We start from the raw sequence: 144179 nt of genomic DNA, 5'->3' as shown, positions 1-144179 counted from the left end.
CTCTGTAGAAGTCACATTGAAATTGGTATAAGGCAAGTTTTTCAGCATAGCACAGTCAACACGCTTCTGCTCTGTCCTTTAAGAAAACTTATTGCTGAAAAATTAACAGAAAATTAACACATATTTCATGGCTTTTATGCTAAAATGGCATCTAGTAGCAATTGGACTGAGACTGTAAATTTTTTATAAATGGCACAGTCAGTACCATGCAGTCATTGTGAATAAAATAAGGTGTCTAATTGCCTAAGATGAACTGATTGCAATGTCCTAAGAGGCATGGGAACATCCTGTGTTTTTTTACCAATGCCTGAAATATCTAGACTGCCTCCCACTGCAAGTGTTGCACATACCAAGGATAGAGAGGTGCGTTGCTTTTTTTTTTTCCATCACAGAAAGCTGTATTCTAAAGGGGTTTTTCTGATGTTAAGTCATGAAATCTGAAATTTAGTGTGACACACAGTATAATTTGTGTGGGAGTTGGTCACTGAAATGAACTTTTCCAATTCATATTATCTAAGAAGAGGTCTGTAAAATAAAGAGATGATGAGTACAGTTCTAAACGAGCTACATTTCAAAGAAAGACAGTCACCAAGCAGATTTTCCCAGAGTGTAATTCTCTGCTTATTTCATTTTGTATATTTGAAATTACCAATTCACATCTTTAGCAAAATTTGCTCCTCTCTGTTAACTGAAGTAATCTGACATCAAAACTGCCAAGGGTTACAAAGATACCTCAGAGGAAAACTTTCAGAAATAGTGGATTTACTTTTCCACATAGAAAGCAAAAACATGATTAGAAAGAAAAAGATGAAAAGCAGAAAAGAAAACTCACTGTGGTGAGAACTGAAAGAAACTGGATGAGCTGATCCTGCTTCAGGTATCTCTTTTCAAGGGATTACTGTGTGTTACATTCATACATGAGATGAATAGAAATAATAACAGATACACAGTGAGGAGGGTAAGATTATCTTCATCTGTCTAATAGTCTAAGCTGATTACTTGGACCCCTTTAACCATCAAAGGAGAGGGACAGGCATCTCTAAAGAATATTGTGCTGTCTGCTTCACACAGAGTGACCCAGTCAGTGCAGAGTTTCTGTCTCTCCAGTCACTGCAGGGGAAAACAGCTGGGAACACTTGTAATGCTGTTTTTGTATTCTTTGTGTATTTTTTAGACAATGGCAAAATTCTTTGTCTCTTTATTAGACAATGGCAAAAAAGAGAAGTTCACCAGACACTGCTGTTGTAAGATATGTGGGGAAGACAATACAATTATTGGCTGCTCTATGCAACTGGCTGGTAGTTGCATGAAGAAGGTTTGTTTTCTTTCTGGGCTAAAAGATAAAAGACTGAAAAAGATGAATGATAATGGTATGTGGGAGGTGGTAGACTGCTTGAGCAAAGCTGCTTTCTCAAATACTTTCAGGAGAAAGTGAATGGTTGTGGAAAAGGTCCAAATAGTGCCAGCATAAAGTTAAAATGAGATTTCATAAGAAAGTAGCAGTAAATTACTTAACATGTTTTAGAGAGATTATCTTGGAAATAACAGAAAATATAAATTCTAATAAAATTTCTAATTAAAAGGATTAACAAAAATATTAACCATCCATGACATAATACACAAAAATGTTATAAACATAGTATTTCTAAAGAAAAATTCTAATACTAAATGATTCCCCTAAAGAAGTACTTATTAATTTCAGCAGTAAATACATCAACACACAAATGTAGACAGATAGAGAGATAGATATGTAGATAGATAGATCTTACACAAATTAAATATAGCCTGCTCACAATATTTCTCTTAAGAATATATTATCAACACTCCAGTGCTGATGTATAGAACAATGATTTTCCAGCAAATGAAAGACCTTGATATATGTAACAGACATCAATGTCAACTTCTAATAGAAAAATTCATCTATCATAATAAGATAACACAGACTGATACTAGACAAAGTATTTCCTTATTTTCTGTATGTCATATTTCCTATGTACAGTGCCTTTTAGCATTTTTCCAGCTTGCTCTAACATCACTTCAGTGCCCATGGCCTTACTGGAACTCTGCTTTAATCCAGAGAGGAGTACAAAGGGTGGTGCTGAGATCTTGTGACAATTAGAATTATAGTCCAAAACCAGTCTAAGGAGTCACCATTACCCATTGAATCTACACATATATTGCTTTTCTACTGACTAAACCCAGGATCTTGTAGATGATGAAGAGGGAAAAGCCTCAAAGCTTTCAGATGCTTCCAGAATCAATTGTGTCTTGAGGAATAGACTTGCTGTTTATCCATATCACCAGTGAGTGTTTCAGTTATCTCCTTTGTATCTACAAACATCATCCAAGAGCAACTTTAATCCTCTGCAAACACCTATTCATGTAGTAATACAATACACAGTAGGGTAGTAGCTGGATCATTTCCTACATGTACCCTGAGAATTACATTAGGATTTAGCACAAAGTGATGCTATTATGCTGATTGTACACTATGGAGTATAGAGAAGGATTACTGAGCAAAAAGTCTGGGATTAGATTTGCCTTTTAAGAATGACTTTTGAGTGTGTGGGCAGGCATAGCTTTCTGGGGATGTCTGAGGGTGTTGGAATTACCTCTGTAAACCCATCTGTTCTCCACCAGAATGCCTGTCATTCTCAACAATCTATGAATAGCTGCAATCAAGACCTAATTAATTTTAATCAAAATGACCTCGATCATCTTAAACAGGTTTAAAAATTAAAAGCTTTGCTGATGCGACTCCATTTAACTGCAAATGGCTACAGAACAGTCACATAAACTATTTTAGAGCCGTACCAAGGTACAGAGGGAAGGGAAACTTCTGAAGGTTGGAAGCTTCTGTCAACTTAAAATGGGTCATTGTTTTTTGGTGCAATTGCAGGGTTCATGTATGCCTGTGGGTGCATCGTTTGGCCAATGTCTATAAATCGTGTGCAACATTAATATATGCTCAGCAAACTCAACTGCTGATTTCTGTTTGCTTCTTTGTCATCACTTTTTTTTACTGTCGCTTCACTTTCCTACATATCTTCCCCAACTTCACTTGCAATGCAGAAGAAAACCCAGTACTTATCTTAGGCAGCTAAATGCAGTTGATATTTCGGTGGTCTTTCTATGCATTCTGATAAAGTGCAAAATAAAAATATTTGTCAAGATCTTTAAAGCAGGACAGCGTATTAAAAATATGCGTATTAAAAATGTTTATTCAATTTTTTTCTTAACTTTTTGCAGTGAATGTTATTTCTTTATGTTTAATACGTTTTTAATTATTAAAGGCAATCATGTTTACTGTATCATTTGGTAAAACAGATTTATGTTTACTTTCATCACCACAGAAAAGATAGATCTATAAAGGTAATAAATCTTTCAGTGCTCCATAACCTTAGGCAGTCTTTATAGGTTGAAAGATAATCAATAATCATGACAGAAAAACTGCATATGATTCATCTTTCAAATCAACTTGCTTCTTTATGACACAATGCCAATAGATGAGAATGTAAATGCCATGATCAATTTTTTTTTTTTTTTTTTAATAAAAATAGCTGGACTTGAAAGGCTATTCATTAGAATTACTTTCCCAGGCAAAATTACCACTAGATGGATCTTCCATGTTCACTACACTTCACATGCTGTCAGATTGCACTATCCAATTATGCAGTCTTTGCTGTCTACTGCAAAGTATTTCTGTCTGCAAATTTAGCTGCATTTATACTTTTATTCTGACAGTGTTTGCTACTTCTGAGTCATTAATGCGAGCAAGTGCTAGTGAGGGGTTTTCTACCCAATGTAATCAATTATTTTTGAATAATTCAATAGATTGAATTTCATTTTAAATGAGCAGCTTTTCATTTCTGTAGTGGTTGTATCCCAAAGTGTCAGGCTTTTCTTGCTGAATCAGTGTGCTTGAACTCCGACAGCCTTCAAGACGTTTGTTGTCCTGGTGACATCCTTCATAGTATCACTTCAGCAAACTTAAAGTGCCAAGTAGTCAGGAATTTAAATTTATTCATACAGGTATTAATTCAGACAGTGCTCTCAGAATCAGGATTTTTATTTTCATTAGTATTTTTTTTATTCTTCTTTATTCTGGACTGTAAATCAGGACAAAATGTATCAGAAGCATCACTGGAAATTATTTCTTCTTTTCTTCTTCCTCCCCTGTCCTTTTCCCCCTTGAAAATATAGAGAATTATAGAGACAGCACAACCTGTAAAGTCACTGTAATTCTCACTTGGGAAGAGAAATTTGCTGTAGCTACTTAAAAGCCTCTTTGCCTGAAGGTATTGCAGTTTTGGCCTGATACTGCTACTCTATTGAATGTAAAAGGTATGCCAGCATGATTAATGAAATACTGAACAGCTAAATTGTGATTTGAAAGTCAGTCTCCTCGGATATCAGTATTGATAAATTGTGCCTGAATAGTGAAAGAAAAACTGACAGAAAAGCTTTGTAAAATCAAAATTTGTTTCAGAATGTGACAGTCAAGTGCACCAATTACAGGATAATTACATTTGGCCCATCATACTCTCTACTGAAGAGTTAAAAATACCATAAAATTACTTTTTGAAATATGTTTGTTGTGGTTTTTTTGTTAATGGAGTTTATAAGAACACAAGCAGTTTGCCATTCCAAGTTTTGAAGCACATAGCATTAACGGGTTTAGGATTGTTGAATTAAACTAAAATATAGTTTAGCTTCATATACAATGAAATATACATTTAATACAATTTTTCAGTTTTATAATTTCTCACTCTAGAATTTATACTATTTATACAATAAATGAGAGAGAAAATGAAATATGGCAAAATATTACCTTAACTGATGCCACTAATTTCAGATATTAATCTAATACGTATTTGTTTACTGTTTAATAATACATGCTATGTATATCAGAGATTGGGTTGGTGCATGTAAATAGACATTGTCATAGGATTATATATGCTGGGTTACACTATTTTATTATTTACTTATTATCTCAATTCCAGTAGACATTCATTATGATGTAGATTATGTGATAATAATAAATAACTCTACCATGGTCACTAGCTTGAACTTCTTCTGAAACTTTATTCTTCTCTTGTTTAAGACATAGGTAATATTCATATTTTCATTAAAAATGAAAGCAAATATAGGACTGTTCAGGAACTTGAACTCTCTATACAGAATATATTTAACTAGACACGTCTGTGGAAGAGGTGTGTGTAAGTGAAAATAAGGAGACAAAGCACCTCATAAAGTCAGATCATCCTTCCTCCAAGAACATGAGACGTGAGGGCTTTGGAAAAAGTGGTTGTTGTTAGTTGAAGAATGCAGTCTGCACTCAGATATGGAAAGATATGTATGTATTTTTTGTGAATAGAGATAATTCTATAGAATATATTTATATTTATATTAGGCACAGCATCAACTATTGTTTCTAACTGGGATAAACAAGATTCCCCAGTTTCAATTTACCTCTCATGGTAAAAGGGGGAAACAATGAATTTCCTTTGAAGCTGGTACTTTCACAGTCTGCAGCCAGGTATGTCTGATGGCACATAATGTGCTTCTGAGGTGAGTCCTGAGAGTTAGACAACCTGTTACCTTTTCAAAACATTTGACAGTGACTATTTTCTTGAAAACAGAAGCATGGATGCTAGTGGGTCAGGGGAGGAAGAGGACTAGTCCACCTTTGGGTCTTGCTGTAGTGTGGGGCTGAGCCATGCGAGTTCTGACCCATGTCAGGATGTAGAACCATGGCAATGGGCTGTTTCAAACAGCACATGTGCAAACAGATAAGAGTGGATTTTCAACTCTTGCTGGACTTCAGCAAGTCTAAGGATTAAGCTTTTTAGGATTCTTTGAAAATTTCATTCCTCCCAAACATTCCTTCCATCGTTTTCCTTTATCAACACTTCACAACTTAAGTAGTATCTATTCTTCAATCAAAATTACACTGTGCATATACTAGAAGAACAATATGACACCTAGAGACAGAAATTGCCCTGTAATAGATAGCAAATCAATATGATTCAGAGGAAAGATAAGTATTACAAATATCCAGAGATTTAAAATTTTCATTAGTTTTAGACTAATCTTGAGGAGCATTCACACAAAAATCCTCTGTTAAAATACGTGTACAAAATGGAATTTTTTATTCTCATTTAGGAATTTTGCTATTCCTAAGTTTTCATGGATAGGAATTAGAACAAAAATATTTGTTTCAGTGCACTGTATAATGGACACAGCATCCCATCCTGCAGAGTAAAAAAAATTCTTGTACTAACATAATTCTTTTAATAAAAAAGTCTTTCAGGTTCAAATAAATAATATATCTTGATATTTTATTAAGTTTAGTAAAAGGTTTCACTAGTGGTGTAGTCCTCCAAAACAGCTGAGGGATGGAGGCCATGTATTAATATCACACTAAAAAACCATATTAGAAGCAAAAGCTAGACAATAATTTAAGTTAGCTACTAAAGCAGTGTATATAATACAATTCAGAATATACCAGGAATTGACTGTGTTAAAATGAGAAATTATATATAATTATCATTTACTAATTCTTCATAAAACTCAGTGCGTTATTTAGGGATCTGGTTTGTGCTGTTTAACACCATGAAATACACTATAGTGTGAAATTCGTTGCACATTCATGGAACACATACAGTCACTCTTAACTGTGTGTGAATGTGCAGTCCCACCGAGTTGAGTCCAGAATGAACCTGTTTTTTTAAAATTTAATATCTAAACAGATAAATATCATGTCCAAGGGATCTGATGAAAATCTCTGTGCTCTCTCTGCAATTCAGAGCATAAATTAACTAGAAATATAGTTTGTCACGGTAGTATTGCTTAGTTCTTATAATGAAAAGACAGATAAACATAGCCTCTCCTTCCCTTCCCTAGTTATCCAGGTTACGTAGTGTTGATTTTTTTTTCCATTTAATAGAATAATTGACAAAAAAATAGGATCATTTACTTATTTGTACATGAAGGGATTTAAGGAACAATTCTATAACTTAGAATAGATGCATCTGTTATCTACCTAATATTTAGCTTTTGGGGTCGCTGTTCATTTAAATGGTGGTCAGTCACTTTCTGCTTCAGCACATCAATTTAAATAGATTGCATTGAGATAAAATCTGGTTAGTTGAACAGTTTTTTTACATTGAAGTACTTTAAAATCATTACATATTTTTAAATCTTAATTTCTCATGTTGAAACTAGGAGCTACTGCTATCAATCAGCATGAAAAATTTCCCCATGGTGGTGAACTACCTAAGTATTCTATGATCACACTGAATAAAAGATGAGATAGTGGTGTAAAGTTTAATCATCCTGTTTCCTCAATTTCCTTCATTCCTTTCAACAGCAACCACTGGGGGAACAATTCACTTTTCTGCTTTGTGGAAAGCTCAGGCTAAGGATTTTCTGAGCTCTTTTAATTACTCGGTTTAAGCTAGAGATGCCAAAGGACCCACTAAGCAACAATAAGGGGTAATGACTTATGCATAGAAAATTGAAAAGTGTTCATCTTGGTAGAACAAAGGAGAATAAAACAGAACAAATGGCAAGTAAAATTGGAAACACAGAAGAAATGAAGGTGAACTATATAGATTTCAAAAGCAATCTATAGTTGCAATTAGAAACTATGCATTAAATCAATTTTTAGGTCTTTTGAGGAATCGAAAGTAACAAGGGTAGTTCAGAGTACTGTACCTACTTAATAGATTATTGATTTTCAAAGAAAAGATAGCAGGACATCTTTCACATAGAGTTACCAAATTTGCACTTATGGTATTTTACATTCCTTTTTTTTTTCCCCTTTTTTTTTTTGCTTAGTTGACTGTTAATTGTATTTTGGTTTAGTATTGAGGCAACAAATTCATGATTGCTTTTGGGAAGCATTTTATCCCAGACACATATTGTTCAGGATGTCTAAATGAAATCCTGATAAAACTTTTGCAATCTTTCCTATAGCTGTGAAGTTATAAGGGAATATGAGAATACATTGAGTTCTATTGAGAATATGAGTGCTATTACAGTGTTTTGGTCTTCTTTGCTAACTCATCGTTCCAGCAAGAGTTGAACAAAATCTCCCTTGGTTTCCTCGTCGCCTGCAGTAGCAAGGGCAATCACACCAGGAAGAGTGGCTGTTAGAAATTCCTGATGCACTTATGGGATCACTAGACTATGACAATACCCAATTCTGAGCCACTTTCATGCAGGGGGAAAAAAAGGTAAGAAGCCCTAAAACTGATGTTATAAAATATAGGGGTAATTCAAACGACCATTCCCTTTTATGTGGAGTCCTGAAAAGAGGGAAGTGCCAAAAGTCTCAAGTCCAAAAGGGACTTTGGTTTTTTTTGTCAATATTGCATACAAAAATTTTAAGACTGTTTGAGGGAACTATTTTAATTCCATTATGCATCAATAGTAATGATATTTCTGTCTATTGCAAATACAAGCACTTGAACCCGAGGCAAATAAAAACTTGAACATTAATAGGCAAGATAACATGATAATTTTAATTTAAAGCAAATTATTGAAAGAACCGTGCCTAAAATATAGATTATACAGTGCTGATATTTGTATAAACACTTTGATTTGCTATATTATGCAGCTCATTTTCTACTACAAAATATGCCTAACTGCACACATGACCTGAAGAAGAATCTGTTCAAGGCTACTAAGAACAGATGTGACTGAGCTATAAATTTTTGAAGTTTACAAAGTTATTCTAGGGAGGAGTTATAATGTTTATTCTATATTAATTTTCTTGAATATCCAGTATTTTTTTTTGCTGTCTTAAATAGAGTGCTAGAATGGGAAAACCTTTAATTTGACTCATTCTGTCAGCCTTACCATTAAAAGTAAATTTTAAAAATCAGATTGAAGTCAGTCACTTTTTTGATTACCATTATTGTCTCCGTATGACTACAAGGGCATAATTCAAAAGTGCTGAAATACATTTGAGCTAAGAACTTACATGTAATTTTAATATATCTTCCAAAAAGGAACTAATTTAATTTGATATTACATTTTATTAAACATTTTATTCTGGTTTACTGTGCTTGATGGCTAAAGCAGTTGCCCAGCAAGATGACCCGCTACACCTAGCTCCTTTAGTGTAGTTAAATGATCTGGTACCTCTCTGCAAAGCTGTTTTTATTTTGTTTTGTTTTGCTTGTTTGGATGAAAGAAATCTGTCTTGGACTGCTCTCCAGAAAAAGTTTCAGAATTTTTAATTTCATTTTGTTTGGGTGTAGCTTTCAAAACTGAGTTTTCATTATAATTTTCTCTTCAAGTAGTGTCATTTAGCCCCTGCGATGCTAAAACCAAATTTCTTATTTATCTTGTTTAATAACGTTTTTTGATAGAAGCCTTGGCTTGAACATCTTAAATCTGTGGAGAGATGAGCTTTTCTGAAGTCTCAGGTTTCTTTCCTGCTTTGTTTTTATTTTTTTTCCCTCCAAAACTGGATTCCATTATGAACAACTATTTCACTGCATTTTTGGACAAGTTCTATATTTTCTCTATGAAATTCATTATTTTCTTTGCTATATGATTAGCCTTGACAATGCAGGCTCACTGCTACTGTATGAACTTTATTCCCAAAATCATAAAGAAAATACTTTTTCTTTTTTCTTCTATATGGGCTTTGCCCTTTTGAAAACATATGACAATAAAATTACTCATTTTTTGGAAAACACAAATTTGCCATTTTCTTCATCGAGCATTGTACATCATATACCATTTGTCTAATTATTATGTCACAGTATTCTTTGGAAATGCAAAATGGTGCTCAAAAATATAAATTCAATCTAACCACTTGAAATGCCAAAGTAATTTTTCATTGTTAGTTCTTTTCATTGAATTCAAACCTCCTTCCTACCTACAATAAGGTAAGAACATTAGCTTCTCTACTGACACCATTATGTGTCACACCTATGGAGAAAAGTTTCTGACTAGCCTTGAGTTTACTTTGCTAAATAGGTACTCAAATATGGTGTCAAAATCAGTTTTAAACTGATGATAAAAGATGATAAAAGCGGCATTTCATGTTAAAATATTTGTCTTGATTTTCTGTATATAAGGTTTTCAGATAGATGTATTTGGACATTTTAAATGATATTTTTTATTTACTTATGCTTATTTATATATATGTTTAAATAAGTGGAAATTTCAAATCCAAATGAATGATAACCATGTAGATCTATTGTATCCAAAACTTTTCAGGCCTGAATAAAGGGCTACGTATGGACCAGCCAGAGTGCATTTTATCAGTCAAGTGGATCAACTGTTTTTTGTCTCTACAGCGAAATAATCTTTTAGACTATTACACTAAGCATTGTATTTGTATTGTGGTTCTACTGTAAATTACAACTGCCATATTCTCACAGTGTAATTTGTATCTGTCCTGTGATTTACCTATACAGTTGTATCCCTCACTAAATTAAAATTCAGTATAGCATAAAAAATTAAAATTTGATATTAAGCATCACACTTTCCACAAGTAGGTAATTTAAAAAAACTTGGTCAGAACATTAGAATCTGATAAAGCCCTAAAGGAAAATCCTCATGGTCCCATGTTAGCACTGCTCACTCATCTCCCTGCCGTCCCATCCAAGTTTACATGAGGGAAATAAATTAATGTTATCAGACAACTTGGAAGCAGTCAGCTGTACTAATAACCAGTTACCAGCTGTAGCATTTACTGTTCACAAGTAAAAATGGAAAGGGAGAAAAGCTTTGGCTCATGTGGATTCTCAGGGAGTATGTTTTAAAAGGAAGTTTGAATTTTTAATGCAGCCTCACCTCTCTGAACAGAAGTATACTGTTCTCAAAGTAACTTACTCCTTTACTCCCATTTAAGGCAGATTTATCACTTACAGCTCAAAACAATGTAACTTGGAAATTATAAATTGACAAAGAATCATAAATAAATGCACAAATATGAACACAAGTTAGAATAGACAAGCAGTGAGGAATTCACAAGCTGATCTTAATTTTGTTATTAGGACATTAAACCTTCTTGGAAAAGTTATTGTCTGGATGATTGTTTTAAAGTTAACTGAAGTAATTCAGTAAAAATCCCTTCCTATATGTAGATATCAATTTAAGCCTGTTAAAGCATTCAATGAGTTTACAGTACTTTTCTGTATCTTGCGTAGGGCTAATTATTTTATTTGTAAAATTCCTGTGAAGCAGGAAGTATCTTATACTAGAGAAAATGAAGAGATACCTGCTTTAGTGCTGGGGTTTCGCTTCAGTTTTTTCTTTTTTTTTTTTTTTTTTCTTTTTCAGAATTACACGGAATAGTTGCATCACAGAATCATGGATTTATTTGGATTAAAAGGCGCCTTTAAAGATTCTCTGTTTCCAACCCCATGACATGGGTAGCTGCAACTTCTTCTAGACCATATTGCTCAAAGCCCCATCCAACCTGGCCTTGAACATTTCAGTAATGAGGTATCCCCATCAGCTCTGGTCAAGAAGGCCACCCTGGAGTGTGGCTTCTCTGGGGAGGACGACCAGACCTTGTGACCCTGTGCAGAAAAAGTCAATGCTGGAGGAGGTTTACTGGCAGGACTCACGACCCTGTGGGAAACTCACATTGGAGCATTCTTTTCCTCAAGTACTGCTCCCTATGGAAGGGACCCACACTGAAGCAAGGGAAGAATTTGGGATGTCCTCCCCCTGAGGAGGAAGTAGCAGCAGACTGGAGATAAGTTAACCACAGCCCCCATTCCCTTGCTCCACTGTGGAGGAGTAGGAGGTCGAGACTTCAGGAATTAAGTTAAGTGTAGAAAGGAGGAGGGTTTAGGTGGAAGGGGGTTTTAAATTAGTTTGTCTTTCTCATTATCCTGCTCTGTTTAATTTGCAATAAATGAAATTATTTTCCCAAAGTCCAGATATTTTGCCTCTGTTGGTATAAGCTGAGTGATCCCTGTGTCTTTATCTCAGCCCACGAGCTTTACTCTCTCCGTCCTGTTGGTGGACAGGGAATAATAGAAGGAAGGACTTGCTGGGTACCTGATGGCCAGCCCAAGTCAACTCACCACAGATTTGTCCCAAAATTTTTCAGTGCTGACAATAGGATCACAACTTTCTGGCTGCCTAGCTAGGCCACTGCCCACAGCAGCTTACTTACTAGAGAAATATGTCCTGATTCCTTTGTGGAGTATCACAGGTGTTTTCCTGTTGTTTCCCAGTAATTTAGCAGGCTCTGGTTCTTTTATGTTGTGCAAACTCCCCTTGCTTCCCCTTTTAAAAGGCAGGCATTGAAACAGGCAGACTGAAGCATAATATGAATTAAGAGACAGATTGAAATGAACTGTTTAATAGCACTGTATTAACCAAAGCAGAAAATTATGCTGAAGATAATAAAATCCTCTGATTTAAGTTAAACTACTTGAAAAAGCAGTATTTTGATTTTTTTAAATAGTACATACAGTAATAATGAAAATTTGAATTCCATTTATGAATATAATTCATACAGTATCAAGAATCTTCAAAACATTTTCAGCTCTGATTAAGGAATATATGACTTACCATTAGGAACTTATGATTAAAATATTACTTCTTCAAGCTGGCTTACTCTTAAAATAGATATATTATTATGGAACAGTGCTTGTTCTTGAGTTTCTACTACCCAGATCCTGGCAGTCTTTATTTATTAATGAAACATAACTAGTTTCAACTTTATATTTCTTTATCAAAATTGTCAATGGACAATTTATTTTTATCTGATTAAAATTTCTCTTTTCTACTGAAAATAAGTATAAGTATATACATATAGAAAGATTTAATAACAGATATTTCACCATCCAAGGTTGAACAGGTACCTCAAAGTGTCTCCTATAGGAAAGTATTTGCAAAGATACTACGAAATATCTTTTTGAAAACTCCAATATTTTTAAACATTAAATAAATAAGTGAATTTTTCCATTAAAAACAAGAATGCCATTTCTAGATTTAATATTTTCCATTTCATATTTTCAAAGAAAAAGGAAACTATATGCCTCACATATATATATTCTGCAATCATAAGTGTCTTGTAGTCTTGTTTGTTTATTTCATTAGTTCTTTTCATTGAGAGCACACACAGTCCAGTATAAGGGAATGCACTGAGGTCTGTAATGCTACATACTGGGCTACAGATCTACACATGCATCTTGCACTCATACATATTCTCGGGAATAATGAGAAAAATACACATACAAATGTCTCTGCAAAGATTAAAAGTTTATCAAGAGTATTTTGGAAAATTATGTAATTATCAATAGCAGTGTTCTTTGAAAACTAAAGCGCTGTTGATTACTAATCACTTACATGGATTTTTAATTTTTTTAAAAAATCAGCAATGTGTATGAAGTAAGACAGTTAAGCGGGAAAGACTTTAGAAAGAAAATTACAGAATTTCATGATGTTTAAGTAATAAAATGCATCTATCAGAAAAGGCAAAGACACAGTACCTGCTTTTATGTCTCAGAGGAGGTGTCAGGGAGCAACTAAAAACAAATTCTAGATTTTTATCTGAATTTTCTGTCAGCTGAGAACAACAAAAACTGTAATGATTAATCAAATACTATTACATCGACATTCCCTATTTATGTGTGAGGAAGTCTTCTGCACTAAGCAAAGTCACAAGGCTCTTTTTCAGTGTGACTATTAAAGAAAGAAGAAAAATAACACATTATTTGGAAAGGAATTACTGAATACCTGGAAGATATTGGATTTTGGCTCAGTCAGATGCAATCCAGTAATGAAAAATATGTTCTGTATTTGCAAGCCTTGGCTGAAAACCCTCTGTATTGATGTCTGTGGGTGGGAGCACAGGATTTGTTATGTTATTCTGGGAAATAGCTCCACCTTTGACTTTCAACACCTCTTAGCATGTTATAATTTACAACTAAAATCTTAATCTAAGAATGACTTGTAAAGACAACCTTTCATATCCACTTGACAAATGTTTTTCTCCCATGTTATGGTTTAATTAATAGAAAAGTAAGAGGGGGAAGACAAAATACAGTCATAGGTTACATACATAGACATGGTACTGGGTAATAGTTTAAATAATGGCATAATGTTATTAATTTTAATAGTATTAAACTCTAACATTAAAATTTGTTTTCTCCTGATATTTTTAACACAGATATATATCCATCTCTGTTCTTCATCCAATCCTTTTGTTTGCAAATCTTCTTCCAGTTTAGAACGCACAGTAAAGGATCTTCTTCTGGTGAAATTAACCAAATGAGTGAGGCTATAAGATAAGATAGTCATTAAAAGTGGCAAAAAAAAAGGTTTTCTAAGTAAGACCTCCAAAGCCAATGGCTGCAGCTGGCACTAAGCAGCATTGTGAGATGAGTGCCAGCACAATTTGTAGATGTGTTAATTATCTTAGAAACCAATTGAATTGTACAATTCTAGAATAGATGGATTAGATATATAAAGACATCTATCCTGTCTTGAACTATAGCCTATACAAAACAAATTGTTTTGAAAATGGTGGGAAAACTGTACTCTATTACATGAGAAAAAATCTAATTAGTTGTATTTTTACACAAGACAAAAGTCTGTCAGTTTGAAATATTACTGGTTTTCCCATGTGTTCCATATTTTCTGCAATCATAATTTTCGCTATTCTTTCCCCTGGATGCTGTAGTGTTATGATTCCTACTCTTTATTTCTTTAGAAAAAAGAATGCTTCATATATGGCAGTGTTTTTTTCCCTCTTCTTTTCATTAACTTTTGCTGTTGTTTTTAATGCTTGGTAGTTTTCTTTTCGTAATTTAGTAAGCAAATCTTAAATATCCTATCCATCAGTGTATTCAGTTGTATTGGTTTTGCACAGCCTGCTTTTTGGCAACAAGGGAGGGCCACAAAGATGGCTCCTGTGAAAAGCTCCTGGAAGCTTCCTCCACATCCAGCAGAGCCAATCTGCGCTGGCTCTGAGGATGGACATGCTGCTGGCCAAAACTGGGCCAATGACAGAGGTTGGTAGCGCCTGCAGCCCATGGGGGTCCATGGGGGATGCAGAGATCCTCCCACAGCTCATGGGGGTCCATGGGGGATGCAGAGATCTTCCCACAGCCCATGGGGATCCATGGGGGATGCAGAGATCCTCCCACAGCTCATGGGGGTCCATGGGGGATGCAGAGATCCTCCCACAGCTCATGAGGATCCATGGGGGATGCAGAGATCCACCCGCGGCCTGTGGGGATCCACATGGGATGCAGAAATCCTCCTGCAGGCCACGAGGGAGGTGCCTGTGCTGGAGCAGGTGGATGCCTGGAGGAGGCTGTGATCCACTGGGAGACCTGGCGGAGAGAGAGGGCTCCTGCTTCCAGGCTGGAGCAGCCTCTCCTTGGAGGGCTGCACCCCATGGAAAGACAGATCCACGTCATGGCCTGTGGGAAGGACTCACATTGCAGCAGGTGTGGTAACGCTGCTTCTCCTGAGAGTGGATCCACACCTGGGAAGTTCTTGGAGCGCTGTATGCTGTAGGTGGGACCCCACAGCCTCACAGGGGAAGGACTCCTGTCCCAGAGCAGTGGAAGGAAACCTTGGGTGATGAGCTGACCAAACCTCTGTGCCCTGTCTCTCTGCGCTGTCAGTGGGAAGGAGGAAGGGGCTGGAGGAGGTGGGGGGGAAGGTGTTTTAAGGGCTTATTTTGCTTCTCATTATCCTCCTCTGATTCTGTTTGTAATAAATTCACTTTGCAAATTAAGCTGAGCCTGTTTTGCCCTTGAAGTGCTTCTCCTGGTCCTTATCTCACTCATGAACCCTTTGTTAATTTTTTTTTTCAACCTCTACTGCCCAGCTGTAGTAGAGGAGGATGAGCCAGCAAGAGACTCTCATGGGTGCCTGGTGTTGGACCAGTGTCAAACCACGACATCAGTTTACTGTAAAAAATTAATCAGCACCACTGTACAAAGCTGGAAGGATACCCAGATCAGGAAATTGTGTCTCAGCATAGACTGTCAGTGCTCCAAAATCTTTAGAGCTTTGTGAGCTTACTGGATAGATTTTTTTTCCTTTTAGTGAATATAAATCAACAGGGCTCTTAAACACCAAAGCTAGCTTGGTTTTCAGCAAAAACTAGAACAAAGTCTTTTAAAACCAGAGAAATCAAAATAAAAAAACCTATAGAACAGAAATAAAAGGGCAACCCAGAGACTAACAAGGTCAAGGCCAGCATCCAGGCTTTGCTTCTTATTTTCTGATACCCAGTCACATTTTGTTAAAAAAAACCATAATACACATTTCATAAACTACAAACAAAACAGATAACATGGTCTTCATCTAATAGTGTTCAGCTTGTCACAGAGTTTAGAATTGCATGATATCTGTATAATTTTAACACTGGAATCAGTCATTGTATTTACCTTCTTAGTGGAGGCTGGTTGCTAAACTCAGCACAGAGACTGTGGAACACTCTCCCTCACTCCTAGAGAGATATACAGGATCCTGGACTTTAGAACAATTGCTCCCCATTTAAATGAAAATTGATTTTCCACTACCTGCAAAATACATGGAGGCAAGCAAAACTCTGCAAACCACTCTGAGTCTGTAGATACTTCCAGGGAATATGAATTCTCTTGATGGAGAAATTTAAATGTCATCCTTAGTTGACAAGTCCTTACAGTTGAAAAGCACCCAGTATATTTATTTACTGGAGGATTTTTTGTCTGTTTATTCAAATTCAGCAGTGTCTAGAAGCTCCAGTGAATCGGCTTGGGTAAAACTGAATTTCACCCTCCATCCATACAAAACAGTAAAATTTTTCCTTCACTGGTAAAGATACTGCTTCGAAAAAGTATGTAATAACCCACCTACTTTTAAGAAAAACGTTCACTGCCTTACTTTTTGAAATTTTCCTCTTTTCTGCAGATGGAGTTGGATTTCTTTTTTTACTGTACAGAATGCTTAAATATATTTTGACAGAAAGGTCTAAAATGTTTGCATGTTCAATGAAACACAGAACTTACCTTTCATACAAAGTATCTGCTCTCATAATCAAAATGGTTTCCTGTTTCTAATATGACATCCAGGACCAAAAAAAAAAAAAAAATCTTTATTATTTCCTAGTCTGTTGTTGTTAATCTTTGACTATGAAAATAATCAAGAAGCATTAAGGGTATCATTTTATTTTAATGAAAACCAAAAGTTCTTTTTCTGAATTTGACTCTTTGGTCATTTGATCTTTCAGATCTCAACGGACTACAACCTAATTAAAATTGTACCTAGTTTTTCTAAAAATAGATTACATTGAATAATGTTCCAAAAGAACATTTAATTTTTATTTCTACTTGTATAAATACATAATATAGATGCAACTTACTTTCTCTGTTAAAATTTAACAGAGCATGTCTGCTCATAGATAAGGCTCCAAGGTCTATAGTGTTTCTTGATAAGTTGCTCCATTAGATTCTCTCAAATCAAAGACTGAAATTAAATCATTTTGTAATAAATATACTTCTAAAGACTCATTAAGGATTAGATTATAAACCTTTCAATCCCTTTGATATAAAGATATTTGAGTTCAGTCCCATTAAATCAAATTGTTTTAGCAACACTAGATAATTACTATTATTAATAAAACTTGTTTTTAATAACCACAATCACACTTTTTTTTCGTAAATAAATAAAGTAAAGAAAAATATTAGAATTAGGAAAGCAAGTTTTGAATTCAGGGAATCAGCAAAGTGTTTCTTTCTATGTGTCCCAGTAGAGGGCTAATAAACCTATAGAGAGCTAATACACCTATGAAGTTATTCTATTGCATGTGGCAGCAGTTTCTATACTTCTATTGTTTTTTGATAAAAGTAGATAGTTTTTTAAAAATGACTAAGTATTTAGTTTCAGAAAGATAAGGCCCTAAGGTCTATATTATGGATCTATTTTTATTTATTTTCTTTGAATGAGTTAACATGCAAATTGCCTTACATTTTGATCTATAATGGATCCAACAGATAAAAAGATATTGTTCCATACAATATAAAGTAGTAATAAGTTTTCTTAAAACTCAGAGATCTCATTCTCCATCCCTGTGCTAAATGACAAAAGAAAGAGATATCACTAAGTAAAACAGTGTCCCAGTAGCTTGTGTACAGGATTTAAGAATATTAGTGTCAAGAACATCTTGACCTTTTCCTCAGCACTGTGAATAGTACTTGAATATCCCAACTCATCTAGGTCTTTGTATCTGCTTTCTTATAAGGATAAAGGAAAAAAAAGTGTATCTCCTCTCTTCCAGAGAATTCCAAATTCATACAGCAGAAAGAATATGCTTGCTGCTTATTATTATTCTGGTTATATTTGTACAAGGACTTCTTACAGGAAAAAAATGTAGAATGTAAGGATTCTAGATGGATGACAAAACTTTTTTTGTCTGGTAGCAGTGGCTAATTTAGAGTGGCTTTGAAAAGAAGGAAAATCAATATAACAATCAGAATGAAAAAATCAGACTATGGCGGAAAAGAAAACTTCCATATTGCAGTCTATAAAATGTCACTTTCTAAAGAAAATAGTTTAGCATGAAGCCTTAAAGTGGTAACTGTTCCCCAAAAGCAGAACAAAAATATAATCAAATGTTATGGCTTTGTGTAATATTATATGGTTGGCTTCTTATAATGATGCAGTATAATTACTTTTCTAAGCCCATGAATTGAGATTTAGTCTTTTTAAGTAAACAATGTCTGAAGATTCCTTGATGAAATTCCATGTTGAGTAATGACATTATTTATCTCTCTCTTAGAAGAGTTTTTTCATTTTGTTTCATCTTGCTTATCTTAAGTGTTCTGCAGGGTATTTTTGGAGAGTCAGTTAAAACAACGCCGTTAAGTGTTAGGCAGAAAATCTTTTTCTACAAATAATAATAATACATTTTAAGGACTATTGGAATTTAATTATAAAACTATAATTATGCATCTATTTGACTAAGATAAAATTATACATTGACCATTCATATGTATTATATGTGTTGGATCTCTGTATTTTGATAACTTGTTGGCTTTTCCTTGAAAATGTTGGAAAATAGATATGGCCCAAAATTACTTTCTTTTTACGTCTGTTTCTTTGTTCCTTCTTTCTTCTTCTTCTCCACTAGACTTATCCATCTATCAACAGGATCTGTGATGTTTAAGGGTTCATCTGTTCTTTTTTCTTATTCTCAGCTTGAAGATATAAACCTGCCTTTATGCCATAATAAGCATGTCTAAGGAGAATAATGTAATCATAAGACTTCAAGTTGAAGATTGCATCCTAAAGTGAGAAATAAGCAACAGAAGCAGATGAGTGTAGACTTTTTATATGCAAATTCTCTTCATAATAAAGAAGGGAAGAGAATTGCACAAAGTGCACTGTATATATCCTACATAACTCTGCATGAAATTATTGTTGAAGGTTTCCATGTGTCATCTGTGGTTTTTGAAAATACCTGTTACTGGCAGTTAACTCTGTATACAAGATTTCCCTGAAAAAGAGACCCCATTGAGTATGTTTCAGATTGAAAAGAACTTCTCCAGAAGAATAAAAGTAACTCAAATGGATTTAAGTGCCAGAGAGTATGTAAAAATACATATTAATACTGGCAATATTCCAAAGGGACCTATTCAATTAAAGAGTTTTCAAAGATATTTTTCCTGCTTTTTCAACACCAAATTGTCATGGCTCAATCAGAAATTGAATTATACTGAGTAAATCAGTAAAGCTGAACATAGCAAAAGCTTTATCAAAATTAAGTCACAGCTATATTCCTAGAGGAGGGAAGCTGCCCTGCTTTTCAGTGTGATTCACACAGCCCTCAAGGAGGGAGGTGCGCTCTGGAGAGGAGCTCATACTGTGGCATTCAGGAGACCTCAAATGTCCCTTCCCCTCTCTACAGACACAGCTTCTGGAAAACACTCAGGAAATTTTACGGCTGTATCATCGCATCCAGTCTCTGGAGGCAAAAGGCAGAGCAAACCACTTACTCATTTTCAGGGTGAGCTGCCATTAATGCAAGATGCAAAACTGGAGTAAAGGAGGAAAACTTATTTATCTTGTTTATTTATTTATTTATCTTTAAACTTCCTTCATTTAATTTGGCATACTCTGCCAGAAGGACAATTAGCATATTTCTTAGTGAGAACAAATGAATCTTCTATAAGTTGTAGACACTGTAATATATTTTTTTAGAATACCATTCTTATGAAAGCTGTGTGGTTGAGGGACATGCTTTAAATGTTTTCCTGCACTCCTAAGTATCTGCACACAATGTTGATGTAGATCTTAAACTTTATGTTCTTTATTTTAAATAAAGCAAAATTTTAAAACTTATAGATGCAAGTACTTTTAAAGAAAATTAGCTCTGCATTGGAAAGAGTGATATAGAAATTTTGGTGCAGATTTGCATAAAATGAAAAAAGAATAAAGTGTTTGGAGTGTTCAGACAAAATTCCTTTAATTATTTTTCACCAATAGAGGTAAAGAAGCAAAGAAAAGCATATTTTCTATTCAGTGCCCTACCTAAAATGTTGATCAATAATGTTGGGCCTTAAGAGTGTTTACAATAAAGTCTAAGCTTCTGAATTCTCAACAGTCACATTGCATTTTAAAACATTGTATGACTCCTCTGTTACCAGTTCTGAAAGATGACAGTGATTTGTGCATGATAGCAAGTGAAATACTCTCTGAATTTTAACTCCGCTGAAGTGAGCGCAATATGAGTTCATGAAGCTCATGTCCATATACTAACAGAAGTGACAGGATGGTTACTACCTATACCAGATTATCTTCAAGTTACTTTTGCACTTCATTTTCTCACTGGAAGGTCACAAAATGGATGACAGATCCATCCTTGTCTTATAAAGCTACACATGTCAGAACAGATCCCTCTGAAACTGGAAACTAATATAGATGAGCTAACTGGAGCCACCTCTTTTTGACCTACCAGTTTCCTTCATCCCTTGGGATTCAGAATGCTTCTGATTCAGCTGTAGCAATATTCTCATAGTATGTGTGTTCTCTTTCTCTCTGTAGATTTGCAATGCACAGCACCATTTTAGGGCTTAGTGCTACTAAATATACATGGCTCTGGGCACTACCATAGGTTTAAAGGGCTGGTATTATTGAAGTGTGCAACTGTTGTGAAAGATACATACAGTACTGTAAATCATTAATATGACTATAGTTAAGGAACATGTAAACCATATTTTTTAAAGCTTGTCTCTGAACACGCCAGCATTCTTCAGTGTGGGCATCTTTTTGAGACATCTTTATAATAAAGAAAGTGATTTTTCCAAAACTATGTTGTCATCAAAGCACTCAGTATTGTCAGAGGGCTGACTGTCCGAGAAACTTGAGTGCCTTTTTCCGAAACTTTTAAAATGTCCACTGTCTTATAAATCAGGCCTTCAAAAAAATTAACATGCTAGTTAAGTACTACCATCCTGATAAACTAAATAAGGTAAAACGACTTCAGTCTTATCTGTGACAGGTCATGGTTTGTCAGAGTCATTGCTCTAACTTCTTGACTTTGTTAAACGTTGCCAGATGGGAAATAAGATCCTTTGTGAATACTAGAAGGGACCAAACTAATTTTCTGACTTGAATTATTTGCTAATTTAAAAGAGAAAGGCTAGTTAAATCTAATAAGACTAGGTTTAAGAATAGCAATAAATTGTGCTATGGTCCAGTTGGTAGTATCTCTCTGAAATACCATTTCTACCAACCCAAAAATGCATAAGACAAGTATTTTAACATCAGTTACTTATATTGAAGATGCCAATCTCCAAAGCATACACTGTGAATCTATGCTGAACAGAATTAGGTTAATTATTAGACACAGGTCATGAGATCCAGGCAGGAAACAGTTTTACCATGGTTTCAAAAAATGCTCATGGACTCCATCTGTGACTGAAACTGTTCATCCTTCTCTGATCCTTCTAGTCGACATTTTATTTCTACATAAAATAATGATTTTTAAAAATCTGCTTATAGTTGTTAGAATACATTTATTGCCCTTTTACCTGCTGTCTAAAAGTGCCTAGAAATATGGTAGGCCACTCCAAGGCTAAGTCTATTTGTAGGAAATCTGGTTGCAGGTTGTTTCTGACAGTTTTTTGGTGCTGACTTTAGTTTTTAAGTTCTAATACTGTAAATGTTGATGACATTTATTTCCCATGCTGCTTACTTGACTACGTTTATCTTGTCACTGAAAAAAAAATTGACAATTTGAGATTAAAAAGAGCATAAGATGTCTTATGAAGATAAGTATAGTTGGAGATGGAGGTCTACAGGTTTCAGTGAACTGCTACAGCCTGAAATAAAATATCATGGCTGCAGTACCCTGGTCCACTACACATATTCTTAAATCTTACATGTAACTGTCAGTAATGCATTTACTGAAATATCTGACATTTTTCAAATTTTCAATGCATTCTTATTCTGAATCTCTACCCAAAGGGAGAACAGTGTATTACACAAAGAGTTTTGTTCTGGTAGGAATCTCTTTATTATATTGTTTGGGGTTTTTTCAGCCTGCCTTTTAATGCGCTTTTCAGAAAAACAACCCTGAAATCGAATGCAGTGCTGGGATCAGAGCTGTGCCTCCAACTCATATTGTCTCCCAGGAAAGGTACAATCTTCACGAAAACAATTTATATCTTTTGGTATTTGCTATCCACTAGCTCTTCTCACTAAATCATCATGGTTAAACAACTTTCTTTATGCTTTGTAATAACTCTTAATTTATAGTCATATAAGATTAAATACTAGCTACAAAAAATTAGTGGGAGAACAAGTTTCATGATGGGGGAATGTATCATGATAACAAAATAACATTTTGTAAAATGAATGCAGATTATTTTCTGAGAGGCTTCACTTTGAATGCTTAGCAGATCCTGGCTTGAATAGAATCTAGACATTGTTATGCTCTGTTTAAGTATAAAATCTCAAAGTTATTTTAGTAGTAAAAATGTATTTTTAAAAGGTTCCTTTTCTTCCTTCAGAAAACAGTGGAAAGCATACTCCATAATGAGCCATCTAGTTGGTACACTTGGATGTTATTCCTCATTTAGAATATATATAACTTCTGTGAATTTATTCATTATGTATGAGTAGCCAGTCATTCTTACTTCTTAAATTATTCCAAAGTGAGTACTGAAATGCTTTGTATCGAATAATTGAAAGCATGCTTTTATTAAAAAAAACCAAAACAACTAAGTATGGTCTTAAATCTTTATAATTTTTAAAGTATTAATAGCTCATGCTAAACACTGAGCAAATGCCAAATTTTTGTCTGAATGAAGTCAAAATGTTTAATAAGCTTGCTTCTTTCAATAGATAAATATTTATTCCTATTGTTATTTCTCAATCTGCTATTTTTAACCAGCTGATTGAGAAAATGGTTTCTTTTATAACTTTTACAGAATGGTTCTACATTCCAAAGGATATAAACTTATTCAGATCTAGATTCTACATGTGCTGTATTGTGTGATTTTGAAATCTGCTTTCTGAACAAATTCCTAATTCCAGTGTAAACAAAATCAAATATAATTCATAAATTGTAACATAATGCAAATCATTGCCTATATTTTATGTAATTTCTTTTACTCTGCCTCTAATGTCAGTAGACTGTGTGAAAGGGATACTATCTTGAAGTATATGAGTGCTCCTATTGAAGATGTGCCTTTAAAATTAAGCACAGACATTAGTAAAAGCTGCCTGTTCTACTAAAGCTTCACAAAATTTTTCTCCATTACATGCAGAAGCTCATTCACCATAGTAAATGAAAGAATTACTGAGAGCCCAGAAAGGTAACCTCTCCATCCGCGTGAATATACATTTTTCAGCAGAAATTCCTTAGTCTTTAGTCTTAAAGCTTACCACTGTCACATGTTTATCATTAGCACATTGCACAAATGGCCTCCATGTCCATTATGTAAGTGCCAGGAGTGGAAAATTTTCATTATTTTCAGATATCAAGGGAAAAAACCTACAAAGCACAATAATACATTATAGTGCATGGCACAATGCCATTATAACTTGTGAAAACTGCATTGTTGCTTTCTCTGGGTATAAATTAGTCTTCCTGACTTGCAATCTTTGTATGATGCTGTCTCCTCCTGGGGGGAGAAAATATAAGGGAGAGGGGGAAAAAAATATAAACGAGAACTAAGTGAAGAAAAGAAATCTCACTTCTTTTTTTTTTTTTCCCCAGTCAATAACACCAATACCGTAGGTTGGTCGCCACTGAGATCAGAAATAGAAAGTTCTACTCACAACATGATGATCAAACTAACCAACAACATGAGGGAAAGCTCTGTTTTTTATTTCTATATGAAAACTTTGGCACTTGCTTTTTTGGTTTTTTTTTTTTTTTTGGTTTTTTTTTTTTTGTTTTTGTTTTTTTTGTTTGTTTTTATTTTTTTTGTAAAGCTCTTTAATAAATGTAAAGCAGCGTCAAAAACTGGGGTTAGAATATTTTAGAACTGCGTATAACTATCTTCAATAAAACAAATGTGAGAAAATAAAGGAACTGTGGACTTTCCTTTTCCATACATAATTGCTGACAATAGTGTGCATTTCATCCATCATACTAAGCTATGGCTGCACTCAATTAACTTAATACGGTGTTAATGCAATATGGGAGAGGTAGCACTCATTCATCACATTGTATTATGGCAGTAATACAGTAGTATTGTATTAGACTGATGTAATAAGGCTTTTAATAGAAGGCAATAAAACTATTATCAGGAAACTGCCATTAATACCTGGGATTTTTAAAGGCCATTTCTGTTGTGCTTGTAAATCTTTTACTCGCCAAGATGCAATAAGAAAGACCCTCTGAGACTGCAGAAGGACTTGAGCATGTGACATTATGAATGTGCTATTTTTGGCTTTTCGATGGAGGAGCACATCTTATAGCACCTAATAAATCTGTGCTGAGGGTTGAAAAGCATATTTTTCTGTTGAACAGTAGGCTGTAATATAGTAGAGCTATATAAAAGGTCACGACAAGTTCTAAATATTTATTCATTTTTCTATGACATCAAGGCCAATTCCTTTTTCTCTCTACTAGGAACAAAAGGAGGGGTTTTTTGTAACCTCTATCTTTTTCATAAGACATACTGAATTATTAAAAAATCTTTAGTTCTGTGGCTTTCTTTCCAGAGAAATGATTTATGTTAGAGTTTACACATGCTCTGTGTTTTTTAAATTTGGTTTATATTCAGGGGACTAAACCAAATTGATTACTTTCATTATCAAAATAGTCTGTAAAAGTGGAACTTCAATTAAGCCTCATTTGTCTTCAGAAAGACACAGATTATCCTGATAATCTTGGTTGTTTTAGTTTGGGGGTATTTTGGAGGTTTGTTTTTTCCCCAGTCATTTGACAGAGATTTATGTACAACATAGGCTTGTGTAGGTAAGATTTATTTTATCAAATCATATTGTTTTTGTTCAGAACCCCAAATTTATGGCACGGCTGTATTAATCTAATATAATTTATGCAATATGCAACATTTATATTAATTTTATCAAAGTATGAATACTGGAGTGCTATCTTAGGAGCATATAGATACAATATTCTACCATGTTCTTCAGTTTCATCTAATGCAACCTTAAAATAAAATTTATTGTTCCAGATAGAGCAACTTCCTCTGCCCAGTGTTGAACCAGGGTTTATTAAATGCCAGTTTAAAAAAGGAAATATTTTTACAGTGCTGGCCAATTCCTATCTCTGTCTCCCAGCCCAGGTATGATTTCCTCACACTGATGGTTCTGATGGATTTTGTGGCTGCATTCCTCACTAGGTTCATAGGTCTAGATTGCTCCGCTGTGCAAAATGTTCTTATTTCAATATCAGTTTGCTATGAAGATTCACACAAAGGAAAAAGGAACTATTTATATTCTGTCCCCACCAGCCTGGATCACTGTAACTATTATAAAGCTGAACGCCCAGGCTCCCTGGCATATAGGGTGCTACTGCCTATGTGCTCCACAGCTCAGCTCTTTGGCTTGCTCCAAATAATTTTCTGTTATATTTTAAGTCTCTGATTCCAAGTTTCCAAACAAATATTCATTATATTGTTAAAACTACATATGCTGGGAATAAAAGAAGAAGAGTTTCGGAGGGAAAATAAAGATGTGGAAGTCCTCTTTGAGCTATTCTATGCACTGTTCCCCAATTTTCTTCCTCTCCCCCACTCCCTCCCCCCAAAGAAAAGGCACCAAATAAAAACAACAACAACAAAAAAAGAAATTAAATTGGACTAATCCAGAGATTATGTAAATAAATAAAATTGTATTACCCAACTGTAGGAAACTCTAACATTATATAATGCTCATATTCCATTTATTCCTTATCTTATCTTTTTCCCTCCCATATATATATATATATATAAATACATCCCACCCAAATCATAATTATAGCATAAAATAAAAAAAAAAATCATAAATCTATCTAAAGGCTAAACTTGTGATATTGAGCTGATGATTACAAAAGAGAAAAAAATGTATCTTTGTTTTGACAGCAGATGTTTTTTAAATCTGTTTATCACAAATCCAGAGAACTGGATAAACATTCAGGACAACACTATTCAGCAGAATCCTTTGTCTGTCTTCTTTGCTGTTTGCTCAAATTCAGCTAGCTGGAATTCCAAATGTGTTCTCATGCTTTCTTAATACAGGAGATGTTTTTATGAAAGCAATTCTGCATATTGATCTGGAAGTGCCTTGAATACATAAAGAAGAGCCCAAGTACAGTGAGTACAGTAGCCCACCCTGCTTTCTGCCCTGTGACAGTAATGGCATCAATGTTCCCTCTCTTGATTGTCTATTAAGCAAGTCTAGAAAAAATTCTGGAATATTGTAAATACTCCAATTTAATTGGAGTTATCAATTGAATCTACTGAATAAAACAATAGATAAGCATGAAAAGATGAGATGATTCAAAGTATTTAATCTAAGATCCGGATTTGAAGATCTTCATGGTCAGCAGCTGTGTGTTTTTGCATATGTGAGCAGCCAAACATGCAATTTACCTTTTGAGAATTCTTGCTCTCAAGTAGTCCAGAGTCAGACCAAAGGGAAAAACAACCCAGCATCCCTGGCCTTGATTCCAGCATGCATTTAAGTCCATGTCTATTCATGGGGTGGCCACAGGAATGTACTTAAGGGAGTCTAAAATAGATTCAGCATTTGAGTCAAGACTACATGTTTTCTGGACTCAGACGCAAATATTTCAATTTGCAGTATATGGGCTGCTCTGAAACATGAACTGTATATAAAGAAAGTAAATGTAAATGCAAAAGAACATCATGTACTTTGACAGAAGAGGGGTTGTGAGCATATGTTGCTTTCTATTAGCTACTGTTAACAGTAAACTGAAAGCAAAATTCTACTGCCCCAACTTTGACAGTAGTTGGTTGAGACAGAAAAAAAAAAATTTCAAGACTTTTATTTACTTCTTCTGAGGATTCAAAGAATCAAATAATTTTATACCACTCTGTACTGAAAACTAATAACATCAAGGAAGAATCTTAGAAATTTTTTTTCCCCTTGTAGATAGAAACAACAGTTAACTTCATAGATAATCAAATTTCACCCAAAGAGGGACAATAGACAATTCCAAAGAGTGGTTTCTGGCAGAACATCTATGGATGGTCACCCAGTGAGGTACTTTTTGCTCAAAAACACACAAAAAAGTGATTTGGCTTGCCCATATTACAGCATAGCACCAGATTATCATGAGGAACAGCAGTAATTGCAGAGATAACATACATTTCAAATGCCACTAGTTTCTCACAAGTACTGCTCTTTCTCTTTTGTTGTGGGAAAAATTGGAGACAACTGAGGGATAAAAGCTGTATTAGATCAGGATGAGACCCCAGCAGGTGTTTGAGAGAGCTGATCCAGTGCTGTTCAGACTTAATCTTAGTGAGAATGTCCTGCAGAGTGCATATTTTGGGAAGAAGGGGTGATCCAGATTTAGTAGTGTCAAATTCACAGTTAGTCTCAATGGTCTTAAAGGCATTTTTGCAACCTAAATGGTTTTCTAAATGATCATATGATTATATTTATAAAACAATTAAATTTTTCCTTCTCACACAGATGGTTGATAAGAAAACTAGTTAAATAAACCAAAGAGAAATGTTTTGATACAAAATTCTTCTTCTATACTTAAAATCAAGAGGTACTCTAAACAAAAAATCTATTCTATATTCCTATTAAGAAACTATTCATAACGCCTTAGCTTTCTTTGAACTCTTATTTATATCTTCTATAGTTTCTCTTAGCAAAGAAGCATACCTATCCTAGTATGATGTCCTTCTAAAATCCCAGGCTTCACTGAAAACCATCTTTTTGTGAAACACAATTGAATTTACTTAACTTTCTTATTATTACTTCACAGTTTTCAACCTGTAGCTTCTTTACCTGCATTCAGTGTTTAACGATAAACTCAGGTGCTTTTTTCTTGTATCTTAATTACAAAGAATCTCTTGTACTATAATTAGCATTTCCTAAGAGCTGGAGAAGTATCTATGCACTTAATTGTCTGCTCCTATTTCATTCTAGGTGATGCTACTGGATCTTAAGACAAATTCTGTACTGTTGGGCAAAATATGCTTTAATACAATTTGCATCAGTCCTAGAATAATCCTACAAATTCAGGTAATACTATCTCACAGACTTGTTGTGTTCAGAAGTGCTTTCTGTCTTAGATTATATATTTGTATTTTCCTGAATCTGAGTAACAGAGTATATACTGAAGAGGAAATTTGCACACACTGCTCCCTGCCTCAGAATCAGAATAATATACATCTAAAACATTCTGTTTGAAAATATGAAAAACATTATCATTGTGAATTGTTTAAAATAATTTCATGCACAAAAGAATCACAAAATCCATGCTTATGCTGTATAAATATTAAATAAACAAAATAAGCAAATTATTCATCTTGCCATTAGATGCAAATCTTCCATCTCCAGCTGATTTTCTTTCATGTGGAGCTTCCTAGATCTTTTAATTTGACTCTTTTTTTTCCAGCCTAGCAACCATTTTCCTCAGTTGGCCTTTTATTTTTCACCTTCACAATTTGTTTTATACCTTGAACAATTTTGCTCTTACAGACTGATTCAGGAATCTTTCCTAATTCAAGGTCTGATCAAAAAGTACATCGAAGTCAGCTGTAATAATCTTTGTACTGGCTCCAGGCAGGTAATATAGAACAGGGTTAAAAATTAATACAGATGAACATTTCTTCTCAATCTCTGCTACAAAAGCCACATATGGAATGTAAAAAAAAAGGGAAAAAAACCCAGTTTTAATGAAATAAAATTGTTCCCAAACTCAGGCTGAACTGACAGAGGTGTTTTGCCTGAAGACATGGGCCATATTTATTTTATAAAGTAGAATAAAGAAGACAAAATGCATTTTGAAAATCTACGCAGTCTATTTTTGAAATACATTTCTTTGGATGGTTTCTAGCTAACGAGTGGGTTTACAGCTGTAGTGCAGAATTCTTTTGTGTCTCACTGATGACGGACTAATATAAATCAAGCTTCGTGTGTTCTACAAATCTATCCATGATTTCCCCCTTGCATGCCTTCACTAGCTATTTCTACTCCTTTCACTGCTCACCTTCTACCCTGCCTAGCATTTTCCTTAAAATTCTCACTGGTGATAATATGAAATTTGTATGTGCTAGAAATGAAGCATCCTTTTTCTACTTTACTTTCTTGAAGAATTAATCAGCAAAAGTTACTATCTCTTCTTATTACCTTAAGTTGCACATACCCGTGAATGACTATTTAGTGAAATATCCTGAAAATATTTCTCTGTGTAAAATACTATCACTGTTTGTTGGAAACATTTTTTTTCCTTATAAAATCCATAGATCCTATCCTGTGTGCAATCGTGTATGTTGTTTCAACTAAGTTTTACTCAGGCTCAGTGGAAATTCTTTCTCTGTTTCTTTTTTTTGTTAAATAAATTATCCAAACCCTTCCCTTAACACTTTTGGAATAAATTGGTCAGTCTTTTTCCACCCTGTTTCAATATTTGTTCTGTGAGATCAATAAACTGGTTTTACAGCCTTTGTGGTCTGAGGCCATGTAGACTATCGACAGTTTTGAGGGCCTTATCTGTCAGCTGGGCTCTGTTTTGTGCTTCCTTTTGTGCCCATTTGGAGATTTTTGTCTGTGAGTTCTATATTGCCATCTGCAACCTCACATGAAATACATTCTCCAGTCACTAAGCACATTGATCCTTCACATCAGTAAGATATGGGCTGTGCAGCACCAGACACAAGCTGACAGATGTCTCTGCCATAAAAGACATTTGAGCAATCAAATTTTAAAATACTTGTCCATTTCATGTTCTGTTACTATACCCCTCTCGGTAATTTCTAAGTATTTATTTAAGAGTCTCTGTGAGCAGCATATGGATGTAGGTTTCTGTTGGAGTGTATATTGAACATCAGGGTGTTACTGCCAAAAATACCATATGCAGTTCTCTCTGTTGAAGGTGTGTGTCTTAGCAGTCTCAAGGTAGAACAAACTTGTCAAGAGTTGTTATAAGCAAGGTTACTTTAGTCCTCTATTGTAAAAATTCCTCATTGTCAATGTATTGTTTTTCCTCCTGAACTTTCTTTTACGAAACATTATTCCATAGAAATATTACATCGTTCACTATAGGCATAGGTACTTTGCCCTTTCAATAGGATCTTCCTTTCCGTTTTGGTTTAGCCCAAGTGCAAGAAAGATTGAAATGAAAAAAAAAGTGTCTGCATAACTCACTGATTCTCTCTGCATGTATATATACTACTGTATACTTTTTTTTGGGCGGGAGTGACTTAATTTTCTTCATAGCAGCTCATGCATTGCTGTGTTATGATCTGTGGCAAAAACAGTGCTGATAACACATTGCTGAGTGATGCTTACATAGAGCCAAGGTCTTTATGTTTCACACTGCACACCTTCAGGGAGTAGACTGAAGATGCAGAGGAATCTGGGAGGGGACACAGAAGGGACAGCTGACCCAAACTGGCCACAGGGATATTCCATACCATATGGCATTGTGCTCAGCAAGCAGAGTTGTGGGGAATAAGGAGGAAGGGAGGATTTTCGGAGTTACAGTATTTGTCTTCACATGTATCTGTTATGAGTGGTGAGGTCCTGCTTTCCTGGAAATGGCTAAACATGTACCTGCCCATGGGAATTAGTGAATTAACTCCTCATTTACTTTTCTTGTGCATGCAACTTTTGATTTACCTATTAAACTGTCTTTATCTCAATGCACAAATTTTCTCAGTTTTACCCTGACATTTATTTTTTTATATTTTATATTACAATATTAAGATATATCTCCTTACCCCATCCCTCTGCTGTGGATGTGAGCCAACAACTGCATTTACCAGGGCTCACCCACAACAAAGTTATATCTACCCATCAGCTGTCTTTTCAACAGTTAGAGCAATGTTGCTGAAAGAAACACCATATGAGATTTTCCTATTTTGCCAGACAGTGCTAGCATTATGCCATTCTCCCAGGGTTCTTCTGATACCTAAAGATTTTTATCTTTTTAGATATTTTTCATATATTTGTAGTGTTGTAGACTGTTAATACATGGCTATAAAGCTCCTGGTATTTTTCCTACCCTTTCTCTTAGATTTTAGAATAATAAGCTCACCCTTCTAATGCATACTTGAAATTCTGTTTGGTCTTATTCTTAAGAAGAAGACGACCAACAAGGACATTTTGTATTCTAGTAGAACTTAGAAGACATAACAAGCAGTGGTACAAAGTCCCTGAAACAACTCCTGTGGAGAGCAGAACCTGGGGCAAATTACCTAACCAACTAATTGGACGATATTTGTTAGATATATTAGCTAAATAACCTTATAACAATTGTAGAAATAATTAATCATGTGTGCATATGGTTATATATATAATTATATATATAAAACTCTATATAGTTACATATATGTAGCTATATAGTGCACCTGAAAGTTTTCAATTAAAGACTTGCTTTTATATTATCATTTTATCACTGTTTGGAAAGGTTTAATGTTCTATTCCACTCAGCACTCCAGTAGGACTCACCAGTCCCTACTTGTTACTTAGGAGAAAGGCAGCAAACACTGCAGGGCAGTAGTCTTCCTTCAACCACTTCAGTTCAGTTAATGAAGTAAAAAACCACCAAAATTTGCAGAAAGGAGCCCCAAGACTGGTTGTTGCCAATTTGTTCGTTTGTTCATTGCCTTTTCTTTGCATATTGGATTCTGTGTTGAATGTTGCTCTTGACATGGATAACCCATGGGAACAAGGCTTTATTGAGTGATGATATTCAACCAAAAAAACATGTAAACATTTGAAATTCGTTCAAAGTGACAAGTAATGAGATAGTATGTCGCATGAAATCTATAACCACTGCATGTAGAAGGTAAGCAGCCCTCTTTCACTGTCTTTCAGCTCCACCTGTTTGTCCATCATCCATCCATCCATCCATCCATCCATCCATCCATCCATCCATCCATCCATCCATCCATCCATCCATCCATCCATCCATCCATCCATCCATCATCCATCCAAGATATGTTAACATATCATATAAATGGGTCTGGTATTTTGATTTTTCTTTCCATCAGTAGAAAGAAGTCAAAAAATAATTGTTGTCAATAGTCTATGTATTTAAGTTTTTGAAGAAGTCTTGTCCAAAGAGAACCTGTTAGTTCCTTTTTGTAAAATTTTACTTTGCTGTTGTTGTTAAGGATTTGTCTGGTTCCTTATCCAGAATTTATGTACTTGCTCTTTGGGGAAAGACGACCTTTTCAGCTGCATGATATACTTGACAATTCAGAGCTGCTGTAACAGGTAATGGTTTCTGAGTCAACAAAAAGTTTTACTTATGAAGAAGGGTTTTTTTAACCTAGTGTTTCTGTTTAGGAATAAATATCCAAGTGGTATAGGCATTTTGCTAATATGATAATATAATATCAAATATTTGCAATGGTTTTGAACATTTTTGTAATTTTTTCCATACTTTCTAAAAGAAGAATTCCTATGAACTTCAGTTCACTGATATATTTATAGACAGACAATGGGAACTAGGACTTTTAAAATATCTGATAAATATTTATTACAATCAAATTATAACTATTCCTGTCCTAGCCTGTCAGGTTCCAGCTGAAGCCCTGGACTGAAGGCTCACCACATACCTCTAGAAAGAATCTTTTTTCATCGTTAATTTACTTTTTTTGGCTCCATTTTATGCAGAAGTCACAAAGAGCTGGGCTCTGCTGCCCTCTGAGTCACTCTCAGGCAGAGAGACAAGTAGTCCCTGGGTCTCTTCTGATTAAAGGCAATAGAAGTTTAATTGCAGTATGCTACAATATATTTTAATTTTTGATAGCGGAGCACAGGATTTCAGTCACTATTCCACTCTTCAACTAATTTGAAGTGTCACTAATATTACTTTTAGTGAAGTGGGATTAAGTCATAGTTGGTGTAAAACTTGGTGGCATAGCTTAACTATACTTTTCAAAGATTTAACTTATCCTTTGTGAGACTTTGCTTTGTGACATATCTATTTCCCCAAATCTTACATAAGCATTCATTAAAAAAAACAATCTGAAAATGCTTTGGAAATACATAGAAGCAAAATTGTTAATGAATGATGTCTACACAGGCCAATGTGATGAAAAAAAATAAATGCACAATTAATTGCTCTATTTCAAATAACATTCTGGTTGTTGGACCTTAAGGCTCTTGGTTTTATGTTGTTTCCTACTTCAGGTTTTTTTTTTTTTTATTTATAGAAGTGTTCAAGAGTGGCTTTTAATTTGGTGTAGCTGCAGTAGAGTACATGGCCAAGACCCCTGAACAGTTAATGCTACCTTTTGTCCTTTATCATTTTCTTTTATGAGCTAAGGGATTGTTCATTCAAGTTCCTCTAATCCTCATAATACCTTGGCCATTATTACAAATCCTAGCTTTTTGGATAGCATCTAATTTCTTATGAATCTCATGAGTGCTAGAGGAATGTTGTTAAATGAAAATGAAGCATCACTTTTTACCCATGATTTCATTTGTAATTCAGAACTTTAAGTATCAAAAAATAGAGGCTATTAGCTGTGAATTCAGTCTGCATACTCTTAGTTATAGGCTTTTTAATTTTGCAGATATGTGCCATATACTAATGATCATAACAAGATGTGACAGGCAGTGTGCTGTTAGTTATTAAATAAAAGTTTCTTCCTGGGAAAGAAATTTATGAAATAAAAAAATCTACTACAAGAGTAGTTAGTGTTATAAGCAAATTTATTATGTCCTTGTACTCAGTAGGACTGTCAGTAATAATTTTTAGGAATTGAAATTTAGTGATGCAATTCCATTTTTTTTTTCCCACTCATTAACTGATGTCCTGGAATTACCTAATAGGAAAACTACACTGTATCTACTGCAGACAGAACTTCATGATCACAGAGCCCTAGGAAGTTTCTCTAATACTGAGATGCATATTTTTTTACACTAGAGAAAGTTAATGGTATGAAATGAAATTATTTGGGGCTTTTTTGCTTTAATAGTAGTTGTGCTTCTTTTTAAGCCGGTAAGGACTGATCCTCTGGAGACTATTAAGGAGAGAAGTATGATCAATGTCCAGCTCATTAGTGCAGGCCACAAGTAACCTGCATTTAGTTTTCTTTTTTGAAACTATCTGTCCGTACCTCCATTGCCTCTGCTTTATGTTAGTGACTGCAAGGCTTTCAAATTTTGCCTACACAGTCTTGGGAATTGAATCCCATTGCATTACTTGTGTAAATATATCTGTCTGAACTTCTGACCTTGAAGGCATCCAGTTGAACTGATGTGTAAAAGCAAAGAATTGAAATATTTCAAACACCCTGACATTATATCTGTATGAAGCAGGAGGTCCTAGGGTCCCACACTCAGAGCTCCCCAGTCTGTAAATGGTTATGTTAAACAGCCCCTATCTGAATTTTTACAGAGTTTTCTTCTGTAAAATAAACAGAGATGTGGTCCTACTGTTTAGAATTGTGCCACTTCAGTGAGTCAATCCTCTGGACTGTTATTTGATGAAAGGATAAAGAAGAAGGGGCAGTGGATGAGCAGGGTGAGGTGGTACCAGTGGCTGGGCCATCTTTCATGTGATGAGGAAACCAAGTGGTCTGGAAGAAAACAGACAGTACCCAGGTTTTGGGAATAAGATGCTTCTACCCAGGTGATTCCTTTTCCTGCTTGTCTGAAAATCCCTGCTGCTCCTTCCAGCCATTTCCTACTCTCTGGTCATTAGTGTTGGTCAGGCTGAAATCTCTAAATGCATTGCTGGCCAAAGAATCCGAAGGGACACCAGGCCAACATTGCAATGCCACAGACTGTTCATAGCCTGGATGTGACGGGCATGGAGAGCTGTTTGCAGTGTCCTGGGACAAGTTAAAGGCACAAGAGCATCACAGGATTTTGTAGGACTCAAGGAAAACATTGGGTTTTTTTCCTGTAAGCCTGTGTTGAGGAGGGAGTTCTCCCATTTGGGGCTCCTTCCCTGACATTTGCATTTGCAGCTTAAAGATCAGTTTTATAAAATAAAACGTGGCTTTAAGACAAACATAAATATAGCCTCAGCAACAGACTTAAGAGTAAGGTAATGTAACACAAGGTAAGGTAACTATCTTGACATATACATACATATTATCACTGTGGCAATAAAAAACTGTTTTTCCTAGCTAATACAACAAAACAAAGGGTGAATGTTCTCATTTAGTGTGAATTTTTTCATGTTATAAGCAAAAGCATTATACTTCCTACATGATAAGAATATGAATAAATACTGGTTACCATTTCTTCAGGTTCAGTGTTTTAAATATATATCTTCTTTTTACGTGACCTCTGTTACTGAAATTATTTTTATCTGGTGAGAAGAGTCATATTTCATTCTGTTGAAGAGATAGAGAATATCTTGTCATACATCTGGCAAGAGGAGAAAGCAGGGTTTTTAACAGAAGAGATTTGAGAAACTTGCCTTGTAGAGCAAAACTATACCCAAAACCAAACCAAACCAAGAAAACAAACAAAACCCACACTGTCACATCACAAGAAGTAAAAAACAGAGTAAGAGTAGTTCAAGCAAAAAAGACAATGTTGGCAAACGAGCGCAACCTGGCCATCAATAATTTAGGCTGGACTTCAGACAAAAATTTTCCGTCTCTTGAACGATGACATTTCTGGAACAGATTGCAGCAGAAAGAGTAGGAACTACACAGTAAAGTGCAAAAATTTAAAATTAAGCTTGGAATAAATTATAGGGCCATCTACCTCACTGTAGGATGGAACTTGAAGAGCCACCCTGTCTGTTTATGCTATCAGGTGATTCAACTCTGTGAAGTGAAATTAAATAATGCAGCAAGCCTATCAGGTGGCATTTCAATAGTAGGGTTTTCTGGGGGTAATACTAACTCTTGGCTTACATTTTTTTTCTTTGTTGGCCAGAAAGTTTTAAAATTTAAGGTTTTTTTCAGCTTCAGATTGTATTTTACCAAGTCCTTCTTAATAATAGTTAAATTAATTAAATTAAAATTATTAATGCTTATATTTTCCCCAGCTGAAAAAATTATGGAAGATACAAATATCATGAGGATTTTAGCGAGAAATTATCTGGAAACTACTATTGAAACTACTATTGGAAACAAGCTACTATTGAGGTTCACCCTTATATGAAATTGCTAAGTCTGATGCAGGAGAATACATTGTATGATTGAGGTAACATTCCTAAATAGTGAATTATATAAATAAGCAACAGAATAACACACTAAGAAAAATAAAGAAATTTATTTTTAGTCATGATGAAAGCATTCCAGAAAACAAATTTTCCAGAGAATTCTCTTTCAGTCCATACAAAGTTACAAGTGTTTAAATGTGAATCAGTCTTCACTGAATACATACGGCCAGAACAATTTTGTCAATGAGAATTTCTGTATAGCAATTATTTTATCTGATAAACCGCTTCTATTTAAGTTTAATTTCAACAGTGACCATCTCATAAAAGGCTGATAATATTCAGGCTTTTGTCTTCTTTCTCATTTACACTTGAGACATATAATTTTTTCTTGCTCTGTAAATGAGAACAGTTGAGAAAAGTGATTTTAGGCTCTAGTAGCATAATCTTATACTATAATTTGACCTTACACACTAAATTATCTTCCAATTTCTAATATAAACTGATCCAGTGCTTTGTACATAGTAATCCCATCCTCTGCTGTTCTACTCCCCACCAGAGTTATTGTTTATATTTTTGCACAGCAAGCTTCAACTACTTGTATTCATCACTTTGAATATTAAATACACCAAACCACCATTCTTGATGAATTCATCAGACAGTTCTTCAGTCCTATTTTTTGTTTTCCCTACTTTTTTTCACCACTTTTTTACAATTTTCACCACTTTTTTACCATCTTTTTAAGTCTTTATTTCTAGATTTGCATTATATTATTTTGTAAATACTTCTCCTCTGTAATATTATGTCAAATATTAAATTGAAACACAATTGTCTTCTATATTTTTATTCCTTAAAATATTGATATGAAAGACATTTCAGGAGTTTGCAGGATTCATTTTTGCTTGTGTTCCTTTAACTGTCCATTTGATTACATGTTTTCTTGATCACTTCAGATCCTAAATCTTTACACATCTTAGCTACACAGGTTTTTATACCATTAGAAAATAGAAAAGATGGGATTGACAGCTTAGAAAATGTGTGATTTCTACCTCTTCTGATTGAATAGATTTATTTTAAATCCTTGTCCAAATTACACTTGCAATTTCCTGTGGCAGCTGTCTCCCTATTTAGAAATGGAGATTATCCTTCCTTTCTCCACCTCTGCTTTCTGCATCTTCTGAACCTGAACACATCTATGTTCTCAAGTTTTCTTTTTAAGTTAGGTGCAATGATTTAATTTCTACAGAGTATTTTAAATTATGTCAACCCAGGTTTCAATTTTGCAGGCATAATTTTGTGCCTACAGGTAAAGCCAAGAATATATACTTGCACAAATTGTATCTTTCATGTGGATATCTATTTATTTAAATTGCAGAATTTATTGACTGCAAGTACAAAACTGCACCTAAGGTGATTCTTTGGAAAATATGGATATTAATGACAAGAGTATGGGAGTATAGAAATAAATTTGTTATTTTATAAGAATATTATTTTCCCTACATACATAATGTGCATTGACTTCTAACACATGACAGTCATTTTTTTCTGTTGCCATAACAGACAGATAGAGAGTCAGTCAGATGAGACAGAGTCATAAGAAGAAACTCCCACAAGTTCAGCCGTAAGAAATGTTCATGTAAAATAATCCTATTTAAACCTCGCACACTCACATTGCTCTGAAGCCTGTGGATTAATGTTCTAGGATTTGTTTCCTGTGGGCATAATAGAGACATCCCACCTGTCTAGAAAGGATCTTACAAAGATTAGAAAAAAAATATTAAATTTTTTATAAAAATCCAGTGGTAAAGAAATACTCTGTCAGAGTGGAAAGTTCAGAAAAGATGTGGCTTTTGCAGAGAATAATAAATCCACTTTCAGCTGATGGCATTTATGAACTAGTTGCCAAGAATAAAATAACATAAATAAGGAGGACCCTACACCAGAATGGAAATTATAGCACATTTTCACATCCTCAGAAATCCCTATATTATAAATTAAGTGAGATACTGGGGTTTGTGGTGATGGTGATATTTACAGAAACAAGACCTGACTTCTCAAGGAGTGTAACTCAGTGGTCACTGATTGTAGCAGGACTTCTATCACTTTTTTTTTTCACTGGTTTCATGTGCCCCTGGTTATCTGAAAAAAAAGCCAAAACCCAAAAATGTAGAAAATGGAAATGGCTGTAGATTTTAAACCTGTCTATAAACTAAAATATAACTATCATATTATCTATCTAGGAAGATAAGGTCACCAACAGGCAGAGTAAAATGGAATAAAAAGATGCTGGTGAATTCACAATGAGGTGAAAATTTATTTCATGTACATGAAGTATGTTGGAAATATTACCACCAACAATTTGGGCAGCATGCTTTATCAAAATGCTTAACAGCTTTAGGTAGGGTTCAGACTTAGTCTTGTCACATTAATGTAAATGTTGAGTGTACTGTACAGGAAAACATCAGATTTGAAGTCTGAAGTAAAATGTTATATAACTGCTATCGGAGATGTCCCTTGTGAGCTATTACTTTCAGTCACTGCACTAAGCTCTTGAGTACTGACATGTACTCTCAAGCCAAGTCTGAAGATCCACCAGGTAGAGTTAACTTTTAAGATAACTTTGAAGATTCATCACAATCATGAAAGTTTTCTCCTACAGTACATTCTCTGAGCTGGTTCTCATGTCCTCTTCCAATTATTTCTTGGTTGAACACCAATTCATAGGAGTTTCTAAGGGCATGTGCTTTCTTATATTGCACTATTGGTCTTACTTTTAGGCTGGAAATAAAAAAAAAAAATAAAAAAAAAAGACACAGGAAATAAAAAAAGTCAAATGCCTGAGATAATATACCTGAAGTTCTTGGCATATAAGCAAAGGTTTCACAAACACTGGGTGAAAATTAGGCACTGAGTACCTAATTTGAGACTATGGCAATTTAATTGCTAAAATTACAAGGATGCTTCAAGGTGCAACTGAAGTCAATACAAGAGCTCCTCTGAACATATAAAGTACAAATATTATGAAATATTGAACGATCTGATAAAATAAAGTATTCCCAATCTGACTAGAGCAGTGAATTTGAGTACCCAGACAATAAAACCCTCAGTGCTGTGCCCCCCTCTGAGGATCCCATTTTAGTCAGGCATTTAAAGCTCTGTGGCTGTGCAGTCAATCAAGCATATGCATGCAATATGAAGAAGCATGTTAAAAGGCTACGAGATTCAGTGAATAGGGCACTGGCTTTGAACTCTTAAGGCCCAGTGTTAGTACCAAGTACATTTTTTTCTCTCCAGCTTGAAAAGTAGTCAGGTTGCAAGAACTTTGCACATTCTGTATTTAATTTATTTCTTCTGCCATAAAAATTAAAAAAAAAAAAAAAAGGTAAATAAAAAATGTTATTTTCCAGAAAAAACTATTCCTTGTTCCAGCAAAAAACTAAAAAGAAACATAGACTAAAACATTAGATTTCGTAGACAAAGTTAGTCATCAGTTAAACTTCACATCTGAAGTTCCCTGTCAGCATCCTAGTGATAGCAGCATCAATCAGCTATTTGTCAGAATCAATCCCTTTTTCCCCTGCACAGTAAAGGAGAAGTTGAAAGAATCCTACAACAAAGAAAGAAGGTTCAAAAGGTGTGTACACTATTGCATGTAAGCAATCTCAGCATTGGATGCCTGGTGGTGCTGTGCAGAGAGGTAGCATGATGCAACTTGTATTCCCAGGATGTCAGTGAATGCTGTGTGGCATTCCCTGTGCCACAGCTGGGACTTGCCTGAACCAGCTTGGGTATTGCTCTCCCACACTTCTGTCACACAGTTTACATTACACAGGAGGAGAAGATTTTTAAAAGCCTGGGAGACAGTATCAGTGATACCTGTATTCTTGAATAAAAACATAAGTTGTAAGAGAAACATTTTACTTTTTATAGAAGGTGGACCTTCTTCATAAGTTTAGTCCTATTTTTTTTCTTGGCTGTATCTAATATTTAAGGAATGGGTTACAAAAAAGGTGCAGTGCCGCAACAGAATTTTACCTACTCTCAGTATTTCAGAATAAACAGATGAAGAAAAACATTTATTTAATACATTCTAGGTGCATCATTCTAGGAATGCACTTATGAGCTAATGAGCATTCATGACACACTTCTATTCACCAATAGTTCCTTTTTTAATGCTGATGAATAATAGTAGACAGTAAAACTCTCCTTAAAATGACACTTTATACATAGCAAATAAGCAAAATGAGTGTCTTGCAATGGTAGCAGAGTTTTTATAGTTACAATAACTGCTTCATTCACTCATAGCTCTGCCATTTATAACTTATGTAGCCACTGTAACTCAGTGAATATGGCTTCATCTGTTGCTATCAATCTTTTCTAGGTTATTTTGTTCTTTTTTCTCATTTTATGAGATATTAGTAGAGTGAAGCTGCGGCTGAATTACAGGAGGTACCTTTTTATCTTCCTGGTATTCCATTTAAGATCTTTATTCTTTTTAAAATATAAAATTAGTCTATCACATGGCAAATGCTTATGAATAACTTAATAATATTTGGTAAGATACATTTGAGATTCTTTTCTGGGATTTTTAACCTCAATGAACCTCACTCTTTCCACTAGTCTTCCTGACTCAGTCAGAATTTTATGGACTGAATAATCAAGTGTGTAGCTGAAAAATTAAAATTCAAAATTTTTTAGGTTTTGAAATAATTCCTTAGAGAAAGTTAGAGAGTTTCTTGGATAAATTAGAGTACTATCTATTGTCCCAATTATCCCACTCTGGTGACAACTCCATGGAAAGAATGAGACAGCTACTAGCTTTATGCATTAACAATATTTTTATTAATATTAATACAAGTAGTACACAATTTTTTGTATTTTGTAACCAAAAAGCTTTGACCACCATGTTTGGCATATGAGTACATGACATGTAGTTGTCTTATATATATATATACACATGCTCTGATAGTGTACTTTAGCAATGAAAAGTTATTGGATACTTGATATCTATCCTCTACTTAAAACCTTTTAAACACCTAAATAATGTCAAGGATGGCAGCATAAATGAAGAAATAACAGGTCTAAAGCATGGTTCTAATACAAACTCACCATATTCTACAGTAGCTTTTCATTTTCAGCAGGTGTAGAAAGAAAACAACAGAAAATTCCACAGAACTATGAAGTAATTCAGTAATTCATTCACAATTCAGTATGAAATTTTCTATTTAAATAATGAAAGAACAGAAAATATATCTTCTTTTTGAGTAAGTATCGTGCAAAAGAAATAGGATGGCAAAGAAAATGACAGAGTTGTTTACCTTTTAAAATCTGATAAATTTGATAGGTAAACATGACATTGTCATAAATGGTGAATCATCTGCAGTTACCATAAAATGATAAGGGCTGAGGAAGATAACTTTATGCCTTGGGATAGAAGTGATAACTCTTGAATCACAGCAAGAAACCTCTTGTCTAGCTGCTATTTTGATGAAGAAGGTGCAATGTCATTGTAATTATGAATCATATTTTATCAGCTGCTGGACATCTGTAAGGACACCATTCCAAACACCTACTATTTAGAAAACTGACAAAAAGAAATTTTTCAAGAGCCAGAATCATGGTGAAGTCATTATAAATTAGTGCTGTCTAAGACATGAATATTGTTATGGTCTTTCTAACCTGGTATTCCAAGAGATGTCGTCTCCAGACTTGAAAATATGATCATAACCTTTTGGATCTTTTTCCAGACCTCAGATCCAGGCTATCTTGTGTGAATATTTAAAGAACTGTCCCTAAAGATCTGCTAAAAGGTAAGCATAAAAAACTTTGTATTTCCTCTGACACAGAGGAGGTGTTGTGCAGAGCACTTACTGCATGTCCTTTGTTCCATTTTTCTTCCTGTCAGGGCTCAGGGCGCTGCTCCACAATGGAAGCCAAGCTGTGGCCGCAGCCCAGGCAGGGCTTTGCCCCATCAAACAAGGAACAGGCCAGGAAACCTAGCCAGAGCCAGGTGAGGAACAGCCCTGGGCCTGGGACCACCACACAAGGTAGGTACAGTCAGCTCCAGGGTCATCCTGGGATATCCATCCATGAATCCAGTTCTGCTGGAGGCAGGGCTGCCAGCCACAGGGATCAGACTGCTTAAGCCCCTGGACCCATGGTCTGGAAGCCACTATTGGAAACCCCACCTGAGGCTGCTCAGGTTGATGGAGCTTTCTTGTAGTCCTCAGGGCCCTGAGACCCCACAGAGTCATGGAATATGATGATTTGGAAGAGACCCATCAGGATTGCTGGGTCCAACTCCCAGCTGCGTGCAGGTTACCCTAAGAGTCATGCCCTGTGCCTGAGAGCATTGTCCAAATTCTTCTTGAACTCTGCAGGCTTGGTGCTGAGACCAATTCCTTAGGAAGCCTGTCCTAGGGCTCAACCACCCTCTAGGTGAAAAATTTTTTCCTGATATCCAATCTAAGCTTCCCCTGACTCAGCTTTGTGTCTAATAAAACAAGTACTAGGGTCATTTTTAGGGTTATCTTTGCTGACTTTGCCCTAACCAACCTTGACATAATGCCATTTTTTTTTGGCTGAGGTAAAGACATTTTAGACTGCATTACTGTAGTATATAACTACGTTTTATTAAAATTTGTGGAAATGGAACTGAAGAAGGTGAATCTGTGTTTTTAATCAACTTAGGGCTGCCCTTGACAGGCAGTGCCATGAGACCATGAGTTCTGTAGATAACATGGATATCCAAATGCATGAACATGCACACATACACAAACATAGACACACACATTTAATTTATAAAAATACAGCTAAAGCCTTTTCTTCAAAAGTGTTAGCTATCAGGTTAGATACCTAGTGTTTCAGCTCAGTGGAATAGTAGAGAATGGAAAATAGGACTACTTCTGTTCTCCTTTAACAAAAGCTAGTAATTATCCATTGTTAATTTCCATGAAGCCAAAACATCTGCATCAACCAAAAGCATTTTTATGTTCAAGTTCCCAAGGAAAGTAACTACAAATATTTCAGGGGACCAGTACATAGAAGATCGTGGTTTTTTCAATCAAGTTCAGGTTAAAAGACTACTAGTAGTCAGCTGTGTCTTAGTTAAATCTCTTAATTTGTTTTGATAACTAAACTGTATAGACATGATTTTGTTGTTAGTTTCATAATTGAGATATTCTCTTATGCATTTTGGCTGAGTGATTTCTCACTGTGCTTCATTTACAACTGCACAGCCTCTAGAGTCTGCAGAAATCAGATGTTCATGCTTCTGTTTCATCATGTGTTGCTTGTAATTAACTTTTATTGTCAAAACTTGTCAGACTCATGACTATCTTCTTGAACCAAAAATTACATTTGACACTTTAAAACCAAAATTAATCCTTTAAGTGATTTGTATTAATCTGGCAAAGAACCAAATCCCCAACAGGTTTAAGTAAGCAGAAAGCTGTTGACTTCAGTGAAGAGATGATAATTCACATGAGCCAAGAATCCAGCTGCACTATTTTGAAAACACTTGATTGTTTTGAAGCATCTAGACTCATATGGGCTTTTATTTTGCAACACACATGTTGCATACATCCTACAAATGTAGGATTTGTAACGTATTTTAAATACATTAAAATAAATATAATAACAATAGATATGGTAATACTTTTTTCTTTTCATTGACTTACTCTGAGTATCTTAGACACAAATCAGATTTTTAATTCAGTTGTTTGTATTAAAGTGGAAATCTGTGGCTTTAGATCTTCTGGGTCCAGAAAGTACCTATTCCTTAACTGCAGCCACCCATAGTTGTAGGGACTGGTCCAACTCGTACTCATTAATCTCAAAACAATTGTTACACAGGAAAATCCTAACTGTCCTTAATGAAGGGCTGTTCACTGGGGATCTCTGTGATGGAAAAGCAAAACTTCTCCAGCCTGATGTACAGCTGTGATCATGTCTACCTGCTGTTTTCTGTTACCATGACCTTAGGATGTCTCTTCCACGTCCTAGAGGAAAGGAGCAGTAACTTTCTCTGCTTGTACTGTGACATCTGGCACAGAAGAGAGAGTGGTAACAAAACGACCTTTAAATTTTTTTTCTTCCACTAATAGGTTTTATTTTTGGGGGAAAGAGGTTTGTACCATCTGTCAAAAGCATTTCCTACTCATTTAAGAGTACCAGAAGTTGTTAATACAATATACTTACTATGATCAAGCTGTTCTATCCTTTAAATTATTTGGTCGTAAAAATAATTAGAAAAACAATATGTATATAAATGTCTTCCTTTTTTTTTTTTTTTTTAATTCCCAGTGTATCAGGATAACAGAGCATGAAATTTTAGTAATATATCTTCATCAAAACTGGCTGATCAACAATTACAGGGTAGTCACCGCTTTTGAGTATATCCAAGAGATTTGTGTAAGTCTGTGGTTGAAATCTCTCCAGCACGCCTGAGCATGAAGAAACAAGTGTTTAAGCATTGATTCTGGATTAAAGATAATGAATGTCAGCTATTATGGGCAGGCAGAAGAAAAAGTCAATTAGAAATGTCAAACACAGAGGATCCCACAGGTAAGATCTAGAATGAAAGGGATGCTTCAAAAAGATGCTTAATTCAGAATTTTCCTCCCCAGTCTTTTATCTAAACTTCTTTGCTGAAGGAATTATCTTGATTTGGGATTTGTGCTTATTTGTTACTCCTTGACAGGTACTTACAGCAGGTTTGAGGCTCTTAAAGAGATAGTGGTGACACCTTTCCTTTTGAAAAGCAAACAATTGTGGTCAGCACACTCTGCAATACTGAGAAGAGTTTTGCAGACAGCATGTACTGAGGTTTGTTTCTACAGCAGATAAACAGCAGTGCTGTGAAGCAAACTCTTCAAATGATTACTGCCCTTCAGAAGCATCACCATGATATATTTTTAATATGACATTTTAGAATTGTCTTGGGGGCAGGGGAACTGCCAAAACTAAGATTTCCTATAAAAATGTTGAAATGTGTAAATGACACAATTCTTGCCTAGAAAATGCAAGCAACTTTTTCTACTAATTTATTTTTGGTACCTTATATTTGAGTCCTGGATGGAAAACAAAACATGCTACAGACAGTAGTTGAAGCTTTTTGTTCCAGCAAGGTAATTATTATAAATCAAACAGAGAGCTCTTCAGAATTATTTATAAGAGTGGGAGTTTTTTTTCACTTTTTTAATCTGAAGATCACTCCATAGTAGGTAATGACAGACTTTGAAATCTTGTTTACCATAGAAATAAATCTGTTAATTAAGCACTTGACTTTAAGCACTTGACTGAGGCCCTGATCTTTTGAAGTACATAGCATTTAGGATAGACAATGATCATTTCTAAAGAAGAAGATATAAATTCAAAAGCATCTTTTAAGCTTGCAAATATTTTTTTTTCCCAGATTGATTTTTATTCTATACCTGAACAATTTGGGAATACTGAAATGAATTCTTGAGGTTGTGGTGGTTTCTTGTCACACTGAAACATAGCTTGCCAGCCCCCATGTAAGGAAACATCCAGAAAAATTTGTATCTCTGAATAAATAAGCACTGAAAACATGTCATGTTTCACACATCAACATTCAGCAGACACATTTTTAGAGAAACTGCTTTCCTACAGCGATTAATTCATTCATAGGCCTTCTGTATTTGTCTGTTTCTGCATTTTCTATGTCTGCTTCTACACTTTTTTCATCCATATCACTGAAGGGTTAACTTATTTTGTACCCTCCTCTTCCTCTGCATTTATCTCCCAGGGAGCATCTGCGATGGTTGCCGTCGCCCTACAAGTGAAATGGCAGGCAGGCTCCTCCGAGACTGCATTAGCACTCTGAGCAGCTGCTAGGGGAGCACACAGACACATTGCACTCCATCTATCTTTTCCCAGAGTCTCAGACTATTTTCTGTATGATAGCCCTTTTTCCAGCTGGTTTGAGAACTGGAGGTCCCAAGGCACGTCCAATAACTGTGCTTGAGGGGTGATAGGCCTGTTCATTGAACTATTAGCAGAAGCATTAATTTCTTTGACCAAGAGTTAGAAATTATAATAAATCTGACTGATGCTTCATCTGATAGTGATTTGTGAAGCCTCTCATTTTGAATATATTAATCTAAACTGCATTTGATGAAATAACGAGGAGGAAGTAAAACCATCTTTACTTAAAACAACATAAATACTTCACTGAAAATGTCCTGCTTCTAGAAAAAAGTAATTCAAAATACACATGCACACATGCACATTTATAAAACTGTATCCCACAAGAACTCTCAAAAACTGGGTTGACAGTTTTACTTTAAAAGAGAGAATAATTGTTCATAATAGTGCTAAATAAGTTGTTTTCATTCTGGAAAGTTAACTATTCAATTTCTATGTTTGAAGCAGAATATCAACTAGGGACTCCAGGGGGATGTTGTCTGCTTCTTTTCATCTTCAGCAGATGAATCTTGCCTATGGTGCTTGATTCATGACTCAAGAGAATATAAAATGCTATTATAAAATAAAAGATATCTACAATGAAAATACAGTTATAGATTATTGCACAGAACTGTGATGCTCTTCAGAGGGTTTTATAGAATAGAATCTTCAAATTCCATCTTTTTTTCTGCAATGAAAAGCAAACTCATAAGACTTTTAGTTGACTTATAAAAGAATCAATCATATTTGGAAAGTTTGTGCATGGGCTGTTTAGTCTTTTGTTCCTTAACTTTTTCTTCTGAGAGATAGTTTTAAATATCTTAGTGGATAGTTTTAAATATCTTAGCTGAGAGTGGAAAAACATAAGGCAGGATTACAAGATCAGAAAAATTGATCAGATTCCAAATTAAAATCTAATTTCCTGTACCAATGAGGGCTAGCTGAAGATGCTTTAGAGGAAGGTTACTAAGCCTGTAGCAGACAGCATGAGATAGTCTCTTCCTGCTTTTAGTTTCAATCCAGTGTTAAGCAGGAGATTTAAGCCTGAAAATTAACAATAGACAGGAGATTTAAATAAGAAAATTTAGCAAAGCCCATCAATTAGTGCTACCTGTATTGCAATTAATTCAGTAGACACTCTCCTATTATTTCTCCATATATCCAGTCCCGTTTCTTTGTTCTGATCCCTTTCTCTGGCAATGGATTCTGCATATTTTTGAATGGTATTTTTCATTAATTTCCTCTTTGCTTTTCTGCTCTTCATGTGGTCCCATTGCTCTTGTATTATTACAAATGAGAGCAAGCGAAGTCTGCCTTAAGCATGTTCACATATTTTTGAATAATTTTCTTTTTTATGCACCTATTTCCTTGGCTAAGTGACCCTAATGTTTTGTCTCCATTTTCATACAAGTGTTTTGTGAATTTGTGACTAACATCCACTCACCTGTGGTGAGGCAATGATTTTCTTAATACAGGACAATTGGTCCTCAAACCCATATTAAAGGTGAAATCTCATTATCATCTAATTTATTTTTACTGCAGCCATTTTCTTATTATTGACTACTGTTTATCACATGCTCAAACACTGAGGGCTTTTTGCTGTTGTTTTTTAGTCAGGCACTGCTTTTTATTTGGAGCAGATGAGCAGATGAACACATTAATATTTAATACTTCAAATTTAGAAATATGAATAGTTTCTTCTTTACATGTTTTTCTCCTTTTGTTTTGAGATTTGAATATAGGCAGGAAAAAACATTGCTTTGTTTTAGCTGCAGAAGCCCTTCTTCCATCAGCCTTACAGCACAGTAACAGCTCTGTCTCACAAGACAGGCTGAACAAAAAGTATTGCAGCTCTTCTGTCTAGAGAGTCCATCCCAACAAGAGGCTACATCCAAAAATATATTGTCTGGTCAACACAAAGAAAGAACTGCTAAATCTATAGACTTTGTAGCAAGTCCCAAAGCAAGCTTATCTATTTTTTTAAGGATTTGAGTTCTTTGCTTGTATTTAATAGTGTTTCTTTATTGAGAGAAAGACACTGTAGCCAGCTAGTAATGCAAATAATGTAACTTTGAATAATAATAATTTACATTTGGTAAAATTTGTATTCCTTTTGAAAGATTTGTCAATGTTATCCATAATGCCCATAATACTCTCTTGATGAGAGAATAATTTACTCATAGAGTAAGAATGTAGCCTCCAAAATCCTTTTGCAGTGAGGTTGTCTTTATGAAACACGAAGAAATAATTTTGTGACTCTTCCTTGGAAAAATCCAGGAATCCAAACTCCTTAAAATTTCTGATATTAAAGAACATTTCTGGGTTTTTTTTTTCCTTCAGAGTCTGACCAATATTTAAATTGCCTTGCCTAATGTAGGTAAAGTCAGCAGATACACCCCTAAAATGTTACACTTCGGGAGGGTATAGTTTTTTACACATCACAATAGCCCAGGTTACATCTGTGTCAAGACAAACGAAAGCACAAGGAAAACATCAAGCCAGGCTGTTTTCTTACTATGTTTAACCTCCTCACCCTCATTGCAGTTCTTCCTCCTGTCTTCCAGCTTGATAAAACAGTAGCACCCACTTGGGCTTCCTCACCTGTGCCACGCCAGAGTCCCAGGTACCATAAAGGTCAATACATAGCATGTGCTCCTGAAACAAAACTATTCCCTGATTTATTTAATTTGTAGAGTGGTAGAGGGAGAAATTGGAGTGGGTGCAAATGCAATTTTTATGTACTCACATATGGGATTTCTATGAAAGACTGGAGGGGAGATGTAAACAGACTAGAATGTTGGGACTGGATCTGGAAAAAAAATAAAAAGGGGAAAGAAATGTTTTTACATCTTCTACATGTTACAAATGGATGTGGGAATCTAGATAAGTCCTTGCCTTTTGCCCAGGCCTCTGGCAGCAGGCAGTACCTTATTGAGGCAGCTAGAACCCCATAACCCACTCTCATTCAGAAGTTCTTAAATAATGGCTCATTCGGTCTATTATAGAATGAATTATTTATTCAATAGACAGATAACTAACAGACATAATACATAAAACAAATACTACACAGGAATAAAGACAAAAAGAGAAGCTACCAGTAGATATATACAGCATGAGGTGAAAGGTACTTGTTAATGTTACAGCAAAGGAAGAAATAATAAAAGATAGGATTCAATGTATTTTACCATCCAGTTGTTGATGGAGCACTCATCGACACCCTTTCCCTCAATCCCTAGGGAAGTGGAACCACTAAACCTGCAAACCTGCATCCAGGTTCTGGGGAGGGGTGTCCCACACTTTCAGGCTGTGTGTGTAGAAGGCCTCTGTGATAACTCGTGTGTCTTCTATAATCTGTAAAACAGCATCTCTTTGTCAAGAGTATTTCCTTTATCTCTTCCCACATTTGCTCTCCAGACTAAGATGTTGATTCTTGCCTGAGGTCTGAGCCCTTTTGGGGCCAGAGATAGTCCCTCACTGGACCTTTCAGCCCAGGTTATCTCTTTATGCACAGCTGTCTGTTGTGGAGAGGAGGAGGAGGAGGTACACATCCTGACATGATGCATTTACAGTTCTCCTTAAGAGCTCAAAGTAAAACTCCAGCGGAACATGGATGGATGGATGGATGGATGGATGGATGGATGGATGGATGGATGAATAGATAGATAGATAGATAGATAGATAGATAGATAGATAGATAGATAGATAGATAGATAGATAGATAGATAGATAGAATTATAGAGGATTTTATATAGGATTTTAACCAATCCAGAGTTATTTATTAAACAGTGTCTTTGTTGAGGAAGTGTCTCTGGTAGGCTTGAACTCGACAGTTCATTCCACGGAGCTAATTTATAAGTTGTTTTCATATGTCCAATAGGGTTCACAGGTAAAAAAGAGAGAGAGCTAAAAGTTTTTTAAGGCAGAACTTGTTTTGCTTTCTGTTCCTGCATAGTTTGATAGATGTGTACTGAGGTGATATAATTTTCATTGTGTGAATAATGAAATAATAACTATAAGTGCCTGGCAGAGGTTTATTTTTTAAAATAAATTGGATTAATTATACACCAAGGGCATGAGCTATTGGCATAAATAGTATTTATTATTCTTGGAATATACTGAATAATGAGTGAGAACAATTATTTTTCCTAAAATGTCTCCAAGTCATGACTGAAAAAAAAGAGTTATAACTAAAGACAAGTGGATGACAAGGAGTTTTAATCTTCCCTTTATACTAATACAAGACAGTCATTTAAGCCTAATCAATCACAATGTAACACATGATAACACAAGTAGCTATTATGACAAAAGAACATCTACATGATAATTGACATTTCCAGGCCTATTAGATTGTTATTAAGAAAATTGTGATGTACATCTAGGAAACATAACCCTTCTATTTTTCCAAAGTGTTATTCAAAGATGCATTTATTTAGACAGACATTATTAAACTGTCAGTCCCCGTGCCAATAATTAGCAAACAGGAAAACTCTACAAAAAGCCTTCACACAGACTTGGTTAATGTCATGCTGTTACTGAGCAAACAAACTATGATAATTAAAATACTTACCCCTGCAACTCAGCCATCATCTATGGGTTTGGGAGTTTATCTAATGTTCATTGTGGTAGTCAGTAGAACTGATAAAATTCAGTCACATAATCTTACAATAAAAAGACCGTGTAGATATTAATCATATACATGTTCTTTGATCTGCACAAACCCAAGGCAATTGCAAAATTACTTGTAAAGCCACATTTCTATATTCTTAGCAACTAACAATTTGCCAAAATATAGCTATTAGTTGGAGCTTAAGAATTGCTAGATATATATTTCATGTCCAACAGAAAACCAACTCAAAATTCATAAGCTTTACTATAAACTTGTGCAAAAGATGCAAGTCCAAACATTTGTGGATTCAGTATTGATATTGCTCATTCAAAACACTTCTAATAATATGTGTCTTGTTGCCATTTTTTTTGCCACCATAATCTTTTATTAATGCTAAGAAAGTTATCATCACTTTTTCTTTAGAGATGATAAGTCTGCTTCACAGACCATAAGAAAATTTAAAAACCTTCTCAATTAAAAAATTCTCAAGAAACACTAATTTATACCAAAAAAATATTAAAGGCCAATTTTTTCCTTTAACAGAAATTTATAATAGGTATGTTTTTCAAAATATTTTATAGACAAAAAACTTATTGCTTAAGTCAATGATAGATAGTCGTCTTGCAGGCCAACATATGTTTGCATGGCTGATATTGAAGTCAGAGCTTTGACGTTCATGACTTCTCAGAAATGAGTACTGTTGGATAAAGATTGAATGCAACTGAGAAAACAAAAACACAAACAAACCCCAACCAAACAAACCAACAAAACCATCAAAACAAAACAAACAAAAAAACCCATGCAGTTCATATCAATCTCAACAAGCTGGGAAAATAAGGTGAACCTTAGTGGTGAAAAAACTGAAATTCTGCATCAGGGGTTGGATAATCCCATGTGGCCATGCAGGCCGGGCTCTGCTTGCCTAAGCAGAAATGTTTTGTCCATACGATCTCAGAAACTCTTTTCCAGTCTAAATTATTCTATAAACTTATACAACAGTAACAATTTAAAAAAATGTACAGTTTGACAGAAAGGATGAGGGGAAGAGCCGCCGTAAGTAATTGGTATACTTTAAAAGAAATTACATGAAATCTTATTTATTCTTCTCTCTCCATAGAATTAAAATTCTCTGTAAACAAATTCCATGTCACTGGACTTGATTTAAGTCATTGCTTATAGCTCTTAACTTGTCTTGAGCAACTCTTCAGATTTAATTAATTGCCTTGTTCTTGTCATGAAGTCAAATTAGAGAGTTCACAAAATAGTTTTTTATTATTATAAATTATATCTTCCTTTATTCTGAAATTCCAATATGCGGAGAGTTACCATTCTAATTGCTCCCAACAAAAAATGTACAAGAGTAAAGTTTAAATCACTTATTTTTACTGTCCTAATTACCAGCTAACTGTTGGGATTTGATCTAAGCAGAACTTTATCTGGAGTGAAAGGAAAAGTCTAATAACTTAAACAACTTGTAGGATTGTATTAAATATACTCAATGAATGGATGTTCACTGATAGCTAGAGAGGGATCATGAATAACTAGCGAATGAACATCAAATTTCTGCACAGATAATTGAAATTATTATCATGGTTTCTCCCAGGTTTACTCCAACTAAAGTAGTTCTGATCTTGTGGGGCTAAAGCAATAGAAACCATGGTAAGAATATACCCATTCATTGTGTAGACTTCTCAGGGGAATATTTATGTTGGGAGCAATGAACCAACTGGAAGTACTAGGATTAAACATTGAGCATTTGCAAGATTTTTAGTTTTGTATTTCCATGGGCATCTTACAGTGTCGAGACAGCAAGCCTGACATGGAGGTGCCTGCATGGCCTTCCCTGGAATCCTGAAGTTTGCCAGAGAGACATATGTGACGTTGATGACAGATGCCCAGTGACACCAGGGCATCGCTCCCAGGTCACCAGCTGGGTGGTACATGGCTGCTGCAATCCGCAGTGCCTGGTGTCTGGAAATGTGGCAGCCAAGCAATGAAGGGTCATGTAATACGTGAAGGCATCAGCCTGTGGCTGTGTGTGTTACCCTGTTAGGCCAGAACCTGTTTGCGCACAACTAAAGCTTTACCCTTAGCATTAAAAATTATAATTACTATACAGTTTTCACTTAGAAAAGGGATAGTACAAGTCAGTGCTCCTCATGACCATTCAAACACCATTTTCTGTGCAAATTGACCTTTTGGTTTCAAAGCTTTGATCACCCTGTGAAATGGAGGTATCAGAAGCAAAGAGCTTATCAGATGGCTTAATGAGCCCAGATAGCCCTGTGCAATTTGAGTTCAAAAGCAGTAGAAATACATTATCTTGGCACAATACCAGAGTGAAGACAGTGTCAGGCAGCTCCATGTACTGAGGTCTTTTAATCAGTTCCAGGCTGACTGTTTAGGGCCATTACTGATAAACCATGCTATGTATGTCTTTAAGATCAGTTTTGTAACCTGTGCTGCAAAGACACTTGGACAATATTAAAAAAAACCCAAAAAACAAATCCACATGCCTATATTTTTTTCTAATTTTGAGGAACATTTCTCTCTTCCAAATGGTCACATTTGCATGAAATTACACATAATTGTTTCCCTCACTTGTTTTAGAATTTCTCATTGCTAATAAATATTGCTGAGCAAGACAGGTTTCTGCCAAATTCCAACACTGAACACTGACTGCGGTGAACAGGAAATTTCTCTGTGGAAAGCCAATACAAATGACTTCAGGTAGATGATTTAGATGAAGGAATTATAGGAATTCATCTTAGATCCAGAGCAAATTTGAAGGACTTCATAAAGCATGGTTGGCCTATTTCTTGTTGTGATTACACATTTATTACGTTTTTCCCAGACTACTCTTAGTTTTGTTTGTTTAGGCAAAGGAGTCCTCTAATTTGTACATGAGGTTTTATTTCACTGGTTCAGTAAACCTCTAGCCAATATGAAATCCAGATCCACCTGAGGACTTGATGAAGAAAATTATTCAGGTAGCAAGTCCATTCACACTTTGGTAAATAATAGTTAGATACCAAAACTCAAAGCACCGATACCCCGTGGTTATGGATATTGCGCAAAATACCCAAAAAAGAGTAAGAGAAAAAGAAAATACTAAAAAACAAATATTTGAAGTATTTTCATATGCCTGAAAAAGAACAAAATTTACTGGCTATTTCCCATTTAGAAATACAAATGTTTTCCCATAACAGTTTCTGAACTCGTGGCAGCCCTGTATATTGACAGTATTTGTTGCTGGTACATTCAGATTTTATACATCTATGAGCACAGTAAAAGAAAGGCATTTCATCCTGCACAAATGGAAAATATGCCTATTGCAACTTACCAATTTGTTAGTGAAAACAGATGCTCTGTGTGCTGTATTCTCTATATTCACTAGGGTTAGAAATGTCAGAAGGTTGCAGATATGTGGGAGGGGATGCTATTTATGGTAAAACAAAACATAATTTCATAGAGTAAAATAATAGCAATAATATTAATAATAATAGGAATAGTAATAATAGAAATTTAGTCTGAATGCCAATGAAAATGCTTGGCATAAAATATTAACCTACAGTTAGTTTCAGAAACAATATTTACTTTCAGAAACAATATTTTCTGGCACATTTTAAAAACAGATAAGAGAAGGAAAGACATTGGTAAATATAAGACAGCAAATATTCAGTAAGTAGTACTTTAGGAAAAAGTTCTTAGTACAAAGAAATCATTAGATCATTTTCATCACTGAATTTCACTTTTCTAAAAAGAAAGATCTATCAGGATGTTTTGTGCAAATACGGAAATCAAGAGGCTAAGGAAATTAACATATTTCAGATATATTTTTTGACACATGCCTTCCATGCTGATGTAAGAAACTGTAGGAGATGGACTGGAACGTGACAGTTCCAGTGTAACTGTCAGGATCTAACCAAAAACCACAGTAGAAAACACTAATGGCTGTGAGCCACGTTCCTCAGAACAGCTTCAACCAGTCTGCACTAATAACAGAGCATGTACCCCTCGGTGATGACACTGTGCTTAATTTATAGAGCATCTACCACATGCAATAGGTTACTGCTATCACCTGCAATAGTGAAATCAAAACATCCAGGCTGACATAGGCAGAATTGTATCCCCACCTCCCCGCTTTATAAATAGCAGCCAAAAGAGCTATAAGCGCCTGTCAACATGAATCTTATTCATCTGTCCAACAGCTAGCACTTTTCATGCCACTGAATATCTAAATGGGCAGGTTCTGCTCCTATGAAGCATTTAAAGGAATTTAAAGAGGTTGTCATTCTGATACTTTAGATCAGAACATACCTGTTATTTATACTGTGTGCATTAGTGCTTGTGCTTGTGTGTATATTTTAGCTCTATATAAACACAGGCAGACTTTTTACCTCACTCAGCTTTTCCTGAGTTTCTGTTAAGTGAATGGATTATTAACTTCTCTGTGGAAGACTTTGTGGGCCAGATTCTCTCCATAGAAAAAAAAAACAATTATGACCAACTTACAAATAAAGAAAATTGTGATTTAAGGAATGAATGTCTATGGACCATAAACTAATGCCTCCTAACATCACCTGTCTCAGTACTTAGTTTGAAAGAGGTAGGACAGAGGTGTTGTAAACTTATTTTAGTTATTCACATATTAAAGAAATGGGGAGTGGGAAGACCAAGTTCTCCAATCATCAAGGTATCAATTCTGTTTCTGCTGAAATCATAGTGACTAGGAACAGAAGGGTAGAAGAACGTGGGAACTCATAAAATGTGCAAAATTGTGTATTTACATATTGAATTTTATTTATTTTTTTCCTGTGGAATAAATAATATAATCAGGAGTCCCAATATATCCAATACCTGATATGTAGTTAAGGATATGGCATTCACAATAGACCATGGATATTTCAATAAATGGATTGCCACAATCTTTTCTGTTGTGTAAGGGAGTCAGTGCACAACTCCTTCCTTCTTCTTTCCCCCCACCAAGCCAGCTGTGACCAATGATTCCATTGTCTTTCAGATGTTTTTCAATGCATCACAGAATAATCTTCTCCATAAATTTATCAGGCACTGAAGTGAGACTTCAGTGACAGGCCTGTGGTTTCCAGGTTTTCCCTTCTCGTTCTTCTTGAAAATCAGATTAACATTGTCCAGCTTTCATTCAGCTGGGACCTTTTGTTCTTAAGCACCAAGACTGCTGAAAAATCATCGAAAGAGGTTTTGTGTTGACAACATCTAGCACATTGAGGATCCTTGGACAAATACCATCAGACCCCATAGATCTTTAAGGATCTAGCTGTGGAAGACGGAGGCAAAAAATGTGTTAAATACCTCTGCCTTCTTAATATCCCTGTTTTTGAGATGATTATCCTCATCCTATAACGGATTAAATGTTATTTTTACATTGTTTATTGCCATTATTGTATTTGAAAAAACTCTTGATTTTTCCCCACAGTTCTGTCAGCTTCAACTTTGGCCACACGAATTTTCTTTTTTGGCCACATGAATTTTCTTCCTACAGTGGCAAGCATCATCTCCATATTCTCTCCACGTCACCAGACTTTGCCTCCACCAATCGACTCACCTGGAACATGTACTTTGGATAGAATTCTTGGATAGCTGTAACAGAAGTAAAATCACAGTATTTGCCTGTCACCACAGCCAGAAAACAATATCCTTACTCTCTAATACTTATAGTATTGTCAGTGCAGCTCCCTTTTTGTGTCTTTATGTGCATAACTAAATTATTTCATGCTTTTTCTTGCTCTGAAAGATGAAATGTAACATGCTGTTTGATGTGGTACAAGTACCTAATTGGCAGGCGTGGAATTGTATCAGCTTTTCGGTAAATTTAACTGAAATTTTCCTCTGTAGTGGTGCTAGTATTTTAAATGGAATTTTAAGACAAACTGCAGTCAGCCATGGGTTGTCTGGTTATAGAACTACACTGGTAGGAGCGTGTCAGGGACCAAGAATTAAATGCCAGGCTCTAAGCAGCTGCATGTCACAGGAACTCAGTGTAGATGTAGGATCTAAGAACAATCTTGTTTCTTTTGATAACACAAAGAGAAGATTGATGATTAGATGTCTCAAGCCTTCACTTACAGTTGTTATCACAGTGTAAAAATTAAGGTTATCCTCAAAGACGTATTTAAACCTTTTTAAAGTGTGATTAGTCATCCTTTGAATGTAATGCAGTTAATCATTTGCTTAAAGGCAGACACATGCCTTAAATGCCTTGAAACAATGGGAAGCTAATTAAATTGATTCAAAGTTTATTAGTTAAATAAATTGAACAGAATCACTTAAAAAGCATTGATCATAGTAACAGGATGGCTGGTTGGCTCTGTCCTGGTGCACAAAATGAGACTCAGGAAGAAAATTATGTGCTGTGGATAGGGGTAAGACAAAGATGCCCACCCTGTTAGTCATGAAAGTGAACTCACCACCCACTCCTACAATATTTCTTCCCCTTTTCTATAAGAATCTCCATATGGTGGACTTAGTATTTGAATACAGAGAAGATCCACAGATTTTCTACTGCTCTTGAGAGTAAATGAGAGATCACTAAACTGCATGTCACAAATTAAACCCAGGAGGAGAGAAGAGGTCTTGGTGCCTTTCTCTTATTACTGCATGCAAACTTTCGTCATAGAGGAGAAACTGTAGGGTCACATGTGTGATACAGGTGTCAAAATAATATGACTTATTTTCAAGGCACAGTTTTGAAGAGAGATGGAATGTCACAGTGGTCACAAGGGTCTTCACGGTGAGAGAGAGACGAGAATGTTGACCTCATGTTCAGAAGGCTTGATTTATTATTTTATTATATATATACTACAATATAACTATACTAAAAAGAAATAGAAGGAAAAGTTCTCAGAAGGCTAGCTAAGCTAAGAATAGAAAAGAAAGAATAACAAAGGAGCTGTGTCTCAGCAGAGTGAGACCCAGCTCTGCCCTGAGTGGTCAGTAAATCCAAACATCCACCCGAGACCAATCACGGATCCACCTGTTGCATTCCACAGCAGCAGATAACCACTGTTTACATTCTTTTTCTGGGGCCTCAGTTTCCCAGAAGAAAAAATCCTAAAGCAAGGATTTTTATGAAAAGATGTCTGTGACAATGGAATAATCTGAAAGTGGGTGCGATGAAACAATCAGATGATGACATACAAAGGGGCAAGATGTCTTAGAAATAGTTTTCAGTAGGGGTGCTGAACCAGGAACTTCTGGAAGAATATTCAGATAGGATAAAAATGTGAGTGTGATGTAAATTTAAAAATAATATCAGAAACACCTAAAACGTTGTAAAATTATGTTGTTACTACTCCAGATGACTACTGTGTTGCATTTGCATGGCAAGGTTCTGGTAATGGAGTCTACAGGGTTGGCTTCGGTGACAAATTGCCAGAAGCTTATGCAGCTCCAAAATGGACCCACTGCAGGCCAAGGCGAAGGTCATCAGCAAGAGTGGTCTGAGATATCTTCTCAAATCTGAGATAACAGATTTAAGAAGAGGAAAACAGTGCTGTGTAATTGCAGCTGAAGGGAGAAGTAAGAATATGTGAGATACAGCCCTGCAGACAGCAAGGCTGATAAAGAAGGAAGAGCAGAAGGTGTTCAAGGCGCCAGAGCAGAGATTCCCCTGCACACCATGGGGAAGATTGTGGTGAAACACGCTGTCCTCCCTCAGCCCAAGGATGCCAAAGACAGAGCAGATATTTACATGCAGCCTGTGGAGGAGGAGGATTCCATGCTGGAGTAAGTGGGAGGACTCCATGCTGGGGTAGGTGGCTGTCACAGGGAGACAAGGACGCAGTGGGAATTCCATGCTGGAGCAGGCTCCTGGCAGGAGTGTGGACCAATGAAGAGAGGTTCCACACACCTGAGAGAGTGTGGACCCATGAAGAGAGACCCCACACTGGAGCAGGTTTCCTGGCAGGATTTGTGACCATGCCAGGGACTCATTCTGGAGCAGCCTGTTCCTCAAGGACAGTACCCTACAGAAGGGATCCACGTTGGAGCACTTTGTGAAGAACTGCAGACCATGTGAAGGAGAACGTGAACTTCAAATTATAGAAATTCATAGAGGACTGCCTCCTCTGGGAGGAATCTGCTGGAACAGGGGTAGAGTGTGAGGAATCCTCCCTCTGAGGAGGAAGAAGGAGAAGAAACAAGTGATGAACTAACCAAAATCCCCATTCCTCATACCCCTGAGCCATTGGGAGAGATGACGGAAAGAAAATTTAAGCTAAAATTTTACCAGGAAGAAGGGAGCAGTGGGCAGAAGGTATTTTCAAGAGCTGGCTTTAGTTCTCATCCTCCTATTCTGATTTGGTTCGCAATAAATTAAACTGATTTCCCTGCATTTTGCCCATGACAGTAACAGGTGGGAGGTCTCCCCCTGTCTTTATCTCAACCCACAAGCCTTTAGTGATATTTTTTCTCCCTTGTCCAGCTGAGGAAGGCAGTGGCACAGTGGCTTCGTTAGGCACCGGGTATCCAGCCAGGGTCAAACCACTACAACCATATAAGCAAATATGTAATATTGTTCAGTTTCTTTAATTATTCCCTCCTGGTAATTATTTAAAGTCTGAAGGAAGCATGCAAGAGTTTAAAATTTTCATAGAAATGATGAAATTAATTTTCTACTAACTTCACTGTTATCTTCTGCCAGATGGATTTTTCACTGTTGCTGCACACATTGACATATGAAAACTTCGTCTTTTCCTAGAAGTGCTGATGTGAGCCTTCATACTTAGTCTGAAACCTGTGTGTGAATTTGCTTTTCTTGCATCTCTTGAATCGGTTTCTTGCCTACCACAATAATGAAAAAGACAACATCTACAAAATATATACTACAATACAGATAGTGTTTAGCATTCCTGTGACAACATTCTAAATTTCCATGTTTTTCTAGACTCTATTACAGTGAAATAATGGACTGCCACTTCTTCTTAGAGTCAGAGAGCCCTCAGCCCCAGAATGCCCATTAAACCACCTAACAAGATGGTACTCAGGGCATTCAGTGGGCATGTGGGAGTCCAAAATTAAGATTGCTTTCTCTGCTGTCACTTGAATAAGACAGCATAGGTTAGTATATACTATACCCCACACTTCCCAGGTAAAATACTAAGGTATTATCCTGTGGACCAATAAAAGTTGTGTCAAAAAGTGAATTATCTCAAAATAAGGATGATTAAGAGAAACTTTTGCAACTCTTGAGGACTAAAGAATAACCTGAACTTGACAGAGGAGTGACCTGTACTTCCATCCTTCTGTCTCCTCAGCAAGAACCTTGTAAATCTCTTTATAGTCCAAAATGTACTTTGTATAGTAATATATTTCATTAAAATATTTCTATCTCAATCCAGCATTTAATCAGTATAATGCAGCTGCGTTTCATCAGCAGGTATTCAAGAACCTACTAATGGTTATGTTCAGTTATATTTCTGAGATAATTGCGGAAACTGGAGAGATATTGTAAACACACTGTTGTACTTCCACTAGGAGCTTCCCCAACCCACACCAGAATAGATCTCAGTACAGTATATTTTGGTGAAAAAATGTGCAATGCTTTAATTCAGTCAGACTTACCTCTTATTTTGTGAATTTGTCAAGAAATATCAGTAATATAATTGGGACAGCTGGAGAACAGAAACTCCTGTAGATGATTTCTATACTATCAGTTTAGCTTCTCTTTTCCTGTCCTATGAAATGTGACTGTGTCTGTCGTAGAAATATTTGCAGTCATTAACAAGCTCACCACACTAAAATAAAAACTTTCTGAGAAGTTTTAACAAAGTGCCTTACTTTGTCTATTTATTTGTTTCATAAAATCATGCAGCATGATAATATTTCAAAATTAGTTCAATGTTAAATTTGGCATCCCCAAAAACATGTTCCAAACTAGTTTTCAAATTCAGAAAGAACAAAACAACTGATAAATTGTAATTACCTACAAATAGATGAGGTCTGAGTGAAGTGTGCAAAGAATAGAAAATTTGAAGGCTTTGAATTCATTAAATTACCTAAACAATTAAAACAGACCTGTTGATAGATAACAAGAAAAAATTATTTGAAATTAGTGTCACAAAACACACCTATGAATAGAATCAGAGAGCACAATAGAATCAGGATTTTATATGCAAAATATAAACATTCAAGATGTGCCCCACAGTTCACAGAAAGGTGAGTCTCCTGTTGAACACAGTTGCAAAAAAAAAAAAGGTTTTACTGCATTAGATTTTTCTTTTCAGAGTAAAGAAAAAAATTTCAATAGACTTAGATATTACTAGTTACTTTTAAATTTTTTATCTCAGTTATGGCATTTTCTATTTTTTTTTTAAATAAGGGTACACTTGTACTAATTTATAAAAATCCCAAACAGTTGCCTTTAGAAAAAAAAAAACTGAACCAGTTTACATGACACAAGTTTGTTGTAGAAAAATATAAAGCATTGATAAACAAAGAAAAGGTTATCAAAAGCCATTTTGTATATTTAACTGTCCTTGCGCCAATTCTTATGTGAATTTCACCAATTCTAGAATATTCCAGGTACCCTCTTGAACTCCATTGCTTATTGCTAACCTAATCTTGAAATAGAAGATAATGAGATTGCCACTTTTGCCAATGCAATACAGCATACATTTGAAGAAGAAAGAACATGCAGTGATGATTTACATTCCTCAAAGGAGTGAAGTAAGTAGAATTTAACCTTTAAATAAACTATTAAAAGCAAATACAATTATTAACTTCCCAACTTTTATAACTTCATTTCCAGAGTTTTTCTGCATTTCATTTAAATTTATTTGTGTCTTTAGTCATATTCTGTAAACTTTCCTACAGAATAAAAGCTCAAATGTAATTTATAATTTCATCTTTCAAGTCTCTGAACCCCTAGGTGGTTGTTGGGGTAGTGATGTCCCTCTCACTGTAAGCAAAGAGCAAATTAAGGACTACTTCATGAAGCTGAATGGCCATAAGTTTAGGGGCTTAATGAGATGCATCCCAAAGCAAATGGCTGATTTTGTCTCCAGGCCATTTTTATTTTCACTGTCCATCGTACTTGAAAGGTAATGGTGGTCAGGCAATATCCCTGGATATTGAGAAAAAATAAATATCATTTCTACTTTTACAAAGAGGATGAAGGAAGATCCTGTGAACTACAAACTAGAGGACTCTCTTCTGTGCCTGGAAGGTCATGGAGCAGGTCCTCATGAAAGCAATGTTAAGGCTCATTTAAGACAAGGAGGTGATCCAAGACCTCCAACGCAGCTCTACTGAGGGCAAAGCATGCCTGCCCAACGTGGTGTCCTGCTTTATGGAGTCACAGTCCATAACACGAGTTGGGAAGAAAAGATCACCCATGCCAATCTACCTAAACTTCAGTAAGGTCTTTAACATGGTCCCATGCAGCACCCTTATTTCCAAATTAAAAAGACATGGATCTGAAGGGTGGACTGTTCAGTGGCAAGTGAACTAAATGAATGAATGGATGGAACCAGAGAGTTGCGGTCAATGGCTCTATGTCTAGGTGGAGGCTGGTGACAAGTGATGCCCCTCAGGGCTCTGTCTTGGCACTGATGCTCTTTAATATCCTTAGCAATGACAGTGAGATCAAGAAAATCAACCACATAATCGGCAGAAGCACAAGAAATGTGGCCAGCAGGTCAAGGGAGATGATTTTCCCTCCCTACTCTGCCCCTGTGAAACCCCACCTGGAATACTCTGTCCAGTACTGCATTTCTCACTTGAAATTATATCAATTTGTTATGTCCTTTCAAAATCCCCACTAACAGTTTGTGTGCATGGGAAAACTGTGTTTCACAAAGTATTATTTTTGTTTTGACATTTTCTCTGCTAGCAGTATAATGATCAACAGAAACAAGCATTTTTTTATATATTTCCATTTCCACTGGAGGTGATTAAAAACTAATTGTCTGTCATTTTGTGTAACTGTGGTTTTATGTGTTGAAAATGCTCATGACAACATAAAGAATGGTTTTGATAAAAGCATAATATTTTTGAAACTTAGAGAGTGATCAAAAGTGAAGATGGAAAGAAAAAGAAATTCAAAACAGCACTGCAATTTTATATGAATATTGGACTATAAAGTTTTCCAATTCAGTCTGAGCTTCACCTTATCTCAGAACAAGTTCACAAGCATTTTGTTTAGAGTGTGTGACCTGGTCTCATTAGTTATGAAGAAAATTCAAATGGTTCAGAAGTTGGATGCTTCAGTAAGTTAACTAAATCACTTGAGACAAGGACATGCAGGTAGTATTCTCCTGAGTAAAGACCATTTTTGAGCCTGCCAGAAGTCTTTCTACTGCCAAAATAACAGGCAGTTTATTGTTGTTCTTTTTCATGTAATAAGGACGATGTGCTGGACATAATGGCATGCTGAAAGTGTGTTACTCAAAACACTGAAACAGAGAAAAGTTGTCAGGTGTTAGCATTTCTATTTTAAGGAAATATTTTCATGAGGAGGCAGTATTTTTTAGACAAAAAGACTAGGAGAAAAGAAAAGCAAAGCGGAATCTAAAATTTTCATTTTCCTCATATTATGCTTGGGAAATATTCCACTGAACTTTTAGAATAAAGTACTAGAGTGTGCATACATACAGCTTTTGTGGACTTTTAGAAATAGAAGAGAGGTCATGTACAACTTTAATACAGATAAACCCTTAAATTGTGGATCCAGAGAAATTTCTGTAGTTCATTATAGGGTATCCATTAGAAATGGAGAAAAAAAACCCCAAAATGTATTCAGAATTTGCTTCATCCAGTGTTTGCTAAGAGGTGGTTCAGAAGATCATAGGAAGCCCACAAAATGATTTTGTGAAAAGTTCCTAACCAAACCCATGCATGTATACTTCCCCATGGGCAACTATCAACTGCATCTGGGAAGAATCAAACTAGTAAACATCTAGTAAACAAATATTCAAAGTTATTCCTAAATTTTGAGCAATTCTGGGTGAAAGCTAGTCATGTAAATGAAGAATACAATGGTTTTGGGAACCACTGTCAGTGGTTGCAACATGGTAAGGTGGTATCTTCATATTTATACATATATCAATCATACAATTTAGAGGTGTAGAACAAATACTGACCTAATTCCTTCTCCTGACCTTAATAATCCTTCAACTATACAGCCTAACCTAAGCAGTAGCATTCAGGTCCAAGTTCTGTTCTATGCAGTCCTTTGCCCTCTCGAATAAAGATGTTATCATGTTTTCTCTCAGCAGTAAGGTTAATTTATACAGAAAAGTACTTCAGAAATTCTTGAGTGAAAATTAAAAATGGCAGAAAATCAGGGACCACAAAGGCATTTAAACTGAATTTTAATACCTAATTCTGTCCTGTTTCAGTAGTTAATGTATTTAGCTCTTTAACAAAATATTAGGTGCAATTAAGAAATGAACATGAGTTATCACTTTTAAACAGAAATAAGATTCCCAGCTAAAGGGGCAGTTGTCTGAAACTTTTCTTTTGATACTATTCCCCTGAGTCTGTAACAGTGTAATAGAAAAAAAAAAAAGACAGCTAAAAGAATCCAGACCAACTTTCATCTCTAGTTTGTTTTCTCCTATTTTTGGCATTTCAGTTTACCCTTCAAAAAACAAGTGAGATCACTGTTGGGGAAATATCATTTTGTCTTTTCTTTTAAAATTTATGAAGCTTTCCTTAGGGTAAATTTAGCAACCTTTTTTCTCAAAATAAGACACTTAGCTGAGAAAATAATTTATTTAATGAAGGGGGAGTGTTCTTGTTCTTTTTCTTCATAGGCAGGAATCAGATATTAATTTTAGTTGAATGCTGTGGTGATCCCTAAGTGACTAAGACATTACAAATTGCTCAGTATGCAGCTTGAGATGCTCGTGCTTTTTGGTGGCCAGATGCTTCTTAAGTTATAGCAAAGTGTCATGTTTTTCATGGTATGAATTTGGTCATGTGAATCTAATAAGAGGCACGTGGATGGTTGCTGTAATTCAAGTTGACCCACTCTACATGGGTGCAGCCTCATCTCGAGTTTTGGGTGCCACAGTAGAAGGACATCAAGGCCTTAGCATCCAAAGTAGGGCTACCAAGATGGTGAAGGATTTTGAGGGGAACCCATACAAGGAGGGCTGAGATCAGTTGGTGTCTTCAACCTGGAGGAGACTGAGAGACCTCACTGCAGTCTACAATTTGCTCGTGAGGGGAGGAGGAGGCGTAGGCCCTGATCTCTGTGGTAACCAGTGACAAGACCCAAGGGAATGGCCTGAAGTTGTTTCAGGGAAGGTTTAAATTGGATATTAGGACAAATCTTTTCACCTGGAGTGTGGTTGGACACTGGAACAGCTTCCCAGGGAAGTGGTCACAGCACTGAGCCTGACAGAGTTCAAGAAATGCTTGGACAATCCTCTCAGGCACATGGCGTGACTCTTGGGGTGTCCTGTGCAGGGCCAGGAGCTGGACTCTATGATCCTATGATTCTAAGAGGTCATGTGGGTATGTATTTGCCATAAAGCCACCCATTGAAAGACCTGATTTAGAAAGCATTCCCTGGGTATAAAAAAGGTAAAAATAGGTTTCCATAAAATAAATGTCTTTTCTTTCTTCTCATTAAATTATACTGATTTCTCCTTTTTCTTTCTCTTTTTTTTTTTTTCTTTTATATCTATCACATGGACAAGAATTATCCCAACACATAGAAAAAAGAAATGGGATTTGGGAATTTGGGATACTACAGCAACCCTGGAATCAAAAAACAATATGATACTGTTTGGTGGTGCATATATTTGAGATTTCCATACATCCCGGTAGCAGCATTCCAGAAACACCAGCTTGCTAGCAAATGTTGGCAAACAGTTAAAGCTGCTCTACTCAAACTATACAGTAAGTAAATTTGCCTTGGCATGCCAGAATTTTGATTTTCTTTGCACATTTTATCTATGCATTGGTACCACAAAACTGCATGGGGTGTTTAAATTTTAAAACATACTCTACTAATCTTTCAAAAATTTTCATTAACTTACATACTGTAAATTAATACTTTCATATAGTTTAAGATACTGCAGTGAAATGGTCTTTCAGCATATGATGTAGTGTCCTGCAGAGTGTCAGTAGTAGAAAATGTATCCTTAATAACATGTACATTAAACTTATAGTATTACAGTATTTGCTTTGAAAATTTAGTTCTATGCCTGTAACCCTTTCAACTAGAACAATGCAATTTCTATAGACAATGCTCTTTGTCTTATTTTAGAAGGACAAGAACTATTCAGATTTAGATATCCGGAAGAACTGCAGTGAGCCTGTGTTTCTATTTAATTTAGGGACTGCAGAATCTGTTGGTATCTATTCTGTGTGCCATTATAAAATCTACTTTAATCCTAACATTTTACCACACATTTAATTGCTATTTCATTTAGGGTAATTTCCTACAGAAAGGGGCTATAAAATTTAACAGGCAATGATAACTCTCTTAGTTTCAGTTAACCAAGACATGAAATTTGAATTTAATTCATGTTATATAGTTAATTGTCCTTGAAAGTGAAGAAAGAAAGGCAGGACACTGGGAAAAAGATTTTAAGATAGTATGACTTCATTGTATTTCACATCTGGGAAATATCAGTCTATAAAACAGTCAGTGTAAGTCATTCCTAATGCATACCTTTGCCTAGACAGGAATGTCATGATTCAGTTACAACACAAGAAGTTTTGTAGAGGTGGTAGGAGCAGGGACACTGTATAAAAGAGGAATTTAAAAGCAAGTCATGAAGAGACGGTATGAGGAAAGCCAAAATTCAGCTAGAATTTAAACTTGCAAATGACAATGAGGGCAACAAGAAGGCCTTCTACCATTGCATAATTTCAAACACTTAAGGAAAATGGAAGCCCATTGCTCAGTGAGGATGGTGATTTAGTGGCTGTGTATACAGACTAGATTGAGATATACAGTGTCTTCCTTGCCTGAGATTTTTCAGACAAGATCTCACAGGTACCTGTGACCAGATGAAGAATTCAAGGAAGGGGATGACCAGATGTGGATGAGAATTGAATCAGGTGTTACTGAAGAGATTTTAACCTATGCAAGATGCCCATGGTTAACTCTAAGAAGTACAGCCAATGTATTTACAAGGTTCCAATCTATCATCTTCAAAAATTTTTGAGGACTGGAGAGACCACTAACAAGTGAAGAAAGGTAAATCCTGTAGCCGTTCTCAAAATGGTACAATGGTGAATCAGGAAACAAGAGTCTCATCAGTCTCACTGTAATCCTTGGAAGAATCTCAGAGAAAGTATCATTCAGACATCATTTTTGTCCTTTAGCAAGAAAAAAAAAAATCTTAAAGGGGTTGTTTTTAAAGATCTATAGCGCTAAAAGTTATTTGGTTTCCACATAGATGACTTTCCCATAGCTCTCATTGACATGCTAAGGAGGACAAAATAAAATTATTCAATTTTTTTTCTTATAAACGCGAAAGATGCTTGTGGTTTTGGTGCCGCAAACATCTCACTAGTCACCTGCTTCATTAGAGAGCAGCAGACGGATTCACCCCTTGGGATGTCCTTCACACTTAAAAAAATCACTGAAATTTTTTGCAGAATTTTTTTAACCCAAATGCAATGCAAGAATTTTTGATTATGCAAATAATTGAAATTCTGAATTACTCTACTTTCTTGAAAGGAAAAAATTTAAATAATTTTGTTTGTCTTTTAATTTCCCCTGAACTTAGTGCATAACAAATAGGCAAAAAAAAGTCTGAATATTTGATTTAGTCAATTGGGGTTTTTTTCAACTAAAGCTTTTTTGTGCTTGCATGTTTGTTTTTATGCCCTGTGTAAAAAATTAGATTTCAGCTACAGCTTTACTTTTTTTCTTATAAGAAGATTTATTTTTGCCTGTGTTGTAATTTTTGGTAAAATTTTAAAAGATTTTTTTAAAATACATCTCACAATTTAAGTTTAATTCTCCCTAACTTTTCTTCTCATGAACTACAACACAAGATTAAAAAAAAAAATCAATGTCTTTTTTTAAACAGTTGTAACAAAATTAAACAAGAAATGTTTGCTGCAAAAATGTCTGAAAATATATTAAAAAATACAAATAACAAAGACTCTTCTATCTACTCTATTTTGTCAATGTCCTTGAAGACTTTATTCCATTCATTGGCTTTACACTTGATCAATGTATCAAAGCTAAACGTCATTAATGTACTATGACAGTTAATTCCAGACCACTTTGTTTTTCCTCCTTTGACCTTACCAAAGTTTCTGGCTTCTTCTCTGATGTTCAAATGCACGAGAAAATATACTGGTGGATAACAGAATAGGCAAGGTTTCATGTAGACACTCCTACCGCTATCCCACGTGCAGCTCAGAAATTACAGTTTTGCCTACTCTCTCTCTGTACTCCTTCTTGCTTCATTAAGGACAGTGAACAGGTGCCACACTCTCTGTAAAACAGCTTTCACATGGATGGAACAATAGAGCTTTAACCACTGATAAATAACTTCGGAGATTAAACCAAGCTTCAAGCAGCATAAGCCCATTGAACAAGTGGATTGCATGAATATAATGAGATTTTGTGTAACAGTTATAGGTCAGAGAATGACAGCCATGAGAATAATTTTAAAACCATGAGAGTTCAAGTAATAGCTTTTCATCGATGGGGAAAATAATTTGGTGTTTTATAAGGCAGTAACAGCATTTTAACACTGATTTCCAAGCCTTTGATGTGTCCTGCATATTTTCCAAATTAATTGAATTTATAATGCCAAATTATAGCACAAATTTAATTTAAAACTGTTGTAAGAAAAGACACAGAGCTAAGAAATTATTAAGCACATGAGAATAGTATTGACTGGACAGTTTCACACCATGTCAGATTTTTAATATTGGGCTGAGACCACAAGAATTAACATATCTGTAATTCATCAGTGACAAAACTAAATATGAAGATAGGTACCAGCTGCCTTCTGATCAGAGAGAACAAAACTGCTTCACTAGCAGAACTGCAGTAAGCAACTTGCTCTTCAGATTTGAGAGCTGTGACAAAGAAAAGCTCTCCAAGAATGAGAGCTCATTGCTATTAACCCGGTTGGCCTGAAACAAGCAGGAACTGATAAAAAATGTCAAGCTGCTCCAGTCAGGGGAGGCAAATCAATTGCAATGATCATACAGAAATCATGTTTTGAACAATGTCATTCCATTTTGTGCCTGTGATAGTATGAGTACGAAGAAAAGAAAAGCCATGAAGGCTGAGTAGATCTGAGAAGCATGGAATAAATCTCTAAAGAAGACACCACAAGTGTCACCATTGTGTGGGCATCCATAAGAGCTACAGATGAGTGAAAACTCACACAAAATGGAAATGTCTGTCATTTTTCTGCATATAAATTTTTTCATTAGCTAATAGCATGGGCATTTGGTGAAGTTCAAAAAGCAGGGGAAGAATAATCCTTAGACTTAGTAGAAATTCAGCGCTCATAGCTAATAGTTTCTCTGTTATTTTCAATCAAAAATATGTTTAAGACCAGCAGATTTCAGAAAATTTTCCTGCTTCATTCCCCTCTCTGTTCCTCGGTGTTGCCCACAAATCATATAGTGTTGGAACCCAGGACATCTCTCTGAGTGTCCTGGATGGTTTGAGCACCTGTCAGGTGGCTCAGAGACCTTGGCACAGAGCCCAAGACTCCTCTGCCTTTGATTTCGACCCATGGAAAAAATTACCAACCTTATATGAGGAATTACAAGCCACGAAAGTTTAAGTAGAATGATAGCTAGTTTATCACAGGGTGAAAAGTAGAATTTTGGGGTTTTTAGAGTGGGGAATTGGGGTCCCAAGATGGAGGAATTTGGGTGTACCTTATCCTTCTTTGTCCTTCTTCCTAGCCTCCATCTTCTGGGTGATGGTGGCACTTTTGAATTGGTTAAGAGTAGGAACGCAGTGCCTAACATAGGTGATAGGTATTGGGAAATAATTGTAAATAATATACACATAGCTTTTAGTATAAAAGATAACGCCACCCCTGAAGGCGGTCATTGTGCCTCAACCCGACCTGCCAGACAGACCTCAGCAGGTTGGAGAAAGAATGTAATAGATAAGAAATAATAAGCAAACTTGAGAATGAGAACAAAACAATCCTGACTCCTTCTTTAGCTGCCAGGCTGGGAAAAGAGACTCTCTAACACACCTCGGGGTCATCATGACCCGCAGAGATCCCCGAGGATATAGAGCACCTCTCAGACTCTGCCAGTCACTCAGGAGAATACCTCTTTTCTCTTAGGAGGGTCAATTTTCCCAGCTCATTTGGGTTGAGAAAAAAATTATTTTCCATTGGGATATTTTCATTTATTTTCTTATGTAAACTGGAGCCTCTGTGTGAATGGATTGTGTTACACAAACATATAATTCTGGAAAAATAGTGTATCTTCTGTGGGATTCCTCTGTGATATAAGAAAACACATGTAAAAGGTTTTGATAGAGGGCTGCTATTTAATTTGAGATTCCTGCAGTATAACTTGCAGATATACACTGTATTCTTCACTTTGATGTTGGTCACAGGAAGCTGTGCTCTAAACACAAAGTACTGAATATTGTTACTATGGATATTTGTGTTCAAAGTCATTAGGAAATTTTAACAATTTGAGCTTTAAACTTGCTTTGATATAATTCCTCTGTCATAGAAAACGTGAATAATAATTCTTTACCTTATGTGGGTGTTCTGAAGATGAGTTCTGGAAAGGAATAGGAGCATTGATGTTGAAGCACTTCAGGAACAGTTGTTATAAAACAAACCAAGCCAAACATCACAAAATCCCAGACTCAGTTATGTTATAGCTTGAGATTGTTTATATAAAGCAAAGTAATATGTGAAAAGGACATGAAGGGAATAACCAGAAGTTCTAAAAAATAAATTTCTCTGTGAATGATAGAATAATATTATTATTGAATTGATCATAAAAATATATCACTATTGTGAAAATATATGCAAACAAATACATGGAATTATGTTGAATTTTCTCTTTTGACTTCTTGATTGTCAGCATTCTAAAACTTACGTTTCTTTTAAAATCTGTATTAGAAGATAACTGAAGATATGTGTCAAAGTAATGCAGAAAATAATAGAGGCTATTGTTTTAATAAGTGGGTTATTATTTCAAGTAATTATAAAAAGCGCTACCACTGTTCAGTATTTTGTATACCTTTATAAAAAATTTCAAATAAAAAATGGAGTTCATTTATAAAGTAGAAATACACAAATAAGCCTTAAATCAAGTCACCCACTGCAAGCACTAAGCTTAATTTTACATGCTTGGTTATTCAGGTATCCAAAGGATACTTTAATATTCATTCAGGAATAATTTATTCAGTTAGACATTAACTTAATGAGCAGTAAGCTAAAATCGTTGTACAGACTCTCAACAGACATTTGAGGTAGAAGAATAAAGCAATGAAGCAAATAAAACCAATAATCTGTGACAAATTCAGCTCCTTTAAGTGACAAAAAAGACAAAGTGGTTTGGACAAAACACTTGAAATACCAAGTCTGCCATTATTATTCCTAATGTGTCACGTGTAGTCACTAAAAAAAGGCAGGAGTAATTTCTATATTTAGATTCTAAATCTAGCAGAGCAGTTACTCCTAAGTACAGGTATGAATGGTTTATCACAGAATAGCTTAATGGTTGATATTAGAAGGGACCTCTGAAAATCCCCTGATGCAATACCTATGCTCAAGAAGGACCTTTACAACCGGTTGCCCAGATACATTTCCAGATTTCTTTTGAATGTATTCAAAGTGGGACACTCCATAAACTTCCAGGGCAACCTGTTCCAGTGCTTGGTCACTCTCACATCAAGAAAGCATACCCAAAATTACTGTTCCATTGAAACACCATAAAAAAAAAAATAGTTCCCAAACATAAAATCAGAAAGACAGTGTAGATATGTGATAAATTAATTTATTTTATACAATTTTACATATACATGCAAAATATGTGACATTTTGGGCAAAATTGCCTAAGTTCAACAGTATAGCTTGTACCACGGTGCTGATATGGTTGATGTTACTGGTGAACATGAAGAAATCAGAGAAATTCAATGGTAAAACATAAAATTAGAGTAAGAGAATGGCCCACACTGAGAAAATGTCATTTTCCAACTACTTAGAAAAGTTATTCAAATAGAAGAGTATGTTCTAAACTGAAAAAGTCTGAAGAGACCTTATGAGTCTATGAAATCTTTAAAAGGAATTATAGACTGAGGTACACTAAGGAACACACACAGTCATTAACAAGGGAGACAGCCTCTGCGACTGTTTGAACATTTAAGTACTGGAACAAACTGCCATGGGAGAACATGAAATCATCTTTGTATGGGATAATAAAGCCTAAACAGAATCCCACGTATTACTGAGAGGTGCAGAATGACTTTTTCCCAGATAAAAAATGAGACAGTGTCCACTCAGGCATTTTTATTGCAAAATTATTCTATGTGCTCTACACAACTCTCTTCCTCACGCTTAAAACAAGCAACTACACAAATGAGTCCCTTCATTTCCAGCTTGGTTCTCAATTAAAAAAGGGCTCTCTTTTTCAGAAGCTTTGATTATTATCATTCCAGAATTTTCCTTACGTATTTTGTGGATTATATAAGACAAGATGAGGAACTGAGATACAAAATGTTGCTCTTTTTTTCATGAGATCATGCTGACAAAAGAATTACTCTAGAAACTAAATAAAAAAGGGAAAATTTGAATATATAATTTGATTTAGTAGATATATAATTCTTCTGCAAGCATTTAAAAAGATTTTTCATTAACAATTGAAAAAATCCCTTTACTCTCATTATTTTTTTTCTCTGTAGAAACACAGCAACATAAAAGTATAAAAATAACACTTAAGAAAATGTTTGTGAAAGAAAGGGAAAAAAAGGTTTAGAGTAGAAAGACATCACCACCTATGGATCCAGAGACAAGACCTGATAGCAGCAATTTTGACTCTCTTGATCCGTTGGGGTGGGGGAAAGCCCATGAATCACAAATTTTAGTGGGTTAATATTAGCTCAGGCTCAGGTTCAGGTTAATATTAGCCCAGGTACCTCTCCTGTGGTGGGTAGGGGATTGCAACATTATGGATCTGTGGCAACACTGTGGATCATGCACAGTCCTCTGGTGGAAGGCCCCAGAACTTATTCTGGGGCATTTTGAGAGATGTCTTTGATGGTTCATGATCCCTCCGAAGACATGACAGCTGCCTCTCACATCATCATATTTGAGCCAATGAGGCACCATCAGAAGGGATGAATGCCTTCAGGCCTACCTGCCCCTGTTTGGATGCCTTCCCTGCGGAGTTTTCACACCTAACTCAGTTGTGTAAGGGAGGACATTGACACAATAAAAAGCCCTACCCCACCTCACAGGATCCACTTTTTAAAGGCCTGCTCCCTTATCAGGCTCAAACCTCAGTTTGCAGCCTCCAGAGGTGTGCCTGGGCTGTTACCTCACACCCTGTCATCAAAGCACCTGCTGCTTTTGCAAATAGCCAATTATCTGAAACTGAAACTGAAATTAACAGTTCAGTTTCTCACTACCCCTGTTTTGCTGTTTTCAGATTTCATCCTTTCTGGCAGGTGGGTTTTTCAAAGTAGCCAAACTTTATATTCCTTTCTTCTCAGGCAAGATGGATAGTTAGACAGTGTAATCTGCAATCTGATTGACATTGCCTTGCTTGTGGTGACTTTTCTCTGCCTGTAAAGGAACACAAACACCTTGTTAGCTTCTTCCGCTGCAAATGAGAACAAGAGTTCAGTTGCTGGTCTTAACAGTGTAGCCAGTCATTGCAAAATAGATAATATTAAGACATATCACCATTAAACAGAATACCACTTTGAGAAATTATGTCCAATTTTTCTTAATGTGAAACGTATTACTTGGGTTTTTCTTTTCTTTTCAGAAACATCATTGCAATACTTCTTATGTTAGTGAATTAATAAGGATTCTGTGAACTGCAAAAGGTCAAAAGGCATTTGACTATCTACTCTTTTTTTTTGTTTTTGAAGTTTCCTTTAAAACTTTTTTAATCTCTACCCACAGAGGAAAACTGAGTTTTCCAGAAAAACCAAACCTTCTGTAATCTTTCTTTTTCCGCACTTGCACTGAAATATATCTTTCTTTCCCTTCTCTGAAATACACTTCACTTCCTTATTGATCAACTAGCACTTCCAAAATGATGCAAAAAAAATTGAGACTAATTAAGTAGAGACAAAGTAAAAGGAACTGGATTAACACAACTGAAATATAGAAGCTGGAGGAAGAAAAGTCAACAAGAAAAATGTGGAGGGCAATGTAAGTCACACAGAAAGTATGGATGAAGATACATTAAGGAATAGAGAATTTTGAAATAAGGCAACTGGAAAAGGTCATAAGGAGCTATGGGTGATTTACACACCAAAGAATCTTAATGGAATGAAGACACACCAAGGTGGTGGTGCTGCAACTGGAGAGAAACAACTGCAATGTAATTTGATCCTTCCAGGTAATTGCTCAGAAGTTATTAGCTCTCATCCTGGGGAGCCTGTGAGTTTGACCACTAGAATGTGAGAGAAACATAAAACACATGTTCTACAGTGACTCTTTAATTTGGAAGCTATATTTTTTTTCCCCTGTGACATCCTTTTTCACTTTTCAATTTTATTCTTTTGACAAAATATTTATAGTGTGAGAAAGTTTTGGGAACAAGGAAGGAGGATTTGGGTTATTGCTTTTTTAATGACCAAAATTAAAGAGTGATGCTTCATTATGGACTAGACCAAAATATTAATGATAGAACATATTCCACATTAGTAATTTAAGAAGAATAATATTGTTTGCTGAATCATAATATAAAAACAACTATAAAAATAGTAAGGGTTGTGGAGTTAATTCTGGAGACCTTAAAGCTTATGGTGATTTAGACATTGAATAGCATCAATTCAGCAGGGCATGTTCGCTGGTTTATATGACTTTCTATAGAGGCTGCTCTTGCTTCATACAACCAGACTTCCAGCTTTGTCTCCACACAGAGTGCATGCGCAGAAACGACAGCTTGAGGTTTATGCTGTGAGATCTGATGGCAGTGCTCAACTAGTTGGTTTAGAGGTGACTTTGTAAGAATGCTCAAGGCCGTCTTTCCCCATCTCCCTTACGGCTCCCAGGAAAGCCCTTTCACTAGTGTCTCCAGTGAACCAGTGAAATGATTCTCTGCTGCTTTTTGGATTAGGTTTTTTTTTTTTAACTTTCTTGGGTTTTTTTTTTTTTTTTTTTTTTTTTTTTGGGTTTTTTTTTTTTTTTTTTTCCTTTTTGGCACAGGTGAATTCCAAGCACCAATTTAGCTGCTCTGGACTCCTTGCTTTTAATCATCCAGTTCCTTATATTCTTTCATCTTCCTGTATATTCTTTTCATATCTTAGATTACAGAATCTCTTGAAAATCCTATAAACTTAGATGTGCCTGTTTCTGGGAAGAATTATTAATATGTGGCTGTGTTTTAGATCTAAAATACATAATGTTTGACAATTGTTTGCAGGGAAATTGCTTCTGTATAACTTAGTGTAACTTTAAGACTGTAAAAGAACTGTATTGAGATTGCATGTATACCTTCATTTTTTAGTAGAGTTTGTATTTTCCTTGATAAAGAATGAACGTTGGTGTATTGAAGTGAAGCAACTTATGTTAGGGAGTGACATTCAAAAGAGAAGCAAGCTTAAAATTCCCAGTGTTAGGATTAATCTTCTTTAGAGAAAAGTTTTAGTCATGTTAGGCAGAAGACTGGGACCTCCTCTCCTTTTTTTCAATCCTATTCAAATTTCCAACTGACCAGTGAATAACCTCTTAGGAAATTAATTGCTGCGGTTGGGTACCTTAGACATCCATGGAGATATAGAAAAGGATCCAGGTCAATGAACATGAAAAAATCCAGACAAAAAGACAGAACAATAATGACAGCAAACAAACAAACAAACAAACAAACAAAAGAACTAAAAAAAACCCGCACCCAAAAAACAAACCCTAAAGAACCCCACTCCATTTTATCCTGTTTTGCTTACTTTTCACAATCTAACTAAAGGCATCAATATGGGGCTCTTTCTTGTTTAAAATTAAATAGCTAGGGTGTTTCTGTAACCATTCAGCAACTGTATTGAAAGTGTTCAATACAAACATTTGACTGAATTGACTGTACAATTTAGTGATTTGTAAAAATTTAATTTTAATTAAAAAAAATTATTGCATGTGTTTTATTAGCACTTGTGTGCACCAATATCTGTAGAATGCTACAATTCAACATTCAAAGTATTTTCTGTCCTACAGATGCAATTACTCTGAAAACGTTCCCATATTATGAATATTTTGAAGTGTATTATCAAAGGTATTTTGGTATTTACAGATGCATGTGAATACTACAACTGAGTATCATTTCCTCTGTTTTTTCTTAAATGAAGTGTAAGTATGATACAAACAAAGTTGTTTATCATGTAATTTGTAAAGCAAAATTTTTTGTCCCACATATCCAAGAAAACCAGCCCAAAATAATTTTCTGGTTTTATGGTGTAGTTTTTATGTCATGGCAGGATGGGTTGAGGAGGGAGAGCAGTGGATGTTGCCTACCTTGGCTTTTGACACTGTCCATAACATCCTCATAGGTAAGCTCAGAAAATGTGGGTTGAATGAACAGTGAATCAGACCTGGCTGCATGGCAGAGCTCAGAGGTCATGATCAGTGGAGTAGAGCCCAGCTGGAGGCCTGCAGTCCATGACATGGCCCAGGGATCAATTCTGGGTCTGGCCTAATTCAGCTTGTGTATCAATGACCTGGACAAATGGAGAGAATGTATCCCCAGCAAATTTGATGATGATGATGATAATACAAAACTGGGGGAGTGGCTGATACAGCTGGAGGTTCTGCTGCCATTAAGTGGGACCTGGATAGACTGGAGAGCTGGGTGGAGAGAAACCAAATGAGGTTCCACAAGGGCAAGTGCAGGGTCCTGTGTCTGGGCAGGAATAACCCCAAGTACCAGGGCAGGCTGGGGCTGACCTGCTGGAGAGCAGCTCTGCAGAGAAGGACCTGGGAGTCCTGCTGGGTGACAAGCTGGCCATGAGCCAGCAGTGCCCTTGTGGCCAGGAGGGACAATGGGACCCTGGGACGCTTTGGGAAGTGTGTGGCCAGCAGGCAGAGGGAGCTGATCCTCCCCCCCTGCTCAGCCCTAGTCAGGCCTCATCTGGAGTGCTGTGCCCAGTTCTGGGCTCCTCGGTACAAGAAAGACAAGGTACTACTGGAGAGGGTCCAGCAGAGGTCACAGAGATGATCTGGGGTCTGAGAGGGGATCTCATCAATACGTATAAACATCTCAAAACTGGGTACTAATAGGATGGTTCCAGTCTCTTTTCAGTGGTGCCTATCAACAGGATGAGAAGCAATGACCATAAACTAAAACAAAAGGACTTCCAAATCAACATGAGAAAGATCTTTATGTTGAGAGTGGCAGAGCGCTAGCGGGGGTTGCCAGGGAGGTCATGGAGTCTCTGTCGCTGGAGATGCTCAAAACTCATCTGGATATATTCCTGCATAAATGCTCTAGGTGACACCAACTTGGAAGAAGGGGAGGACTAGATGATCTCCAGAGGTCCCTTCCAATCCTAAAAATTCTGTGATTCTGTTTATCAGAAGACATTTTTGTTGAGGAATACCTAAAATACTAATGTAAAAATGTCAAATACTCATGGAAATAGATAAAAACATCTAAGTCTAAACCAGGTTATTTTGCTTTGAAGAAGAGTTTTCTAACTGACCTAAACTACCACTGTTAATTTTAACTTTAAAAAATCATCTATATTTATATTCTTGATATATGTATTGATACACAATATCATATGTATATCAATTATAGAACTGTTTTCCACCAACTCTTGCAGTTTGCTGTGAATGCTGAAAGCTGGTAATATTTCACTGTATTAGATAACACTGAAATTATTTCTGAAGCATCCTAAGGACCTGGTACAAATTAGGGGAGCAGGTTTTAAATGTCTAACCTACTTAAATGCACATCTAAACAGTATAATAGAAGACTATTTTCAGGCACATAGTTGTATTTTAAATCTGATGCTTAAAGAAGGACACAATATACAACAGTATCTTTATAAAGCAATAATGAGTAGAAGAATAATATTAATTGCTATGCCCTAACAATGCTGTCATGAGATAATTAAAGCATGAAAAATGAAATGTGAAATTGCAGGGGGATAATGAGAGGACAAACAAGATCTAAGCTCCTTAGACAAAAAGGCCTGAGTGGTAATACTTTGTGGGATACTTTTCAACTGAGGAGCATGACAAGAAAACACTCTGCCTCATTTTTTTGATGCATGAGAAACGCTAATACAAAACCAGAAAATAAGCTTTAGGATCTCTGTCTCTTCTAAGCTCTCCCCTCATTAAAAGCCCAATAGGAGTTTTAATCTGTTGACACAGTGTGAATAGAAACTATAAAGATCACAGCTATTTCTGTCAGTTACTTTGCCAGCAACAAAGAAATTTGGCATAAAGAGCACATATACAAAGAATAGATGAATTACTCAGGGGCAATAAATTAGAATGCATATTATGACTGACATTGACAAGGTATTCCACCCTGGAAAAATAAATATTCTTAATTTAATTTTTCTCAGCCTGAAATCAACACCAAGGTTGCTAATTTAAAGGTTGAGTTGGTATTTTTTGCCTTTAAAGATTCTTCTTTTCAAGTAGTTCAAACCTCCACAACATACATGTGCATCCCACTCAAACTTACCATGAAAGGTCAAAACATTTTCAACCTCTCATTTAAACAAAAAAAAAAAAAAAGTCATTGTAGTTCAAACAACAATGCTACATAGATTTGTAGATGTAATCGCTTTATGGATAATATTTCATTTTCAAATAAATCATCCATTCTTTCAGTTTTCAGTAAGAAATAATCTCCAGATAAAGTCCCAGTCTTTTACAGTATGCTTTACTCTGAGCAAGGTATGTTCAAGTACATATTGAATTAAGGAAAAGTGTATTAGTTATTATCAGCATCCAAATGATTCTAAGTGAAATCCAAGAAAATGTAGAGCTTATGGAACACCACAATAACCTTGTTCAGTTTCACTAAAAGAGCCATATTCCAGTGGAGCAAAGCAAAGTTCTACCTGTATCTGCTGATTTTAAGTTTAATATTGTATTTGTACAATTTCTGTGTGAATCAAGTACACCAAAGTGTCAATTACTTTGACAGAATTTCCTTGAAGTCTCATAATTATATTTTAACCACTGTGTCTATCAACACTGAAAATAAAGTATTAACAGACTTTGTAGCCTGAGACCTAATAAATCAGATTATCCGACTTCAATGGCCTTTATGGCCTAGAGACATAAAGACTTTTTCCTTTCTGATCCCCAAAAGCCATGCTTTCAGTAGCGCTGAAGATCTTCAATTTCATCTTAAAAAACAAACAAACAAAAAAGAAGACAAAAAACCCCAGAAACAAAAAGCAAAACAAAACAAAACAAAACAAAACAAAAAAAAGGAAAAAAAAACCAACTCCAAAACAAGAGAAAAACAACCCACAGGATTTTTACTTTTGAATGATCTGTTTTGTTCAGATCATAAAAGTTAAGCAAAGAAGAGAAGCACACAAACGCACATGGGCTTTATTCTAGCAAGATTTTCTGACAGTGAATTTTGACTTTGAAAATATCAAGGACAATTGACTTTGACAATTGACTTTGAAAATATCAAGGACAATTGTCTTCTTCAAAGACAGTTCCTCAAAACTATGACCTTTCAGATGAAGAACCTGGGTAAATTATTTTGCCTGTTTCAATCAGATTTCTTCTTTCTTTTCAAGACAGCATCGCTGCTGAAAATTCCATATAGTTTCTGTTTGTTTTCTTTGGAAATTTATCTCCATGTCGTAATTTTACTTGCTTTTTTTCAACAACTAGATAATGTTGAGGGGATTATCAATGAGGGGAACTGTGAAGGAAGGCTTTCAATATGATGGTCTGTTGGGAAAATTTTAACCACATTTTATGACTTTTGAGAGTAGTAAAGAGGTAAAAGGCACCATGCTTCAGTAAAGTATGGTAAGCGGCTTATTTACTATTCAGCAGTATATTTTATCCAAATAACAATATGGTATTGCCATTAATCTACAAAGCAAGGTGTTTCTTTCAACTCAAGTTGTTTTGGTGGGTGCATGGAGGAGGCTGTGTCCCCATTGGAAGCCTGTGCTGGAGGCAGGCTCATGGCAGGAGCTGTGATAACACTGAGAGATGGACCCACACTGGAGCAGGTTTGCTGGTTGGACTTGTAATCCTACAGGGATCCCATCCGTGCCTGAAGGACTGCTCTCTGTAGAAGGACCCCATGCTAGGGCGAAGTTGGGTCTGGGAAGAAGGGAAGGGTACAGCAAAATTGTGCAAGACATGTTTTTATTTGTTGTTAACCTACCCTGACTTTTGACTGGCAATAAATTAAATTAGTATCCCCAAGCCAAGTCTGTTTAACCCTTGATAGAAATTGGTGAGTGAGTTCCCTGTCCTTTTCTAAACCCACAAGCATTTTATCATATTTCCCATCCTGTCTTGATAAGGAGGAAAGTTGATAGAGCAGCTTGGTGGACATCTGGCATCCAGTCAAGGTCAATCCATTACAGAATCTCAGATCTTTTGATGAAATATAAAAACATGTGCTTAAACTCTGATAACTGAGCTTGAAAATGCCTTATACATAAATACAGAATGTTAAGTTCTAAATTGTTAATGCACAGCCTATATTGACTTATTTGCAATTGCCCTTTTCTTGAAAATCATCTTATTAGTGCAGAAATGCAAGATTTATGTGAAAATAATGTGCAGGCAATAGAATATTTCACCTTTAGAGATAAAATTGGTCTACTACAATATAAAGCTGGAGAGAGTCAGAGTAGCAGAGGCATAAACTCTCCTTATGAAGTCCCACCACCAATTTTAGATGTTACATTCCAAAACCAAATGTATTTTGGTATTTATAGATGTATGTGAATTCTACAAAGTCTGGATTTAAAGAAAAAAAAGGCAACCAACCATAAAAAAAACCCACAAAAGATTCATATGCTGACATATGATAATTAGACTCACTAAATACATGTTCAGATTGGGTTTTGCAAAGGATTTAAAACCACTGTAAGAAGATGGCAACAGACTACCACTAGAGCATTTGTACTTTCTCCCGCTAAGATGTTTGCATTCTTTTCAAAATCTTCTGGTGCTGAGATTTGCTTTTAAAAAACAAACTTTATTTGAACAAAAAAGTAATAATGCATTGGTATTTAAGGAAGTAGAGTGTCCCATATCTTTTCCATCTTTTGAGAGAGAATATTTCGATCCAGAGGGAAAAGATGACAGAACTGAAGTCTAAAGAGGAAAAGATTTGGATGCTAGGTCATATCCACAGGGAAGGGGAAGGGGAAGGGGAAGGGGAAGGGGAAGGGGAAGGGGAAGGGGAAGGGAAAGGGAAAGGGAAGGGAAAGGGAAAGGGAAAGGGAAAGGGAAAGGGAAAGGGAAAGGGAAAGGGAAAGGGAAAGGGAAAGGGAAGGGGAAAGGGAAAGGGAAAGGGAAAGGGAAAGGGAAAGGGAAAGGGAAAGGGAAAGGGAAAGGGAAAGGGAAAGGGAAAGGGAAAGGGAAAGGGAAGGGGAAGGAGAAAGGGAAAGGGAAGGGGAAAGGGAAAGGGAAAGGGAAAGGGAAAGGGAAGGGAAAGGGAAAGGGAAAGGGAAAGGGAAAGGGAAAGGGAAAGGGAAAGGGAAAGGGAAGGGAAGGGGAAAGGGGAAGGGAAGGGGAAAGGGGAAAGGGAAAGGGAAGGGAGAAAAAGCAAAAAGTAAAGCAAAGAATTATGGAATCAACTTTGCTTTCCTTCCAATGTGAAAAGCAATAAGAAGCCTTTCATAAGTCGGGGTGTAATTCTGCTCTGTTGAATAAAATGATTCAGTTGTAACAGCTGAAGGAATAGATGTAGTACATAAGCCATGAATCAGTTAATAGACAGCCATGGATATTGAAATGTGCTTTCTTCAGAGTGAAAGACTTGGATATGAAAGTAATCACCTGTCAGCCTTTTACTGTGACAGAATAGGTCATTGTTCCAGACAGTATTTGTACAGAGTGGAAAAAAAAAGAGTCATGTTGTAGGATTTTTTAGTTTGGTTTGTGATTCTTTGTCTGAAGGTGGAGAAGCTCTGAATCAAATAACTCAGCCTTTGTTTTGCCATTTCTCTCTCTGTTCTACATAAAATCTGGGATTCATCAGGCCCTTTTCCCTTCATAAATAATCTGATAGCTTTTGCTATATCTATCCCTGGTACGGTTTTCCTCTCTCAATTTGTCTCTGCACCTTGTGTCTTGTCTTTTGGATTTTTCCAAGAAGCCTTCTGTAACTCTGTGTGCTCTTTAGAGAAGTTAACTACTATTAACAAAGCACCAAAGTCTTTAGGTCAAGCTGCCACAGGTTAGCTGGACTCCAGAGAGTAGCTCTACTCCCTTCTGAACAGTAACCAAAACAAACCCTAAAGTTCTTCCGGTAAGGAATCAATAGGGCTAATTAAAAGTATAGTCTGCCTTTCTCAAATCACTCAGCCCCTCAGGAAAAACCACTTCCTGCACTGAAGCCCTAGGCAGCTACAGTCAGATAAACAAGTGTGCATTTCTGGTTGATAGCAGTCCTATCAGAGACATCATCTATGTTTTCATCAGGTACGGAACCATAAGGTTTTATTTTCAGTTAGACAAAAATTATGTGCAGTCACCCGCTGTGAGAGTCTTATAAGTGAGAGAGAGGTTAAATGAGACTTAAATGTCAGCGCCACATTTTGTCTCTAAATGGCTTAGGAAGGAACAGTCTCAGGACTGAAAGGTGTACACATGTAAGTTACCTTTGCCCACCAGTATACAAGTGGGATTAATGCATCGTAGAAAGTGACTCAGAGTAGCTTTAAATTACTTTGAAATATGGAGGCTAAAAAGGAGTAGTGGGCATATCTCTATTCCTAAACATAGGAATGGAAAAGGCCACAGGTGAATTGTTATATTAAATACGTGATCTATGGATGCTGAAAAAGATTATGCTTAAGCTGAGTGCCAGAGCAGTAGAAGTAAAATCTTTGTATATTTTCATTTTGTGTCTTTGCAAAAGTAAAACCAGAATAATTCACAGCAAGCAAACACATCCACAAGTTCTAAAAAATCCTGGGAAATTCTACTTGTACTTCAACTTTTGTTTTAATGAAGCTGCAGCTTTCCCCATGGTTAGAGAATAGTAGGATATTACAGACAGTAGAAATGAAGTACATTCGTATGCACAAATAAAGATTTTTTTTTCACTTTATAAATGTCTGAAAAAAAATCAATATGCTTTTTTATGACTCTTCTATTTAAAAATTGAAGTCATGCTATGTTTTTTTGGGGTGCTCTGTATTTTTCATCTAGCAAGCAAGATGGAATTGAAGAAAACAATCCATTCTACTAATTTTGGAGAGTTGTTTTATTTCTGTTTGTTTAGTCTTTCTATTTCCAGCTAGAAAAAGCCCCATCAATTTCCAGACATCTCACTGGAGTCTCCTGAGGCTTGGTCACACCATCTGTTTGGGAACTTTCTCATTATAGGATAAGTAAATAAGCATTAGATGCTGTGCTCATACTGTGAATGTCTCTTACACTGTGTCTTTTCTAGAAGTCTAGCAGATACTCTGCATATTTTGTGTTTTCATCCTGCAAAGCACTATGTGTGGACATGAAGATGGTTATCAGCTTTATTTCTGCTATGTTGACTCTCTGTTTATGCTTTAAAAAATGGCTTACAATTCTGAATTTAATAACAGTAAGAAAAATTCATTTATTGGAGAAACTATTAGTGATACTAATGAACTCACAATAATCATTCTTGAAAGAGACACATTTGAGAGCATTTGTAGGTACTGTTCCTCCTTCATACATGCCCCTTTAGTATTCTTAATTTTTCAAGATAAATGGAAGAGTCAAACACTTCTCCATACATACATTCTTATTCTTTGTGTTTCAATACCAGATGTTATTTACTTTTTCATTTTTTTCTGATATTCGGGGGATGGTGAGTGGAAGGAAAAGAGAACAAGCAAAGTGCTCACACTGATCTGTGTTTACCGTGGGGAACACAGAGCACGTTGTACTTCATGTTTTGTGATTGACTTGCTGTCAGGAGCAAGAGTTCCATGGTTTCAGATGCATCCCCAAGAAAGCCCCATTTCAGGCAGTATGGATATTACCCTCGTAAAAAGATCCATACTGCCTGAAGTTTCATTACTGTGCTGGAAGCATTTGCTCCCTTTGGTAATTGGGACTTAAGACTGTCAAGCTGCTTGAATTCTGAACAGCCATGAGCTTGCTGAAAAACCATCTTCTGTACCTAAAAGATATCACATTTCTACATATGCATTTTTTACTCCTGAACTTTGAGAAAACAAGGTCTGACCTTTCAATATGCCTCACAAATTGTTGTGATTCTCCATGTTACTGCAGTATCAAATTATTATAAAGACAGCTCTTGGAATGGTCAAGGATTTAAGTTAGTTTAATGCAAGTACTTGTTTAGAAGATATTACAATCAAAGTCAAAGATCTTTCCCTCTAGTTTCTCCAATCTTAATTTCTTTCATATTATTCCATTGAAATATGTATTTTATTGTGTACATAAAATGCTTTCAGGATTCTAACCTACTGCATGGATCATGTTGACTAGTTATTCAAATAAAAGGTGTCTGAGACTGGGAGATGTTAAACAACTGATGAAAAATACTTAAGCAAAGCTGTGGAATCAAGTTTTAGCTGAGAAATTATTGTGAACAGCAAACTCTATTTTTCCAGGAATAGGGCTCTGAGGAATACCAACAACCAGGGTTCAGTCTGGTTGGTGAATTAGTCATTTCGTTCTTGAGAGATTTTCATTCTTCCTACCACTGTTTGTCCTTTCTACAGCCTTTGTATCTAACAAGCTAATATCTCACACATTTCCCTGATGTCTTCAAATCTCAGTGGAATGATTCTTTGCTCTTTCTTTCCTTCCTGAAAAATTTCATCTCTGATGAGTATTTTCTTTACCTCACAATTTCTTTTTCTATTCAGACTAGCAATTTTGTCCTGTCCATTTTTCAATATATTCTTTTTTATATGGCATTTTAAAAGTAACTATACTTTTGTCATGCACGACCCCTTTTTAAACTTGTACCCCTTTTTCCTTTATAGCACTATACTGTTTTTTATAGTGGGGGGGGGGGGTCTAATTAAGATAATCAGAACCATGCAAGGACCAGTTGTGGGTCAAAAATGTATTTGATGCTGCTTATTGCTTCACCTCTTAGTTTTTCTTCGCTTTTCAGAGGAAGAATTAATATTCCTACTTTTTAATCACAGCTCAGTAATCTCTTATTTTGTTTAATCAGCCAATGGAATGCATAAACTCCCAAACTAGTGTACCCAGCACTGACCAATGGAGTCATAATGATCAAAAATAAAAAGATTCTGTAATTAGTAGATCTCAACTAAGAATGCTGTTGCTTAATCTGCTGTGGCAGGAATTTTGCACTACTTTGTCTGAATCTAGTAGTGTCAATGAAAGAATATTTGTAAGTCCATGCAATTAAGTTAAAGAAGTAGTACAGCCATCTTCCTCACATTACCTATTTCATACTGCTGCTGAAAATTTGCCAAATTAAAATTAGTAAGTAGCACTGTGTTTTGTGCTTTATGTAAAGGAAAACTTAAATCAACAGACTATTTTAATGAATATAATTAATTATCTGTATCTAGATCTAAACTCATAAATTCCCAAATATTATAGTTTCCTGAATAGAACATGTTCTTTTTATGTGCATCATACAACTTCATGTGGCTCTTCCAAGTGACAAACATCCAAATAGTAATTTGCCAACCATGGATATCTGAGGACTACCACAGAAATGAAAAGAGTCAGAAAAGCATAAGTTCTTTTCCTTTTATGAGACAGAATGTTCGAAGCATGTCTCTTACAAACATTGAGAAAAATGGATGAAAATTTCTGCCAAACCTGAAAACTGAACTACATTTTTCTCTAGAGCACTTCAGCAGTTAGCCTGCTCTTAAAATAGTTCTCTGGTGATGGAATTCAGGACAAAGAACATTGTGAGGTCTGACACTACCCTAGCAATATAGGAAGTGTTAACAACATATGGGCGGAACTCAGCTGAGAAACTAACAGGAACTACTGCTGGGCACTTCAGGGGCTCAGTGTCTTCTTATCTGAAGTCCTCTGCCTTATTTTGGTAGTGAAGAACAGCTCACAAAATATCTGGAAGATTTGTTTTTTGCTTTGGTTGTTACAAATAGAAAAAGACCCCAGACTAGCCCCAGAAAGTTTTTGTTTTCCCCTCCATATCTGCTTTTCTCTTGAAGGGTAATTCTGATAAATTGCTAAGGAAGATGGTGTTGAGATACAATGGAAAATGGATAGAAACTTTACTGTATTTGGCATCTCTAATTATTATTTGGCAGTTGTTGTTTTCATCTCTGTTGGAAAAGTCTTTTGTTAATAGAGTTTATAAAAATACTTTAAAAATATCAAGTTGCGGTGGAGATTAATTTTGATCTCCTGGTGCTAGTGCTCAGGCATATTGTAAATGTTTAGTTAGTGTCTGACTATTCTAGTTGAAGAATCTGTTCTCAAGTAGAAAGAGACATATTACCTGGTTTGAGTTCACTTTTCTGCTTTGTGATAACTACAAATGGCTTTGAATATTTCTTCTCAGTTGTAAGACCCTCTTGTGAATGCTTGCAAATTTAGGCTAGAAAACCACATTAAAAAGAGTGTTTCTGAGAATTTCTCATCTTTGCTACTGTGTCTGTTCAGTGTCTCTCCATTTCTAAAAATTTTAAATCTCAATTTTAGCTTTTTCATGTCAGTATAGGGCCTCAGTAGCTCATTAGCAAATTTCTCCCAAATTTTGGAATGGCACTTTAATGAGTAATCCATATTAATAACAGTGTGGGGATGAAAAGTCAGATTCCCTCAGATTTTTCTGTCTATCCATGCATGGCTTAGTGTTGAAACAGCAGGAATAGAGTAAATTGAAAATGCATACAGAAAAGTAATAATATTGGCAGAAAATTATTTCCCTACTTCTAGCAGATTGCCTCATCATTTATTTTTAAAAAAATCTATAGAGTGAGTATTTTCTATAATATATTTAGCTGGACTGAAGGACTTCAGGAAAAATGTTACAGACTACCTCAATAATTATTATTCTTTAATTTCACCTATTTTATTATATGTGGGTAGATTAAATCAATAATTTGAATTAAACGTGAAAAATGTTTTTAGGAATTTGTCAACATTATTAAATGCCAGATTTTAAATTGGTAAAATGGTGACCTGATCAAAATTTAGTGTTGATCCTCTCCTTGTAGAGAGGAACTCCCCTGAATCCTCACTTGTTGCATTGACATTTTGGCAAATAACTTCTTTAGTGAAGGAGACTAGGGAAAGATTTGCCCAAAGCTCTGTACAGCTATCATTCCTAACTCAATAGAGTACTTATGTATTTATTTTTGTTTAAACATGTGACAGCCATGGTGAAGACAACTAGTTTATTCCCATGCCCCAAGACCTGGCTGGCCTGGTTGCCAAAGCCTGACCTTTAAAACCTTGGGAGTCAATGAAAAGTCTGTGTTACTGACTTTTGCTGGGGAGCTGTCTAACTGTTCCATTGTTAATTTGGGATAATTCCTTATTTTTGTATATTGAATTTTCAACCTCCATGAAAAATACTGGTATAAAGGATCAATCATGTAATATAGCAAAGTAGACAAACTCAGAGTTATTTTAAATTCTATAAAGTGCAATGCTTTCCTACTGCTGAAAGCCTTTTGGAAGCCTTCGGTGTTATTTTGCAGAAAAAAATCCACTTCACACGTAAGTATAAATCATTCAGTTAAAACAATGTCTATACGATCCCTTATTAATGTCAAATTTCAATGTTGTGCTTAATCTTTATAAAAAAGAATTATTTTAACACAAAAGTGTTGGCCTGTAAATGTAATTAAATCTGAAATCTGACAATATTAGTCTTATGAAGACTATAAAAGCTTAGTGTGTGCATACTGACACAAGAAGTTCTTGAAAGGAAATAATTATAAACAAATAAAAAAATAAAAGAATCATAATTCTGTAAATATTTTTAGGCCCTAGATTTAAGAAAACAATTATTGTGTTTTTACTCCTTTCAAATTCTACTGTAGGATCTATTAAACCAAGAAAAAATTAAAAAATTTTAGTGCAGAAAACCTAACCTTTCAACCAATCAATGTTGATTAGATTTTACAGTCTAACTGCAGTTTTTATAGTTTTCATCTAAGCATTTTCTCCTAGATTATGTTTCTGGACAGATCTATACTATAGGAATTGCTTTAATCTCATTCACTGACAGGCTGACAACTACCATGCAATGCAATTTAGCTCTCACAAAAGTCCAATATTTCTTCTCTTGCTCATTTATAGCAAAACTCACTTGGTTTCATGACATTGTGCAATAATTTCCCACCAGCAGTTTCTCCAGTTGTGAATTTTCTGATCAATTCTTATCTGTAGGGATGACCATTTGCATCCCGTTACGTCTTTCATGCTCCAGTGAGCAATAAAGTTTTAAAATGTGTGTTAACAGTTGGCCTCTACATGGATCTTTGCTGAGCTTTCCAGGCACTGTGTTTGTGAAGAATATCACCCTATCCAGAAAAAGATCCCACTGCTCAGCAGGGCTTGGGAAGCATTTCCCATTCTGGTACAGTATGAATTACTCTTGCAGCATTATCTGGCAAAAGAGCAAGTGATACGTGCAGTTTATTGACATCTTACATTACTTACACCTGAAGGTCACAAAATCACAGAATCACAGAAACGTTATAGTTGGAAAAGACCTCTGGAGATTATCTGGTCCAATCAAAAGCTGGCAATCAGCTGCAATTTATAACAGGCAAATCTTATTAAAATGAGTTAGTGCTTCATGCTGAATTGCCAAAGACCTCTTAGACATCAAAATTCCACCACGACTCTCCTTGAAGTTGAGACAAAAAACTCTTTTCTTCCTTTACAGATCTTTTTTCCATCAGGATTGCATAAAAAAAAAATAAAATATATCCTCTCTGCATCTGGAGGAATCTTACTGGAGAGGTCTGAAAAGCTGATAAACTTTTTAAAATGTCTTCTGAAGCCTATCTCAGAATTTTGTCAATGAGACTTGAATTTATTGTAAAGATCTGTCAAATTATGTCCTACAAAGAAGAAAAAGTAATAAAATATGAAAAACCCTAGTGACTGAAAGAAGGTCATGTCCGAAAAGATATTTGTTAAGAAATCAAGTTACTTAATATTCAGAAATTTAATGCACAAACAGTCATTTATTATTTAAATAATATTTGTAAGATTACCTGGCAGCCAGCAAGATTTAATCTAGTCTTTTTTGACTGCTTCAAAGCCACCTTGTAATGGAACAAAACCATTGAGCTAAGCAGCATATGTCTTTAAACACAGGATTAGTTACTTGCAGTGATCCTAATTAACTTATTTCTTCCTGATTAATTTCAACTTCAGATCATCAAAATGGAGTTCATGTAACCCTAATTGGTTGGGAGGCCAGTGCAACTCCAGCGCAGCAGTGTCACTGCTTTCACACGTGTTCTCAGTGCCTCAGCTGCAGCATCTACTCCTGGCCCCTGATGTGTTCCCAACACAGAGGCAACCCCACCTTTCCCAGCAGCTCTCTGATGTCCTTGTCACCATGCCCTGCCTGCTCTTTAGGAGCTCTGAACGTGCTGAAACCGTGGTGTGAACCAGACTCTCTCCCATGGTGGTGAATCCGGAACCTGACCTTGCCTCTCCTTCTAGAGATGATTCCAATCACACAGAAGTTCTGCAGAGTAATGCAAATATTTTGTAAAGAGAGGATCAAAATCCAGTGGTGTTTAAATTGCTCTTTATTTGCTCCTCTAGGGATCCTCTACACAAGGGAGGAACTTTAATTTGATTGATCAGAAGTTTATTATTGAAAAGAGTACACTAAGTCTCTAATATAGCCTCAATATTACATATAAACCTGAATGATAGTTTAGGTAATTCTTTTGGGAGATAATGTAGAATAAATTGTTCTAACAAAATCTGTGATTATCAGTGGTTCTGCAACCCACTACCTCAGGATTTAAATTGCATGACTATTTCCTACTTGGAAAGTTTTCCTTTGCTTTTATTAATTCACTGGTGATTTTCCCAGTTCGTATGAAATATGAGAAGGCAGGGATAATAACAAAGATAAAATTGGTTATAAAAGTGAGAAAATAAGTAGAAATATTATTTGAAAGGCAGGAGATAATTTGAGATATGATCTTGTCCTATTTTACTGTTTATCTGCCTTCCAATCTTAGACTCCTTAAGGGAACACAAGGCTAAATCACACTGATTTCTTTATGTGCTTATTTTTGCCTCAGTTTTGCTGTTGGAAAAAAGGAAGAAGGACTATTGAGCAAGATTCCCTTTATCATAACTTCTCTGGTGAATACCAGAATACAAATTTCTGTGAATAAGCTAGTGCCTTGATTTTATTTTTTTCTTTTCATTTTGTACCAATAATGCTCAATTTTTCAAATTGTCTAAAATTTGCAATTTTGTTTTAGGGTTTTTCCAGTCTTCTGCTTTGAGGGATGCTAGTAAGGAGGGAGGGAGGGAGGAGGGAGGGATGGAAGGAAGGAAGGGAGGAAGGGAGGGAGGGAGGGAGGGAGGGAGGGAGGAAGGAAGGAAGTGTCGGAAGGAAGGAAGGAAGGAAGTGGCGGAAGGAAGTGGCGGAAGGAAGTGTCGGAAGGAAGTGTCGGAAGGAAGTGTCGGAAGGAAGTGTCGGAAGGAAGTGTCGGAAGGAAGGAAGGAAGGAAGGAAGGAAGGAAGGAAGGAAGGAAGGAAGGAAGGAAGGAAGGAAGGAAGGAAGGAAGGAAGGAAGGAAGGAAGGAAGGAAGGAAGGAAGGAAGGAAGGAAGGAAGGAAGGAAGGAAGGAAGGAAGGAAGGAAGGAAGGAAGGAAGGAAGGAAGGAAGGAAGGAAGGAAGGAAGGAAGTGTCGGAAGGAAGGAAGTGTCGGAAGGAAGGAAGTGTCGGAAGGAAGGAAGGAAGGAAGGAAGGAAGGAAGGAAGGAAGGAAGGAAGGAAGGAAGGAAGGAAGGAAGGAAGGAAGGAAGGAAGGAAGGAAGGAAGGAAGGAAGGAAGGAAGGAAGGAAGGAAGGAAGGAAGGAAGGAAGGAAGGAAGGAAGGAAGGAAGGAAGGAAGGAAGTGGCGGAAGGAAGTGGCGGAAGGAAGTGGCGGAAGGAAGTGGCGGAAGGAAGGAAGGAAGGAAGGAAGGAAGGAAGGAAGGAAGGAAGGAAGGAAGGAAGGAAGGAAGGAAGGAAGGAAGGAAGGAAGGAAGGAAGGAAGGAAGGAAGGAAGGAAGGAAGGAAGGAAGGAAGGAAGGAAGGAAGGAAGTGTCGGAAGGAAGGAAGTGGCGGAAGGAAGGAAGGAAGGAAGTGGCGGAAGGAAGGAAGTGGCGGAAGGAAGGAAGGAAGGAAGGAAGGAAGGAAGGAAGGAAGGAAGGAAGGAAGGAAGGAAGGAAGGAAGGAAGGAAGGAAGGAAGGAAGGAAGGAAGGAAGGAAGGAAGGAAGGAAGGAAGGAAGGAAGGAAGGAAGGAAGGAAGGAAGGAAGGAAGGAAGTGTCGGAAGGCAGTGGCGGAAGGAAGTGTCGGAAGGAAGTGTCGGAAGGAAGTGTCGGAAGGAAGTGTCGGAAGGAAGTGTCGGAAGGAAGTGTCGGAAGGAAGGAAGGAAGGAAGGAAGGAAGGAAGGAAGGAAGGAAGGAAGGAAGGAAGGAAGGAAGGAAGGAAGGAAGGAAGGAAGGAAGGAAGGAAGGAAGGAAGGAAGGAAGGAAGGAAGGAAGGAAGGAAGGAAGGAAGGAAGGAAGGAAGTGTCGGAAGGAAGTGTCAGAAGGAAGTGTCGGAAGGAAGTGTCGGAAGGAAGGAAGGAAGTGTCGGAAGGAAGTGTCGGAAGGAAGTGTCGGAAGGAAGTGTCGGAAGGAAGTGTCGGAAGGAAGGAAGGAAGGAAGGAAGGAAGGAAGGAAGGAAGGAAGGAAGGAAGGAAGGAAGGAAGGAAGGAAGGAAGGAAGGAAGGAAGGAAGGAAGGAAGGAAGGAAGGAAGGAAGGAAGGAAGGAAGGAAGGAAGGAAGGAAGGAAGGAAGGAAGGAAGGAAGGAAGGAAGGAAGGAAGGAAGGAAGGAAGGAAGGAAGGAAGGAAGGAAGTGTCGGAAGGAAGTGTCAGAAGGAAGTGTCGGAAGGAAGTGTCGGAAGGAAGGAAGGAAGTGTCGGAAGGAAGTGTCGGAAGGAAGTGTCGGAAGGAAGTGTCGGAAGGAAGTGTCGGAAGGAAGTGTCGGAAGGAAGGAAGTGTCGGAAGGAAGGAAGGAAGGAAGGAAGGAAGGAAGGAAGGAAGGAAGGAAGGAAGGAAGGAAGGAAGGAAGGAAGGAAGGAAGGAAGGAAGGAAGGAAGGAAGGAAGGAAGGAAGGAAGGAAGGAAGGAAGGAAGGAAGGAAGGAAGGAAGGAAGGAAGGAAGGAAGGAAGGAAGGAAGGAAGGAAGGAAGGAAGGAAGGAAGGAAGGAAGGAAGGAAGGGAAGGGAAGGAAGGGAAGGAAGGGAAGGAAGGAGTCCTGGGTTATGGCAAATTAGGGAAGATACTTCCAAAGGGGTCTCTCTAGAAAGCAGATTCAAGCAGCCCCTCCCGTGGCTGGTTGGGAAAAATTTCCTGGGAGAAAAGTGGAAAAAACTGTTTATTTAACAAGCAAAGTATTCACAAGCATAAGAAATGAATTATATTTAACAATAAAATTTCTTGCTGCTCCAAATAGGTGAAAAATTCCAAAAGTCTTTGTCATGGGGTGTAGCTCGGCTCACTCAGTCTCTTATCAGTCCCTCCCCCTCTGGAAATGCCATGTCCCAGGCCCTGGTGGAGCACAGGACTGAGGTCCTGATGTTTTTCTGGGTTTTCAGATCAGAGCAGTTTTGAACATTTCCAAGAAAAAGAAAAGCCACATTCCAAGTGACTTCTCTGCCTCAGCTACCTAAAAAAAAACCTAACTAAAAAGCAAAGGAGAGCTCTCTCCTGCTGTCTGTCTGTAGATGACACAGCCCAGAAGAAGATGCAGGGCAGCGAGTGCAGTTTCTGATAACAAACTCTGTGCTTTTTCTCTCCCCCTTCGCTCTTGGAACCAGTCTTAAACATGCAAAAGTTAATACCCAGCATAAACAGAACAGATGACTGGAAAAAAAGATCATAAAGTCACCCTAGGGCAGAAGGAATTATGACAAGCAAAAAGAGAGGTGACAGTAAAGTTATATATTTACCAGAAAAGTGAAAAGCCCAACTGCACAGGGTGAGTATAAGAGATCTATGATGCTTGACCTCTGTCCATGAAAATTTGATCTCACAGGCCTTGAAAATGGATTATAAAGATTTTTGGTTCAAAATGCTACATGCATACATAATTCTTTTTATTACAATCCTGTCACATTTGTCATCTCAGGCCTTACTGTTTATGTATGGCTTAAAGGTTTCCTGAGGTCCATGGCAGTCTTTAAACAGATGAAATCAGAAGATCATAACTACATCAGAATGCACATACATAGATTACAGGAGCTTGTGACTATCACATATCAAATGCACTCTGAATTTGGATAGCAATCAATTCTGTGTAAGACATTATTTATAGATTAATTTGGTAAGAGTGCCATCAATTCAAAATCTCACTTTTTCTCTGAATTGACTCACATGGTTCCATCATTCCAATTACAGTATCTAAAAGCTTCCTAATCTACTGATGTAAACTGTCAGGATGGGTTGTTACCTTCAAATCTAGGAACTTACCATGCTGATGTAATACTTGTCTACACAGGAGAGATGAAGATCAAATCCTGTGTATGAAATGCCACAGAAAAAGATGGCTTAGAAGTCTGAAACCAGACTGACTGCAATTATCCCTCCCCATAAGGAAATTTGGCAATAAAATCTTGAACAGCAAGAGAAATGGCATAATTTTGAGGAAGAATTGCAAAAAAAAAAAAAAAAAAAAAAAAAAACAGGAGAAAGTATTGCAAAAAAAAAACCCCAAAACAGACTCTTCTGGAAGGAGCACCAATATGAGTAAAAAAATGGTTTATCAACCATTATTTTTTCACCATTGGGCTTTTCAGTAGGATTACCAACAAAGAAGGTCTGCCCCAGAGATACTTTGTGATGTTATTTACCCATGGAGAAAAGGAAAAAACAATATTAGACTCTATGTTAATAAAAAAACAACACTTGCATTTTGAATATACTAGGCATATTTGAAATATTCTCCCTCCCATATTTCCAATCAACCTTCTCAAAGCATTTTCATTTTCACGTAGACAATCTCAAAGCCACAGTTCCTCCACTTATTCAGACTAGTATTTTGTGAGTTTGCTTTGGAAGATGCTCTTCTGTTGTCTTTCCACACAAATTGTGATAGGAAGCAGAGCAACAGTAGCTTGGTGAGTATCCAAGGCTTTAGTTAGAAATATCTGGACTTGGAAAGGGAGAAGCAGATGTAGATCCAACTGAACTAATTTTGCTCTCATTCTATGTCATAAATATCCAGCAATAAACTAAAATGGTGAGGAAGGAAACACCTCGCTTAGAGATGAAAAACAAAAAGTAAGAAGATTGTGAGTAAAACCAAATCCCTTGTGTTTTAGTCTTGTTCTACTGCAAAATCCTCCTTTTAGTTGTTTGGGTTTATATTTTTTTCTTTAATGCCTGTACAGTATTCCAGGTGCTGTGTTATTAGGTTCTAATTTCTATCACAATGTCAGTCACAGAAGTAAAAGTGCAGGTTTTTTTTTTTATTGCTTATATTAAAGAAAAAAAAAACTATAATTGGTGTCATGTGATCCCCAAATAGTTTAAAACCCACAAGCGCTATTTGCATCAGTAGGCATGTGTTGATTCTAGAGATCTAGTCAGAGCACTCTGCAGACATAAACAATATACTTCTAGTCAGAACAACAGTTGTAGTTATCAAATTCAGTTATTGTAGTTGATAGGGAAATAAGCACCTTCATCAGAACAAAAGTATGCTTCTTATGGAGCAAGAAAATCCAATTGCTTCTTTCCCTAGGCCACCTTCCTACCCTTTCCATTTCTCTCCACCCCCCAAAAAAATCATAAGTATGATGGATTTGAGATTTGGATTTTTTTGTGTTTATTTTTTTGCTGTAAGTTTTTACATTATTTTCTCTATACTCAGTAACCATAGTGTTTGTGGCTTATTTCCTTTTCTTGCATCATTCCTGGCTTTGTCTGTGTGAAGGAAGAGCAAACTTGTCTGGTCAGCTGGAGCTGCTGCTTGGACATCTGCTGAATGCTACCTTGGGATTGTGTTTCTTGCTCTGCCAGAGCAGAACCATCTGGTCCTCACGTAACAGAAACTCTGAGATGTCTGTAATTTCTAAGGAGATCCAAAGTTCAAAAATAAGCTACTATCATACCTCTTATTCCTATGTACAGTTTGTTTTGTGACATTGTCTCTCCCCACAGTACATAGTACAGAACTACTGTGTGTGTTCTTTAAAGCACAGAAATCTTTAAAAGAGATTAATAAAATAATTAATATATATTTATAGTAGCATGACATCGACATGGCTACCAAGCTTTTTGGTACCACACAATTTATTTAGTTTTTTAATGGGCATGTCACCAGGCAAGGAAAGAACTTATTTTTAGAATATTTCATCTATGGGATGGTGTAACAGAACTTCATAAGAAAAAGTATTGCTGAATCTCTGTGCTCTTGTTTGATTGTGTCTCATGATTTAGATACAATGTTAATTTATCCAAAAAGTAGGAAAAAGGACAGATGATAATAGTAACATATAGATGGTAGTAGTAATATAATATATTACTTATTCATGTATAAATATAATATTCACATATATATATATATATATATATATATATATATATATATATATATATATATATATATATGACTTATATGATATATTACTTATTCATCAGGGTGAAAATGAACTGTGTCCTAGGAAGTTTCACAGAAAGTCTATTTTGAAATTAAGCCATTTTGAGGTGCGTTGAATAGATAATTTTATTTTGAAAATTTTTTACTGATATAACTGAATACATGATGGGTATTTATCTTAATTAAATTTTCACCAGCATGGTTGCATTTATTATCAGAAATGTTGTGCATTAGCTGATTAGACAATCAGCTTTCATTAGGCTACTTGATATCAAAAATCATTCAGATAGAATTCAAAAATACTTGTTGTTTTAAATGCTGGCAGTTGTGAGTGTAGAGACAATTATATATTTTCTTACTGAACAGAAAAAAATAATGGTTTCCATGAGTTATCCAGTGTGAAACTGAATGATATCTGGCAGTCACAAAAATTTCACAAAAATGACATGCCTTGTTGTGTTTCATGAATTGTTTGAACATGTTGCCAATCATTTTTCCCTGCCAGTTTTAATCAGTTGACATTTACTGGGTGCTGAAACATAGGAGCTCAGTTATCCCATAAGCTGAGATCTTTATTCTAGATTTCTGAACTGCTCTTTATTGCAAAAAAGATTCCTCCAGTGCTGGAAGGAAAAAGAAAAACATCTCCTAAGTTATATTTTTATATTAACACCATAAGCATTATATACATAATGTACATAATACAAATACATTATGTTTGTGTATTAACACCGTGGACCCAGTATTTAAATGCCTTCAAAGAAAAATATAAAAAGAAAAATGATTCAATATTTTGTATGCTTTATCTTTAAATAACCTAATCACTTTAAATTACTAAGAATATTGTTTGGGTTTCTTTGCTGTTTTTTTCTGAGAAAAAAGCCAAGCACTTTTGTGTAGAAAAAGCAAAATGAGGTGCCAAGAACACTCTATACCCAGTGAAAAAACTTGATGTACTTTGTCCTGAGCAAGTCAGAAGCAAGGTGGTGGCTGGGTGTTGGAAACTGGAAAGTAGAGACAAGGAGGGGCACATTACTGCAGTGTAAGCTCAAAATCAAACTTGTCTAAACCGGACTTCTTGTAGTGCAATAATGCATTTCTCTGGGATTTTCTTAGTTACTCCAAATCTCCAGAATTTATAGGCTTCTGAACGTTGCCTACATTTTCTTACTTAGCCCCTGCAGTCTTGTCTGACGTGACAGAAAGGTCAGAGTTGCACTGATGCACTAGCTCATGCTCTCCAGGACCCTTGAAATTTCTTAACCTAACTGTGACTTCTCTCAGTGAAATCAGCCCCTGTGACATTTCATCAATCACCAGGAACATATATACATAAAATATCTGAGTGGCTTTTTTCCTAACGGATCAACTTAGTTACGTATTATGATCATCTGTCTATTTTGAACTGGAAAACCAGTAATCCACTTATGATTTCAAGTAAATGGTAATGTGCAGGATATATAGAAAGTTAATAATGTTTATAACTAAAATAGAAGACAATAAATATAATAAAAATATTAATAAATATTAAAAAAGAAGTGAATCAGAAGCTAGATATTTTCAGTGTTCTAAATATGCAATAGTTTTATAATTTACTATGAATAAAAATAGGATGCTAAATTATTGTATCTAATGTAGCAATCTTACAGTATTCTTGGTTTAGAGATTCTAGGATAGTGTACTACAATCTTTTAATACACTTAAAATTTTCTACTATGTTATTTTTGCATTGAGAATATTCACAAGTGTCTGTGGAAATCCAGTCACCATTTCACATGCGCTAAAATTAGCTTCTCTAAATACATTAGAAAATATTTGAAATGCAATCTACCAACTTCTCCATGTCACTACTATAGTTGTAGGCATTTGGTTTTCATCTCTTTATGTCACTGAGGAAGATAGGTGCTGCTCTGAAGCACCACGATAATGGTCCTGAGCCAAAACCTCCAACATCTGTAGTCATACCCAGGCCATACATATCCAACATACTCAAGTGAAAAATTTAGACAAAAAGAATCCCAGAGCATTTGTTATAAATTATTATTATTTCTGTCTTGTAAACATGTACATTTTTATTTAAATAAGGTCCATTTTCTGTTTAGGAACTTTTTAAAAATAATTGTGGTGGGGAGGGTGCTTGATGAGGAATGGAGATATGTTAGTTGCATTTGGTAAATTATCTCTTGAAGATTTTACATTTTCTTTATAATCATGTTGGCCATTTACTATAATTTTATAGTAATGTTCCTAGTTTAATGATAATTTTAATAGCCATTTTTCAATTTGGACTCTGCTAGATATGTTTATCCCCTTAGATTAACTACTAATTATTTCAATGATAGGATTCCAGTTATACTGTCTATGGACACACTATATAAATTAAACCACTCATTGCTTCTGGAAAAAAAACACAGCCCAAGTTATTAATGTGTTCATTTCTGAGTCATTGTTTATTTCCCTTCATTATAAATGATTTATGTGATTCATTAGATTGTGGTAATTATCATTTTAGACTCATAAGTTTTTTATTTATGCAAGCTTTGCTGGTGATGAAGTACGCTGCTCCTTGCAAGTCAGGTTGGATAAGTAGTAAATGCAGGATAATGAAACCAGTCAAAATATGCTTAAAGAACACCAAAATATGTTGGGCTTTATTCATAGAAACACCTTAGCCTGACATTACAAAACAAGTGCATTGTATCTTGAGAAAAAAGATAAGTTCTTGGATCTATTGCTGTATCATTTCTAGAAGAAACAAAATAATCCTAAGAAATAATAACAGCTAGGCTAATACCACATCATCTTCAGCATAAGGAAGAGATTGCCCTGTTTAACACAACACTAAAAAAGATATTACATGGTGAACTTCTGAACTAACCATTGGCCTTATCAGCCCTCCAGTGGTCCCCCAAGACATTCATACCCTTTTCCCTCCTCTGCCTTTTGCTTGGCAATGTAGTTCCAAGAGGAACAGAGGCCACCAGTTTACCTTTGAGCCTATAGGCCAAACTAATGAACCCAGCACTCCTTGGAGTTTACCTAGCTCTTCAATTTCCAATGATTTTAGCATGCCAGTCTAAAACATCCATCTGTTCCTCTTTTGAATGACAAAGCTAAATCATTTATAAATCATCAAATCATTTAAATCTGTCCTGTAATCCTTTATCAGGAGCTATGGTTTGAGCTTTCTCCACTGTCCTTCCTCTGGTTATTCCAAAGTACTAATATTACACAAAGTTGCACACAGAAAATTTTTACCATTTCCTGTTTGAATTTGTCAATGACTAATTTTAAAAATTAGGGAAAAAGAAAGAAACAAAAAAAAGATGAGGCAGGAAACATACATATAGTTAGAAGGGACTAATTTACACTTAAAATGAAATAGAAAATGTCACTTAAATTTGGAATTTAAAGTGGAACACTTTCTTTCTTTGTAAGCATAAGTTTTGTAGCTGAAAAAGGTTTCGGGGAGGGAAAAAATCTTGCTCTCAAAAACCATCTTAAGAGACCACGGGTATGTTTTAATGAAAAGATAATAAAACAGAAATAATCTTTCTATTGGGATTTCAGAATTATTAATTAATCCATTTACTTATTTTTAAAAGATTTGAACTAAAATAAAACAACAACCAGGATATCTTCATGCTAGGAAAAGCGACAGTTTTATAGCCTAGTAAGTTGCAGCTGAGGTATTTTTTAAATTAATGTGAGTCAAACTAATCAGTAGGGAAGTTAAATTCTTATAAAGGCAATTTGGCAAAGAGTTTACAGCTCTGGCAGCAGGGGAAAGAAAAAGCAATTTTTTGTCTTCCAGTTAATTGTCTTGAGTTACAGTCTGAGTGCAGCTGACATTTATTGTTTTGCAGACCAGAAATGTGCAATATTTATCATTATGCTTTGGATTTAAAACTGTAGTTGACACCAAGTACACTACTTGAGAGACCATGGAATCAGATAATATCATAAAACATTCAAAGAATATATTCATGTTAGAACATGTTAAATATAACTATAATAAGAATTTTTAAAATGGCAGTGTAAGCCGCCCTCGAATGTAGCAGATTGGTTTAGGGGTTGGTACTATGCATATATAGTCTAGTTTCTTATTTCCTAAATTGCCCCCTGATATTGTCTTTGTTTTCGGTTTTTTTTTGGAGGGTCTGGGACCTTACAGCTACGATGTGCAGTGCATCACCCACAGTTCCACAAGTCCCTCTGGGCCAGGTGAGCAGTACAAGTTACCATTTACCCCATTCAGCTTCTCTCACAGTGAGTTAGAGCAAAGCAAAATCAAAGCATCCACATCCTGGTGGAACAGTGAAGGCAGCTGTGATCTGCTTGTACACATAATACACACATTAGCATTACTTTGGCTCAGAGGATACATGGCAGCAGGAAATATGGGGCAGTAAGAAGCAGGGATTGTTTGTGGCTGTGGCTTCTGTCTCCCCAGGTAGTTGTTAACTCATGAAGCTCTGCTTCTCTGGGAATGGCTGAACATCTGCCTGACAAAGGGAACTGGGAATGAATTCCTTTCTTGCTCTGCTTGTATGTGCAGATTTTCCTCCTGCCTTAAACTGTCGTGATATTGGTCCATGAGTTAATTTCTTTGCTTTTGCTCTTCTACTTCTCCACCCCATTCTGCTGGGGGAGTGAGTGACTGGGTGATGCTCAGCTGCCTTCTGTGATTAACCCACAGCACCTATGAATATCAGTGTAGCCATAATGTGACAAATATTGATTGGTTTAATACTAATTGCTTTGATCATGGACCATTGATCACCTTTTTAGTTTTCTTTGATCACTTGGTGGAAAAAACAGAACAACATCAAAACTCATAAAGTTTTATTTGCGTAATACAGATATTTGCTTTTTGAGTCTTAAACCAATCTTCCTGAAGTCAACAAATTGCTTGGTTTGAAGAACAAAAAGTGAAAAGTCAAAATTCCTTTACATGTTTTATCAGTAATTTTAGAAGGCAAGGCTGCAAGGTAGGGGTGTTTTCATTTGATTTAGTGTGTTGTATTAAACTATCAGGAACTTCATTTTTAATTAAACATACTCTAACCCTGTTGGGAAAGTTGAGCTTTAATTGCATATGAAAGTTACTGAAATAAAGTTCAGGATTTCACTCTTGATGAGGTAATAACACAGCTTACTGGAATTTGCATATTTTTGCCATTGACCTCTCTGAAAATTAAAACAGAAACATGAGGAAAATATATTCATAATGATGCAAATAGGAGAAGGAAAGCAATTTCTACATAAAAAGTATTTTGAATTCAACAGGGGTTGTGCTAAAATAACCCCGTTTTTATCACTCTGCTGCTCTTATCCAAGGATACTTTGGGAATGTTGTTAGATATGAACAAAAATGATTAAATTTTGCAAATGAGATCACTCACAATTTGAGGAGAAAGGAGGGTTAAAACTAATACATCTAACACATACTTGCCTCATTTACTTGACAAATGAACTTTGAGCATTAATTCTGAGGATAGTTCAAAGTTAGGTTAATATGTCTTAGAAAAGTAATGAATTCTTAAAAACATGTGAGCTCATTTGTTGCTCCACAGTTCTATATGAGAATTTGGGATGTACTTTTTTTTTTCTATGAAGATTGATAACTTTCTATATGCATGGTTATATGCATATAAGAAAATATGCATCAAATGTAAATTTCTCATTCTACCATAACTTTAGTAGTTTTTTGCTTAAAGCACATTATTTGAACAAATAAAATTACAGAGATATTCTCCATGATAACAGCAACTCCCTCCCCAATTTATTGCATATTTCTCTATTAAAAATCTCTGCTCTGTTTTGCCACAGTTTAACTTTTTAAAACATATTTAAAATTTTGGAATATTCATGCTTCATAAAAATTCAGTGCATTTAAACACAAATAACTCAGGCATATTAAGAAAATAAAAGGGCTGAATAAAACCAGTTGTCTGCCATATATAAAGCATTAGTATAGAGGGTTTTAAATAGTTTTAGCATCCTTATGCCATGAAACAGGGATGAAAAGAAAACCCTTTTTTAGATTAAAAAACCCAAACACTTGAATTTAAATACCATATCATAATATCAGCTACCACAATGCAAAGAGATCCACTACATTTTGTAAACAGTATTTTCAAGTATCTCTGAAATAAGAGCATATTTTACTCTCCTAACTTCTGAAATGGGGAGGAGGAAAATTAAGACACAGATGGAGACCTGAAGTCATACTAAAATAGCACAGAGCTGGAGAAGTAGTCCAGAAAAAAAACTTTGCCAGCATTGGTCCTGCACCAATTGAAATATGGAGGTAATAAAAGGCAAATCAATAGTAGCTAGGATTTGGAACAGTGACCAGAGTGTGCAGAGGCCAGAGTAAGAGCTGGAGAATGCAAGTAACACCAGAACAGTGGCAGGAAGCCTCAGCAGCAGGGAATGGACACGAGAGGACAGCAGTGTGTCTAAGTATAGACTCCTGTTTTTTCAAGCAGGTGCAATGGAGTCACTCATGCCCAAGAAGATCTGAAATCAATCTGCTGATTCTTTCAAACACCTGGAAACCATTTAGCTCTGTGGCAATGTGTCTGACCTAGAAGAAGTGTTGAGGAGCAGGACCTAGAGAGTAAGGTTTGTCTGCGTACCCTTTTGCACTTCTTGCTCTGTGTGGCTGATCATTGGCTTGGAGCAAAGGCAGAATGAATTAGATTTACAGCAAAAAACTGTATAAGCACAGCCCAAAAAACTCATTCTGAAAGATACGTTGCTATTCATCTCTCATTCACAAAATTAGGACACATATTTGTGATAATTTTAAAATGTCTGCAGGAACTGTTACTGTCCCAGGGTCATTTGTTACTGTCCCATGACTGAAGCCTTTAAAATTTTGCTTCTGTGCACAAGTAGCTGAAAGTACAATTAAAACAGATAAAAGTTCTGGGATTGATTTGACGTTGATATTAATTCAAGCTGTGTCATACAGCTGATACATACAACTCAGACACAGTCACATGATTGTAGATAGAAGGATCTAACCGTTGGGGATAGTAGCTTCTTCAATTTTGATAGTTTATTCATGAAAAGGCAACTGTTTGTACCACCAGATCAAGTAGCTGCTACCTTAATTGTGATGACACTACTGAAAAATCACATGATATGCTTGTTTCTGATTTTGTTTTCCTCAAAATATGCAAAAGAAAGTAGGATTTATGATAAAATACTTTATTCATACTGCAAAGTCAAAAGCTTGAGTGAGAAAAAAGCTTTGCAACTTGCCCAGCCTTTAACCACCTAGTAGCAGGCAAAAGAGGATGAAGGAGCTGCACATATATAACAGTCTCAAAGATGGTATCTAGAGAAGTAGAAAGAAGTTCTAGAAAATTTAAGCCAGTTCAGCAATGATATTTTTTGCTGGAGGAGCCAAGTTTCATTAAGTGCACAAAGCAGAAGGATTATTGTATAGCAAGGGCTACTGCTCCCTGTAGAATTTCCAGTTAATTATTTGCCCAGATTGGAAGATCTGCGCCTAAGAATAGATGAGGAATTTTCATAGCTAAAACCACAGAATTATGTTCTGATAAACTGCTTCTATATCAATTTCAAATTTTGTGGATGATGCTATAGATTTTTAATGACTATTTTATTCTTTGAGTGATGTAGTGGATGCAGGATGAGAATCTATATTCCTTATTTCCTGATAGCAAATCTGTTAAAAAATGAAGACTGCTATCCTGTGGCTCTCTACTCCTGCAATTTCATATTAGTGAAAAGGGAGATATATATACTCTGAATGAAAGTTAGTAACTATGAGTCAGGAGTATGGTAACAATATTGTACAATAAAAACAAACCAAACTGAACAAAACTAAAGCAAAACAGTTCTGTGAAAGTAAAGACCAGGACTACCTCTTGAGCAAGGAGAGAGTGATCATGAATATTCTGTGATTGTGTGAGCATGTTCCCTGTTAATTGATGTATCAAATGAAGAAGGTCTCAGAAACAAATTATCTCACTACAACCACAGGCTATACAAGAACACTTCTGTGTCTTGTTTTAAAAAATTGTTATTTGAATTACAGCCTATCTATTTTGAAATACTCAAGAGAACTAGCAAAACAAAAGGTGCAAAGTGCAGATAATTCATATTATATCTATGAAGACATAATAGTAGAGACATTTCAGACATTTACACAGATCTGAAATGCTGCCAAATAAGTGAACTATGGAGTATTTCAGACCTGCTGAGAAATATTGCCAAAGTTAAATGCATATCAAAGCATGGTCAGGTAACAGGTTACAATTCCTGGTTCATTGAGGCCTTAACTCTGAATTTATATGTTGCCCCTTGGAAATTCAAATTTTTTAGACAAAATGAGATGGTTATGGCTAATTTTTAATCATGCCTGTTTTTGTGAAGCTTGAAGGATTTCGACCTATGTATGACATTTAACAAGGAGTTGTTCTTTCTTTTTGTGATTACTCTTTGTTCCTGCAAACTCCCTATTGGAAGTAATTCTGGAACAAACCCTCCCTTTTCACTCTGAAAAGTTACTCTTTCAATTTGATATATATTCCATAAGAACTATAAATTTTTTTCACATTAACAAAGTCCTTAGGATAATCAGGATTTTTTCTTGGACACGGAAAGCTGAATAAGCTGCTGTGCTGCTCGTTTTTTGTGTGGATATATTCTGTGGGATTTCCATTCCTTCACCAGAATGAGCTCTTTGCACACTCTGCATTCGGAAAGTTCATAAAACCACAATAAGCCAACAATATTTATCTTCAGTACAGTGGTTGTTAGGCAGTTATACAACAGCTCCACTTGTATGAATTTCACTGCTCTCATTTTTTTTTTCTCTCTTTAGCCTTGGCAGTCTTCTGATTGATTTTATGGCCTGCTGTCATACAGTATAAAATTGGTGAACTTAATTTAATCTTTGACCCTATGCTCTATGTTTCTGTACATTTTAGATCTGTTAACTTCATGAAAACCAAAAATTCCTGTTTGTTTCTTAGGTTAATAACTTCAGTTATAAAACCATTAAGTAAATATTTTCTAAGTCATTCTTTTACGGGGAAATTTTTCACTTGATTCTACTGAAGAAATAAACAAACCAAAGCAAAGAAACATAGAAACAAAACAATCAAACAAAATAGAACAAACCAAAACCCAAAGAAAAGTAATCTCAATTCCAGCATCTTATGACTGACAATTAGGGTGTGATGCATATGGAAAGGACCTGCATGGAGCTTCATTTTGCATCACAAACCACAAGAATAAGTAAAACTGGAAGCATCAAATTAAAGATCAGATTTAGAGAACCAGTCTCATGCTCTGTATCTCATTAAATCCCCTTCAAATGAACTCAAGGGAGTGAGAATGTGTTCTGGTATTGGAGACTATTCTTTAATATTGGCAAATTCAAATTAAGGTCCATCATTCAGTGATGGTTTATATCTCCCACATGGATAAAACAAAGTAACCACCTAGTAATTTTTTTTTAAAGCTTCATGTCAAAAGTGAAGTTTCCCACAACTTCTGTTTGTCATAGTAGTAACCAAGATAACTCTTGGGATCTTAAGGGTTCAGGACAAAACCAAGTTTATTGTCAAATATAATTGGTTTTTTTTTTCAATTACTTATGGAGACTTCTTTTTTTTGAATAGCACTGAATTTGTAGAAGTGCCCATAACCATATTCAAAAACACACACATGGGGAAGAACTACTGGTTATTTTCCTGCAAACCACACATAGCTTTGGATACTTCAACCCTATTGATCCTTCCCGTTTAACAAATAAATTTTGCAAAACATTCTTACTTTTAGAAGTTAATATTTTGTATAGATCTGTTGGCATAGACACACATATATACATATACAGAAATCTGGGCTTCAGAGGACCAGTTCCTTATGAACTTATGTCTCATCGACAGCTTTATGTATTTTTCCTAAGCTTTTCTCCATGCTCAAATGAATCCTTCATCTTTTTATTCTTAATCAGGTTCATGACTTTTACCTTGAAGTAAAAAATAAAAGACACTGGGTAAAACCATATGGCAAGATTTAGTCCTTTTTTGATAACCCAGTATGAAGCCGAAACCACATCAGCAATTTAAATTGTTTGGTTTGGATTTTTTTGCCCTAGTTTTGCACCCTGAGTTTTTGAGTTGAATAAAAGTTCAAATTTAATTTTATAAACTTGGGGAGAAATTTAGATGTTTAACTCTCACTAAATGGTGGAACATATAGAAGTGACTTGTTCTGAAGATATAAACGGATATATATTCATATGTTGTATCCAGGAGACTTAGGTAACAGCAAAAGACCTAAAAAAATAAATGGAAACATGTCTATCTTGATAGAAATTCATTAATTAAGTACTCATTTACAGTTTTGAGCACAAACTTTAGTACTCTGGAATATAACCCATGTTACAAATTTTCATAATCAAAACTTGCATTGTTATACTTTAAGAACATTTGAGGAAAGTGAAAAGGCAGAAATCATATTTAACTTAGTGATTGGAGGAGTGTTTCTTGTGAGAATGTGTGGTGATGCATACATTTTCTTTCCCTTAGTACTTATACTTCCCTTAATAATTACTTAATAATATTGAATGTCAGTTACATGTTCTGTGGGCTTGAAATGCTGAACCTGAAACAGTCAGGCCTCTGCAGAATGGGTGAGATCTTTATCAGGATGAATATCCCAGTTAGCGGTCAGTTCAGCTGTTTCTATGGTTACAGAATAATTCAGTGGTTAGAAAGGCAACCTTCAGCATATATATCTCTTGAACTGGGAACATAAGTCAAAGTCAAATATCTTGAGGCACAGCTACATTTGCAAGGATGGACTGACTGTTGTGTAACAAGGTTTCAACATATATGATTTCTTAACTAGTACATAATAAGCAACTTTTACACTCAGAATTAAAAAAAAACAACAAAAACCAGCCAAATAAACAAAAACTTCCACTAAGGTAGCTATTTAGAAAAGAAATAATTTAGAAATAAACATCCCAACACTTACAGTATTGGAATTAATTTTAAAACAATTTTTAAAGTCTGAAGAAAACAAAGATAATGACAGGATTGTGGCTTCAACACAATGAATACCTATATAACGAGTATTATTTGATTAAATCTCAAATAAATTAGAATTCTAGTAGCACTCTTTATTAAAGTGCTTTTCCGGGTAAGATCACACTAATTTTAGACTCCGCATATGCATGAGTTTAAGGAAATCAAAGTTCAACCTCCTTATAAATATGTTTACCAAAAGGCAACTTGAAAAGCAGGGAATTGTGACGTCCCTTCCAAAATCTTCACATTAATACTCTGCATGATTTATATGAATGCTGCACTGAGTATGGTCACTATGCCTGCAGAAATGCTAGGGGAAAAAGCCCACTAGCTAATAGCCAGTGAAAAAAACCCACAGATTATCTTAGTGTTAAGGACACTTTTCCCCTCACCTAAACAGCCTTTAAGCAAGAATCTCATGCACTTTAGTCTATCGCTACTAAACATGCTAAAGGCTCTTCTATTATGGTACTCTGGAGGAGGAATAATGTTCTTATCCTTCTGCATGTGCATTAGTCAGAATAGAAAATAAGTTTAACAACATCAGAATATATTATCCATTCTTAATTCAGTCTAAAGTGAAACACCTTCACATAGAGAGTTTTTCTAGTGTTGTTTAGTCAAATGCTGATGTTACATTTATTGGGTGGTAGATGCTGATACTCAACCTGTAGAAGCTGAAAAATCACTTAAAAATTCAAAGAAGAGCAAAATTAACAGAAAAAATTATATCCAGAGCAAATATACCTACATAGAAAAAAACAGTATTGCATCAAATAGAGATAATGTCAGTGTTTAATTTTATTATATGTTTATTAAACACATCTTTTAAACTTTAAGACAAAAATTATGTGGAAAATATAATCATAAATGTTCCTGTAGAGCCTGGGGTGCTAGACAGCAGGAAGCAGTCTAGGATACTTGGATTCTTTGATTCAGGGTAGCTGATGAATCAGATAACTGATGCACAAAATCTGAATTAATATAATAGGAATTCTTCTCATTCATCCAGTTGCAAGGTAAAAGAGGGACCAGAGGACCTATAAAACAAGGAAGTGCTGGCTACCCTTTTTTTATAAGTATTTATAGAAAAGGTTAATTAAGATATTACAGCATCTTATATATAAATTAACACATTTAATAAAATGGATATGTATGAGCAATCATGTACATTTTTCAAATATACACTGTATTAAGTTTTAATACAAAAAGATACACATGATACATGATAGAGATGTGATACTTCCTGGAGCCTTAAAAAAGGTTTTTGCCATCAGTTGAACTGGTCTTCATATTAGGAAAATCAAATGAAAAATACACAGGTGTTTCTTGAAAAGATAATTAGGAGTTACAGGATGATGGCTAGAGCACATTAACTTCTACTTTGGAGCTAAAGAAGGACTGTGTAAATGTGAAGTAAATAGATTGTCTCTTCTTTCATGTAGAAGTGACAGTAATTAACAGTTCCATAAAGAAACAGAATGATTCACTGCATCTTTCCCACATAGCTTCCTATGGGAAATGTCTTCATGACCTCTCAGAGAGTAAAATACAGTCTGCTCAAATCGTGCCTGTACTCACAAGATTAACACTTTCTATTTCCCAGATGGTTAATCCAGACTGCTTTTTTTCCAGGTTTCCAGGTTTGTACTCAGATATAGTACAAGTAGAGGTACAAGACAGAAATACAATACATTCATGGCTGTATCAAAGTGCATGTCATGAATTCAATTGATCTTAGAATTGCATTGGGCGGATGAAAATGGGGGAAGAGGTAGAGGGAAAAAAGAGACAGATAGGTGAATCGAAACAGAATATAGCAGCTCTGACATGATTGCTAAACTGCATTCCTGAAATGGTTTAGAAAAAGTAAACCCATATTCCTGCCTGTACAGACCCTCGTCCTAGAGCAGGAGAGGTAAAAAGTGGCAACATGGCCAGAGAATTCTTTGAAATATGTTTTATATTATAGCACAGCTGGAAACACAAGAGATAGCATTTCTTGCATCCTTAATGGAAAAGAGAGACACATCTTAAGCAAGGTTGAATAAACTCCCTACAAGTGTTTTGTGGCTCATTCATCTCTATGCAGAAGAAAGAGAGCAGAAGTGGCCATTTCAGTAAGGCAAAACCTGAATTGAATATCAATGTTAAACAAAAATATCTTATTCCAGAATAAAACTTTATGCTGAACTTATTTTTATTGTAAGCCCTTTTTTTTCTTTTATTTTTTTTAATTAACAATATATTTAAGTGAGTTTATGGCAGCAGACATAGGGACAGTACCATATACTCATGCATCACAAAGTATTAAAAAATTTAGAGCTGTGGATATTGAGTCTAACCAGTTCAGACCAAGTCCTAAAACTTTGTGGTTGTGAAGTCAAGTTAACAGAAATTGGTCTTCCTAAATCCAGAAGCCATAATAAAACACTCTAGTTCGGCCAGTGTTCAAGTGCTTAAAAATGAATGAGAAATCTGTTTCTCCCTAACACGAGTGATTGCTCATTTATTCTACTCTAACCAGTATAGATCTCGGACTAGGGCAACAGCATAACACATAAGTTTTCGGGAGCAGAGACCTTGGTGAACAGAACTGGTGTGGCAGAAGGAAATAATACTATTGATCATTTGCTTCAGTGAGTATCGGTATTTTAGTTCGTAAGACAACCAATGAAAAATGTGCTTTCATTGAGAGTGATTTGCAAATAACATTTAGGTAATTAGAAGAAATCTGCTACTGAAGGGACTTGCACCTAGAAGAAGAATGAAGTATAAAAAATGAGGAAAGGAAGATACTCTAAAAATCCATTCTCTATTTTTATGTACTCACAGTTAAAATATGCTCAGAGATATGTCAACAGTACCCTTCTACTTAACTGAACAAATTTCATTAACATTAAAAGTAATGTTCATTAAGGTGAATGAGCTACATGAATTAGCAAATATTGCAAAATTAGTTATTAATACAAACCAAATTTTACCTGTTTGAATATTTAGTTTGAATAATAATAATTGTGAGTTCATACTAGTTTTTAATGAAGCACCTATTCACCAAAAGAGGTAACAACTTTTTCTTCTGCTGACTACAGTCATTATTATGAATTAAAAAACTTTTTCTATTCTTTATTTTTGTTTTATTTTTAATTTATATTATTACTTCTGAGCTATGTTAAGTTCTGGAAAAGATATTTTCAGACATGACTTACCAAAAGATTCCTGATCTAAGTGTCACTTGACACATGACATTACATTATGGGTTAATGTTAACATCTTTCTTCCTCTACTGTATTTATTTGCATCCCCAAATTAGACGTAATTGTTTGGAGGAAAATATGGATTTAAAATTATATTAACATAATCCATCCATATTTTAGCCTTAATATATAGAGCTAGAGGGCACATCTTAGTAGTTTCCATATATTATCTGGAATGACTAGGTTCCTAAATATGGGTGCATTCAGGTCCCAGTGATTCTGAGTTCAGCTTTCTTATAAAAGCAGATATGTTGAAAAATGAACCACTTATAAGCCAAATGACACCTGTGTTCTTCTTGACACAGGTTTTAGATGAAGTCCCTTGCAAGTAATTTTTTCCAAAATGAAGGTAATATGGTTAAGCAATTGTTCTAACATGTACTGAAGAAAGATTACACTATAGGGCTCAAGTTTCAATCTCTCCTTCCACGTTTCTTGTAGAGATTTCAGGTTATTATGCATTGGAGTCCAGAGAAAGACATATTGACTTAATAGGACCACAGGGCTGAAAGAGCATTCCTCAGAGTCTAGGGGAAGCACGACAATTTAATTAACTCTGCCTTTAAAACAGAAAACAAGGAAACTAACCAAGCCAAACAAAAAAGAAACAAAAAACACACCAAATTTTGCTATTGTGCTGTTATTCAACATGAAACAGTGAAGCTGGCTAAATCTAATCTGACCATCAGTGGCAAATTTTACCCTAATTGTTTAAGAATGCTATGACATCCAGGCAGGATGTAAAGCCTGTATGCTCTCCTGAAGGTCAGAGGATATTTCTTTCTAAACAGAAAATCTTGATCTACCTTGTAACTGGATCCACTCATACTTCTTCATAAGTCAATAAAACAAAATAATAGGAGATGTCCAGATTCATTGCCTTTAACAAAGAAATCTAAGATTGTTATTTCTCTCTGCATGGCGAACTCTCATTAATCCTTGGAGAAAAACTTAATCCTGGTTTCCTTCTCCCAGATAAAAAGGAGGAAGAAGAATGAACAATTTCCTAATTAATATTGAGCTTTTGCTCTTTGTGGTTGATTCTCTGTTCATTTCAGAAGTTTCACCCAATGTTTATTTAATGGAAAATCCCCCATGGGGAAGTGGCAACCACTTTGTCACACTAAGGCCAAACTTTTCTTGCTGTCACAGCTTTTGCACCACTTTATTTACTTCATTTAACCTGTTTGCTTTACCAAGACCTACAAGCAAAGTGAAAAACATGATAATAATGAGGGAAAGACTGGTAATAGGTTACTCTGAATAACTGAATTGACTATGGACATGTTTGGAACCTGAATTTTAGGAGTCTGAATAGGTTGCATGAGAGTGCACTAGGAGTTAGGTACCAACTCAAATTCCAGAGTCTCTTGATTCTTTTTATAGGGCTTTGATGGACCACTCACAAGGCACTACACTTTGCTGTCTCTCTGGCAGCAACGTCAAGTTAAGGCCATTGCTGACTTTGTGCCATCACCGTAAGAACTGCTGGAACCTTCACTCTATTAATTTCTTACAGAGATTCCCCAAGTTTATTTAGTTTATCTTGACATTGTTTATTATTGACTCTCATTCTTATCTGAGCTTATGGATAATGCATTTATTAGTGTTACATTCATTTAAAATTATCTTTCAGAAGAGATAAGCATGCCAGTGAATTCAATTTGACAGTGAACATCTAGTCAATCTAGAAAGCAAACAAGTCTATTTTATAGTTTACAAGGGTAGGACAGAAATATCTATGAGCCCTTTTGTGCACTTGCAGTTGACTCTTTATGAATTGTGCCATCTGTTCTTTCTTAGGTGAATGATTGATTAACTGAGCAATATATGATTAGAATATATGGCTTGCCTTGCTACTGTACGGTACAAGTTGTTCTGGAGTGTGCTCTCAATGGCCACCATCTGTGTGCTTAACAAATCAAACAGTGCTACACCCTGTTCTGTGCCATCCACTCAGCCCTTGGGGCTTCTCTCAGGTTACTGATCTCTCTAGTCTGCAGGGCTCTGGTTGAACAAATCTGAGCAAAATTAGGGGTTTTCTGTCTGATTTATTATTATCATATTATTAGTTCTTCCTCCCTCCTTCCCCCGTCTTTCCCTCTGTTTCTCCCTCTCTCCTTGCTTCTCTCTTATTCTCCTCTCCCTGTAAACCAGAATATTTTAACTTTTCTGCTGAGATTATAAATTGTTGTTGTTGTTATTGTTTTTACTAGTATTAGAATTTCATATTTTCATAATTTTACTATTATTACAATTTTAAATTATTAAAATTATTCAGGAACAGATATTCCAACAGGAAAAATTTCACCTGATACTTGAAGTTTGAAAAAAGTATTGACGTTATAATGGGAGATATTGGGAAATTTATAACATCAGAATCACACCATGGTTGAGGAAAGAACTGCAGAAGAAGGAAGCTCTGGACTTCATCTTGTCCAGACCATCTGCTCAAACAAAATCTCCTAGACCCCATTTCCCAGGACCACATCCAGGTCCTTTAGAGTATCTCCACAAGCTCCCTGAGCAAGCTGCGCCAGAGCACAATCACTCACAATAAAGCAGTGCTTCCCAATGCTCAGAGAGAACCTTCTGCATAACATTTTGTGCCTGTTGTCTCTGCCTTGCCACTGGGAACTCCTGAATGGAACATGGCTCCATTCCCTTCACACTCTCCCTTTCAGGTATTTACAAACCTCCTGACCATTCCGTTCTCCAGGCTGAACAATACCAGGTCTCTCTGGCTTTCCTCATGGGAGAGATGCCCTTAATAATCTCTGTGGCCCTTCTTTGGACTCTCTCCACTATGTCCATGCCTCTCTTGTACTGAAGAGCTCAGAACTGGGTCTCAGCAGCACTGTCTAAAGAATCCAAGAACTTATCACATCCACATAAGCAATCTTAGAACTACAACGTGAAAACATGCAACCCTTGTTATAGCTCTGATCCTCCTCCTTGAGAAAATCAGGGTTATAGACAAGATCATAAAGTATTTTTTAATTCTCATGTTGTCTAAACAAGGAACGATCAAATGCTTGAGAGACACAAGCAATAAAGTGAAATTTCTAGGTTAGATTTGTTAATGATTCACAAAAGACCTTATTTTTAAACTTTTACTATTAAGGTATTGAGTATGTGAAAACTAATACCATCATCATTCATTCTTAAAAATTGCTGTTTCCAGTAATGAGAATTTAATGATATTACCTGTCAGTAATTTTGTTAAAAGTTAAGAAAGTTGCAGTTGTTATTTTATAGGAAGGGGAAAAATATTCAAGAGGTGTTTTTTTCTTCTACAGCTACACTTTTTAAAAAATATAATTTGAAAAAAAAGAAATGTAAACCTCCCCCTTTCTCCTTCTCTCATTATGTTTTTTTTGTTGTATAGTTGGAAGCCTGAGCTTAATGTACAACCTGTGGACTGGTCAGAGGTGAAATATATCTTTTATTAGGAAAAGACTGAAGTATATGTAATTAAGTGTACTTGTATTGGGACAGAAGGGGAATTATATTACTGGGTCAAATAGTTCCCAAGTGTACTTAGATTAAAGCTGTAAAATGTTATATTTTTTATGTTGGCATTGGACCAATTAAAATATTGCCAGTAAAAAGCTATGAGCTAGAAAAGAAAATCTAAAAATAACATCTTGTTAGTGCACATATCTGCTTTCTGTGTAGGTTCTGCTTCAGGGTTTTACTGCTGTCAATACTGCTGACAAAAACCTGTAAAACCACAAGCTGTGCTCTATTCTGCCTTGTGCATCACCAACAAAATTGATGGTTAACACTGATTTTAAAATATGTATTACTGATGGGTGAAAATGTATATCAACAAATATTGAATTGCAAGACAGCCTGCAGTCCTGTGCTGAAAACAAAAGAGATGGGAAGAAAATACAAAACACAGAGAATGAAAACTACTGTTGTGTAATGCCTTGAAAACAGAATTAAGCTTTTGCCTCAATGACTTTTTAAAAGGTCTTCTATGTCTGATAGTTAACAGTTCTGTCTTGCTATAAGCCAGAGTGATGAATACAATGATTTGGGAAAACAATGACCCTCTTTTCCCCTTAGCTATATTTCTTTTCTTGGCACATTGAAACACCCTGAACCACAGCTCAGAGCAGAGCAGTATGTCATTAAGTTTACACACTAATTCCTCCAGAAGACAGCTGCTAGTTCAGATACCTTTGCAACTAATTCAAAACGTCTGTCAGATGTATGCAGCTTGTACTTCCTCACAGGCAATTTCATGGATAAATATCAGAAGTGGGAGTCAAACTGAGCTCCTTTAGCACAAATATATATGAAATTTCTTCATTGTTCTTCAGTTTTACCTCTTAATCACTCTGGTGTCTGACACAGCCCAACACCGCACTCGGAACTTGAGGTGAGGCAGCATCAATGCTGAGATAGAGTGGGATAGCCAATCCTTTTGACCAGTCAGCTGTGCTTTGCTTAAAGCACCTCAGGATAATTTTGGTCCTCTTGGCTGCCAGGGAACACCATTAGTTCATATTGAACTTCACAGCAAACAAACCTCTCAGATCCCTTTCTGCAGAGTTTCATTTCAGCCTCTTGTCCCCCAGTCTATACATGCACCCAGGCACAAAGCATTACACTGTCCCAAGTATAGAATCCAGTACTGGTTGTTGCTCAGTTTCATGTGATAGGTATTAACCCATTATTCTAATTATCAATATCATTCTCTAAGACCTCTCTGCACTCAAGGGAATCAATGACTCCTCCTAATTTGTTATCTTCAGCAAACTCCGTGTGACCTATCTCCTGTGTCCACGTCATAACAAAAATATTGAATTTTCTCTCAAATTGAGCCCTGAGGGAACACCACTTATATGGCTGCCTCCCATTTAGATGCTGCCTCCATTACTGCATCACTTTGAGCCCTTCCTTTCAGCCACTTGTTCACCTACCATAATAGTGGGCAAGTTCAGCTTTATGCTGGATACCTTTTCCACAAATATGTTGTGAGAAATGGTATTAAAACCTTTGCTGAAATAAAAAAAAAGTCCTCTGCCTTCTCTTGATTCAATAGAGAAATATCCTTGTAATAAGTTAATAAGTTTTCACTTCATGAATCCATGTTGGCTTTGACCAATCATTGTATGATCTTTCAAGGGTTTGCCATTACCTCCCAGGATAATCTTTTTTATAATTCTACAAAGCCCAAAAGCAAGATTGTCAGGCCTATGATTAGCAGGGTCTTCTTCGTTGCCCTTTTTGAAGACTGGAAAAATTTGCCTTCTTCCAATCACCTGGAACTCCTCTGGACTCCTAAGACTGTTGATGTATAACTACAGTATGTCTTGCAATAACATCAGTGCACTATTTCATTACCCTGGGGTAAATCCCACCAGGTCCCACAGACCTATTTTCACTCAGTTACAGCAGCAAACTGTACCAATTCAAAGTAATCTGAGAGCTTATCATTCATGGTGTTCCATCTCAGGGCTCCCAGAGCCTCAAGGCCCATGACTGGTGTTAAGGACAGAAATGAAGAAGGTAATAAATATTTGTGATTTATCTTCACCCATATTCCTAAAGGTATCAGCCCCATCAAGTAACAAATCAATGTTTCTTTAGACTTCCTTTTACTACCTAAAACCTTCATTTGTTGTCCACCAATATATTGGCCAGCTTTAAGTCCTACTGAGCTTAGAATAGGAGTTCTCTTCCTATCGTGGTTAACAGCATATCTAGAGTCCTATTGTATAGCCTGACCTTGCTTCCAGAATCCATATACATTTTTCCTGCCTAGGTTCTAAAGGATGTCACTGTTCAGACAAGCCAGCCTACCGCCTCTCTTGCTTGACTTTCAGTGCTTTGGGATTGCCTACTCCTGCACTCTTAAAAGATGTTTCTTAAAAACTGACTAGCATGTATGGACTCCATTTCACTCAAATCTCAGATGTCCATGGAAATTTACTAACTAGTACTTTGAGCAGCCTAAAGTCTACTTTCTCAAGATGTAGTATAGTAGCTGTATAGCTTTTTTTTTATTTTATTCTTTTTTTTAAAGTTTTGCAAAGATGGTACAGATTGAAGTCCACAGAAATTCGGCCAATTGATTCTAAAAATACTGGAACAATGTCAGATGAAAAAACCTTGTCAATGAAATGGATATATTATTCTATCACAGGACAGTGAGCAAAAGACATCAGCATGATTTATCTTTAATGTTTTCATTAGCACTACCTTGCTTGTCCTTCCACAGGTGTTCACACCTTAAGCCAATTGGGGATTAATCAATTATTTCATTAATATATCTGTGAAATTAGTTTATAGTGTTTACAGTTTCTCTCTTCCTCAGGGCTGACTTCTCAGCACGTCTTATATAACTCCCAAAAGCATACCTGTGTTTCCTTAATTTTCCTGTGTTGATTAGCAATGTACAGTTTCTAAAGCTAGGAATGAACATTTTTCTCAATTCTGCACAGTTGTAGGGGAAGTACAACTAATTGCATTGTTCTCCTACTGTTTCAATTGCGCATTAGAGAAGATCTATCTGTAGACTAACTTGAAAATACTGCAGAAATATTAAGAGAATGAAAAACCTAGGGATATATTTCAGAAACTGGCTTATCCAGCTCTGGCTATGTTTTCACTTAAGATCTAATTTGAAGAAGACAGATAACAGGAATATACATTTTTAATATTTCTGTAATTTGAAGTCAATTTTTAGACCCCAGAAGGATAATTTAAATAAAGATAATACTCATAGAAAAACAGAAGAAAAAGCAGAGAAAGAACTGAGGATCACGGGGTACAACAGGCTATCCATGAGCCAGCAGTGCCTTATGGCCAAGTGCCAATGGTATCCTGGAGTTCTTTGGGAAAAACACTGCCAATGAGTTGAGGGATGTGATCCTTCCCCTCTGCTTAACCTTGGTGAGGCCACATCTGGGGTGCTGTGTCCAGTTGTGGGATACAGTGCATGAGGGACATGGAGTTCCTGGAGCAGCTCCAGCAGAGAGCTGCTGAGTTTATCAAGGGACTTGATAAACTCTGATAAGGACAGGCTGAGGGAGGCAGGCCTGTTCAGCCTCCAGAAGAAACACAGCAAGGGGACTCTTGAGGACTCAATGTCTGTAAGAACCTGAAGGGAGGATGTCAGGAGGATGGAGCCAAGCCCTTCTTGGTGGTGACAAGCAGTAGGACAAGAGGCAACAGGCAGGCCTGGATGTGCAGGAAGTGCTACCCAAATGCAAGGAAGAATTTCTTTACTGTTCAGGTGACCATGAACTCGAACAGGCTGCCCAAAGAGAATCCCTCAATTGGGTATATTCAAGAATTGCCTGGACACAATCCTGTGCCATGTGCTTTAGGATGACCCTGCTTGAGCAGGGAGGTTGGACTGGATTACCCACTGTGGTCCCTTCCAACCTGATCTATTCTGTGTTAAAAAAGAAAGAATTTTTCTGCTATATATAGATCAACCTGTCTGATGAGCAGCATTTTTAATGCTGCTGGAATCATTAATGGATATCCATGACAGTTACAGAGAGGAATTTAAACAGTGATTGATCCTTTATTTTGTTAATAGTCTAAACATAGTTACTGGACAAATTGTGCTGTATTCTCAAGTAGGAAGGAAGGTTTTCAGCTGAAATCCATAAGTTATAAGTCTAGCATTATTAAAAACTTGCATTTGATAACTTTTTAATAACTGATGGCAAATAATGCCTCCCAAAAAAGGGTTGAGTGGAAAGGAACAACTTTAAATAGTTGCATAGTGACTTTAGAAAACTCTGAAAAACCTGACCAAATTTAGCTAGCATAGTTAGTCTGTAAAATAATGATAAAAACATAAAATTATACAATAAGTCATTAAAACTTCTTCCTGTCATAGTCATGAGTTATTCAAATAGAGCTTCCAATCTACCATCAACACAGGATAAGACCTAAGTTGATAAAAAGAGGCAGAGGTTCATGTCCTCAGTGCTAAACATTAAACAATACAGTAAGTTTTTAAAAGTATAAAAACCAGTGTAGGCATTGTCATAATACTTTCTGAAAGAAACCATCTTCCTGTCACTCTTTTGCCTGTTTCTAATTCTATTTCTATAGATTTCTGTGGATTTACTGTGTTTTTAAAATTGAGATTCCCACAGCACCTGCAACATTAGGTCTCCAGATATAACAATACACTGACTCTGTTGATTTGAGTAAGTTTCTAGTTTTAATGGAAGAAGAAAACTCAGAATATAAAGGCCCTAAATCCTTGCACTGCTGCTGGTCTGTTAAGGTAATCCTTGAAAAAGTACTGAAAAGTCTTTGCCTTAATGGTACCATTTGAAGCAGAGAAGTAATACTGCTGAATCTGAAGTTGCAGAATAATTTTGCCATGTAATTATGCTGTCATGAGGATTGTTTGCACCTCTATCTGTCTGATTATAATCTGTAAACAGTCTAGTGTTAATAAAACCAAGACAGCTGCCTAGATGGTAGAGCTCTAACAGGAGTTCATGAAGATGTTCTGACAGACACTAGACAAGTTAACTATTTAGAAATTCTTGGAAGATATTTATTTAGGTAGAAAGGGTTTTAATATTGGATAAACTGCTGTCTTTGTATGGTAAAAAGCATAAATTGATGTGTTGTATGATACAAAGAATAAATCAATGGATATTTAACTTTTCATGGAGCAGTGCAAGAAAATGCTTTTAACTCACCTGTAAGTGTTTTAGGATAAATACTCTGATTGGTATATTTGAGGAAGACAGAGATATCCAATGGAAAATTATCAACTCTGACACCATCTGTTGAGAAAAGTGATTCCATCTGAGGTGAAATCAAAAGGTAGAGAAAATAATGTTTTTATATCAAATGGCTCTAGTTTCAGTCTCTAAGATCCAGGAAAGGGAAGGCTATAAAGTGTCTTTCAAAAGATGTAAGGGCAGCAAAATAGCAAGGCATTATAAAGCAGTTACTATTAGCATGTAATGAGATAGAAAATGGGAACTACACAGAAATGTTAACAACAACCCCCTATGCACATTCATTAATGAAAGAATATATGTTATAGGTTAACAAATTTCTACAGAAGGAGATGCTATATTTTATATTCTGAGAGGGCCTCTAGCTCAATCCTTTGAAACATTTTTGTTAGCAGGCAGATTGATGAACTAAAAACAGCACTTAGACCATACACAGATGGTAAACAGATAGGTAGAAGAGCAAACACTCTTCTGGACAGGATGAAAATACTTTTGATAGAGTGGGAGAAGTTCTGAGATCAGCAAGATTATATCCAATAAAAACAAGCACATAGTTCTACTCTTTAAAGAGAACAAACATAAAATAAGGAATATCTGGCAGATGCTTGCAAGCTTCAGAGAAGTCAACCACCTTATGTCCTATAAATGAGAAAAACAGTCCTTTGGGTTATGCTAATAAGACTGTCAGATGGAAAACACAGGAAATAATACTTCTACTCACTGTGAATACAAATCAAGACCAAATCAATAAATTTGGGGTTCAGGAGGAAGACAGTTTTAAACTATCTCAAAAGCAGTATTGTTTGGGCAAGAGGTTTATCTAGAGCAAAAGAGACTGGGATAGAGGGGTAACAGTATGATATGTTAATAGTGTTGTGGTAAAAGTACCAGTTTTACATTATTTTCCTGAGTCCACCAATGACAGCAAGGAGTTATCAGTAGTCTTCATTACAACAAATCTTACCCTGAAGACTGAGAAAAGCTTTCTAATTATATGAATGGAAAACACTGTAGCAGCATGCCTGAGCAGATGTAATCTCTCCTGGATTTCAAAGACTGGGATACTCAGCCTGTAGCCAAAGAAGAGAGTAGTTCAGCTAGATTTCAAGCTCTGTTTTATGAAATATTCTCTATTGCTATATACAATAATAAAATAAATAATAAATACTATTTCACTTGTATGATTTCCCAGAATAAAAATGTATATCCTTATGTAAAATATTTATGAAATTGTGAAAAAATAATATATTATTTGGGCATAAACAGCCCATACATACACTTATGCAACCTACATGCATGCAGAATATGTTTAAGCAAAAGGCTACAAAGAAACAGCAGTGGGTTTTTTGCAAGATTTTACAGTTTGATACTGTAACACTTAGAAACAGTCGTAATCCAATAGAAATTGTAATTATATTTGTGTAGATTTAAATTTGCACTCCCCTTTCTCCTATTTTAAAATACTTGGGTTTTTTCCTTAACATGTTTTCTCAAGGACCCAGTATTAAATAAATCATTAATACTTTGAAACGTATTTAATGTTCACTGTCATTTTCTTTCATACATAATAAGGCACAGAGATGAAAAATTCATGATAACATACACTAGGAAATTGGATTTCAAATTGAGACAAATTATATGCAAATAAGGGATAAAAATTCAAACAAAAAGAGCAATTATGAATTTAATAAAATAATTTTTAAAAGGACAAAGAAGAGGGGAAAAAAGTGATAACAAACAGAACAACTGTGCTTTGATGTATGATAAAAATGGATTAGTCCTTTAAGTGCCAAGCCACTTGTAGAAACAATATTATTAGCTCTATCTTTTAATAATAATGTCAGACTGTAATATCTACACCTTTGATTATTAGAAACAAATTAATTTGCAATCAACATTGTCTGTGATTATAACAAAGGGTATAACATGCCAAAGGCATATTTTGACACTGGGAATGATAATCATTGCTAGTACTGTGAGGAGGAGGGGGAGCCCTAGGTGTATGGATGTTAAAGAACAAGCATGCAGATTATTAGAGACTGTGTCTGACATAACAAGTTCTCAAGTTCCACAGAATGACTCTGTACCTGATTGTTCTGCTCTAGCAGCTTTATTTGACAGTGAGAATTATTGGAAGACAGGACCAAGTGCTTTAAGAGTCACGAGCTGCTTTGCCCATTCATAGACTTCAGAAAGCCAATACTTGCTTGATAGTAGCCACACATCCCTAAAAGCCATAATAAAAGTCTCTCCCAAGTCTGCAGGAAATATAATAATGAACATTTTCCCACATGTCTTCTTTCACACAAACTCTGCTGTTGTGTGGAGTCTGTATAAAAGGAAATATCCCAGTAGAATGGTCAGTAATAAAGTATTCTTTGAAATAGTAATTTAATGAGTTCCCAGAAATGGGACTATGGGAAGCAATGAAGAATCACTCACATATGGATTTACTGAGAAAGTTTTTTTCTGTTGGTCTTGTAGTTTTGTTGGCTTTGGCTTTTTTTGTTTGTTTTGTTGGGGTTGGTGTGTTTGTTTTGTTTTGTGGGTTTGGTGTTTTTGTTTGTTTGGCTTTTGTTGTTGTTTTGTTGTTGTTTTTTTGGTTTGCGGGGTTTTTTTGTGGTTCTTTTCTTTTTGGATTTGGATTTTTTGGGGTGTGGTAGTTTTTTAAATATTATTTTTTTTAATCCAGATTTTCATGAACAGTCAAATTGGAATTGTTGTGTTTTGACCATATCACGCATATTACTACGTTTTGACCACTTCACCACATTACTTGATTTGATTTTCATCACACGTATGACCACAATACATCTGGAATCCTAGGCACGGAAAGATAGTTCATATATCTATAAACTTCCATTAAAGTGAGAAAATCCTTCAGAGAATAATAGAATTATACAGATATGCTGCCTTATACATAAATAATTCACAGACTACATTTAAATTTATTGCAAGGTAACCTCATCTTTTAGAATGACAAATGGTCCTATGAGCTTATATAGAATATTAAAATGAAGCTTGGAGTGTTGGCAGGGATAGTTTATTTGATTCAATTACTAAAATTGTTATAGGTTTTTAGTACAATACCCACTAATGTTCAACAATACTTTTTGTACTTTCTTCTAAAACTTTTCTTTATACTGTATGAAAATTCACCTGCATCAGGATATTTAGTTGGATAAACAAGCTACTATGTTAGAGAAAGCATTATTTAACATTCTCAGTGAGTCACAAAGCAGATGGGTGCTTTTTATATTTTTATAGGAGAGCACAAAAAAAAGTTAAACATCCAAAACAAAATATTCAGAGTTAAGTTTGTAGTTTTAAATGCCTTAAAATGTTACAATTTTCATTACATTAAAATATTGCATGAGTTATGGTCATATCAAGCAGAGGAAATTTTTTTTAAAGGATAAAGATGTTAAAATAGAACAGCTTTGGTTCTGAGGAAGTAAGTGTCTGATAAAAAAAAAAAAAAGAGTCCTCAAAATGTTAGAAGAAATTTAAGTAGTTTAAAATGCAACAGACATTCACGGAACACTTTTGAAAGTGTTTTAGTAAATGCCCTCTAAATACAATGTGGCATACTGACCACCAGCTTTCCACTTCAAAGTTTATTCTTTTCTTTAAAAGGATGAAATTATTCAATGTGTGGACGGTATTACAACTGTTTTGCTGAGTTCTGGAACCCTTTCATTCTGTCAACACTTTTGAGAAGAACAATTTTATTGTTCTAAAGTACATTCCATACAGCTGTACAGCGCTTCACGTGTGATGACTTCTGTTTGTGAAAGAGTTTGATTGGTAAAATAATATTTTTCATTCACCTATACTAAGTTTACTTCTGTTTGATCCAGAATAGTACAAAGCAATAAAGCTGACAGTTGTTTCTCTGCAATATGTTAGAAATTCTTCAGAAAGCTGACTGACTGAGAATACAAAAGATTCGGAAGAGAAGAAAACAAGGCTCTCAGTGGTTTGCATAAAAATGTGGAAATTATTTTCTTTATTTGGATCTGAGTTAAAAAAAACCACAAACAAACAAACATTTGGTTCTTCAGTACTTTTGAACTTAATTCCTAGTTAAAATTAAATATTATTGCTTACTAACTTTATTCATGCTTTTCAGTAAAAATTTCCAAGGAAACAAGAGACATGGCTCATGAAATTACCACCATAAAACAGTATTAGAGTATTGCAGCGTAAGGAATTAAGACAGTTTAATCATAGTAGAAGAGATGTCATTCAGAAGGACACACTGAAACACTTTAGACAAAAATATCTAAGATGCAAGCATAAAAAGTAATAGAAAATATATCATTATTAAAATGCCACATAACTATTGAGCCTAATTCTGATGAGGAACCTGCTATTTCTTTTGTATTAAAAATATGGCAAAATTTGATTAAATAGTTTAATATATTCTCTTACATGTAAGTAAAATACTGTCAACATGATAACTGAACCCTGTTGCCTTGTGCCAGGCAAGGAACTGCAGTGAAGCTGTTAGTTCTGAGACTGAAGCATGACCTTTGGAATAGTATTCAGATCCTTACTTTTTTCCTTCCAGTGCATTTGTTGAATAAATGAATAAATCTGCCATCCATCATCAATGAGATCTACTAATAGAAAACTATTTGATTACCTGTGACAAACTCTTTCATCAGCTGCTGATAGCTAGGTTTAAGTAGTGTCTTGGCCAAAGGTCAATATAGATTATTGACCTGTCTCTGAACAAGAGCAAGATTTTAATTAGACGTTCATGGTTTTATCAAAATAAGTTTATTTTACATATTGATATAACTATAAAAAATCTTCAAGAATGAGTGGGATCAAATGTCAACATATTTAGTTATCTAAGGCTAGACTGGAAGTCCGATGATCTTTTTTCCAATTTTCCAGGGCTTTTCAATGAGAACTGTTCTAGAGTGGATTAGATTATCATATTTTTTTCTGAAAATTAAGCCCTATTAAGATTATTGAGGTTAAGATACATGAATGAAAATGAAAGGTAAAATAATTAAAGGTAGTAAGAAGCGCTAGTTTCACCCACCAGTTATTTAACTTTTTCAAATAATTTTTGAAGGTTTTGCCAGTGGCAAGAGTCTGGAGAATTCAATAACATACTATTTTTAGATTAAAAAAACCCCAGCCTTGAAATAATGCCAGCAGACCCAAGATAAATAAAAGGATTTTTAACACAAGTTCAGCTGCAACACAGTACACTTGGCCTTGTTGAACTTCATGAAGTTTGCACAGACTCACTTTTCAAACTCATCGAGGTCTGTCTGGATGGCTTCGCTTTCCTCCAGTGTGTAAATTGCACAGCACATCATGGTGCCATGTCAAACTTGCTGAGGGTGCACCCAATCCACTGTTCATGCCACCAACAAACAATTTGAACAATGCTGGTCCCAGTGCTGACCCCCGAGGAGCACCATTTATCACTGATCTCCACTTGGATATTGAGCTGCTAACCACAGCTCTGTGTGTGAAAAACCAGATGTCAACCTCTCAAGTCCATGTCCCTCCAGTTTTGAGTCAAAGATGTTAAAACGTTTAACAGCTGTGGGAAGGAGGAGGAATTATTTTAATGTGAAATTATTTACATTTATTTTGGTAATTTTTGAATAAGCATTTTACAGAAACTGCCCTAAGGCTTCCCCAGTGCTTTGTCTTTCAGAAAACAGACAAAAAAAATCTTTAAAACACAGGGACTAAAACCAAAATAATTCTAAATTCCAAATCACCACATGGACCTGGAATCTTTTTCTTAGGCCAGCATTACAGGAGAAAGTCTTACTTCCTTCAGCAATTGCTACCAAAGAAAACATTGCTGATGATTAGAGAAACTCAGGAAAAAAACCCTACCATTTTGCCACATGTGAGTGATTCAGAGAGAAAATTAGGAAACAGTTATTTGAGCCAAAGACACATTAGAAATAAGAAGTTTAATGAATTTCAGTGCTACTTTATGAAAAATGAACTTTGGAAACAAAACTTGTGTTGTTTGGAAACATTCTTAGTATAAGGATTCCTCCTGAACATGTTTCTAAAGGTCTTTAAATCTTTTGAAAAGCACCATCTCCCATCCACAATCCAATTTTGAAGCAAAGCATTAAAAAAACACATGTTCTGTTTTGAAAGTTGAGCAGATAGACAGCTCGTAGAGACACTGACAGCCATCACCTTTTGTACACCAAGGACCGCTGCAGGCACACTGTCAGTCACGGCTGACCGGTAAATGCACCATAACTGCTCCTGGTGTGCTGCCAGGGGAAGAAACAGCCCTAGCAGAAACTGGGAGCACCCTCCTTCCCTAACATCGCTAAAATTTCGTAATGACAAAGTAACATTGACCCTTAACAAGATCAAGTCCTAAGAGATAAGGAAAAGAAAATAAATTCTCACTTAAAACGCAGTAATTCTTAAAATAACCCAAGTTCTTCTTCTTGTGTCTCCATAAGTTAATGCCATGTAATCTTAGGAATCTGAAAGGCTGCTATAACAAAAAAAAAAAAAAGAAAAAAAAGAAAAAAATTATTTAAAAGTGCTGTTAAGGGAATTAAAGCCTTAGAATGTTATATGCATCTTGGAGACTTCTTAGGGAAGCTGTATTAGAAGTCCAGAACAAATCTATACTACTCATAAAAGTCCTGAGAAAAGAAGCAAGACTGGTTAAAAGGCAGAGGAAAGGAGAGTTATTTGAAAGCAGTCTTCAAAGAACTGGGATCATGTTGAAATGAAGAAAATAGAAGAAAAGTAATATCTGGAAAGTTAAAAAACTCCATAAACCTGGGTGAGAGAAGAGCTTGAGGTAGAACAAGCAAAATTCATAAAAATTAATAAATCTTTCTTCAAACGCATCAGGAGGAAGAACTCTGAGAGACTTCAAATCCCACAGATTATGGAGCTATAAAAGGAGCCTTCAGGAAAAATAAAGTCCCAGAAGAAAGCTGAAGAGACACTTTGTGACTGTGCTCACTGTTGAAGAACATGTACAAATTTTCCCACCAGAACACCCACCCACTCTTTTTTTCCCTTTTTCTTTTTTTTTTTTTTTTTTTTTTTTAATTGGGAAAAGATTTCAGAAGATGTGTTTCAACTTGAGCTCCCCTAGGAGAAGTCTCAAAAAAAAAAAAAAAAAGACAGTAATGAGACACCAGAAGCAGATAATTTTTATCCAAGGCCTTAGAGATTTGATGGTAAAGTAGGATGAAAAAGATGTACAATCTCTCTCTCAAAACCGTGGGGTACATGAGAAGTTTAAGGGAAGTTCTGGGATTTATTTAACCACAAATGCTTGCAGGCTCAGAGATTATTCAAAAGAAATACTAATCTTGTTTTCCCTGTTATTATAGTATTTTCTATGCATCTGCTCTTGATGGTAGCACCAGATGAGAAGGACATTTGTTCCCATTTCAGTATCTCTTCTCTTCCATGCTTGAGTTGTGATGGGAATGACACATTTAGGCATTACCAAAATGTGACTAAAGCACCTAAATCCATACTAAGGTATCCCTTACCCTTACCACAACAGAAAATAAAATGCAGTACCCTGTTGGCTTTTTTTTGTTGCAGAAGAACCCTGTTCACGAGCACTGAACTTGTCCACTGGGAGCCCAGGACCCTTTCCACAGTGCTGCTGCCCAGATGTGTGGATCCCAATTCTGCAGCCAATGCATAGACCGCTTGTTTAGAGTGTCACACATCAGTTTCTCTACATCAGGCCGTGTGAATCCTGAAAGCCTTGTAGTATTGTGCTGAAATCCTTGGAGAAATCCAGGTAGTCAATGTCCACTGCTCAGCTTATAGAGAAACTCCAACTTCTATAGGTTAATTAAAACTAAACAGTTACCTTTAAAGTCTGAGGAGTTACCTTGAATAGCTGTCATTCAACTCTGAAACACTAACGTGTAGGATACCAGATAAAAAGGGACAGAGAAATCCCTCATCTTCCTAAATCCAAGACGTGATTCTCCAAGTTTCCTTTTAACTGTTATATTGTAATGAAGAAGTTAGAAGCCTGTGAGCACACAAATCACTGAGATCTCAGATCCTAGCTGCAACCTTACAAATGTAAAAAAAAGATTTAAATGAAAAAATGTGGATCTTTAAGTTTAGCAGCATCTATATCTTAGGTCACTCTCTAGGCCCTTATGTTCCAGAAGCACTTGATATGGTGTGAACATTTACAGTGTAAACATACCACCAATTCCTTTACTACATAAATATATAACATTAGCAGGCAAAAATTGCATAAGCAGCATGGGGCAAATATCAGACCAACACCTACAGAACTGCATTTTTAATGTGATAACTCCTTACATACATCATATAAATAGATGTTGTTTTAGTTAAAGTAACTATTAAAAGGCAGATTATGTGGTTTTGAACTTAATAAGCAGAAGAAACCTGAAATGAAGACTCTCATATCTAAGATGTATCTAATGAAATGCAGAAGACTGAAGAAAAGAACAGCTTTGGTAACTTAGAATTAAACTGAAGAGTTTATAAAGCACTCTCCACCATATTTTTATGAATATGAGAAAATCTCTGCCAGATAAATGAGATGTTTACATGTTGGCTACTCTGCAGAGTTCTCTCCTAGACAAGAGCAGCCTTCAAGCAACATAAGAATTACACATACATATGCATACACATATATTATATGAACACATATTTCCAACTGTCAGTCTGGAAAGAACTATAATAAAATCCCATGAGAGCCTGGAACCTGAAAAGAGGTAGACAAATACTATAAAACCCTAAGCAGTATAATACAATGTAAAATCCAGCATAATCTGAAAACTGACTGTGGACTTTATTTTTTTATGGCACTAACAAAAAATGATGACAGTTTTAGAAGCATATATGTTATAAAATCAACTCAATGCTAAATTTTATATATATATATATATATATATATATAAAGTTATTCACAGCTCCAGATGTTGCAACTTCTGACAGGACTTGATCCCCCTGCTTCTGAGTGTGATTTGTCTTTATAGAGTTTATGCCCAAGACCTTCTGGATACTGTTGCAGTTGTTCCTATTTTTCCAGCTCTGCAGATGGTTAGAATGCATTCACAAATGCCTGTGGAATGCCAGGGATAAATAGCCGGGTGAATTCCTTTAACAAACCTTGTGTAATATACTGAGACATACACGTGTGTGTGTGTGTGTCTGTGTGCATAGTAAGGAATACCCTGGTCCCAGCTAGGTATGGGTTGACCCAGCTAGATAATTTAAAATTGCACCCAATGGATATTTTATTTTTATATAGATACTTATTGATTTAGTTTTATGTCAATATCTATCCCTTCTCCTCTTTTTTCTCCCCCCCTCATAGAGATTGTAACTCATATTCCTTGAGAAAAATTATGAAAATAAATCCTAGTGGCCTGTGTATTTTAATATACTCTTCAGGATCTTGCTTCTAAGACAATAGCTGGGTCTATGCCTCTAGCAGGTTACAAAGAGAAGCTGTGAAGTCTCCATCCTTTGAGACATTCAAAAGTCATGTGGACATAATCCCAGGTAGCAGGCTCCAGATAGCCCTGTTTGACCAGAGAGGCTGGAACAGGAGAGATCCTCTCCAGCCTCCTCCATCCTATAATTCTGTAATTACTAACCTTGCCAAAAGTCTTCTATTCTGATTCTGATGTGCTCAATGTCTTTTGAGAAAATCTGGGGGCATATGAAGATCAGAAGTATTAATTTTTCATATTGTATCAGTTGATATGTGGTATCAGCACAGATAGCAGCAGGAAAAAAATCATATATAAGTATTTAATAAATTAATCATTTAATTCTCAATTTATTTGTCTTTATTTCACCTGTGGTACTCTTTTGAAAGTGTTTTTTCTGCTCCTAACTAGTCACTATTTAGAAATATGTTTCATTGCAATACTCTTTCTCATGCTTGTAAGCCTCTGCTATGGCGTCAGAACTCTTCTTTCTTCTTCCCTTCACTGCTACTGAGAGAAATCAAACTTGGTATGAAACACGCTCAAAATCCAGAGTAGATACCCTTTATAATAGGAATTGTGATTGAGAATCTTTTTATTCTGGTTCATTTATGTGTCAAACTGTGCTGCAGAGAGATTCCAGTCAGAATTACGCTGGTAATTGTATTAAAGTTGTAATGTGTCATCCTTCACGATTTGTCTTCATTTTCATCATTAGAAAGAATCACATAATCATAATTAAGTTTTTGTTCTTTTAGCATCTAGGCCAGTGTCAGAGCTACACAGAGAGGAAGGAAGGACAAGATCTCATTACAGGTCCCACTGCGGTTGGAAAAAGCTCCCTGCTCCGGATCATGAGTGGATGGGTATTAATCCATTTGACCTCCAGCCTGGGTAAATTAAAAGGATTGCAGGCTCTGGGAGCAGGGCAGGGTGGAGCACTGCTCACCATCATTCCTTTGCAGGAGTCCCTCTCCAGCAATAATAAATAGCTTACAGACAGAAAAAAGATTTTTTCACTAAGTGGAGACTTTGTGTGTTAATGTGGCATAATAGTTCCAAATCTCCATTGTGGAAATGTAAATCCAAGAAATTTAAAAGGAATGTCCTGATCAGGTAACAGTGCCAAGGCTTGAGGTAGGAAAAAAATAAGTCTCTTCGCTACAATGCACAGCTCTTTATTATTTAAACCTCTTCTAAGCATTCTCCACTTCTCTGATTCCCTGATGAATACAACAGTGAGAGCATCAGATGAAAGTAATTTCTGACAGAGACAGCTTGTATCTAAAAATATTTTGTGTCTTGAGTATGATAAGTGACAGAATGAACAAAAGGATGACTTGAAAATTGTTTATCGATAGTTCTTTAACAGAGACAGCTTGTATTTATAAATATTTATCATCCTCAGTGAAATATAAACATGAATGGGAAAAAGAGTTGGACAGAGTATCTGGAAATAAACTAATTACCATTATAATCAATTATATGACTGAATTACACTGCTTTTTCAATAGACATTGGCTAAATGGGTTTGGAGAAATGATTTGCTGAATGTGTTAGAGGAAAGCATTTAGTTTATTATTTTCATCTGGACAAATTAGCAGCACCTTTTTTTTCTACTATGACTGCTTCGAATGCTGAAATGCTTCCATTTCTTTCTAAATGCAAACATATGAATACTTAAGTGAAAGAAATACTACAAAAGCTAACTGTAATTTTACAGAATTAATATAAAATAAACTGAAGACGCTTCTAGAAGTGCTGCCAGCTGTTTTCTCCTAGTGCAGAAATCCACACCAACCTTGCAACAATTTTGTCTGTTTTAACTTAAATGTTCACCTGCTTAGGCTTCCATGCCAATGAGGAAAACTGGTGATGCTTCTGGTTGTAATGGCTCCAGTAAGAAGACATTTGGCTGACAAGAAATAAACCAATTCTAAACCAGTCATCTGGAGGGGAGATTCCATGCAGGTTAAGGGAGGAGCTCTATGCTCTGGAACTGCTGGTAGCCCACTCCCAAGAGACCATTATTATACACAAAGTGCTATCAAGCAGCTCAGTCTTTCATACAGATTCCTTAATGCAATGTATCTGATCTCCTCAGAAAGGGATTTGGTTTTATTTTTTTTTAATTTTTAATGATAAGAGGTTTCTGGTTATGTAAACACAGAATTTTGATGCACACCAGATGTTTGAGAATCTTGGTTTGACATTCTGTGACTGAGCATACTGAGTGGTCCTTTCTAGATTTTGGATAAATCATCCAATGATTAGAGTAGCAGCAGCATTCTACAAATGCACCTAAAATATTCAGTTGTGTTTTGCATGATATTTCGAAGGAGAGCTGATACAAGTCACCATGCGAGCTTACATGGCATAACTCACGAGATAAGAGGAACTTAAAGTACTGAGGAAAGGCTAAAAATAACTAAAAAATAACTGACGAAAGGCTCTCTGTTGTCGGACTCAAGAATACTGCTCTCAAATCCACCTTACCCCTCAACTTAATTATTTGGTTGTCTTTTACAGGGTTTGAGATAGTTCACTGATGTTATCAGCATGTTATTTGGATATTAAACAATATGTGACACAGATTTTCATAAACCATAAATGAGACACTATAGGTGTTGCCACAGCTTGTTTGTCATCCCCCTGAATTTCAGAATAATCTAAGAAGGGCTCTGTGTGCAATGATACATATGCACACCTTCACATTAGAATTTACAATGACTGATTAGATACTTGAATTATCTCACAACATGGATGAAGAGAGTTAAGTGTTCAATATTACTATTTTAGTTTCCTGACTGCATAGATTGTAGAAGATTTTATTCTTATACTGTTTCTGCACCTAGAGTATACTTGGTAAAGTTAAAGCAAAAGAATTCTGTGAGCGTGCAAAAGAGTACAAAACCTCTTCCTAGAATAAAAAAATCTTCCATTTTTTCTCTGAACACAGATGGCTGCTCTTTTTCAGTGTACTTCAAAGAATCTCTTTCATATGAAATCACTCAGTTCCAACTGGAAGGAAAGAAGAATCTATTGCCCTTGCACAACCCAGAGCCAGATATGACGAGTAGTCTTGGAAATGAATGTTGGGCTGTAGGTAGGTAATAGGGAAAGTGCATTCATACAGGAATCCTACAGAAGTTCTTGGGTGAATGGAATGCCTCTTCCCTTTATCCTCTGAATGTTGGTAAAAGTTTTTTTTTTTTTAATTTTAAAATGGAACAAAAAGAGAAAGAAACATAAGGCTTGCTCAAAATGTTTGCCAAAGTAGCAGAAAACTGGATTCAGCTCTCACTTTTCCTTCCATCACAGGATATAACATGCTTGAATCAACAGGGAGAAGACTAATTTGAAGAGAAAAGATGGTCCCAAAACTCCTGTTGTGTTCTCTCAGATTTGGAGAGATCCCTGTTGTGTCAAAGTATTAGCTATTTACTATTAACTTTTAACTATTTAAATACTAATTGACCTTAAAAGAGAGCTGATCCTCAAGGACAGCCCATAACTGGAAGTCAGTGCTGCTAGGATTCAAGAAATGCTTAGCATATAAAAGTAATGTATGTGATACAAGACCTGAAGCCTATTTCATTTATCTGTGAAGCATTTATTTGTAGCATTAATTGTGAATGCTACTGAGCATTCAGAGCAAACTCTATTGAGTTTGCATGTCAAGGCTCTTGGTATGGGGAGGACTTCTCTGAGAAGTTGACAGAAGCTTCTCTCATGTTGAACAGAGCCAGTGTCACATGGCTCCCAGACAGATCCACCACTGACCAAGTCCAAGCACATCAGTGACAGTGGTAGCACCTCTAGGATAATAGATTAAAGAAGGAGGAAAAAGCCCCGTGCAACAGCAACTGCAGTCAGAGACGGGAGTGAAGAAAACCTGATAAAAACAGCCCTGCAAACACCAAGGTCAGTAAAGAGAGAGGGGGAGGAGGTGGTCCAGGTGATGGAGCAGAGATTTCCCTGCAGCCTGTGGTGCAGACCATGGAGAGGCAGCTGTGCCCCTGCAGCCCACAGAGATGCACAGAGGAGCAGAGATCCACCTGCAGCCTGTGAAGGACCCCATGCTGGAGCAGGTGAATGCCCAGGACAAGGCTGTGGTTTTGTGGCAAAACCATACTGGAGCAGGTTTTCTGGCAGGACCTGTGGCACTGTGGAAACAGAAGGCCATGCTGGAGCAGATTTTCTGGCAGGACTTGGGACCTCACAAGGGACCCACACCAGAGCAGTTCATGAAGAACTGCAGCCCATGGAAAGGACCTGCATTGCAAAGTCGGTGGAGGTCTGCCTGCTGTGGGAGAGACTCTTTCCCTGGAGCTGGGGAAGAGTGTGAGGAGTCTTGCCTCTGAGGAGGAAAGAGCAGCAGAGGCAATGAGGTGAACTGGAAGGAGCCCCCATTCCTGGTTCCCCTGTAGCACTGTGCAGGGAGAAGGGAGAGAAACTTGAGAGCGCAGTTCAGCCTGCAGAGAAGGGACCCAAGAGAGGAAGGAAAGCTTTTTAAAATTTGGATTTATTTCTCATTATCCTACTTTGATTTGATTGATGATAAATTAGGTGTTTACGCATCTGTTTTTGAAAAAAGGCAGTGGCAAGAGGAAAAAAAACAGAACCCAACCATTCTCCATGATATGACAATGCTATAAAAGTCTTCCAACACCTAAACACATTAAGATCACTTTTTGTCACAGATCACACATTAGAAGATCGCTTTTTATCACAGATGATCTCAACCATGTAAAAAAATCTGTTTTACAGAAGGAGAGGGAGTGGAATTAATGACTTTTTTCCTAGAGTATCTAGAGACCTTCTTTAGACCATTAGATTTTGATCCTTCTTGCACTTTATATTTGTCCTATGCTGCACTTTTACTTAGTATTATCTACTTTGCCAGTCATTTTTGCGTGTTGAAACTCTGAATATGAAAGTTTTACATCCTTTTGAAAGAGAATAAATGTGACTTCAGACAACAAAGGGGTTACTGCAGAGCCAACCCCAGGTAAAACCTTTTTTCTGCTGATGAAGAACATTCCCATTTATTGAATCCCTGGAAATAACATTGTTCTCCTATTTAAACATAGACAAAATTCCTTTTCCTCTTCTTTTTTTTTCAAACTGAAGAAAACTAAAATTAAGGTCAAGATCCAATCCATTCAACATAGACTACAATGCGAAAGTGTCACAGCCTTTTTCTTCATAAAAAGAGGTCACAGGAATTTCATCTTTGCCTTTATTCTGTCACAATTCTCTTCTGCAATTCCAGGGGCTACCTGCCCTTCACACAGCTCATTATACAGCCCCAGTCTCCCTGCCAGCCATTAACAGGCCAAGAAAGTCACAGAAGGCTGCTTTTGAAGTGCTGGGCATGGATACTTTGACCATCTCTGCCTTGCATCTAAATATCTTAGAATGCTTGAACACAAACCAAACCAAACCAAACCAAACCAAACCGAAAACAAATAACCCCCCCCAAATCCCCAAACAAACAAACAAGCAAACAAAACAACACCAAAGAAACAAAACTGCCAAATTGACCAAAACTGTCAGTGAAAGAAAACACTCTGCTTTCCAAAAAGGTGGCAAAACTTTTTAATAGTCAATGTCCTACAGATAGTCATATATGTGTATATATATATATATATATATATAGTCACAGTGAAGTAGTTCATTTCAAAGGGATTAACACTAAGTGTAAAAATATACACTGACAGGGTTAGAAAAAGCAGCCACTGCTGTTCTGACACTTATCCAACCTCTGGATGAAATGGAAATGTAGAAACTGGAGCTCTTTGCTAATAAAAAGCATACATGGTCCTCCTCCAAAAATAAAGACAAAACAAAATTATGAAAAACCTGAACCACAACCAAAATCAAACAAAGCCAAACTAAATACCCACAAACAACCACAAACTAGACTAGAAAAATCTCCTAAAAATTAAGATCTCTATTAAATGAACATAGGTTTGTGAATTATTACAGTTGTCTCAGTACTGTAGTTACAGCAATTAATATCTAAAATGTACTGCAAATGGTAATATATTGCAGAAAGAATTCATTTGTTTACAGGATTTAATTAAACAAACTACAATTAAAGCTGAAATTGCTGATTCAGAGAGCCTGAAACGTTTAATTTAATATACTTTGAGATCAATGAACTGCTGGCCAGGACTTGGTACAGACCGAGCAGATTTGAGGGTTCCTGCCTCTCAGGGAAGCACCTTGTCTGGTCACCTTCAGAGCAGGCACCTCTTCACCTCTGAGTACACCGGAGCCCTTTGCCTGGCAAGTCTGATTTGGCCACAGTGCTCAGCCATGCTGTCCCTATTCTTCCATCTTTTTAAATCACAGCAGCAGCCCCAGGGGCTGTGGAACAAATTGCTGTTTAGCTCCCCACAGAAGGGAACAGCAAAATCCTGATGCCACCAGCTCTGTCTGAAGTCTGGACTGCAATATCTGCTGCCTTTGCAGAATGACCAGTGTGTCTGTGCCCACACTGCTTAACTAACCAGGCAAGCTCCACCACAGCTCTGCCACTTGCCTGTCTCACTCCATCACTAAATTGCATTCTCCATGATGATGTGTCTGCGTGTGTACAGGTGCATGAGAGAAAAGGAGCTTTTAGGTTTTAATATGTAATTACTTTGTTACAAATACCTTATGAAAGATCCAGAAATAAGCATCATGTGTTTTGAAAGGTCCAGATTACACCATGTGGCCCAGGGCCAAATAGCAGATCTTGCTTCTGTTTTATTCAAAAGTACAGGTGTAGTCTCAAAGAGAGTTCTGTGGTTCAGAAGGATCTGTCACAGCAGGGCTACCTGTGCTCCCCTGGAGCTGGTATATAACAATCATAATCCACATAGACTTCATTGATGGTAATTATTGACTGTTATGAAACAGAATCCAATGTCATCCAGAGATATTTTTTTATGGGAGCTATTTTGTTTAAAAAAGACATAGTTAGCCCCAAGATGGGATTCACTGAGAAAGGGAGCCTCAGGCTTGTCCTAGTGGGTCTGAGCAAAGTACTCCCAGAAATTTCTCATTAAAGGAATTTGCTGTTTTGAAATATGTTTTTTCTGTTTGTTCTATTGTTCTGAAAACTGTTTTGAATGTGTTCTGAAGGAACACATTGGACACCAGACTAAGCACACCTACAGACAGTACCTATCATGATTCCAGGTGGGAGTAATATTTTTTCCCTACAAAACTTTCAAGACAAACCATTTAAAACAGATGAAAAGAGAAGACTAAACCTGCAGTGGGAGATGTGAGTCACAGAGAGGAAACATTTGCATTTGAAAGAAGCAGGCAGTTTAGTCTTTCCCAATTAGGGGCTAAAACAAGCTGATGCCAGCCAGTCCTGAGTTTCAGTGACTATCCTGAGTTCAGTGATGGGGTAACTCAAAAACTGAGTCATAATCTCTTCAAGGTTATCTACGACCTCAGAAACTGCATTCAGACTGAAGCACACTGGAGCAGACTTGAAAGATGTTTAAGAATAGTGCTGTAAAAATCTATGTCTTAGTCTCAAATCTATGTCTTAGTCTCTCCACTAAACTTTCTGTTCCAAGTCCTCCAGCTAGCACCCGGGTTTAGCATTTTCAGTTTTCAGAAGATTCATATCTCCTTATTCAATTCCTTAAAACTTCCAGGTTAACTGTGCATGCATTAATCCAGCAAATTAAAGTCTACAGGGTCCAGACTGCAAAGAATTAGCAAGGAAATGAAACCCCAAAAAAGCTTTCCTGCAAAACTATGTTATTTCCCAGAGAAGAGATCTTATTTCACATTTTCAGAAAAATAATAATTTTTCCCAAGAAATAAGAATTTCCTGAAAATTTCAGCTCAGTGAAATGCTGAAAACTACTGGATTTGGTTTAATTAAAACCCAAATAAAATTTCTACAAAAACAAAAATAAATCCTGATAAATGAGAATTTTCACTCTAGTTAGCTAAAACCAACAGAGCAGCACAGAATCACAGAAACGTAGGAAGTAGGAAATAGAATTGTATTGCATCAGTTTCTGCATATCTGAACAACACCTTGTAAGTAAACCTATTCAGATAATATTTTCCTTATAAATATATACATATACATATATATATATATATATTTATTCTACATTTATTCTAATGTGAATAACACTACTTTTTTCATCCAAATTTATGATGGCACAGGAGAGATCACCATTAATCACCATATACTTCCACAAAAACTTCACTCACCATGTTTTCCTGGTTTCTCTAAATGGCTGTTTCCATGGTCATTGATAAATAAAAGTATAATTAAGCCTTGCTTAAAAGTTAATTTCCATGTAAGGGAAAGGGCATTAACATCTCATTATTATCAATGCAGAAAGCTTATAAACATAACATTAAGTCCAATGCTAAAAAATTTGCAAGTTTCAGTTCTTGAGAAAAAAAAGCCCCTCACTCCAAGATATCTACAAAAGATGGAGTACTGTGATTAACTATATTTGTTTCAATAAATGGAGATTATACAGTGACCTTTACTTTAGCTGCCTTGGTTTCTCCATTTTTAATCATTATGCAAGATTCGGTAGGATTTGTTGCTGACACTCTGCTCCTCAGGGGACAATTAGCAGAGAAGTGAATTCACTAGAAAGGCAGCAGATCTTTTCATTTTGCTACCTAAAATGACAGAAAAGGGCCCAGCTTTGCTGGACTGTCATAATGCTCATCTATGGCTGGATCTGAGAGGAGTTAGACAATTCAACGCATCACACAATTACATAAATCTCTCTTAATTAAACATTGGAGATAAAGAATGTTAATGATATATAAAATGTGTTCTGTGGTGCTGCAATTAAAAGTTTCTCTGCACAATAAAGTGAAAACTTTATTGTTTTCATTCTGAAGGAGCAATGTTAGTCTCTTCATCTTACCCTGAAACTTGGCATTTTTTTCTTTTCTTGAAGTACTACTAATATTAAAAATTTGCAAAGGGATTTGTCAGAGGGATATGTAAAAGGCTTTTGTGGGTTTGAGCTTTTAGTTTAATTCCTTCCACCTCATCCCATGCAGGCAAACACACTCACCTCATGTCTATTGCAAAGACCTCTGACTGACACATGCTTTGTGCACTGTTAGCTTTATGTTTGCTGTTTACACCTCACAGAAGTGCATCTCCAAATTCCTGGTGCCCTCATGCCTAAAACATACATTCATCATTTCAGTTCCATTAGCGTAGCTCTATTTCTATCACTATGTACTTAATATGCATTTGCTGTCTTCTACAGACCGTGGTGTAGTAAAAGGAACAAAAATTCCAATAGTTTAGTGTCTCCAAAGAAAATAAGTGTATGATTATTTATAAGTAATAAGTTATTCAGTAGAAAAGGTCAAGAAAAAAATCTTCGAAAGAACTTGTATATCTCGGGGCTTTAAATTCTTTCCTGTGCTTGAGATTCACAGTCCCAGTAATAATTTGGGAAGAATAGAACTAAGATCTTCTTGTATTATGTCCCATTCCTGCCAGGAACAACATATGTTTCAGGGATTCTTTTAGAACTATGAATATTAGGAGAATATTTGATTAGGAAGAGAGGCAGATTGAATAGGGTAGCTGTTATGGTTTGGGCCTGGCAAAGCCAGAGCCCCCATGAGTATACCTCCTCCCTGAGGTCTGCTGTGAGATGTGACCAGGAAATAAGCAAAGCAGGCTCCTGCTTAAGGAAAAAGGAAAAAAACTTTATTAGCTAAACTACAGAAGACTATACTACAAAAGAAAAAAGAAAAAAAACCACAAGGAAAATGAAAACTACACAGAAACACTTCCCCCTCCTCCTCCACATCCCAGTACAATTCATTTCCCAAAATTATCCACACTCGGTCTGGCACCACCCTTTAGAAAATCAAATCTTCAGCTTATGAAGAGTAGATGGAGTCCTTCCTTGTGCCACGGACTTCTTGTCACAATTAGCACCGCCCGGAGTCCCGCTATCTTGTGACATCTCCTTTCCATGCCAAGGGGCTCTCACCACCAGGCATGGGATGGGGCAGAGGCCTGCTTTCAGGGTGGGCCTTTTAAGGATGCCTCGTCTCGTTCCAAGCAGAGCACAGTCTCATCTCTGGGACCTTTGTCCCCCCCATTTCTTCTATACCCCCTGGGGCCGAGGGGTCTCAACACCAAACTCTCCTGGCTCCGAGCCTCCGCTTCCCCCTGCAATGCAGCCTCTGTATCACCAGGAAACAGTCCATGGATCTACAACCAAAGAGTCCAGCAAAGTTGCCACTCCATCTTCCTCCATTCCTTCAACATCTCTCTTTCTCTTTGCCAGACCCCCTTACTGACCTATTTCTTCCTTCATCCTCCACTCTTATCCCTTTCCTAGGAAAGGTAATGTTCCGTGAAGTTCTCACTATCCACAAAGGTTAAAAGCTCTCCCAGGCCGCTGGGCTGCTCGCTGCCCCCCCCTTCTCCTCCCAGCCGTGCTGCCGGCACATGATATCAAGTCTCAAGGTAACAGCACAGGCTGCATTATCTCCGTCTTCAAAAGGGGGGGGGAATAAACAGGTCGCTCGATGCTCCCCCACCCTTCCACCGAATCCGGGCCTACCGCAGATGGCTTTCCCCTCCCCCCCAGCCCAGCCAGCAACTGGGCCGGGGGAGGGAGGCCCAACCATCCATGACGGAAATCCCAAGAGGGCTCTGAAGGACAAGAGCCCTGCTTTTAACTCCTTGGGTTTGTGGTCTCAAGAGGCGGATCCAATGCCCCACTGGTCAAACCAGGTGCTCATCTTAAAATCTGACCACCCTTTGGTGACCACAGCAAAAACAACATATCCCAGATGTCCCATTTCCCGTCAAACCACGACTGTAGCACAGACAACTATAAGTGTGGTATCCAAACAAAAACAAAATACAAAACAACTACCTCAAAGAAATTATGTACTCTTATTTAGTACACACTGTCATAGAGAAGTGTATAAATGCCAGTCCCCCCAAAAAACTTGAGGGTATTTTGGTGATTCAGACATATTTATTTGCAGTAGACGGAGAGCAAAAGGAAAGTACACCTGCAAACTTTCCAGTTTTCTCTCAATAGGAAAAATCAGATCTGGTAATTAGAGTTCATTAGGTTCTTTGGGGCAAGTAACTTGTGTAGTGAAAACTTGACATAACTATGTAAATGAAGCCACATGGAAATACATGAAGCACCATATGACAAAAGAATGCTAAAGTTCCTAAAAACATTAATTTAAATAAAAAAATGTTAAATATAAAGAGGGCTGTGTAAACATGTGTCAGTATATCTGTAAGAAGAAGAAAATATATGAAACAATTAGTTTTTTGATTAAAGGAGGACTTTATGTGACAGTTTTGTGCACAATTTTAAAAAAAAAAATCTTTTTATTACTACCAGAATAAGCAACCATGATCTGTTATGGTTGATTTTTTACTGGACTGACTTAAAGCATATATTTTGAAGCTTTGTGCATGAGGATTTAAATGATGCCCTATTAAGTATTAATGCTGAGTTTGAATTAAGGGGATAATTATAATTTTAAAAATATGGAAAATGTTCACCTACAGGTATATTTCTTACTGTGTGTTTACCCCCACAGAGATATGAGACTTTTCCTTCTATTAACAGCTGTATTTTACCTGCGAGGCCATATAATTGCTTCAAACATTTTCAACATGAAAATTAACATGAAAATTTTCAAATACCTAGTGCTTGTTGCTGTTGTAAAACATCCTGTATGTGAAATTACAAGACCTTTTAAAAAGTACTGCTACAAAATAGATGTTGTTCACAGTAGTAGCAAAGACAATATATATTTTCATAGCTCCTTAATATACAAGTCAAGAAATGTCTTAAAATACTCTCTTAATACAGAGATCTACTTCTGTTTTTAGGACTGAAATAACCCACTTATAAATTAACTGAGGACAAAGGAGAATCTCCTGAAGTAAATGGTAATAGGATTGGTAAATCTGACCTGTCAAAACACACTCCTCAACATGCATCTTACACCTGCACTTGCTACCCAAACATTATGTAGGGTAGCATTCCAGCATTCATCTAGTATGGTTTCTAATGAAATGGAAGGGAAATTTATGTTCTACAACATGGATTGTTTTTAAATTAATACTCACATATGCAGGGATATTCACCAGTGAGGACACAATATTTTTCCATTTAATAATCTAAGTAGAATAATGACATACAGCTGCTAGGTGTTGTAGCATAATGTAGTCTCAGTTAAAGAGTTGAAACCCCAGAATAGTCACAAATATCCCCATCTTGCTATAATAAAAATAAAATAGATAAAATTACTAAGGAGTAGTAGTCACATAGTGAGAAATCCTGTTCCACCTTAATCCTTGATGCAGCACACATAATTTATGTACAAAATAAATTAGGTGAACATTTAAAACTTTTAAATGCATCACCAGTTATATTCAACAATGAGTGGATAACGCTAACTCCTCCTGAGGCCACTGATCCCACTGGAATATACCAATTATGTAAAGTCCAATGTGAGAAAGATTAATATTAATTCTTAGTTATAGTAGCAGAAGTTTTGCTGTTTTATTTGTTTTTTTTTTTTTTTTTTTCAGAAAATTTGAGGGAGATAATTTAGTTGATAGTTTATGCGTATTTCACATACCTGAACTGTAAAAGTGTCTTTGTGTAGAAGCAAATATGCAGAGGCATCATAAAACTTACTCTTTTAAAATTTGTTGGCAGTAGTCTCAAGGAGAAACAAGGCATCTCTGGTAAAGATGAATACTCACTGTATTGTGTTGTCAAAGATACATTACCTTAATTATCAAAGTTATATGAAAAATAACATCTGGAGGCCTGGTTTTCTTCTCTTTGGTCCTGTTTGGTGTCAATGATGAAAGCTCAGTGCTATCACCTAGAGTTTAGAGTAGGGCAAAAGGCACTTTGAGTTCTGAATAGCCTCAGAGCAAAAAAGTATTTATGTAGGGAAAGATGATTACAGCTATTAGAACTGAGCATGAGCATTTTGGGGAAGAATGACTCATCCTTTGCATCCCTGCACCATATAATTGAGATCCCAGTACAGTTAAGTACAGTTCTTTATTTTCTAATTAGCAATTAGTTATTGTTTTCCCTACACAGTTGCAAAACCCCAAGATGCATTCTTGTTCTACTTGCCCACTGTGTCAAAATTCATGCAGCTGATTGATTTATTGCTTTAATGATACATTCAAATGATAAACATGCTTTTCATCTTCAGCATGGCTAAATGTAGTTGATTAAAAAGCCTATTGCTCCATAAAGGAGTCAGAGGAAGTCAGCTGAATAGTAGCATTTTATTTCAATAACATCAGTGATTTCTTCCACTATTTATCAGGCCAAATTTGGTTCGAAGAAAAGTAAATTATATATAATGAAAAAAAGTCAATTTTTTTCAATAATGACAAAAAAAGAAGTTTACAATCAAAAATAATTTAATTATTTTAATGTAAGTAATGTATTCAGGAAGAATGTCCAAAGTTGCATTAAGATAAGAAAGTCTTTTAAATCCTCTGTCTAAACATCATACTTTAGTCAAAGTTTTCCATCACTCTGTCATCTTGAACCAATCTACATTAAAACTAATTAAATTTCTGCCCTCGTCAATTTAATTTATACAACACATTTTTTTTATTTCCAGAACACTTCATCATTTTTGCAATAACAATTGAGGCTTTTTTGTAAATCACAATAAATTAAAACACTTTTTGCTAGTCACAATTCTCATAAGGATGCAAATATGTCTTTGCAAATAGACTTTAGATTAGCAAGGACATTCTAGTGTGAAGAGTAATCTCTGGAAAATATATTGTCTATTTTTTTTTAAAGGACATAATTCCTATCATACTATTTGCATGAATCAACATAAGCATTCACATCTAATTTGACTGAGCACAACATCTTCCACATACACATTTTAGTAAACATTTCACACTGGACCTTGTTAAATAATACATGCAGTTTATAATCCATGGAGAGGGTGCTAACTTACTGCAAGTTTACATGGAAAAATATTAAATACTTTGCCTATGAAAGTAGCAAGCAGGTGTCCTGTGATACAGATGAAATGACAAAATTTAGATTCTGTCTGAATTGAAACAATTCCACAATTTGTTCTTATTTTGTCGCATAATAGTTTCCTTCATCTTGAATATCAGTAATGCAGCATTAGACATATAAATTATAATGCCCAGACAATGTGTGCAAGAGTAGAGAAGGACTGTTCACTTTCTGTATATGTAACATTATTCTTCCTTTTAAATATCTAGCAACTCAAATGCTTTGAAGGAAAATTAGAATGCTTGCTGACACAACATAAGCTGGTAACTACTTTGAAGATTCCTTCACAGAATCTTTAAAAATTCTTCGTTACACATGGTTTGAAGATCCTGCAAGTAATTATCTTGAAAAATATAAAAATTACTACAAAATCATAAACAGCTAATGAAATAAACTCAGTGTTCTAGTTATTAATGCAGTGTATAATACAGTTTATGTATTTATCATATATATATGGAACATCTATTTATATTATTTATTTGAAATGTTCTAGCTATCGTGCTGTACATGATACTGTATAATAGTAACTTATATAGGCAATCAAATTCAAGTCTGTCTACATGAGTTTGATATTTCTCCTTGAAATATCATTGTTTTATTGAATGCAGACATTATCTAAATCTGTTCAGAGGTCCATGATCATTTCTGGTCCACATTATCACCACAACAACCTGTTGATGTATATGACAGTTGAAATACAAGTCAGAGGAGTCTGAACAGAACAGACTGCAAGTTCTCTGATAAGAGGTATCCATTGCTAAGAATCCATTGGTTAGTCTCAATGTTTTCTGGTTTTGCTTTGGCTGAAATATTTATTCAGTGTTGCTGGAATTGCTGTTTTATGGTGAAATTCAAGATTCTGAACAACTCTTGCATATGTTTGTGAAATTCCTTTGCCATATTAGCCTACTTTGACTTTTGATCTTTTTTCTGTTTTGTTTTTCTGAATAGTTTCCAAAATTCCAGCATACTGAGTATGTGAGAACACTCAGCACTGTCCTAATTTCTTTTCTTTTCTAGAAGGACTGGAGAGCTCATAACACCCAACTAATTACCAAGAAGTAGACAGGAATTAGCTATTATTAAAATCATTGTACACCACCAAACACTGAAATAGTCACTGAAATGTAAGTTTGA

The sequence above is a fragment of the Melospiza melodia genome, chromosome 1, assembly GCF_035770615.1.
Source record: "Melospiza melodia melodia isolate bMelMel2 chromosome 1, bMelMel2.pri, whole genome shotgun sequence".
NCBI classification, from domain to species: domain Eukaryota; kingdom Metazoa; phylum Chordata; class Aves; order Passeriformes; family Passerellidae; genus Melospiza; species Melospiza melodia.
The sequence above is the reverse complement of the archived record's forward strand: the minus strand, read 5'-3'. Positions refer to the sequence as shown.